The 144,179-nt window shown below is 39.0% G+C and overlaps 5 protein-coding genes across 16 annotated transcripts; 3 read left to right on the top strand and 2 right to left on the bottom strand.

Moving 5' to 3' along the window:
* The first annotated feature begins 37,479 nt into the window (after positions 1 to 37,479).
* cxcl14 (chemokine (C-X-C motif) ligand 14) lies at positions 37,480 to 44,170 on the top strand. The gene is made up of 4 exons (XM_079838866.1): positions 37,480 to 37,867; positions 38,827 to 38,932; positions 40,940 to 41,053; positions 42,946 to 44,170. The coding sequence occupies exons 1-4, from the start codon at positions 37,804 to 37,806 to the stop codon at positions 42,959 to 42,961; spliced, it is 300 nt and encodes a 99-aa protein (XP_079694992.1). The 5' UTR covers positions 37,480 to 37,803; the 3' UTR covers positions 42,962 to 44,170.
* A 5,451-nt stretch (positions 44,171 to 49,621) lies between these two features.
* On the top strand, positions 49,622 to 106,498 carry fam13b (family with sequence similarity 13 member B). Of its 8 annotated transcripts, XM_079839677.1 has the most exons (25): positions 49,622 to 49,826; positions 54,551 to 54,649; positions 57,049 to 57,207; positions 57,775 to 57,955; positions 60,165 to 60,374; positions 60,959 to 61,136; positions 61,732 to 61,879; positions 68,442 to 68,557; positions 89,756 to 89,797; positions 90,983 to 91,102; positions 91,258 to 91,375; positions 93,056 to 93,159; positions 94,183 to 94,237; positions 94,328 to 94,430; positions 95,254 to 95,319; positions 97,604 to 97,814; positions 97,894 to 98,032; positions 98,229 to 98,310; positions 98,655 to 98,804; positions 99,290 to 99,510; positions 101,272 to 101,355; positions 101,430 to 101,525; positions 101,800 to 102,065; positions 102,637 to 102,738; positions 104,487 to 106,398. In XM_079839677.1, exons 4-25 carry the CDS (start codon positions 57,805 to 57,807, stop codon positions 104,608 to 104,610), a joined length of 2,886 nt encoding a protein of 961 aa, XP_079695803.1. In that variant the 5' UTR covers positions 49,622 to 49,826; positions 54,551 to 54,649; positions 57,049 to 57,207; positions 57,775 to 57,804; the 3' UTR covers positions 104,611 to 106,398. The 8 variants fall into 8 exon arrangements, with proteins under 8 accessions (XP_079695803.1, XP_079695807.1, XP_079695808.1 ...); XM_079839681.1 differs by lacking the exon at positions 98,655 to 98,804 and having other exon boundaries at positions 104,487 to 106,498; XM_079839679.1 differs by lacking the exon at positions 95,254 to 95,319 and having other exon boundaries at positions 49,628 to 49,826.
* Positions 106,499 to 108,142: 1,644 nt separating this feature from the next.
* On the bottom strand, positions 108,143 to 124,736 carry klhl3 (kelch-like family member 3). 4 transcript variants are annotated; one of them, XR_013818205.1, is made up of 16 exons: positions 124,403 to 124,713; positions 123,721 to 123,843; positions 122,346 to 122,452; positions 121,729 to 121,850; positions 119,509 to 119,671; positions 119,277 to 119,386; positions 118,781 to 118,897; positions 118,530 to 118,679; positions 115,306 to 115,423; positions 115,029 to 115,226; positions 113,396 to 113,497; positions 113,045 to 113,173; positions 112,795 to 112,935; positions 110,378 to 110,521; positions 109,368 to 110,205; positions 108,402 to 109,162 (listed from the first exon to the last, which is right to left on the bottom strand). XR_013818205.1 is itself a non-coding variant. In XM_079839379.1 (15 exons), exons 1-15 carry the CDS (start codon positions 124,414 to 124,416, stop codon positions 110,177 to 110,179), a joined length of 1,767 nt encoding a protein of 588 aa, XP_079695505.1. In that variant the 5' UTR covers positions 124,417 to 124,716; the 3' UTR covers positions 108,143 to 110,176. The 4 variants fall into 4 exon arrangements, 3 of the variants coding, with proteins under 3 accessions (XP_079695505.1, XP_079695506.1, XP_079695507.1); XM_079839379.1 differs by having other exon boundaries at positions 108,143 to 110,205; positions 124,403 to 124,716; XM_079839380.1 differs by lacking the exon at positions 118,530 to 118,679 and having other exon boundaries at positions 108,149 to 110,205; positions 124,403 to 124,736.
* A 194-nt stretch (positions 124,737 to 124,930) lies between these two features.
* hnrnpa0a (heterogeneous nuclear ribonucleoprotein A0a) lies at positions 124,931 to 132,190 on the bottom strand. Its single transcript, XM_079839378.1, has 4 exons — positions 131,335 to 132,190; positions 128,410 to 128,531; positions 127,840 to 127,900; positions 124,931 to 125,093 (listed from the first exon to the last, which is right to left on the bottom strand). Exons 1-2 carry the CDS (start codon positions 132,143 to 132,145, stop codon positions 128,476 to 128,478), a joined length of 867 nt encoding a protein of 288 aa, XP_079695504.1. The 5' UTR covers positions 132,146 to 132,190; the 3' UTR covers positions 124,931 to 125,093; positions 127,840 to 127,900; positions 128,410 to 128,475.
* A 178-nt stretch (positions 132,191 to 132,368) lies between these two features.
* dpf2l (D4, zinc and double PHD fingers family 2, like) lies at positions 132,369 to 143,806 on the top strand. Of its 2 annotated transcripts, XM_079839377.1 has the most exons (11): positions 132,369 to 132,511; positions 133,030 to 133,190; positions 133,276 to 133,383; positions 134,205 to 134,401; positions 134,510 to 134,602; positions 134,752 to 134,836; positions 137,808 to 137,939; positions 138,282 to 138,413; positions 138,504 to 138,616; positions 138,698 to 138,779; positions 142,799 to 143,806. In XM_079839377.1, exons 1-11 carry the CDS (start codon positions 132,480 to 132,482, stop codon positions 142,879 to 142,881), a joined length of 1,218 nt encoding a protein of 405 aa, XP_079695503.1. In that variant the 5' UTR covers positions 132,369 to 132,479; the 3' UTR covers positions 142,882 to 143,806. The 2 variants fall into 2 exon arrangements, with proteins under 2 accessions (XP_079695503.1, XP_079695502.1); XM_079839376.1 differs by having other exon boundaries at positions 132,377 to 132,511; positions 138,504 to 138,779; positions 142,799 to 143,739.
* The last annotated feature ends 373 nt before the right edge of the window (positions 143,807 to 144,179 follow it).

Genomic DNA, 144,179 nt, shown 5'->3' with positions numbered 1-144,179 from the left:
CAGTTTTTAATTGTATTATCTGTTCTGATAGGCTGATTTAGTGGTCAAGATTTTTTTATTATTATTAACAATTATCAAAAGAGTTCTGCTGCTTAATGGAAACCTTTTTTACGAACCTTTAACAAACAGAAAGTACAAAAGAATAGCATTTTTACTGTCCTTTTTGATCAGTAGTGTACTTCATGCAAACGGTTGCCTACTTGCTTTTATCCTCAGTGTAAATAGTATTAGTGTTTTATTTTAACACTTTTGCACAGTGTAAATAGCCACTGCTGAACATGTGTGTAATGTTTGCCTGTGCAAAAGTTGCTGACACTGTATTAGGGTGTTGCTATGCAGTTGTTAACATGTTCTGGGTGGTTGCTTGGCTGTTGTTGGTTGCTAGGTGTCTGGCACAAGTGGCAAAAGAGCCCACTCTTAAATCTGGTCCCTAGATATGGCTATGGTCCCATATTCAATGCAAGTCAATGGAACTTAGCTTAGCTTTATCATTTGCCATGTGAAGAGTCTAAACACTTATAGCAACAGTAATAGCACACCTCTCTTCAACGAGCTGCATGCTTTGAGCCATCATTTATGTCTACAGAGCAAATGGTGTGGGATGAGTTCCTAAGTTTAAACCTAGGATTAGAGGTTTGTTTAAATTGCTAACCCTGAGCAATAGTTATAGTGGTTGCTAAATATTGTCATCTGTTAACGAATACCTGCATTTACAGTCCCTAAAAGCAGACACAGAAAGACTAACAGGATGCCGATACTGCTGAGCTCCAGTTGGTGGGGGCGTTGTCTCAGGGTACACAACAGCCCTAACTAGTGTTTATCATACAGCATTTAACACAACATTCACAGACAAATAAATGCTCCAAACTCTCATTGACAGCTGGCCCAAACATTGTCTGAAACATCCTTCTGACTCACTGTCTCTTTTGCACGATATATTGTGCAATATCAGTATCACTGCACAACACTTTTAAATTACATGGCAACAGCAGTGACATTTTCAGACTTTTCAAACTTACGTTTTTATGCGGCTCATCCTATGCTGTTTGTGCTACAGAGTGTGCTGTATTTAGCCTGGAAATCTAGACGCACCCTAGCGGCAGCAAATCTAATTTGCCGTGAGTGTAGTCTAGCAACTCTCGGTAGACCTGCGAGCTGGAAACACCAAACTCTGGTCAGGCCAATCACATCGAGTATAGAGTCGGTGGGCGGGCTTAACATAATGACGGCACGTCATGGCAGAGTTGCGGCGGTTCCACGTGCTACCGCGTGCTACTCTTAAACAAAGAAGCTAGCGAACGATGGTCTTTCGAATCGGCTTTGGCCGCGACTCTGAAAGACTTTGAGTTAAGCTTTTCTTTGAGAAAAGAACAAAGAATGGCACTGAAGTCATTCTTAAGAAAGGCAAATGTGTTCGGAGTTTTGCCGACCGGATACAGCGAAAGTTTAATCCATCAACTAGCTCCACTTCACGTTGCTCTCTGGTTGGTTGTAGCGCTATCCAATTACGTGCAGAGGGAATTTGAAAGACAACCGTTTGTCCCGCCCCTCGGATCGAGCCCTGCCAATGGTGTATTCCCAGACCCAACATCTTGATGTGGGTCTGGCTTGTCAGGCTATGCTGTATTTATTTTTGTGATTGGACTTCACCTGACAATGAAATCCCAAAGTATCAGTTACTGGGTTTCCATTCAGGTATTTTTTTTATACAAATTTTGGAATTGGTGCTTAAATCCTGAATGGAAAAAATAGACTTTTCCACTATCGGGCCAGTGCGAGCCCGGGCTAATAATGTGCTGGGTGCAGCACAACGTCACATAATCCCACATTTTACCACATTTTTCTGAAAACTTTCTAGATCGCAAAAGGAGCATGACAGAAGGTCACGTTTGGTCTTTACGATTCCAGCATCGATATTTGACCAATGTTTTACAATAAAAAATGTTACAGTGACAGTAATTTAATTTACACATCAACCATGCTGAATCAAACTGGTATTTACCATTTCACATAAAGAGAACACACCTAGTTGCACCTGCTTTCATCTATTTGCGATCACAGGAATGCACAAAACAACTCCATTAAGGCTTTTAAGTCCTAGCTTACACATTTAGAAAAATATTGATAAAATTGAATGTGTTTACATCACATTTCTTTAGTAAGAGTGAGCATTTCTATTAATTTGCCACAAAACTATGCAATCTGAGGAGGTTTGAGTGATCTCTCCCATCTCACTATACTGTTATCCTTTCAGCCAGAGCATCTCAAGGGGATCACGAGCAGAAAACTGGATGCTTTATACGAGTTAACCAGAGTGCATGTTTTTTTAATGACATATATGTGGATGCATTAGTCTGGTCTCAACAAAGGCACAGGGAAGAGAGATAAAACATGAAACACAATAAATACACGATTATAATTATATATGATTTGTCTATGTTCTTCAAGCAGTCTCTGGTAATTTCCATAAACGTATGTGTAGTTATTATTGCAATGATTAGCATAAGTAGCTTTTAGCATTGCTTATAAATATATTTCTGCCTCGTACGGTGATCAGAATCCCCATCGAATCCCAAGGACATTTTTTTCAAACACTCACTAGTGTCTGAAAGTTAGTTTTGAGCAAAAAGTTTTTTTAAATGTTAAAATTAGCTGGTAGCCTGATATAATAACTGGGAAATGAGCAGAGGTCTTGACCATCTCCTGACTCATGTAAACTCCGCCTTTGTCCTTGACCACTACTCAGCCCCAGCTGGCCCGCTTTGGACCAAGGTATTCGGTGGGTCAAAAACCCCTGGCCGTTGGCCCCGAGGAAGCCCCGATGTGACAGTAGAAATGCAATTGGCCCTGCCACATACTAGCACACTCGCTTTTGGCCCGACAGAAGAAAACACGGCTACTGTGAGCATAAACTCTCAAAATGTGCCTAAAAGTTATGTTAAGGTGCGTTCACATTAGCTCAATTTTGTGGGGGGCCATTGTCCATTATAAATAATGTAGAAATGAAGCACAGCTCACACTGAAGTGTCTTTAAAAACAAGCAATTTTCTGTTGGTCAACACAGTGAATTCACGTGACCAACTTGAACTCATTGCCAATTTGAAACTTGAATTTCACAACTTGGGTCTGTGTGGGAAAAATGTTCACCCTCACACAGAATTCCAGATTCTTATTTAAGTGACTGAATTTCGCCAGCAAAAATTCGTTGAACATTGCTAAATATTGGGGCAGTTGTGGCCTAATGGTTAGAGAGTCGGACTGGTAACCTGAAGGTTGCAGGTTCAATTCTCAATACCAGTAGGAAACGACTGAGGTCTCCCTGAGCAAGGCACCCAACCCCCAATCGCTCCCCGAGTGTCACTGCAAATGACTTCCCACTGCTCCAGGTGTGTGTCCACAGTTTGCAGTGTGTGTTCACTATTGCACTGACTTGGATGGATTTAATGCAGAGGACACATTGTATGGGTATGAGTATGGGTTATCATACCAGGCCTTTACTTCACTTTAAATGTGACTGCACATTTAGGTGGACCAGGAGTCTCACTTGAAGGGACAGTTCACCCAAAAATGAAATTCCGTCATCTTGGAATTATAAGGTTCTATCTGACATTTTTATCAAAATTGAGTTATTCACATATTCTTATTCTGTGGCAACGTATTTACATCATCTGAATTTTTTGGGGGGTTTTTTGGACGTTGTGTATATTTTGGGGCTTCTATCTACAAAGTCGAATGGAATGCATAAACTTTGAAGCTAAATATCGCAGAATGCTGCTCAAAATGCAGATAGAAACGTATAATTCCAAGGTGGTATTTTCTGTCACTTTAAGGTGATGGAAAAGGTTTATTTTTCTTACATAAATGTTGGCAAGAAAGCATCCACCTAGCAACCACACAGTAATCATGTGTCACCCAGAACACCCTAGAAAGTGCATAGAAACTTGCTATGAATCATATTTCAGGTGTGGGAAAGCTGACTGTACACATTTGCTCACCTGTCATTCATATTCACCTTCAGAACCAAAGCTGTACTGACTTCTTAAGAAGAATGTCAAGTGGTTATCGCATTCAGTGAATGTATCATTACCGCATACTTGCTTTGAAATTCCAGTGTAGCACACTGCATGTGGAATACTGAGAAAAAGCATATCGGAATCATTTGAATTGTCCCGAATGGAGATGTTGCACAAGGGTGCGATCACAGGACATTAAAGCAGAATGTTATAAAGAGCTGCATGTGGTTGTGATGACACACCTCCATGGGACCTCCAGATTGAAGCGAGACCCATGCGTGTGCATGTGAATCGAGTTCTCATGCTTGAGATGGCAGCCGCTCCGGCTTTCCGCTGTGCCTCTGGAGTCGCACACCACGCTTTCACACCCCCTGCCATGCAGGGCGAGGAGACAGTAATTAGCTTCCTGCTGAGGTTGGCAGCTTTGAGCGAGACCCCCCTGCTGTGTGTGAGAGGGTATGGACACCCTCACCCCGACACACGTGGTCAGATGGATGAGCGGCCGTTGCACCATGGGACCACATTACAGTAATTTCACTGAAGAGTAAACAAAATGTCCTGTTTATGTTGAAAATTGAAATCAAAAATGCTATATTGTTTCTGCTTGTAATAGCATTGCTTATCCAAAGGGCTCGGTTACATAACATTCCAGAGGATTCCTGACGACGCTTATTGTCCTGGGAGTCTCTTTTGAGCATTATCATGTATGATTCATCAGTAAAAGGACACCAATGCACAAGGCCTCTCTCTGTCTTGAGTCTTCGGTGGAGGGATGGGGAACTTTCTGTGTTAAACTTGCCTTGTCGTCTGTGACGCTTCCACCTGTTCTTTCCGTAACTGCTGATGGAAATGTTTGCGTTATTTGCCAAAGAAACAGGGAACAATGCCCTTCCCTGCTACTGTAATATAATCTCCTTGAGGGAGGGATGTGGTCCGCTCTGTTTGCGTTGTGATGTGTGGAAACGTAGCTTGTTCTGGAAAGAAAGCATGTGGCACTGAATGAAAGGATGAACCTTTCCTGTGCATTACAGGTGTGGCGAGTTTTTAGCTTCAGAAGAATTCACCACACATGTATAGGCCTACCTTTGTGAAAAAAGCACACTTAAAGCATATCCTAGCATGCTTAAAAATATACTGTGTGAGCTTAATGTTTATGGACACAATGCCAAAATGCAGTTATAGGTGAACTGTAGTGTGCTTTTTGACCACCTTTAAATGTAATTTCATAATTACTTTTGTCTTTGAAAAGTTTAGAGTGTACTGCTGAATGTACTTACAAGTGCGATTTTGTAAATTCAGTTGAAACTATCATCTATTTAAAAATTGGCAACACTTTATTTTACAGTGTCTTGCATGTTACATGTACTTACCATAGTAATAACAGTAAATTATGCATGATTACATGCAACAAACCCTCAACCAAACCATATACCTTAACCCAATTGTAAGTACAAGTAGTTAATTAATATTACTCAGTACTTAAATATATAATTACACTGTAACAATTACTGTACATCTTAAAATAAAGTGTAACCTTATAGTCTTTATCTTTGCTATTACAAATGAGTGCACTGTACTGGTAATTTTCTGTCTGGACATCCAGTAATTTTACAGAAATTTCCGTTAAACCTTAAAACACAGTTTTAAAAAAAACAGAAAATTCCTTCATATTTATACAGAACATTGTGCCCTTTTTTTACAGTATAGGCTAATGATGAAGCTGCAATTGATATGTTTATAATATATCAACTTTAAATGTAATATTGAATAAAATCAAGTACTTTACATGTGCTTTAGTAACACATCAAAATAAAAAAAAAGGCTCGTAATCATAGCACCAATTTTGGTGCTTCAGTGGTTCTTCAGCGGTTCTTCAGAGGTGCTATATAGCACCTAAGTCAAAGAACCAGTGAAGAACCTCTGAAGAACCGCTGAAGAACCTCTGAAGAACCGCTGAAGAACCACTGAAGCACCAAAATTGGTGCTATATAGCACTAAAAAAGGTTCCCCTATGATTACGAGCCAAGAACCATTTTTGGTGCAATATAGAACCTTTTTTTTTTAGAGTGTGTGTACTTCTTTAAAGCATGACAAAAGATTATTAGCATAATGATAAAAATTTACTTTAAAGTAAAACTTTTCATTTGTTGCTATTACAAAGTGCACTTTTTAAGTGTGTTAAGAAATTGTACTCTCTTTTAGTCTGTTAATATACACTCTAAAAAAAAAGGCTCGTAATCATAGGGGAACCTTTTTTAGTGCTATATAGCACCAATTTTGGTGCTTCAGTGGTTCTTCAGCGGTTCTTCAGAGGTGCTATATAGCACCTTAGTCAAAGAACCGGTGAAGAACCTCTGAAGAACCGCTGAAGAACCTCTGAAGAACCGCTGAAGAACCACTGAAGCACCAAAATTGGTGCTATATAGCACTAAAAAAGGTTCCCCTATGATTACGAGCCAAGAACCATTTTTGGTGCAATATAGAACCTTTTTTTTTTTAGAGTGTATTATAAAAAAATATATATTCTTTTTCCCTTTTTTTTCTTTATAAAGACCTAATTTATGCTCTTCCGTTGGGCTTTTTCTGAACTTTTTCTTTTAGCACTTAAAACCCTACAGAATCAATATCAGTAGACATTCAGTGACTCATGTATTTCCTGATGAAGATATAAAAGATATTTTGGTATTCAAATTGCCATTATGATATATCAGTTTATAAAATATGTGGGTTGACGTGATTAAATGCTTCCGGCAAGTGATGACGCATTTCCCAGTATAACAATGAAGTTTAAAGTGATTCATGAAATGTCTCTGTTTCGCATTGTTCTCCCCAGTGCAATACAGATTAGATCCAGATCTTCGAAACCAGAAGAAATCTCTACAGTCATCTATTGTGCGGCTTCGCTGTGATCTCTCCCCCTCACAGTTTTGCATTTCAGTCACCCAGCTGTGTTGAGTCCTATTTGCTTATTTGTCATTCTTGATCCAGAACACAACAACCTCTGCACATTTCTCTTAATCCTCAGCACATGAATCCCGATGTAATCACTAAGAGGATTTTGTTGCGTTACAACAATTAGCTGCTAAAGCTCCGGTGAATCACTCTCCCTTTATTTGATCATTTTGCAGTGTGCTGTATTGAGTGTCTTTTGTTGAAAATACAAAGCAATGCTCAGTTTTGCCATAGTTTGTTGTGTGAAGCCACAGTTTGAGTTTCCAACGTCACATTTCAAAAGTGGCATAATTATTCATATTGTAAGCATGTCATGCGCCTCTGTACGTAATAACGAGGATGTTTTGTGACTCAGAATATGTCACTGCCTCCTTCTCCATCTGAACAATATGGCCATTGTCTTGCATTTATCAACTTTTCTCTCATAATCCCACAACGGAGGGGGTCGATTTGTCATCTGGATGTTGAACGACGTTGTAATGGCAAAAATTAATTCGTCGACATCACTAATAAGAGACAAACCAAGATCCAATTGTCTTTATAAAGATTTATTTTCCTTGCAAGGAAGAGCCACGGTCAAACGCAGCCGCTCGAGGCTACCTTGAGTGTGAACTGCTAAAACAAAAGAAAGCACAAACTTTTATACCCTCAACAACCCCCTCAGTAATTTTCCATACATCTGGCGAAACCCACTGAAGGTTTCGCCTTGAGCAAGAGGTGAGACAATACACAAATGGTCCCCCTCCTGTCTTGGATCTCATTTGAATTAAAAGCAAGAAACACAATGGTCCTTCATCTTCATCTAACAAAGCATGTTAGCCAGGAACTCAGATTCCAAGAGCAATAAAAGATAAAAGGGACAATGTATGGCTTCCACAGGTGAGGCCTCTTTGATCTGACTCATTTAAAACACAATAGAGAAAACAGGTCTGGAAGATTAAATCTTCTGTGATTAAATTTTTCCCCAACAATTTCCCCCTTTTATCATTCTTTGATAACTTTCAAAAAGGAAAATTTTAAATGTGTATATAATAAAAATAGAAGTAGTAATAATAGTCACTCATCACATTCATTAAAGCTGGGTAACAGCAACCTGTCGAGTCTTTCTGTGGCATGAAATGGTTTCTGTCACCACAAACCCAAATTACAGCATGCGAAGTGTCACTTGGTTTGCTAAACGTACAGGTAAAACCTGTTGTGATACTGCCTATCACCGCTGTGCAGTTCCCTGTGGTCGAATTCTTGATGTCAATTCTGACTCTGCAGTCAGAACACCCTGCTTTCACGTTCAGCTTCAGTCTCGTGAGCACACGAACACATCTCCTTGAACATGCATCACTCTCAATTTTGTAATCAACATGTCTGTGTGGTTGTACCGCTGCGTTCTCTTTCGAGCAGACGTTGGATGTTTTGTTGGAATCTTCCCTTGCTCGATGTCCGCTGCAGCTCTAAGCACCACCTACTGGATTCTGTAGGCTTGAAATAGGGTTTAACTTGAAAACTGGTTGGCTCAGCACCACGTTGTGCCAGTGTCTCTGCTCCTGAGATGATAACGGCAAATGATGTTTATATATCTGCCCGCACAGACGTTTTCCTCCTGCTTCTCTCTCCTCTTGGCTCCTCCTCCCCGATCACTGTTGGGACCTTTCTGCAATGGCTCGCATGCACCCACGTCGCTCTCTCCGCTACTTTGACGGCAGTGTCGTCAGAAGCCTGACAAAAGGCCCTAGCCGCCTTTCCGCCTTCCAGCTTTTCGTACTCAGGTCCTGTTTTACCACGTGATCTCCTGGCTTGATGTTGTGCAAGGGAGTCTCAGCCGGTTTCCCCTGAGCAGTTTTCGCCTGCACACATACACCAGACAACAGAGAAGACATTTCTTTGCAATAATTCACAATTCTATTGATGCAAGCTATTGTTTACCCCCTTCCATTCCCATGAATGGTGGTCTTCCAAAAAATGTCTCAAACGGGCTCAGATTTACTAAAGGCCTTTTCTCGTTTTCATGTATTTCAATATGCATCAAAATGCGAAATTTTCAGCAAATATTGTAACCCCCTTATAAACTTCATTCATTTGAGTACCATTACCATTACCATTCCCCCTTTGGCTGCAGGCTCGCCCATGCAGCCATTTATCATAATCATTGAAAATATTGTTGAGGTAAACAAGGCTTGCCATCACTTCTTGTCTAGACGCCATTTTGCACATTCACACATCATTCATAAGTTTCCAGCCACGTCTCCACAGGTGCTTCTCCGCTGCTGTGGCAAATGCCTGCATACTCTGTAAGGAAATCAAAGCATTTGTGTTAGTTTCAGATAATAAAATGCATTCTGGTTCCTTTGACTGCTGTGCTGCCGCGGCCTTCGCAGCCGCATCTGCTCTCACGGTTTCCTGTTGAAATAAACTCTTTGTTGTTAGTTACGCTGCGCATTTAAGTCTTAACTTGAAAGTTTCCCATAAACATACTGAAAATATCCAATAAAATGAAAGACAAATCCGTATTTCATCTCTGTAAGCCGGGCTAAGTCAGTAATCACTGTCACTGCTCTCCCATCATGTTAGGGGTGTGTGATACCTACAAAATTCAAACATGCCAACTTTCTGCTATCAACCGTTTGACGACACACACATCCCTAGGCCAGACCCACAGTCACTCCTCAGAGACTAAACACTTTAGAAAACATATATGAAAAACCAACAATCAGTGGTTCTTTTGATTAATCAAAATCATAACAGACCTTTTTGGCATTCACTCAAACTCAAACTAAACAATACAAATAAGTAAGATAGATAATAATCCATCTTAGCGCCTTCAATCTCTGCATAAAACATCCTTCAGTTTACATTTTGTGCTTTGCCCACAGTTTCTCACTGTGCATCACATTCTTATCAACCTTCCTTCAGTCAGTCATTTCAACACAATTCTTCACAAACTTCCCTACTTACTATTTCCAACAGACCCATTTTCACTCATCATAGCCCACCTCATATTTAACCATTAACAAATATAAATCTAAATTTGTTAATGTTAAATATACTTCATCAAAATGACAAAATTATCAATTTGTATTACGTTCAATCAGCTCGTTCACTCATCTTTATCTCGTGACATCATACTTAATCATACTCAATACCCAATTCTTTATCAAAATCTTTTCAGCTCCTGTTATCAATAAACAAAATTAATTAATTAATCAATTAGGATTTCTTTTAAAGTACCCTTTTCTCCATGCCCTGTCCATTAAAACTCCTCTTACATCATGTAATTTGGCAGTGATTCTTATCATCAAACTTGCCACATCAATTTCTTTAACGCTGGTTAAAACCAATCTGTATTTTAAAAAGCATTCATATTTCAATATCCATTTTAGCCTAATTTGACTTTGATTGTTCACAATCCCTGTCAGAAATCCTAATTTTTATTTTTATTTTCTATTTATTTTTTTTTGTTTCCTGTATGAATCAAAATATGTCTAGAAGTTATCTAGATATTCTTTTAGAAGTTATCTTTTTGGTTCGCCCTCCGGCCTTTCATAAATATGAGTGAGTCTCTAGATCATTTGGATAGTGACTTCGGTTAAATTGTCACTTTGTCTCTTAATTAATCCGAAGATAAATTAAAATAGTCTTCATCCATGACAAATTTGGTCATAATTACTAGTGACAGACAGAGCTGGATGTCCAATCCACTTAAAGCTCGTCCCATGTTCTGATCATCTTTTCATCAGATTCACTCAGAATAATCAACTTCCTCTAAAGTTTTTTTGTTTTGTTTAACTCAACCCATCTGTAATGATAAAGACACTAATTCCAGAGGTTACTGACACACTACACTCAATCATGACACATAAATATGAACTGCTCATTCTCAAGATGTGCTTTTACATGGTCTCTTAACCAGTTTCAAATATGTTCGTTCATTAGTTGTTTATTTTTAGAAAAGTCAGCTGGGTTGTTTTGTTCTGATATCATTGTTTTTGTGTAGTCTCAGCTTTAACTGAGCAATAACAGATATAGTACAATCCCTGTTTCCAGCCTCTCTCTCTCTCTCTCTCTCACCCAGATAATCTTTTCAACAGTCTTCTAAGACTTTAACTATAATGTTAAATTCATTAACCCTTAAATCATTAATCCTTCACAAAGTTTTAGAAATTTCATAGTGTAACTTATTGTTTCAAGTTATCTTTAGTTTAGATTTCTTTGTTATTCAGACCTTCTCTTTAAACTTCAAAAGCCGTCCTCATCTTAAAGCCATCACCATGTCTCCAAATTATCCTCTGCCATCCTAATGACCTGCAGGATTAAGACTATGATAGAGACATATTAGTTCAATATCATACAGTTTTACTAATCCAAATAAATTTTGTTCTGCTCCACAAAGTTATCAATCACAATCACAGCATGGTCTCAGCTGGCTCTTGAATGCCGATCTCATTCATAGCTCTTTTCCTTCAGGGTGTTTCCTGGCTCTCAATTTATGCGGTATTTGGTGAGCGGTATAGAGGGGCCAATATTAGGGCAGGGGCTGCTGTGTCCAGTCTTGACCTCGGCCCTTACGAAACACAGCTCCCCCCCCAACAGAGATGCTGCTGGCCTCACAGACATCTGCCTCACCTCTCATACACACCTCACATAAAACCCCCTCCTCCTTTTTTTTTTTTTTTTTTTTTTTTTGGTAGGGGGTCCAAGGCGACTTATCGTGATTCCCCTGGCTTGGGTTGCCCCCCGTCAGGCCGTAGGAAGTCTTACCCGTCATCGGGAACAACCACATCGTGCTCAACCTCGTCATCGCTTTGAGATCTTTGACCCTAAACAGGATCCGATATTTTCTAGAGCCTTTCGGAAAGTGCATTCAAGAGTCATCAGAGCCATCTGGTCTGCTTTCAAATTAGCAAAAACATGGAGACAGGTTAATTATAACACAACTTAATCACTAAAATCCAGCATACTTCTTCAAAGCTGCCCCATAGCAGTGCTTAGATTATTTTCAGTGAATTTAGCCAAAACACCTGTCCATTCATTTTAATGTTCTGCTACATCTGTGACCAAGGCCATCAGTTCTGTACATGGTGAAGGCTAAAAGCAGACAGAAGTTACTGGTCATATCATACATTAGTCAAACATTTCAGTTCATTAAAAGTCTGTATTTTTAAAACATGTCTTATTGCCCTCTTGATGGCACCTTTTTCTATCTTAACAAATAACTGTCTATTATGTTCACATGATACCCTGTGCCTTTACTCATCAATATCTTCTATCATCTGTGGCACAGGCTCATATATCAGCTTTGAGCTGGTCTGGGATCAGAGAGAGACTTTGAGGCCTTCAGGGCTGGTACACTGCATTTTCATAAACTTCTCACTCTTCACACTAGCTCAGCGTAAGATCTGGCTTTGTTTTCAAATAAATGAGACATTTTCCTTTTAACTCTATCCTTAGACAGAAATCACATTTTCAAATGATCATAACTTTATATTTGTCTCTTGCCCCCAAAATTAATTCAGAAACTTTAATTTCCACTCAGATTGAGTCTCTGTTACTCAAATTAGGCCACGTGGTGGCCGGATTGAGATTACAAATGGTTTATTTCAGATCAGCACAATCTTATCTTTTGAAACCAAAACATCAATTTCTAGGGTTTTCAACATTTTAACACCTATAGTTATTTCAACAACCCAATATTCAGTCAAATCATCATTATCAGAGTTTTGCAAAGGTGAGAAGAGCAAGAACATATTTATTATATCTTTTTCATTTAACTCGGTTAATCAGGATTTATATATTTTATATATATCTTTTACAACATGTTTTATCATCTTTAACTTTAATTTTAACCTCATATTAAAATTATCTCAAATCCTTCCTTCAAAAATAATCACTAAAGAATTTATCAAGCTTATTATTTTCTCATTTTCTTAGTGTAAATCTCTGTTTTATTCTTTTTTTATTCTGGGGTTATTCTTTTTTTTTTTTTTTTTACTGATTTCATTTACAGAATTTAGTCTGGTGGCCTGATTTGCCACACTTTTTACACCTTATGGGTGTTCAGACACAGTTATGTGCAAAATCAATGGCCCAGCTGACCACAATTAAAACACTCTCATCTTTAGCTTATGGAGCAACGTTCAGCAACCTGTGTGCTCCAAAAGTGGCAGTCTGTCTGAGAACAGAGCTCTCTCGAGGTCCAATAAAACAGACAATGGCTTGCAATTTATGGTGCTTTATCAAAGTTTATCTGCTTTTTTACCAACATTATTTTTAGTTACTCAAATTGTATATCTCCCTTCGGGTATGGCACCTCCCCCATTTTATAAATTAATGAATACGCACAAACATCTACAAATTTGAATTCTCTTGTTCTCTCTTTGTTTGTAGCTAGTTAACTTCCAATTACAATAAAAACATTTCTGCCCATTATCTTCATCAGTCCAGCAAATTTCTTTGAAGTCAGGGTTTCAGAGCGGAGCTGCTTACAGCATTTGCTCTTGTTCATCTTACAATCTTTATACCGACTAATCAAATTACTGATCATATCACTCAAATTGTTAGCTAAAATTTAGTCAAAGTTCATACTCACCAGCGATCTTTAAACAGCTGTGGCATTTTAATTTCTCCGTTTCATTTCTCCACAGTCAATGCCTCTCACACCCAGCATTTCGGTGTCTGCTCACAGTTCTCACACGCGTTCTCACAACAGCCCATCGATTTATCCTTTTCCTTCAACTGACTCTTTCACAGTCCCAGTCCGGTCACTCAGCGGTGACACTCAAATCATGACATTTAATGAACTTCGTATACGTTGCATGCATTTCTGGCCATATAATTTTCTCATTTGATAAAATACCGGTGTCTCATATTCAGCTAGCTTTCTTTTGGATTTCCCCATATTGGCAGTCTGATTCTGTGGCTTTTTCGCGCGCGCGCTATTAATCTGTTGGACGTCTCCGTACAGATCTGATCTCTTCACCCAAGATCAGCCGGGCGGACACTCGCAATAGTGCCCTTTTCGGGACTGCACACAACTCAGTCCCCGGACCGCACACAACTCAGTCCCCGGACCGCACACAACTCAGTCCTCCAATTCGCCCACGTGATTTCAGTTTCTATCCCATAAACATATCAACCACGTTGCATTCGTCACAGAGTCAGACTCCCCCTATGGTTTATCCCTATCAATTCAATTTTCAATTTAACCAAATTCTAAAAAATAAAATAAAAATTCCCCCTGAATTTTTTTTCAAGAGTTTGTCTCTTACCAGAAGCGCCCCGTTGCCATCGGATTCTTTTTCTCTGATTCCAGTGTCTGGACCCTCCGGACACCCCCAGAGCAGTCAGCCCTTCTCCCTCAATTCTTCGGGGTAAGGCTGTGACTCTAAGTCCAGGATGATCGGGTCACTGTCTGCTCTCGGGGTCCAGAAGGCACATCCAAGGAATCCCAAACTTCTGACACCAACTGTAATGGCAAAAATTAATTCGTCGACATCACTAATAAGAGACAAACCAAGATCCAATTGTCTTTATAAAGATTTATTTTCCTTGCAAGGAAGAGCCACGGTCAAACGCAGCCGCTCGAGGCTACCTTGAGTGTGAACTGCTAAAACAAAAGAAAGCACAAACTTTTATACCCTCAACAACCCCCTCAGTAATTTTCCATACATCTGGCGAAACCCACTGAAGGTTTCGCCTTGAGCAAGAGGTGAGACAATACACAAATGGTCCCCCTCCTGTCTTGGATCTCATTTGAATTAAAAGCAAGAAACACAATGGTCCTTCATCTTCATCTAACAAAGCATGTTAGCCAGGAACTCAGATTCCAAGAGCAATAAAAGATAAAAGGGACAATGTATGGCTTCCACAGGTGAGGCCTCTTTGATCTGACTCATTTAAAACACAATAGAGAAAACAGGTCTGGAAGATTAAATCTTCTGTGATTAAATTTTTCCCCAACAACGTCTTTTAGTGTTTTAACAGATGCCCCTTGACGAGTGCCATTCATAACCACAGCAGAGGCTAAGTAGGGTTCATTTTTTTAAACAGGCCCACTTTTTTTTTTACACAGTGGAATAACACTTTCTTCGGGGAAAATGCATTTTACCCATTTCCTTCATTACACAACAGTTGTGGTGCACTATGGTATGCCACTGTTGTTGCAATTACACCAGCGGGCATCTGCTTTGTCTCCCGTGCTTCTCATCCCAAGTAGGGTCCTCCAGGCCTGCAGATAATGTGTGCACAAAGCCACTATTATGGCCCATGAAAAAATGGCCCTATACCCTGGGTGCAAACTTGTCTCAGGACTTGTGCCTCATTCACACATAGTTTCCGCAGCAGGTCAATGGCAGTTGCTAAGATGCTGGGTTGGCTGCCCATTACCAGTTCAACTTCCCAGCCAAGGTTGAGCCCTAAGCTTAAAGGAAGGTGCCTGCTTCTTCTGCCCGAGCAAAATGCACTCCTCTGGGTTCTCATACTTACATTCAGTTTTTACCTGCAGCTGTTCTGTCCTAATAACAATGACTATTAAGTGCTCCGGTTAAATACAGAAGGAAGTTGAGACTTTAAAAATAAATAAAAATATTGTTGTCTCTCCGAAAAGAGCGCTGTGTTGTCAGAAACATCTCGAGGGAGACGAGTGGAAGATTTTAAATATTCACCATACACGTCAATACCCCCATAGCAATGAACTGGTGCGCAGCCAAGAGCAATTTATTTGGATGGCAGCACATTTGTTGCATGGGTTGTATACATTACATAGGCTATCTTCAGGCTGTTTTAGATATCCATTTACATGTCACTTTAACTATTTAACACTTTAGTCACGTTACTCTTTTGTTGCCTTATACGAGCTTCAAAACACAATGTCAGAGTGACCCACATTCTATTTACAGCTTACAGCTCATCCTCAGTATATATCTGCATGTCCTCAGTGTTATTGTTTTCCTGACATAATCAAATCAATTTTGAGGTTTCATATCAACTAATACATTTCATATGTTTTCGTAACTGTAAAATCATCAAATTGTTTGGCGTTATTATGTAATTTGTAAATGACTTAATTTAAAAATTATTTTAATTCATTTAAAATAATTTTAAGAAATGAAATAAATGTCCATTTTCTTAAACTATATTTTATTAATATTTAAAATATAAAGACAATAAATGGCACATTTGATCAGTAAACTAAAAAAGCCCCCTGAAACCGAATTCTCACTATTTCAAAGCTTTTTTCTGCAGAATTTTGACCAAATATTTGAGAGCTGTGTGTGTGTGTGTGTGTGTGTGTGTGTGTGTGTGTGTGTGTGTGTGTGTGTGTGTGTGTGTGTGTGTGTGTGTGTGTGTGTGTGTGTGTGTGTGTGTGTGTGTGTGTGTGTGTGTGTGTGTGTGTGTGTGTGTGTGTGTGTGTGTGTGTGTGGACTGGTAATCCCTACGTTATGGGGACAAAATGGCATCCCCACAAAGATGGCAATATCCAAAATCCTCATCCTTTTGTGGGGACATTTTTTGGTCCCTGTGAGGAAAACATCTTATAAATCAGACTCAGTGATGTTTTTTGAAAATGTAAAAATGCAGAATGTCTCCTGTGATGGGTAGGTTTAGGGGTAGGGTTAGTGTAGGGGGATAGAATATACAGTTTATACAGTATAAAAACCATTACGCCTATGGAAAGTCCCCATAAAACATGAAAACCCAACTGTGACGAGCAGCGAGGCTGAGGGACCGTGAGAACGGGACGAGGCTGCGGTCATTATTATGATGATGAGCTCCAGCTGCGTGCCGCATTGGCCTCGTGTCTCACGGAGGAGTGACGGGAGTATAAAGGAGGAGCGACGACAGTGAAGGACGAGAGAGGACCAGGCCTGGACTATGATTTATATTTTTGTTTACGTTTTATTTATGTATGTGTGCGGCAGTCGTCCGTGAGGGGCTGCCGCTTTTACTTTCCTTTTGTGTTTGTTTATTTTATTAAAGTTTATTGTTTATTGTTCGCCGGTTCCCGCCTCCTTTTTCCCCGAACGTACATACCTCGTTACACCAACATGTGTGTGTGTGTGTGTGTGTGTGTGTGTGTGTGTGTGTGTGTGTGTGTGTGTGTGTGTGTGTGTGTGTGTGTGTGTGTGTGTGTGTGTGTGTGAGAGAGAGTGAGTGTGTGTTCTTGTTTAACACATTGAGACGACCAAATGTCCCCCCTGCTAAGAAGTAAAATGTGAAAATGTCATTGTGGGGACATTTGGTCAGGCCCCATGAGGAAAACAGCTTATATAAATACCAAGTAATGTTTTTTGAAAATCTAATATAGCAGCAAGTTTTCTGTGATGGGTAGGTTTAGGGGTAGGGTTAGTGTAGGGCGATTGAATATACAGTTTGTAAAGTATAAAAACCATTACGTCTATGGAAAGTCTACGTAAAGATATAAAAACAAGTTTGCGTGTGTGTGTGTGTGTGTGTGTGTGTGTGTGTGAAAGAGAAAGAGAGAGAGAGAGAGAGAGAGAGAGAGAGAGAGAGAGTGCTAGGCCTTGTGGGATTAATCAGGTTATTTAACTGCTGTTTATTTACACTGTAGTGGGATGATTTTCTGGAGCGCACTCTCTGACAGCTAAAATCAGCCAGGCTTTATTTTCCCAAGATCCATACTAAGCTCATGACACATGCAATCTGGATTAATCACCAGCCTTGCATTGGTACTCCTGCCTCTGGCCAAAGCCTTCAAATGTGTTCCCTGCTTTGGCAGGTTTGATGAGTATGGCATGTGATGTTTGGACAGAAGGTTCTTAAAAGACACGAGTTTATCACAGGGTGCTGGTGTATTACATCAGTCTCACCCAGTCAAATAAGCCTCCTGGCTCCAACAGAGCAATCATGCTTGGAATAACAGCAAAAAGTTATTGGTGTGAGCGGTGGGCTTCACTATTGAGCAAGATTTGGACAAAACACACATTTCTCTTCATGTTACACCATCCACCTGTTATGTGCTCTTTCTGATGGACTTTGGCTCTCGGGAGGACATTTTTTGACAACCTGTCAGAGAACATCATAAGCCGCATTTCCACCAAAATTACCCAGAACAATTTGTCCCAGGAACTTTTTTCCCACAGACCTGTTGCTGTCTGCATTTCCATCACTGTCTAAAGTACCGTGGACTAGGCATGAGTTTCCAGTTCCTGCTGGATTTCGTCCTCCACTTATATATTTAATAAAGCCTGAACCTTGTCATCTATCCATCTGTCATAATTTTTAAAGTGCCCCTATTATGCTATATTAAAGTTTCCTAATTTTGTTCTCCAACAACAGGTTTACATGAATCAAAGGTCAAACACTGTTTCATTTTCTCATATTACACACTGCACATCCCCACAATGTTCAATGATTCTCAAACGAATCGATGGATGAATCATTCTCTCCAAATCCCTCCTTTCTGCGAGCCTACTCTGCTCTTGTTGGTCAGATAACCCAGTCTGTTTTTAACCCAGGAAAACAAACGACCATTACCATAACTGAACTCCAGCTCCGTTCATGAGGCTTCCTAAAGCTCAGCGATAGCACACACTATAAAGACAGTGTTGATGATGTTGATTTTACATCAATCCAGTGCAAGTCTGAATCGATGACGAAACAATGGAAAAACTATTATTCAACCCAAACCTTGAGCAGACGTTTCTCAGTGATGCTACTCAGTTTGAGGTACATTATGAGATGTTGCAACTGGGTAGGACTGCTGCGGTAGGACTGCTGCGTGTATATATACCTCTATTGTTGATTAGCTGAGTGCTCTCCACCTGTGTCAATTATCTGAACGTGCTTCTCCCGAACCTTGTTTATAAAACATCATTTGTCGAGGCTACGATCCGGCCGTAACAAATGAGCGTGTGCCATCAACAAACCTGTGTGCGCGTATGTCTCTCTAATGTATTGCGGTGCACATGTGGAAACTGTATTAATAAAAGTGCATACGTTGGCCCAGCTGATGTAAATATTAACGTTTGTAAAATAAATATGGCTCCATCCCTTATCTTTACTCAAAGTAGTAAGAATGAAAGACAATCTGCATAAATAGACACAGTTTTAGGTAATAGTGCAACCCACAGCTTATTTACAGTAGTATTTCAGTAAGACAGTAATAACGTGAGTTAGCCGGTTAGCCAGATACCTACACAATATGAAACACAATAAACACATTGTAGAGCACAGCGTCTTCTCGACATGATGCTACCAAGTATCCTCTTCAGTGTTCAAGGTGTCCCTGGTCTCTGCGCGATGCGGCGCGCGCATGCAATAAGTGGACGGGCAATATGCTAATGTTTCGTTGTGACATCACAACAAAGCGGCTTGTGATTCATTTGAAAACGATTCATTTAATTGACTCAGAGTCGACTCTTACTTTTGAGAGACAATAATAATTTATGTACGCTGCACTTTCAGATTTTTAGACTTTGCAGGATGTTTTCATTCACTTAGAACTGTAACACACTACATGAAAGGTAATTTAACCCTTAATCGTCCCTTGGGGTCCAGCTGACCCCACTGGACTTTTCCTCCATTTTTTAAAAGTGTTCCCTTCATCTCAGGGCCATGAGACTCGGTGACTTTTCCTACATAATCTATCTAAACATGCACAAAAAATCTGGGCTTGATTGTTCTAAAGGTGTGTAAAAAAAAATTTACCGTTTAAGTCCCTCGGGGTCAGATTGACCCCACATTGAAAATGAATGGGAAAGTGTAAAAAATACATTTTTTTCACTGTTTTTGTCAATTTTTTTTTACTAAATCCAGTATAAATCTGAAAATTTCATTTCATTTATATCAAGATCTGGTCCTAGAGCATAAACACAAAGTGGAACGAACTTTCTGTCTCATACACACACGCACACACACGCACACAAACACACACATGTGTGACTGCAACAGAGAGCATTTTTATAGAAACTGGCAAATAAAATCAACAAAACTGGCATAAATCTAAAAAAATTCCATACATAAATGAAGGACAAATACTAGAGCACAAATGCAACATGGAACAATCATGAGAAAGAGAGGGAAAAGGGCAAATAAAAGAAAGATGAACGGCAGCTTAACTTTTGCATAACTTCCCTATGGACCTCTATTGGATAATGTGGTCATTGCACTCTCTTTCTCTTTAACTATAATTCCTAATGTTTTTCCACAAACCTACAGATGGCGGTATTCTATCCCTAACACATAGAGCAATGTCCAAAAACTATTTATATTTATTTAAGATCATCATTCAAGTGATTTTTTCATAAAAAAATGATTTTTAATGAGCCAATTTATGACATAGTTAAGTATTTGTGCAGTAAATAGGTAAAAAACTACCAAATACCCACAAAAACACAGCATAAATGTATAGTTGAGAAGTAAATAAAAAAAATGATATATAGTTTTCCATGTAAAAAAATTATATTTCCTTATGCAATCGCTCTGTAAAAGCTTGGGGTCTATCTGACCCCAAGGGACTCAAACGTAAACCCTACTTGAGGGGCGATTAAGGGTTAAAAAAAATCCATAATAACGGAACTTTCCCATCCCCGAAAGTTCCTGAGGGGGAAAATTTTACCCGGAACTTCATTTAGACCCTGATCCCTGCTGTGGAAACGCGTCTATAGAATTGACGTAAGCTGTCCAGTGATTTAATGTTGACTCCAAACCCTTACAAAAAACAAGTATACTTCAAGTTCATTTTATTTAGAATACTTAAGTCCAAGTATATTTTTAAGTATACTTTATGCAACTTCTACTGAAGGTTCATTCACAACTACAGCCTTGTCAGTTCACCTGTCAACTCTTCCTTCAAACGGCGGCCCAAGTCTCTGTCCTTACTCCATCAGCCGTCGAAGCCTTCCATCAGCTCAAAGAAGCTCTGATCCTACTGCACCCTAATCCAGATCTACCATTCATCATAGAGGTTGATGCACACCTCTTCTACCGTGGGTGGAGCGGTTCTATTGCAATGGCAGGGTGATCCTCCACAACTCCATCCATGTGCCTTCTATTCCAAGGAGCTGTCCCTGGTGGAACAAAACTACGAGAACGGCAATTGTGACACCTTGCCATCAAGCTAGCTCTGGAGGAATGGAGATACTGGTTGGAGGGAGCACATCCCCATTTTGATGATCACTGATCATAGGAATCTTGAGTATCTACGTGAAGCAAAAAGATTGAACCCACCCCAAGCCCATTGGGCTTTATTCTTCACCAGGTCTCTTATTGACCTTCGAAGTGGTATCGGACCGTGGTCCCCAATTCATCTCTCGTGTCTGGAAGATTTTCTTCAAGTTGCTGGGAGTTTCAGTTAAACCTCTCCTCTGGTTACCACCCTCAAATGAACGGCCAGATTGATCACAAGATTCAACACCTCATCAGCACTCACTATAAAGCACTTCTCCTTCACTCCCTTGTCTGGTCTCTTCTTTATGAACATTATACATTTTCTACCTGATCCTTACCTGCTACAAAGATCCTTACCCATTTTCTGCTATCCGTCAAAAGGACAGTAGTATTACTTCTAGCTAACTCATCATTTAATTTCATTCTATTCTACTATTCTATTTCTACTCACCAGTCTGCATCCCTGTCATTATCCATACCTCTGCTCAATAAACTTTGTTGTTACACCAGTTACCTGTCTGCATCCTTCCTTCTGTTCTGTGAAAATACTATGTTCCTATTTAGGCATTCATTTTTTTTATTCTTGAAATGTACCTTTAACCGTACTTTAACTCTTTCCTTTTTAAAAAAAATGTTATTCTAGTTTCATGCATCCTTTTTTATCAACACTTACATGTGGGTAAGTTTCCCCAATAATAATACAATAGAAAACAAGACATACACCGATCAGGCATAACACCACCTTCCTAATATTGTGTTGGTAACCCTTTTGCTGCCAAAACAGTCCTGACCCGTCGAGGCTTGGACTCTACTAGACCCCTGAAGGTGTGCTGTGGTATCTGTCACCAAGATGTTATTAGCCGATCCTTTAAATCCAGTAAATTGTGAGGTGGGGTCTCCATGGATTGGACTTAGCACATCTGTTTAGCACATCCCACAGATGCGCGATTTGATTGAGATCTGGGGAATTTGGAGGCCAAGTCAGCACCTCAAACCATTCCTGAACCATTTTTGCTTTGTGGCAGGGCACACTCACCTGCTGAAAGAGGCCACAGCCAACAGGGAATACTGTTTCCATGAAAGGGTGTACATGGTCTGCAACAATGCTTAGGTAGGTGGTACGTGTCAAAGTAACATCCACATGGATAGCAGGACCCAAGGTTTCCCAGCAGGACATTGCCCAAAGCATCACACTGCCTCTGTCAGCTTGCCTTCGTCCTATAGTGCATCCTGGTGCCATGTGTTCCCCAGGTAAGCAACGCACACGCACATGGCCCTCCACGTGACGTAAAAGAAACAGGATTCATCAGACCAGGCCACTTTCTTTGCTCCATGGTCCAGTTCTGAAGCTCACATGCCCACTGTTGGTGCTCTTGGAGCTGGACAATTTGAGCTACAGTAGCTCGTCTGTTTGATCAGACCACACAGACCAGCCTTCGCTCCCCACGTGCATGTCACCAGTTCACCACTGCCCTTCCTTGGACCACTTTTGATAGATACTTACCACTGCAGACTGGGAACACCCCACAAGAGTTGCATTTTTTGAGATGCTCTAACCCAGTCGTCTAGTCATCGCAATTTGGCCCTTGTCAAACTCGCTCAAATCCTTAGGCTTGCCCATTTATCACTTGCTGCCTAATATATCCCACCCACTAATAGGTGCCGTGATGAAGAGATAATCAGTGTTATTCACTTCACCTGGTCATAATGTTATGCCTGATCGGTGTATATGGATGCTGTGCTGCAATAGGCATCTTATTCCTAGACCAGCAAAGAGTCAGCTGATGCAAGCTTTACTGACATGACTTGTCGAAACTAAAACTATATGCTTGATTTAAATTAATTTCTATAAGAGCCATATTTGAATGTAAAGATACTTTTACACCCAAATAATTAAACACATGGGAGGCCAGAGACCTGAGAAAATTCTTTAATGGTCTCCAATGCTTTAGGAAAAGAAAACTGGGGTGCTATCTGCGAATTGAGAAAGTTTTATTTATTTATCATGAATTTTAATACCTTTAATCATTGACTGTTAAATTTAAAATCTGAGTAACTAACAGAAAAAGAAAAGGGGAAATATGGCAACCCTGTCTTTTTCCTATGTGAAAAGGATATTTTTGTGTTGTTCAAGAAAGATACAAGTTTAACACAACTGTTTCCTTTTACATACAACATTCTCACTGCATTAATAAAATAATTATTGAAATCAAAGAAATGCAATACACTAGAAATGGTATGGCTAACAGTATCAAAGGCTTTTTGAAAGTCTAAAAACATAATTAGTGCAGGATCCAAAACCAAATCATGATAATCAATCAAATCAAGAACTAACCTTACATTGTTGGATATGTGTATAACCCTTACTAAACCCTGACTGGCACTAATCAATCAAATCATCCAGGCCATATTTAAGTCGTTTTGCCAGATGCCAAAATGTTATAGTTGTTATTTAATAATGTGATTGGGCACCAGTTACTGATCAAAATCTTGATGGGATTTTGGTATACTCTCAGAAAAAAAATGGGGAAACGGGTGTACGTCATGTACGTCATTGAAGTCTCAATAGGTCTCAACAGGTGATGTTTACATTTGCTTTTCTACACTCAACCGGTATGTTCTAAACCAAAACCAAGGCGATTTCTTCTCAGCTCATCTCTTTGTGCATATGTTTGTGTCATGTTTTCGAAGACACGTTATACAGATAGACGTGCTTTTGCAACACTTCCACACGCCATTCCGCCACCTCAGCGTTTCAACAGACACACACACAGCAGCTCATTGGCTATTTTGAAAGAACTAACATAATCATCCCGATTTAAAATCCTAAATATAAAACACAAAAGTCCCAATTATCTTGATTGTTCTACAGATTATTTTATCAGATTTTCCTGTGTTGTGAGGTGTGTTAAGAGTGACTGAACCTGATCAGAAGAACGTCGGAGCCGCCCGATCTCGAATCATAATAAATCATGTTGAATATTTGCGATCAGAAATCCTGACGTATAGGGGGAACCCCGAGGACGTTATCACATGAAACAAAACAATACCCAATCAGGCGGAAGACTCATGAACAGTTCATTTTCACATCGCAAATTTTCTGTAAAAAGGATAGTCCTACACTATAAGCAATTTATTCTTGCCGGTTGTCCGCCATGTTTGTTTACTCTAAAGCTACACTGTGTGATATTTTCTCCCATCTAGCGGTGAAAAGGTATATGACCATCCAGTGAATATTAATTTCTGTTCCTCTCAATTCCGATTTCGTTTTAACTCCTATGGTGGCCGATTTAGTCCAAGATTAACATGGCTTCCAGTTCGACCTTGTCCACATTCGACACGGTGCCATCGTGTGTTAAAACGCGAAAGGCGAAGCTTGAATTTACGGGTATGTCCCTCTTTGGCTAATGTACTTTCAAGATGAAGGGGCAACATGGTGACTCGCATTTGAACCCCTCACCCGTATGTATTTTCTATGGCATATTATAAACTTACGAGAATACTTTATTACTTGAAAGAAGTAAATATACATTAATGAGCACATATATTTATATATATAAGTGTTTATATATATAAGCACATATAAGTGTTTTTAGCAAAGAATAAATTAAAAAAGTTACACAGTGTAGCTTTAAAGTCATGTTTGAGATGTTTTGATGCGAGAGATTTTGGGAGATTTCCCGTGTTCACAGACGGGACTCTCCACATACTAGGGCAACAAAACGGTTAAATCTAGGATTTCGATTCATCTAGGATTTCAGTTAAAAAAAAAACTTTTATTCATGAAATTTAGTGCAGTAAAAAGTATGACATTATATATATATATATATATGTTATGCTTTGGAATGTATAGTGCAGTAAAAGTTTTCCAAAGAAAAACACTAGTAAAGTATATACTTGAAAAATGTACTTGAGTAGAAAGTAAAAATACTTCACTACTGTCCGCCTCTGTATATGGGACGAGATGAGATTTGAATCCTCACAGAAAACGCAGTCAATTTTCATTTTCCTAAAAAACTATTTTCCCATATCTAACCACTGCTTTCTTGATCTAATAAAGGCTCCCTTGGCTTTTTCTTCATATATTTTGTTAAGGTAATTTTGGAATTTATTCAAAGAGTCCTGATCCTCAATAGTGACAGTGCTCCTCTCTCTCTCTATTAAATTATTAATTTCAGCTGAAATTTCAATTAAAGGTGGGGTAAGTGCTTTCTGGTAACCGATGTTGATATTTTTTAAATCACCAAAACAAACACGCCCCTATTTTAATAGCTCCGCCCCACATATATGTACGTAACCCAAGCAACAACTATGGCGGAATCTGCTGTGCCAGCCAGCCGAGGGTATGATGCCATCAATAAGTGAAAGCAATGTGTGTTACTATAGTAACCCAGGTCGAATGTTCAGTGAGAAAGTCATCCCTTACATCCCAAAAACACAAACACAGTTCTCATGAACAACTTAATAGCACGAGCACGAGCACCACAGACCAACTAACAAACATATTACAAATATGACAAGATTAGAGGGATATATTGATCACGAAAAGATGAACCAAAGGAAACAAACATATATTAGGAGTTTATTGTCTTACTTTTCAGACACACTGCAAGCTGACGCTTGAAACAGACAGTGATAGGATGTGGAAATGAATGGGTCTTTATCATCGCTGAAATTAACGACGATACGATTGCAAAAGGACAAACAAGTGAACATGACACATGAGCATATTCAAGCAAAAGCCAGCATATATTAACTCTGTGAAACAAAACAAAACCAATGTTACTCGCCTATCGAGAAGAAATAAAGCAACCTTGGCGTCCGATTGCAGGCCTTCGCACTCTTCGAGTTCTCTCCAGCGCTGGAAAACTGATACTTCTTGCCTGATCTTAAAGGGGCTATATGCGTTTTTCTAAAATTTAAACTCGCGACTGACACCTGTGGCCAAAAATCAGAACTGCTCTCATTTTCTGCTCGCTCTCGCAGCGGTGGTGACGTCACATCCGCAGACAGCGCGGGAAAAGACGACCCGCCAGAAAATAGGAAAAATAGGATACAGACTTATAGGTGCACCCACTGTGAGCGGACAAGGTGTCAGTATGCTCATCAGGAGATGTTTGAGTCATAAATGGTAAAATAAAAAGGCTATTGTTACGTTTATTTTTGGGAAAAAGTTGCATATAGCCCCTTTAAGCCTTCTTTTGTTCCTTAGAAATTTTTCCACATGTTTTTTTATCTGCCATCTCTCTCTTTCTGTCGTCGCTCGGCTAATGTCCGTCCTGTGTCGTGTATTTTGAATAATGACGTGCACTGAGCGCTCTCTTCTTCCCATCATTAGTAGACACGCCCCTTACTGCTGATTGGCTTCAAGTTTGTTTTGGTCCACGGCCCGAGACACTTTACTAAAGCAGTTTTTAAATAACACTTACCCCACCTTTAAGTCTTCCCATCTTTTAAAAGCAAATTTTTTACCATATGTCCTAACAGCACATCTTATTTCAAATGTCAAATGTTACCATTGTTTACTTTACATGTTTATGTATAAGTTGGTTTGGTCTCAAAACATGAAATGTGCAGAGAGTGTCAAACATTGATTTACCGTAGTACCACGTTTAACAAACATTTATCAAAAGCCTAAAAAGCCAGTTATTGATGAGCTGTTTGGTATGAACGGCATTAATGGCATTAGATTAAGTTTAGACATCCGTCTGTTCTCTGTTGCCTTGCATGCATGTAGCTTAATTTGTTTCTTTATTCACTTTTCTTGTTGTACGTACAGACATGCACATAGGAGTTCCTAGTTTCTATAGGGTTTCAGCATCTAAATTTGAGAAAGCAAATTTGGAGTTGACATCAGTATCACATAATTTTATTCAAATTTCCTTCAAATTACTGACAATGACAAAGTTTTTTTTATTTGCTTTATAATATATTATATTATTTATTATTATTTATAATATTTATTATATTATTATGTTTCGCTTTCATCGAAAGTAGATTTCATAAAGATTTATTAAGTAGGCTGATGTCGTGTAATAGAAGAGAAACATGCAAATGTCATACAATGTAATGTGACCATTTATCAGTTACCATGAGACCAGCCGTTCCCATAATAAAACAGAGAAAACATTTGAATTATTTAACCATCAATATCCTGAGTATAAGTATAAGTATAAGACACTTCAGTTGTTACCAGCTTTTACAAGGAACAAACGATGAAGATATATAGGTATACAGCTTTAATAATCCACTCAGAAGGTAATAAAAAACAAGATAAGCAAACGAAACCAACCGCTATGCGGAATAAAGAAACAAATTAACAAATTTAAATACAAAGCAAATTAGGGAATTCATGACCAACAACTGTGACGATAAATTAATCTCCATAGTAACTAATAAGTGGTGGGAAACTAAACATAGGAACACATGTGACTGAAAATAACAAATTAAAAGCCCATGAAAATGAAACTAAGATTAAAAAAATAACTGAATGTTGGTGACATTACGCCCCCTCCCAGAAGGCGCGACCTCACGGCGTAACAAAAACAAACAAACAAACAAACAGATGAAGGAGGGAGAGAGGGTGAGGGCTTTGGAGGAGGTCGAGGAGTTGGCGAAGGGCAGGTGACAAGGAGTCGCTGGAGACCAAGGCAGAGCTGTGGCAACGATCGTCCGAGGTGTAACCGGAAGATCCGAGGACTAAGGCGGAGCCAGTACGACAGAGGACCCAGGTTGAGCCGAAGGGAGGGTGGAGCCTGCTGGAGCCGAATGGGTGGAGAGCTGGAACGCCGCAAATGGCTAGTATGTCTGCAGCGCAGGCAGGGTAGTACGGAGATGGAGCCAGAGGAACGAGGGAGCCTGGTAGAGCCGTAAGGCTGAGGATCTCAGGTGGAGCCGAGGGTGGGAGGAGACAAGGTGGCGCCAACAGACTGACGGGCCAAGGCGTAGTCAAGGGATCAGTGGAACTAGGCGGAGCCGAGGGATCCTCACGCTTTGGCGAAGCTGGTGAGTGCACGGCCTGAAGCTCGCTGCAAGGTGTCACGGGGGAGGCGAAGGGCTGCAGGAAACCAACTTAGGCAGGGCGGAAAGACTAACTGAGCTGTTTAGTGGGAGGCTGGGCAGGATCGAAGACAATAATTCACTGTTTATACAGGGTGACAATACAGTCATTATACTGGGCTGAACCAGCGGTGATGAAGGTACAGATGATGATAATACAGACGATTCAGTATGGGGAAGGGTGGGAAGCAGTATCTCCGAGTACCAGTCTATTAAACAGTCCTCAGACTCAACTGGTACGATAGTTGCCGGCTCACGCCCCTGGTCAGATTCATTTTGGGGCATCAGCTCTGGGGTGATGGTTGGCGCTGTCATCACAGGCGGCTCACTCGCGGCAGGTGGATGCTCTCTGACTGCGGGGGGTTCAGACGTCATCATCTTCCTGGTGCTGGGTGATAGTGGGCTAAGCTCTGGGTCTGGCTGCAAGACGTCTGCGAGGTGTGGCTGGATGAGGCTGCTGTCATCCTCCTCTTTGCCCACTGTGAATGGGGATTGATCTATCCACAGTGCAAAAGTGATGTCAGCAGGGATCTCCATGGGCATAACGAAGCGGAGATCTTTGTACAGTCCACACAGAAACCCCTCCATTAAGCAGACATCATCGCATGCAGATCTATGGCAGGTGTTCAAAAACTCCTCCATGTACTCCTCAATAGCTCTGCCATTCTGAAAAATTTTAAATGAGTTGTTTTTCAGGTCTTCCACGAAGTCTAGTTCGCATTCTTTGAGGTAGTCACTGTTTTTGCACTCTTCTAGATGAAGTCTCTCACCCACCACAAAGAGGATGATAATGGCCTTCACTTAACCCGACAACGGCCTGTCCTATCTGTGAGCTACATCCACCACCTTACAAATTTTTTCCTGTTCTCTTGAAGCTCATGTAACGAGAGATAAGCTTTAGATTTCTTTGTCGGTGGACTATTTATCGGTGGTCCGGTGAGGAGACAGAGAGGTGGAAACGACTCGCCAAAATCCAACTCTTTTGAAAGATGCTCTTTACCACTTACATTTTTTGGCTTGTTAGATTCCACACGTTTCTGAATATCTTTCTGGTGTTTTTCAGTTGCTCCACTCATTTTAGTGTTGCTATAGTTTCAGATACTTCCACTGATTTAATTTGTTTTCCTTTTTTAAGGTTAAGTGTTCAAGAGTTCCAATGATTTAAGCACTTTAACAAACTAGGTCATTTGTTTAACTAAGCATTTTGAAGGAGTAATGGCCAAAGCCTATTTAGAGAAACTTACAAAGCATGCGTCCTCAGCGCAATCTTGTCGCCTCCTTCCATTATTTTACATTTGCATAAGCAATCCTGTATAAGAAGATCCATAGTATCCAAAAATAACAGAGATAACAAACACTAGAGATCCATCAATCCCTAGTGTATAACATTGAAAACATGGATTGCTGGAAAATTCAGTCAGTTAAGTACTGTAAATTCCTATGTAGTACAAGTATAGGCCAAATATACTTCACCTTTTCTGTCAGTATAAGTTAAGTATACTTATGTACAATTTTAATTATATTTCTAAGAAGTACATAAAGTGTATATTTCTATATTTCTATACACAGAAAGTATACTTTCTTATTTTTTTGTTTAAAAGAAGTATACTAATAGCATTACCATTATATATTCATATTTGTTACACTAAATATTCAACTAAATATTAAAATACATTTTCAACTATATTACTGATCTGCTCGCATTGTCACTATATGATAATTGAAATGAGCTGGTAAAAAGCATTGTAAAAAGTGCTATGTAAATAAAGGTGACTTGACTTGACTTGAATAGACAATTAAAACATTAAACATTGCATAGCTAAAAATGAAAGAAAATAGAAATTGGATTTGGCCAAAAGTATAACTAATTGATGTTGTGAAATGTAGCTTTTCTACCCAAGGGCTTCTGCTAAATTTGTGTTTAATGATACCTGTGCAGTAAATGAGAATATGTCATTCATCTCAATTTCACCTGCGCAACATGCAAACAACATGCAGCTGCTAGGATCCTTTCTGGCACCAATAACAGGAAAAGTATTTTCATTAAACTGGTCTATCTTTTCTAATACAAGTTCATTATAGAATTTGTTTATTTGTGTTTTGAAACTCTAAAAGGTTTGCTGCCACTTTTTATTTCCAACCTTTTCGATCATTATATGGCTGTGATAAATCTTCTGTCCACTTCACGGTCCTGATTAAAGTTTAAAGGTGATCATGATTTCTTTATTGCTTCCCAGAGGCAATAGATACTCCACTGTGCATTTGATACTCCTCTATATTAAAAAAAACTGTCTGACTTCCTCAAGCCTTTTGAGTCAGTGTGAATTGTTTTGTTGAATTGTTCGAATGTATGTGTAGCACTTACTGTAATAGTATGAGTTTGATTTATTCCATTGTGCAGCACGTCAAATGTCCCTTATAAATTAATATGATTTGACTAGTGTGTGGTGTCAAGAAATATCACATTATTAATGGAACTGGACTGACTTGTTATAATGTATTGTGTGTGTTGTTATTGTCAACGGGATAATTTCGAACAAATGATTTTAAAGGGCTCTCAAACACTGTTTATCCTGTCTCTGATGATAATTTAGATCCTTCTTTAAATTTGGTCGGTGATGAAGAAACGTATAAGCACAAAAACAAATCTGCCTATTAAAATGTCTCGAGAAGATGTCAAATCCACCACAGATATCTGCTGAACAGACTCTGAAGGAATCTGGCATGTACTAATGCTTCTGTTTATAATTCAATGTGGGGACAATTATTCTATAGCCAAAGTGTAAATTGTTCTCTCTAAAATAAACTGTTATGAAGTTGAAGTATTTGCGACACTGCAAGTCAAAGGCGTCTTCTGTGTCTCCTCTTTAGGTATTCTATGCAGTATAGTCTTATGCAGTATGTAGGCTTCCCTTTGCATGTTATTTAACGCAGGCATTCCTATGATTCCTCAAGGACATTTAGACTAATATTACTGTGTAGTGGAATTCTATGCAGCGATTATCCAGCATGTTCTCTCACGGAGCAAGAAAACATGAAGAATCTGAGAGCCCGCTGGCCATCGGCTAACCCAACTTAAAATCATTACGTGCAATTACAAACACCACCCTTCTGCGGCAGCAATTTGCACAGACATGTCTGATCAAGAAAACAGGAGCCGCTTTGATGCTTGTTGACGTGCTGATTTGTGCTTTGTCATGTCACGGTGCTTCCCTTTTAACAGCAGAGATTCGGTGCTGATATGCAGTGCAATATAACATAATGCAACAAAGAAAATATTACTCAACATGATAGACCCACAGACTTATCATCATGCGACAAAGACATGAAGGTTTTTTCTGAATGCATTAGATAATGAAAGAACAACAATAAAGTAAAATGGGCCTGTGTGGGTGGAAAATAAAACGGTTTAAAATACTTTCAAACTGTCACGCTATTCCTTTCAATCAAAGGCCCTTATCTTGTTATAAGAACTGAGTTTTGAGCTATGAAAACAAAGATATAATAGGTTTCTAAATTTCTCTAGAATTTTGTGCTTTTGTAATGCTCCTGACAGCCAATAATTCACATAATTTGTAAACTGTTTAAGAGAATATTTTTTTCCCCTATATACTGTCCACACCCCTTTCAGAACAGACTCGCAATCCACCAAAACCACTGATCAATGCATTTCCCTTTCCCAAATAATTACACAACGACTCAGGTATTATCAGCTGTGGTAAATCTTAGTGATCCTTCTGAATCCTCTCTCTATTGCTGTTGCAAACAAACATTTTTCAAAGAGAAGGAGGATGGACTGTATGCCAAAAATGTTCTTTGGTCCAGAAGGGTCTTATAAACATACCGAGAGTAATTACTCCAGTATGCTTGGCTGGAATGAGCTTCATTTTGTGGAGGGTCAGTCAGGTCCTTTCATAGACCTGGAAGAAGGTGATCGATGGGGATTGTTTTGCATTGTTGCCAGCATGTGGCTGGGACAGAGAAAAAGCAGCAGATTTGATTCATTAAAGCTGCCTTTAGAACTGGGTATGTTTATTTTAGATCACCCACTGATTTACCACACTAGACCCTTCTATGTGCATGTTGCCTCCTTATTTAGGTAACCTGCTTATTGTTTAGTCTACTTTATATAGAGGTATTCACCAGTTAAAATGTTTTATTGGTGATGGGTGATTGGTTATGTCTGCTTCTGATAAGTTCAGCTCCAAAAGTATTTGGACACTTATGCCACACTTAAAACTGAATGTCATTGCTAAAATATCAAGCGGCTTGTGTTTCAAGCAAAATATTTCAATTTTTTTTTTAATTATACACAATACTGTTCAAAAGTATTGTGACAATTTGTGTATAGTGGACACTTTGTGGTTGTCAAACCTTGCTGGTTATAATAACTCATTGTGGTAAATTTAGTCCTGCAAAGATATCCAGCATCATTTGTTAGCACAAGGATGTTCTGTGAATTTGCATTGCTTTCTTTGTCATAACTTGATTAACCCTTAAATGCATGAATGTTTCACCAATCATTATTACATTTTTGGGTCTTTAGCGACACGAATCCATATCTAACACAGATGGATCTTTGCCTGCATGTCGCCATAATATAAAACTCTCCTGATATTAGCGTAACAATTACAGAAGAATAAAATAAAGCGTATTTTGTTACCTTTTGGAGCTTGGAAGGGTTCAGTTTGAGCAGATGTTTTATACCATCATCACTGTCCTCATGAGAGCACATTTCCCGGGACATTCAGAATCTGGCTCATATTCACGCTCTCAAACATATTCTCAAAACTAATTTTCAACATCTTCAAAATCAATATTTTGATCACTGACAGCTTCTTCACCAGATCCACCATCAAGTGACAGTGATACTAATATTTGATTGCGTTCATCACTTGCTCTGCTGTAAATAGCTGAGCCTCTTCAAGTTTTGCTGATGAAACTTCCTATACTTTTGTTTTCTTCCTGCGGTAACTATGTGTGAAACGTCACTTCATCATCGTGTATCAGATATTGCCACCTTGTGGAATAAAGGTGAATTACACTTATTCAGTCATCAAAGATTCAATTGTTGTGTGGAAAAAAAAAATACTTACACTGTTACACACCTCGGGTCATTAGTTACGGTGGCCCAGTAGTGCACAACACAACGAAATTTAAAAAGCATACATAAGTTCACAACACAACGAAATAAATCCACAACACAACTAAATCAAGCCACAACACAACGAAATCAAGCCACAACACAACGAAATCAAGCCACAACACAAAGAAAAGTCCACAACACAACGAAATAGCCACAACACAACGGAAATGCTCCCGACCACTCGGGGGCACTCGGAGCGCTGTAAAGTTTGCACTGTTCTATAGAGTCTGCAATCTTACAAAGAAATCAATACCACAATTAGTTTTAACAGTATGTAGGCTAACCATTGTTTATCTATATGAAATTTTAATTTAAAATCACCTACATGCATTATAGCTAAGCATATTTATGCTCGAGAATGCTTTGACCCGATACCACGGCGCTAAGGGAACGTCTGCCAATTCCACCAATTGGTTGAAACGTATAATTTGTATGAATTAAAATTACTTTTAACATTTAAAAACAGACATGTTAAAATTCCACAGCTTGATTGTATTGGTAAAATTAACTTAATAATGCACAACACAACATTGGAATTTGAAAATTAAAAAAAAAGTTAATTTAATTCATACAAATTCTTTTTCAACTTGGTGGAATTGGCAGACGCTCCCTTAGCGCCGAGGCAGCGGGTCAAAGCGTTCTCGAGTATAAATATGCAGCTATTATGCACGTAAGTGATTTTTAATTGATATTTCATGTCGATATACAACTGCACACTTAAAACTGATCGTAGTGTTTAAATATTTGTGAGATTGGCGAATCTATATAGAACAAGGCAAGGAAAACTAACTTTACCGCACTCCGAGAGTCCCCTAGTGGTCGGGAGCATTTCCGTTGTGTTGTGGCTATTTCGTTGTGTTGTGGACTTTTCGTTGTGTTGTGGATTTTTCGTTGTGTTGTGGCTTGATTTTGTTGTGTTGTGGATTTTTCTTTGTGTTGTGGCTTGATTTCGTTGTGTTGTGGATTTATTTCGTTGTGTTGTGGACTTTTCGTTGTGTTGTGGATTTTTCTTTGTGTTGTGGCTTGATTTCGTTGTGTTGTGGATTTTGCTTTGTGTTGTGACTTGATTTCGTTGTGTTGTGACTTGATTTCGTTGTGTTGTGTCTTTATTTCGTTGTGTTATGGTTTCATTCCGTTGTGTTGTGGATTTATTTTGTTGTGTTGTGAACTTATGTATGCTTTTTAAATTTTGTTGTGTTGTGCACTACTGGGCCACCGTAATTAGTGACCCTATACCATTTTTACAAAACAATTATGGGAAAACAGGCATTCTTTTATAGATTTTTTTCTTGTTATTGTTTATAATGAATTGATTGAGGAATACTAAGAAGTAGGGGTGTAACGATTCATCTACTACATCGATGTATCGATTTATTTTCCTACGATCTAACTACATCGATCTGTGCTCGGCAAGTTGGCCTTCCGGACGACATATATCGATCTAACATCGTTTTAAAAGGTAATCAATCGATTGTATCGATCATAGGAAATAACGCATTGGATTTAAGCACGTCAGACTTTATATGGATGTTTTTTCTTAGCACTTTTAATGATAAAGGCGTTAAACGTTACTCGATTCAGTCTGCCTATCTGTGACATCATCGCAACGCACGCACCAGCAGCAGCGCTAAGAAAACAAAACATAGCGGATGGCAGAGGAGAAGCCAACCAGCGAGAAATGATCAAGCCACCAGGAGAAAGAGCTAAGTTAGTAACGTTTTACCTGTACTTTCAACCCTTGCTAAATGTTACCTGTGCATTCCTGACACCAGTGTGCCAGTAGAGCGAGTTTTTGTACAGCTGGCGACATAGTGAAGGCACAGAGAAGTGTTCTGCGGTCAGATCATGTTGATATTTTTGAAAAAGAAATCTGTAGAGTCATTGAAGAGTAGGTGGTTACATTTTATCTTTTGTTTGTTTATTAAACTGAGAGTAGTAGCAGGTTCAGCCAGTTTATTCAAACTGAAGAAATGTTGGTTGCACTTTATTTTTGATATTAATATTGTATTTGTATTATTTTAATGTTGAAAAACAACAGCAAAAGTAACAGGTACACCTACTATTAATTAAACCTGAAGAGAAGTTAGTTGCACTTTATTTTTTATACTAATATTGTAATATTATTATGTTGGATAACAAAAGCAGAAGTAGCAGGTTAACCTACTGTTGAAATGTTGGTTGCACTTACTGTGCTTTTATTGAATATGTATTGAATATTGAAAATGAGAGCAGAAAAGGTTAACTTCCTGTTAATTCAACCTAAACTGTTGGTTGCACTTTATTCAAATAAAATTTGAATGCATTTGCCATTAATTGTTGTTTACTTGTTTGTTTATATCCATAATTAATTGATACCTGATTCCCTTACAAGAAACAACAGGAATCTAGGAAACTTCACCTGCACTGACCAGTATCCAGATATTTATTTCAGTCACACAATTTTTGGCTAAAAAGTTACTGAATCGATTTCAGGTCACTGAATCGTTTCGGATCGTATCGTTCTAAATGAACCAAAATCGTCCTTGAATCGTATCGACAACCTCAAATCGTGATACGAATCGAATCGTTGTTAAAACGAATCGTTACACCCCTACTAAGAAGGTTGATGTCTAACTTTAAAAAAAAAGATTGAGGAGGAGGGGATGTCCCGGGTCATTAAAGACCCAAGGTATGCGTTTAAGGGTTAAAAATATTCCATATAGCTTTTGCAATGCTTAGTCCTTTGATCCCTGAGTGGATAATCTCAGTGTTATGACATTAACAAAAAAAAAAATAGATATAGCTGCCTGTTTTTGGTATGACTGACAACATAAATGCACTTGACAGTTTTAGTTGATTTGGGTTAAAGAGGGGCATCGATATTGTCTATTACCATTAAGTCTCTATTACATCCAGTCAGACAGAATGAAGGGCAGCTTCACAATATTTTCATGCTTTTCAGTTCTCCTGGACCTTTGGATCGACCACAGACAGACATGTAATGGACTGAGGCATGACTGATGACAGTTGGGATGAAGCTCTTGTCCGCAGACACAGGTATTCAGATGGTTTGCTTTATACCCTCCAATCATCCATGCATGAGGGGGAAACCAGAAACAGTCTTCTCAGGGGTATCATTTACACTGTATGGTGCCAGCACTGACAACAATAGGTAGTTTTACTCTGTGACACAAATATTATTAGAAAATAATTTCATACAAATTATATTATAAGTATTTATAGAAGTAAAGCAGCAACTATAGCTAACACAAACAGCTTTCACAGGATTGCTTATTGAATTAACCTGTCTGACATATATAGGAACTCCCTTTGCATACCTATGTATGGTGCAATGTGCAAATAAACATTTGCATCTTCCAAAAAAAATTATTACTGACTATCTTTTAAACCTTTCAGAAGTCCTACACGTTTGGTTGATATGGGATTTGAATTCATCATGAATTTGCGATCATGAAATAAAAACAAAACACAACATGGAGCAGATGTTGCATAAATAGAAGCTCTGGCAATTTTATTTCTGTTATTGTTTCACACAAAAAATGTCGGCAATGCTTTTATAAAAGGGTGGACACTATTATGCAATTGTGTGGTTTTACACAAAGAAGCACAAAAAAAAGGCACTCACCTGACTGCAACCTTATTCTTACATAGTGAAACTGTTATGAAACTGTTATGTATATTACATAGTTATGTATGTATATTATATAGATAAATCTACTATCATCTGCAATAATCTCTGATGAAAGCTAACATTTATGAATTCTGTAAGACTTATAAAAACAGATAATAAAATAATAGGCTAATAAAAAGGTATTTAATTATTATTCTTCCTCATTTAGGTCTCAAAAAGACTTATTTAAACTGCCCAAGAAGTTAAAGCCGAATGTTTTGTGTTTAGGTCTAAAGACTCTAAAAACAGAGCTCTTGAAGACTCTTATGACTAGATTTACTTAGTTACAGAGAGAAAGAGTGCTAAACTGAGCATTTATTCATGAGCAAGAATCAATGAGAGCAAATTAAGTGAGTCTTAAAAGGCATGAAAGCCAATGCAATTATCTCCCCTGACAACATACAGACTACTAATAAACTTTATAACTCAATTTTATTCTCCTTTTCACTGTGGATATATGTAGACCGTGTCTTAAAACCTAGAGAGCTGCCTACCTAGACAGCCTCGACTGTGTCCACACGGCCGAAAAATGCAGTCTGGGAAGGCAACACGCCTGGTTTGGAGACACAGCCACAGTTAATTCGTCGGCGGGCTCTGCATATCAATGAGGCGCTCGAGCGTGTGTTTATAGAAACTCAGAGCGCTCGAGAGCGTCTCATCAGATTGAGAAGAGCGCGCGCGCGGTGTGCCTGACGTCTCGCGGAGCACTTTCAACCTGCTACTGACATCACAGACACAGAGACCAGGTTTATCATCAAACTCTGTTTGAGGATCTCGATTATTCCATTTGAGTGGGACAAACAAACCGGAGGCTGCTGGAGGTTCTCAACAAACTATTTGGGATGAATCGCTGTACTGCCGCTTTACTTTTGCTGGTTATCGCCGTTTATTCACTCAATACAGAGGGTGAGTGTGTGATTTTTTTGTTGTTGTTATGTTATGTTTGTTTATTGAGTTTGCGAAGATGTGAAGTATATATATATATCAATAACCTACAGAAGTCAATGTTTTAGCTTCCGTGTTACAGTCTTATGGTTTTAGTTGCTATAACAAACATTTTCCCTTTGTTTTATCAAATGTTTACATTAAAAATTTTCCCGCAGAAAAACAGCGCCTTGTGCTGGTGCAACTATCAAACATCTCTTCTTCTCTGAGACAGTAGTTCATTCTGCACAACTTGGACAGTGATAGTAAATAGTGGCTCTTTGTGTTGCTGGATGAGTCTTGCTGGCTTCTGTCCTGAGAGGCTGCTTAGAGATGATGCTGAATGGAGCAGAGAAGATTGATGAGGGTTTAGATGTAGGTCACACGTCTTTCAGCAGCTCACCTGCCTATGAAAGAGAGTAAAACAGCAAATGGCACTTTAATGAATCACCACCAGTGCTGTGCTGTTTGTTGATGTTGCACAACCACAAAGCACAAAGAGTTAGAAAATACTGGAACCTGCCAGAAAGCATCTCACGAAGCAATTTAACCACGCTTAATTTCAGAACTAAGCACATTTTCCTCTCAAATTCTCATTACTTTAATGCGTAAAAAAGGAAATACATTCTCGTTAATAGTTATGAAAGTCGTTGCATATTACAGTTTCACATCACATATCACATCGTTAAATATGACATTCACATTGGCTTTTAATTTTTTCTGTGGACACAGGCTCCATTTTCTACTCCAATTCTACTGTAAATTCTTTCTATTCTCTTTTCTTTTCAAATATCAATTTCTTTTTGGATTTTCGGGTGCAACGTGAGTCAGATATCTCTCAACAGTTGCTGCTGTTGTTGTTGTTTTTTTGAGACTCGCCAGTCTAGGCTACTGCATGGTTATTCTCGAGACTAAACCTTGCCTTTTTATTCATTTCTTAGCATATAAGTGCAGATGCACAAGAAAAGGTCCGAAGATCCGGTACAAAGATGTACAAAAGCTGGAGATCAAGCCTAAACATCCATACTGCCAAGAAAAGATGATATTGTGAGTTGGAAAAAAATAACCATCTTTTATTTGCTTGTTTGGGTCTGTAAAATGTATTTGGTGTACTTTATGTTTATGACTTCCAATTGAAATAGGTTAACTGGATAAGAATAACAGTAATATTTCTAATGGGCTTTTGTAGACTAGTCTTACAATAAGATCTGGCAAATAAATGAATAATGTAGAGGAGAGAAATTTCAAGCATGTGTGTAGATGTTAAGCAATTGTCATTGCTGGGAAAAAAAATGAATACATAAATAAAGTGCCATCTGCTCCAGAACCTGCTAAAGGTCAAGCATGGTCATCCAGCTCAATCCAGTCCCCACCAGTTCAACCAGCTCAAACCAGACTGTAGCTGCTGGTAATCCAGCGGATCGGCCATAAAAACCATTTGGGCTAGCTAATGACAATCTTAGATCAGCCATATACCCAACACAATAAGCTGCCAACAGAAGCTGCTTTAGATGGATTTTCCAGGATGATCCGTATGACAATTTAGTGGCGTACTTGCAGTGTAGGAGAGAGCTTAGTCAAAATGGACTCAAAATCTCTCCGCGTGGTTATGTTATGACAATGCATTCTGTTCATGAAGCCTATAAGATCCAAACGTGTTTTCTCTGATGTAAAGCAAACTTGTGTTTGTGATAAGCTTGTCTTTTTGATTGTTGACATTACTATACATTACTCTTCCATCTGCTGGCCATATTAGGTAGTGCAGTGCATTTACAGAGCTGGAGATCTCTAGTAAGGTTGTGGGAATATTCTGAAATTCAAACAAGCATTATAACGTTCTTATTTGTAAAATTTGATATTTATTCAAAACCAATCAAATCTTGTAACATATGGATAAGAGAGAGAGAGTGTGAATTAAAAATTCCTTAAAATTACCGCATTCACACCAGCGCCATCTTTGATTTTGAACAGGAATGAAAGCGAGGCTGTGAAGGATAGACATCTCTTCCTTGGGTTGTACTGTAATTTAATGTTTTTGAATTGTTCTGCTGATGAAACAATGCAAAAAATATCTTTCTGAGAAATTTTAGTAGACAAAAAAAACAGACAATATGAGTTATGGGAAATTTTACAGTTGACGCCATTGAAAACACAGTAACTCTATCCCTCACAGCCTCGCTTTCATACCCGTCATGGCGCTGCTCTGAATAAGGTCTTTTCCTCGCTTAATTTACAGTAATATTTGAAGTGCACAGATATTCTTGATTCAAGTGCTGTACTGTTGCGATCATTTGCAGATTATGTTATATCTATATAGTATTTAATTTGGTTACTATACTGTATAATTATAACTAATATTTTTACCTTTACAAAACATCTCTGTATTTATTAGTTTGAGGCTCACTCAAATTTCTTTTAACCTCAAAGTTTTTGATAAACAATCCATGGACATTTAGCGCATTTGTCTGGATTTGCATTTGTGAGCTCTGACCTCCGAGAAAAACAAACCCGGTGGACTGTGCTGAGAATATTCAGTAAATGGCACTGGATTCTGAGTGTGAGTTTAACATTCTAGAAGCTTCTCCAGTCTCACAAGAGCTCCTGTGAGTTTAGAGACAATAAACATGTTCTTTTGGCTGCACAGGTGAATAATAAAGTAAAAAGAAACTCGAGGGAAAAAAAGACTCTTGGTTAGTCTGATTCAGTGACTAGCAATGTGGTAAACATCTTCTTAATAGGCAAAATTGAATTTTGGTTTTGAATTTGTTTACTGGTCACATGTTCAGCAGAGCATTCTGTGGTTATGATGATTCACCTCAGAATCACTTAGAAAGAAGGTCCAGCAACGTTGAGTTTGGATGTCTATTTTCTACCTTATAATTTGTGATGATTGTGATGAGTTTTCTCAAAATCTCTCATTCAGTTTTACATACATTTATCGACAGAAATGAAAATCCATGCATAAAGTTTGTGTTGCTAATTGACTAATGTTCTCCCCTTGTCTCTTCCTGTTTACCCATCTTCTCCTCCATAACTTTTCCTGTGTGTTTATAGTGTCACCATGGAGAATGTGTCCCGTTTCAAAGGTCAGGAGTATTGCCTGCACCCCAGACTTCAGAGCACTAAGAACCTTGTCAAGTGGTTCAAAATCTGGAAGGACAAACACAGGTAGCGTTCGTCAGCAAGATGATGTCAAACAAATGTTTGCTGATCGATTTGAAACATTACTTCTACATTGCTAGATATACACGACTGCCTGCCAGCACAGCAAAGTCAACATGGAACAGTTTAAAACCAAAATTACTTACGTAAACTGACATATTTCCAAAGTTAAATATTAAACAGATATTCGGTGAGACGGATGGATTGTGGTTGTTGGGAAGGGGTGGAAAAAGTAAGAGCAATTTGCATTGTCAGTCGAAAAGGAAAGTTCTTTCAGAAGAAGAGCAAGTTATTATAGTTTGAATAAAGGCACAACATGTACGATTTTTAGATTAAAATATCCAAAACCCACTAGAACAATGTTTTATGTTTTGTTGACCTGTGTACTTGCATTATCCCAAAAATTCCCAACAATGTTTAAATCCAGATAAATCAGCTATTTTAACCGGTGTTACAGAGTGTATCCTTGTGTCACCTGTCACTGATATACATCACATCACTATATTCATCACAATAGGGGCTTTCGTATTTTCATAGTTTCTATAACTATTGGCGGAAGTATTTGATATTTGCCGTATTCGCACCACAGAAAATGGGAAGGATTTTAATCTTAGGAACGCCTTTTGGAGGAACTAAATTAGCTTTTACTTCAGAGTAGGGTCCAACCCAGCACAATATGCACAACCAGTTATGTAAGTGTATGCTCATTAGCCGAATGCATGCCATACGAAACACCAGCACCTAAACACACAGTTTACATATACTTACTCCACAAACTAACTCCATGAACATGGAAATCAGCAATAAGACATAAACATACAGAGCCCTATCATACACTCGGCGCAATGGAGCACCAGGCGCGACGCAAGTTTTTTTTTGCTAGTTTCAGCCTGACGCAGTTATCATTTTCATGTCCTGCGCCACGTTGTTTAAATAGCAAATGCATTTGCACCCATGGGTGTGCTGGTCTGAAAACGAGGTGTGTTCAGGTGCACTGTTGGCTATTTTGAGGAGACTGAAATAGACTGCGCCATTGACCAACAAAAAAACAGGTCTAAAGTTAGTAATATGTGCCTATAGGCGGGTCCACAACGCGTGTACACTCTGCTTATTACACACACAGGGACGTGCAGCAGCACACAAACGTTTTTACATTTTTCTCTGGAGAAGAGTTTTCCGAGTCTTTCCGCTCGCAAATTCCACCATGTAAATAGCGGATCCGCCATTGGTGCAAGCGCAAATGGCTTTTAAAGGGAATGGAAGATGAGACTGTGATTGGTTTATTGCATGTTATGCCCAAAACACACCCATTAATCATTAAGAAAATGGGGTAGGGACAACCCTACACTCTTAAAAATAAAGGTGCCAGGAAGACACCTTTCACCTTTGTCTTTGTTTTCTTTTCTCAGCCTCAATGATCTGTAGAACTGCAAATTGTCATAAGAGATTTCATCTCTTAGCCTCCCTTTCAATCGCCTAATTTACATCTCCATCTTTGTTATCTCGAAACCCACGACACACAACAAAAACACATCTCCGATCATGTCGTCCTCCAGTAGTTTACGTTGTTGAATGACGTCACTCTCAGATTTCCTACTGGCAGTGTGAATTCAACCAGGAATATGGCCCTGGAGGAAAAAAATATTCTTGGTGGACTAGTTCCTTTAACAACCCGGTGTGAAAGCCCCTAATAAGGAAGAAAATACTTTTTTCTGTTTCATGCTTACTTTAAAACCATACACACTCACATGTGATAAAGACTCCACATCAGTAGGTGTCACTATAACCCCAAATCGACTGGCATATTGGGCAGCACAACAGACTGAAAAAATACTTTATGCATCTTTAAAAAGGTCAGTATAACCTCTCACAAATGTTTGTTTCTCGTCCCTTTGTAGGGTGTACGAGGCCTAATTGTTCTACTTTATGCACAAGGCTGAAAACATTGTGGGATGCACAGCACTACCAGTGAACTGTGGATGACCAGAGGACCAATTTTTTTTAAAGCATGACAAAGCATATACCCAGACAAGCTTATAATAAAGCACATCAGTCCAAGTTATTAAGTTATATTAATGTGGAATAATTTATAGTCAAACAAAAATGTTTCTTATGCAATGTAATGATGAGCCAAATGTGCAGTTATGGCAGAGAAAAGTTTCTCTGAATCAGTGTGTAAGAAGCGATCATTACATTTTGCAATGTGTAATGTTTTCTGAAGCATCCGTTCTTGGTCTGATTCATTGTGTTGTGGCATATAAAGGGATCCTGACACTATATTTGGATGCTGTCTGGTTTGAAACTACTGTGATATACTATCCACAAGTGTCAAAGTAGATCTTAGAGTTCTCACAGTACAAAAGAACAGAATGACTGAGGATGTGTAAATAATATCTTCAAAGACTTTACTGTGTTCTATGCCAACATTCAATCGGTAAAAGGAGGCAAAGCGTTTTTCTTCACAATAATTTTTCAAAAATCGTTTCTCATTGATCTGCCCAAAAGTGCCGGAGGAACTTTCTTTTGTAACTTATTCACTTATTACTTTAGAATTTGGTACTTCATGGTGAAGTGAAAGAGACGATGCTACGTATTCAGATCATATCATATCTTTACTTTATATTTACACGTATATACTTTATTCCTCTGTGGACATGTACTGTCACACGGCGAGCACATGAACTTTGGGGCCTGCACTAGCTCATGTGTTTAAAATGAAGCTTTTTATTTAATATTGGCCCTCCTATCAGCACACTATATGTGCCTCCTCTTTGAGGTGTGCAGGATTTGTAAGCTATTATTTTGAATTGTTTGGTATGACTTTTCTTTTCTTTTTTTTTTTTTTGGTAAATGGAATGTTTCTCGTCACTTCTTGTACATCAGATTGTATGTATAAGCACACAGAATAGGTTATTGTGTATAGACCATCTTGCCTATAGTCTAGCTTGTTCAGAATTTATTAGTGAAGCCTATGTATTGTATCACAGAATTGTTGTTTTACTATTTAAATAATAAATAATAGAAATGTTTTGAGTCTTTGTGTTTGGACTGACCACCAAGCACCAAACTTAAGTCCAAGGAGTGTAATCTTCAAGCACAGCAATAAACATTTGAATAAATCACAGGGTGTGTCTTGTTTTTATTGCAATCCTTTTTTCCTTTTTTTTCACGGGTTCAAGGATGTTGGTTATGCCAATAATTTGGTTATGCCAATATCCAATAATTTTGCTCCCTGGCCTGCAGCACTTCAAATAAAAGTCAGTGTTGGCTGGGGGTAACACATTACAATAAATGGGAGTAATGTAATCAGATTACTTTAAAAAGTAACTAGTAATGTAATGCATTAATTTTAAATTTATAACAAAATATATATTTTGTAAAAAAAACAAAAAAAAGTATGTTAACATGATGTCACGGGTGTGTGCAGACAGGAAGACAAGGACAGACAGATACAATTCCAAACATGGTTTAATCTCAACTAAAGGCAAGACAGGCAGACAGCACAACACACTTAACCACAACTTCGATCAGACAAGGACAGAGTAAACAGGAGGAACTTAACCATTTTGCATCAATTACAAAAAGTTACACATAGGTCCATAGAGGACAAAAATGTCCATGTCGACAAAAATGTATCTTGGGAGCACAAACTTAAGTTTGGTCTCATTTTAAAGAAGACCCTTGGCAGATTATTATAAGTTTAAAAAGTGAAACAAGAAAAAGTTATAGAGGTTTAAGTTTATTAAAATTATTTAGGAATAATATTTTATTTAAAAATATATATTTTTTTAAACATGTTGAATTCTGAAACTGCTTGAAAATCAAAGCCATAAATCTAAACAAGCTGTGTTCCAAATTTGAGGTTGTTATCTCAAACAATTAGCTCTCAGTAAGATTTTGTTAGGGCGCAGTGCCAACTTTTCCCCATTAGATGCCAGCAAAACTCCACTAATACACAGTGTTTGGATTTGTGATTTGCAGTTGACTTTTTCTCTCTCAAATATTACGAGCACACACATGCACACCCACACACAATTTTTTTTTATTACATACATACACACCACACTCTGACATCAATACCAACACACCCACACAGTTACAGGTGCACAATTGGAATAAAGTGAGTATTTGCTTTATAATACGCCAAATCTGAAAAAATGGCACCATCTGGTAATTTTTTTTACAAATTTACATTTTGAAGCATTGCCGACAGAATGAAAGCCTATTAACAAAGATTGCATCATTTTATAGTTAAATGGCAATGGGATTAAAAAATTGCTTTTAACGGGTTTCAATGGGGACATTTTTGTCCAAACGATGCTAAGAGGAAGTATTTTGTGTACCTAGTGCAAATTTCTTTTTTAAAAAGGAATTGGAGGTGAAATAGTACAATTCCAATAAAAATACACACCTGTAGCTAATTCTATGCAGTTAGCATTAGGCTACCACTGGCAAAGTTATAAAAAAAATGAAAATAAAAAAAACACTGAAAAAGCCACAAATGTCCATAAGGATACACAAGGGTTAAATAGCAAATACAAATGAGGGTGATTAACAGATCACAGCTGACACAAATTAACTAATGATGATGGTAACCAACCAGGGAGAGAGACTAGTGGCTGGGAAACTGAACAAAGGAACGTGACAGATACAAACAATTTGAACACAGCTGTAACACATGACAGCTCTCCTGTCCTCAAGTTGAGAGAAATCAGGAGTAAGTGCAGAGGCGCTGTGTGCCCTGTGTGGACATGATGGTTATTGTAGTTCTACTAATTGTGAGCATACATTTACTCATCTCACTTGCACAAAAACAGATTAATTATTCATCAAAATGAACCTGTGAAATGCAAACTCAGAATATTACACAAACCCGCAATAATTAAATATGTTAAATAACACAAATATACTTAGTGTATTTAATCTCACTTTATTAAGCAATGTCTTTTCTGCTGACCTTTGATGATCCAATTCAACAATATGAATAAGCAAAAATTACTAACATGTCATGGCTGAGTACAAACCATAGACTGTAAAAAAAAAAAAAGATGGATGACGCACCTTCACTCTCTTCCATTGCAGTAAGTGAAGCCGCCAGTGTCCCAATATAGCGCTGACATCTTAAACCTTGAGTCTGCACAGTAGTGAACTTGGAGCCTAGTAGTAAGCGCCAAGTGGAGCCGCGATATCAAGGTCCCGCCCACACAACAACTCATTATATCCATGTGAAATAAACGATTATGGAAATGTAGAAATTAAAGTTAAAGCTCCAGTCTCCTCCCGAAAAAAGTCTGTTGGTGCCTCAGTGACTACTTCGCTTAGAGAAGCTGTCAATCATGATGTCACACCCTTTTTCATAGCATCAAATAATTAAAACCAAACTTATTTAAACGAACACTTGAACTTACATCAGCGTGATAAGAATCTCATAGGCTTGGGAGATGGAACCATCTCTTGCGACGGAACTGGATGGAGAGCAGAGGTGTAACCGGAGGCCAGGAATCCCATGGGGGAACTAGGGTGATCAAAGTGGAGAACCCCGAGGGAGCCTGGTGGAACTGGTGGGATGATGGGCCACGGTGGAGCTGAGGGAGCATTAGCCCAGGCAAAGCCGATGGGTCGGAAGACCCACGAGGTGGATCCACCGCACTGCAGGGGACAAACTTTGGATGAGCTGAGGGACTGGCAGGAACCAGCGGAGGAAAGACTGATAAACAGGGCTTAGGTAGAAGAGGTGAGAGAGGGAGGCTGGGTCGGCACTCAGGGGGCATAGGAAAATCAAAACTGGCCAGGACCAGCGGTAATGGGTGATTCAAGGGTATTACCTCTTCTAATTCATCCATTAAATTTCCAGAGGCCAGACAAAACTCATTCACAGCAGCGGGGTTGTGGACGAGGAAGGGGGAAAGGGGGGGATTGCCGCAAAATAAGGTTTCTGTCTGTCACGTATGGCTGAGTACAAACGCATGATGGAGGAGAATATCCAAACAGAAACTGTCTTTATTAAATCCACAGGAGGATATGGCAAACACAACTACTTAACAATGACAAGACAGGACAACGTACTGAAAAGAACAGGGAGTATACCGTATATACCAGACTAAACAAGGGAACTAAGGAGTTAATCAACAATAGGTGAACTGAATGAGACTATCACATCCTTAGGAACTAGGTCAAATTAGAATGACAGGAACAAACACAGTGAAAAAACATAATCCTGACACATCTTTTTTATTTTTATTATTATTGCTGAAGTAAGAGTGCTGAACTTTCTTCTCCTGCGTCCCATTATTCTGTAATCCAGAATGGCAGCACAGATGAAAGGTTTATTGCACCCTCTACTGTACAGGAGTGAATTTGCATTTCCTTCAGCCTGAGCTTTATTCGTTTCATTTTTGGTGAAAGGGCCTTTACATTTGCCGAAAATAACACTTTTTTGTTATGTATATATATATAAAACCCCACCAAGTCCAGCCCAGAAGAGAAAAAGTAACAGCACATTACTTTCTGGTGTATCCAAAATGGTCAATGTTTATGATAATGTCTTTATTCATTATTTTTTTTTATTTTTTTTTACTTTATATATTATTATTCTTTTACATGTCATTGATTTCGGTAGTCATTTATATATCTTTTACTATATGCTCTGATATGTTTGATTATTTCCAAACGTAAGATCTTTGGTGTCTCTTCTGTGCTCGAGTGGGCGTATTTTCCATCAGAATTGATTATGTGATGTACCTTCATTTCAAAATATGTCTGTTTCCATCTCTGCAGACATGAGATAATGCAAAATCTATGATATTACAAGGTCTCTTAAAGGTCTCAAAGGTGTTAAAACAACCTCTCATATATCTATTTTCATCGTCACGCCAACCTAGCCGTTACATGACATAATGGATAAGTCTGTTTGACCTTTTCTTATTAGACCAAATGTAAGTGTAAGAGGAAGTAAGTTTCCTGCATAGCCATCATTGCTCTCATTTTGCTCTTCACTTCTGCTTCGTCTCTTCTACCTCTCCTTTCATTATGCAAAAATATTCTTTCTCTTTACTCTGATCTTCACAATCTTAATATGTTAGATATACTTTTGATTTTATTATAAACTATTGTTTCCTTGAATAATTTGTCTATAGTTTTACATTTTTACTTAATAAATGTGTTATTCCTTGTTCAAATCTTTGATCTTATCATTGCTTGTCTGCCTGGATCTCATTGCATCACTTTACATAAAAAGTTACCGTTTAGGGAGTATCACAACATTGTAACACATTACTTTTAAGAGTAACTGATCAGAGTGTGGAACAGACCAGCACAAGCTCTGCTACTTGTATTGCATATCTCCAGGTCACCGTAAAACTGTAAAAAAACAAAAAACAAAACACCCAAATGAACATTAGGTTAATACAGGTGTCACAGTGTGTGAAGCAGACGATGATGAAAGTACGTTTTACTGACAACACTGGACAAATAAACACTGAAAACACAGGAACTTAAGTGCTAATGCAAACAAGGTAATTAACGACACAAATTAATCTGTAACCATAGAGACAAACTCAGGCGGGAAACTATAACAAAGAAAACATGAAACTGATTAATGAAATAAAAGTTAAAAACACAACAGAACTGTGACAACAGGTACCTATAGGGCTTTTTGATAAAATGCCATTACCTTATGTATAGGCTATGTTTAGGCCCTCACACAGTTTTTAGTCCTCCACTACATCAGTGGTTCTCAACCAGGGGCTGGTATCCCTTGAGTGTCTCAAGATGGCTTAAAATGATTTAAATAAGCAAAAAAAAACAAACATATATTGCAAGTTACCTTGAACATTTTTTGCTGTTTCATTTTTTCTTCTTCTCAGAATTGTTTCACTGTTTACATTTTTCTGATAATGGGCTGTTTCATTCCAGGTTATTTTGGGAAAGCTTATCCCATAGTGACCAAATGAATTATTTCCCCCCTCGGCAGTAAAGGTAGAAATGTTGAACTGCTTTTGCTGTCAAGACAAGGAATGTGTATACAGAAAATTACTTTCACAAATAAAAATATTCACTGGAGTAGCCTATATAGGCCTAATAGTCTGAGATGCAGTTTTGTTGCATGTATCATCAAACACTGGGTGGCGCTTCAGTTCAATATAAAATACTATTCTGTTATTACTGCACAGCTTTAGGCTGTTTTGAATGGAAACGAATGGTATAATTATATTTGTGGTATAATTGAATATTAACTTCCAGTGTATTATACAGTGTACTCCAAGCTGGTCACGTTTTATGCGTGTTTGAGAAACTTGTTTGAATTGTGCGACTTTTTAAAGTAATTATGAACCATCTGCCTATGCTCAGTCTAACATCTCAATCTAAGATAAAAGCGACACAGGCTATAATACATAGCCTATAAAGTAATTCAATGGAATATTCTAGAAAACTGAGTGTGTTGAGAAGAATGCTGAGGAGATGCTGAGAGAGAGAGAGAGAGAGAGAGAGAGAGAGAGAGAGAGAGAGAGAGAGAGAGAGAGAGAGAGAGAGAGAGAGAGAGAGAGAGAGAGAGAGAGAGAGAGAGAGAGAGGCGGGGTCAGTGTGTTTTTGGCATCACTGTGGGTGTGTAACTAACACTGTCTCCATTCCGCCGTTCCAACTATTCACATTAAAACTGGCCATGCCAGCCGAACGCTGTAGCTAGTCTCCGTCATTATCACCATTCATATCGCCTCCTTTGGACCAGGGACTAGTGCAATTATTCAGTTTGGTGTCGTTTATCGTCTGGTTTGACCTGGTAAGTGCGGATGGTTTCGATGGAGTGACTTTAGCGGATGCTAGCTGTCGCGTTAGCCAGCTCAGGGATCGCCTCATCCTATATTTGAATCAAGTTATTAATTTTCACTCTATTTTGTGGTCGTATGATGATTGTATTTCATACCTTGCATAATTAATTAATTTCTGCCTCAATTTAATGTGCATCAAATGCTCGTGTAGTGGATTTAAAGCTGTTTGTGCCTTGAATGATATGTGCGGCTGCAGGAATGAGGTTGACAGTGCTAAGCTACAAGGCTAGCACGATAGCGTAGAAAGACGTTTATTTCTTTTTATAGAGAATTATAAATGCGGTTTATTCTTTAGAGTTTGGTGTGCTTTAAGGCATTAGCTTAAATTAAGCTGTACCCGGGTTTTTTTTTTTTTAGTGGATTTCCTTCTTTTGCCATGGTAAATTTATCTTTTTTTTTCTTCTTCTTCTTTTTTTTTTTTTTTTTTGCTAGAAGATGCAGCTATAAATTGGGTGAGATTGTTGACAGCTGAACGGTTCAACCTGTAACGTTAAATGTCAGAATCACATTCTGTCTATAAAATAAATATAATGTTAAACATGGAGAGCTCTTGGTCGTCGACGTCCTAAAATAGATTCAGTTTCGTTTTAATTGGGATTTGAAACTTGATTCCTGTATAGAGCTGTTACTGGAACAACAGCTGAGGGGGATTGTGCTGTTTAATAATAGATTATTTAAATGATTTGTTGGGCTGGTTGTATTCGGATTGTTTAAACTAATTTTTTTTTTTAATGCTAAAATTTAGCATTTGGATTTCATTTTTGTGTATTCTATATATTTAGTTAGCTACAATAAGGCATACGAATGGAAACTGGAAAAGGCATAAGAATGTAATGTGAAATTTATAGAAATTCAAGCTATCCCGTGCTTGCCTCGAAGACAATGTTAGATTGTGACCTTGTAAGCCAAATATATTTTCCAGGCATCCATATGAGAGTGATACAGACCAGAAATTGTCCCTCCTGTTTAGATTGTTGTTATATCCACTTGTTTTGTAGTGCAGCAGGGCCAAGCAAAACCAAACACATCAGATTTCCCAACGAGCCATGGACAGGATGTCTGAAAGACTAGACAAACCCTTGCGTTCACACCAGCATGAAACCAGGCTGCTAGTGGCTTCCAAAAACAGAAAAGTGGGCATGAGGATAACTCGTAGCCATTGGCAATCATTGGGTTTTTAGCCGCTGTAGCCATAGTGGATATGGCGATAAGTGACCTGGCCTTCAAAACCTGCTGAACGTGTCTTGTTCAGATTACAGCTAAACCCAGCTGTCCTTAAGGAGATTTCAGCGCTGCTGCTGCTTGGCTCATCTCGAAGTGACAGACTCTCTTTAGATTCATCCAAACGCCTGTCATGAAAACAGTTGGAGCACCATATGGGTTGTGAGCTAGATTTCGGTTAACTGCTTTCATTTGTAATGCCGTGCATTGGTTCTCTGTTGTTATAAATGTTGTTATAAATACGTTTCTTGTACAGAATAGCAGAATTGTCATTCTTGAAATCAGATCTTGAACATTGTACTACTTCGTGATTATTGCTATGGTGAGCACAGTCATATGATGAGCTGCTTTGAATCTTTTTTCAGATAGCAAAAGTGAAAGTTTGCTTCCTGTTAGTGTTGTTAAAGGGATAGTTCACCCAAAAATGAAAATTATCCCATCATTTACTCACCCTCAACCTTTTGTAAGTTTAATACAGAAGGCGGTCTGGCAGAAGCTAGATGTTTTACTTTATAACGTGTTAAATATAGATATTTTTCTTACACAAAAGGATTTGCTTCAGAAGGCCTTTATTAACCCCCCTGAGCCGTGTGGAGCACTTTTATAGTGGATGGATGCACTTTTTTGGGGCTTCAAATTTTGGCCTGCCATTATAAAGCTTGGATTAGCCAGGACATTTTGATTGTATTCGTCTGAAAGAAGAATGTCATATACACCTAGGATGGCTTGAGGGTGAGTAAATTATGAGAGAATTTTCATTTTTGGGTGAACTATCCCTTTAAGGATATGGCTTATTTCTTGTGGGAATCATAGCTGAAGAAGAGCTACACAACTGAAGTGGAAACAGATCTAAGCGGAACATAGCTCAGTTTCATCTCAATGCAATGCTGTCCATTCCACAGAAACAACAAAATGACATCATCTGTCAGTTGTCCGGAAGTATTTGCATTGTGTAAATTAACCTGATACTTGTGTCCTATTTTTGTCAAATGGAGCTAGTTCTAGTTGCATAATCATCTGGTCATTGTGACTGTGGTACATTATGAAGCAGTGTGAGGTGTGTCCACCTCATGTGTCTTCCTTGTTAATGTTACTTGCAAATTTAGAGAACCGAAAGTTTTTTTTCTAATGGAAATCCCAGAGACAACCATTTGCGTTAAACAAATCTACACAAAACCTTTTCTCGTGTGTTTGTCAGCCTGTGTTCATGAAACATTTATTGAAGGAGGGACCAGAGTCATATCTAGAGACCAGAATATTATGACTTCGAGATGGACTCCTTACTTGACATGGCCAGTAGTGTTGTCACAACTAAAATTTCCAAGTTTGTTACAATAAAATATTGATTTTCGATACTATGGGGAAAACTGCCATACAGATCATTTGTTATTAGACTGTCATCTTATAATTGTTCGATAATTTGGGTAGTTTTGTTGTAAAAGCTTACACACAGAACAGGGAGTCTTTATTTGAATCATTTAACTACCATTCCCAAAAAAGACAAGTAAACAGTCAGTAATAACATAAGAACAAATAAACAAATTGCAAATAATAGCACTCATAGAATAAAGAGACAAATTAAATTAAACATGACTAAGTTTTTTGGGTGGGTAAGAAATACTACAGAAATGAAAGTAGTCAAATGTAAAATAACACTGGATAGATGTAATAAAATTCAGATTAATGCTTACAATTAAAGTTGCAAAAGTTATTCAGTCAAGAGCAGTGAGTGATACTTCTGTCTTTTGTTCGATTATAGATTTTTTTTCGAATAGATTTTCTAAGACGTTTCCATTTTCAATGCCAAATATAGGCCAATCCACGGACACCTAATAGGCATTAGGACGACCATAAAGAGAAGAAACGAGCAATATTTCTGATGATTTATTGGCGTGAAGTTTCGTGCACAATGACTAACAGGAGTGCAACATTCTCGAAAAACAATAAGCAGAGTGGACTGCCATAACATCACTGAAAAACATTACTGCAGGCTTCAACGTGGCTGTGTTTACGGTTAGAAATGTCGAACAAATTTCGCTTACGTAGGCGATTGTAGCCTATGAAAAGAGGTTTTAAAAAATGTAAAATCACTGAAGGACTAGCCTACATTGAATGTGAAGTTCGTGTAGGATAAACACGCAGGGCCGCTACATTCGATACTGCAGAAAAGGAGTATTGGAATCGTTTTTGACAACACTAATGGCCAGTATGCAAACCACATAGTGAAACTCTAGTATCAATATCCTGCTACCACCCATAACACCCAAGCTTTGTGACAGCAATGGTAAGCACCACTCACAGTTTTTCAGGAGATGTAAATATCTAGTTTTGATTTTGTTAATGCATCTCGAATAGGGGCTTTCACACTTATATCCCTGTTTGGAAAATGATGGGCAAATTCCAAGCGGAATGCCGTTTTACTTCTGGAAGGTGATTCCGTTTGAAGGGGCGTTCCAAACGAAAGTGAACAACTGAATCCCTTGACAAAGGGCCCTTCCACTAGTTCAATAGCGAAAGGGTGCATGCCATTGTCACATCAAGGAAGTAATTTTTATCCTCTATTGCTCTCTTCGCCAAGTGCGTTCCAAACGGCTACATTATGGCACCCTCCACGTCAAGGGATTTGCCCTTCTGAGTGAATAGGGCATAGGGATGCTAACTTCCGACTGAAATTCGCCCTTTGTTTAGAGATCATGTGTGAACAGGACCTTTTTAGAAACACTGGTAAATCAATTTTCTGAGATGAAAAGTTTAACAGCAAGTGAACAACCCCATTATACCTGTCACTCGGAAGTCAAGAAATGTGGGTGGGTGACCTTTAAACGCGACACCATTTTCTTTTGATTATTGACCAGTATTTTGGAAAGCCACTCGTAAAGCCATTGATTGTGTGACATGGTGTATTTAACACGAAAGTCAATCCAAGAATTTTACAGTAATTTACAGCGTGTGAAAGTAGCCGCCTACTACTGCGTTTGTATTCTATAAATACTGCTGAATTTACTGTGCATCTCTATGTCGCTGGCTTATCGGTCACAAGCAAAGACAGACGTAGGCTTGAATGAAGTTGTTGTCTTAGGCAGTTAATCTGCGCTCTGTCCTCTGCTGCTCTTACTCTGGGTCCCTTCAGAACATTGTCAGCTGATCAGCTAAGTTTGCAGTTTTTCTCGTTTCCATCCTAATGATTAGGGCTGCGTTCAGTGTTGCCAGGGACCACCACACTCTGCTAGACTGCCATTTTACTTCGCTTGAACATCCAGTGGTTTAGTGTAACCTTCTGGAAATTTCCATTCCCTGCATAGCTAGCTAGGACTCTTAATCAATAATGTCAATGTCAAAGACAAGCTCAAGTTGTTCTTTTAAGTGTCACAACTCCTCAGTTGTGTGGCCAGCTGGTTATTTCTGAATAATTTATACTTGTCCTGCTTTATTTATTTATTTATTTGTGGATCAGATCTTATCTGTGATGGTCAGGCTTGATAGGATTTATTCTTGAAAACGACATGGCGTTTTTGAAGTCACATGACGACTCTCCATCCAGCTTCTGCACAAGGTGGGAAACTTTCTTTTTCTTATATACAATCCGTGATATGACCCATGCACTTTGTGACATATCGCCTCAGGGTTTTTCATTGGTGCGTTTGTCCTGTTATGCTTATTATTAAGTTACTTTCTCCTGCATGACGCATTTCAAAACTGAAATCTGATTCTGATAATAACACAAGACACAGTCTGGCAAACTAATCTGGATCTTCCATGCCACTGAGATCTGTTCAACACCATGTTGTATGTTCATTTGTGAAGACAGCAGTAGAATAGTGTTACATTTTTAATTGTGCTTATGTTTTCGGTTCTGAATCTGCATAAATGAAATGCTGCACAAGAGGCGTTCTGCCGTTGTCATGACACTCAATGCATGTTGTTCTCTGTCTGGAATCAATACATAATGCAACACCGTCTTTGCGGTCTGAAGGGGTCTTTAGATGGCTAAATGGATTCAGTATTCATTTGCAATTCAATATGCAAATATTTCACTAGATTTATTATCACTGCTGGTCCAAAACAAATTTGAGTTTTATGTAGTTTGAGGTTGAATTCCATCCTATTATGGAGAAAAAGAATAAAAAGACTTTCAATGCAGTGCTACCTTGCAAAACTGTAAAATTTAGTTTTCAAGCGTTTTTTTTTACTACTGGTGCCATAAAGTGTTCCGAATTTGAATTATTGCATTCAGCCCGTACCACTTATTGCCTGTCATGCCGGTTACCTGATTGCTAGGTGCCACCTAGGATAAAGTGCTTTCCCCCAATTACAGGGAGAACGCTTGGATCTAGTTTTAATCTTGAGATCCTCCTAATTTCATATCATTTTAAAGACTTCCCTAAAGATATCCACAGTTATCAATTAATCATTGGCATTTGAGATTTGGCCTTTGTGCTGTAAGTGGGCCGATAATCTCCTTGTTAGGTCATCTTCAGGACGCTGTTGTTCCAGGGAAGGTTCTGGAATGTTTGAAGCCGCTCTTTGTGTATCTATGGCATGCTTTTCAATGACTGGATCTACAAACTCTCCCTGTGACACCAAGTAATCAGTAACCATAGTGAGACAACTAAGCTTCGCAAACATCATGTCACCAAGGAGATGCTGAGAGATTTGCCTGCAGAAAATTCCAGCATCGTCCCTTTATGTGTTCTCCAGAGCTCTGAGGAATGAGCCAAGGTCATACTGTGCTCTATGCTAACAGTCGAGCCGCGTTTAGCTTCTCCAACAATGCTGAACATTGTGAGCGAAAGGTCGTTATGTGGCATATGTGGGATTAGAAGCACATCTACTCTCAATTGTCTGCAAACTAAGACATCTGCTGTTAGTGCTCGATTCACACATCATTCCAGTTAGTTTTCGGGACATTTTGTTCCTGTTCCACATGCCTGGTGTCGGGCAGCTAGTCGTGCCTAAAGTGGTAAAGTGGTCTGTAATTTGGCACAGTGGAAATGCTCTTAACATCTCAAAAAGTCAGTTGAGTAAGTGATAGTACAGGTAATGGAGTAGATCTAATGAACTGTAACACTGTGTGTATACATTTCAGAGAAAATGTTCGTTCTTGAAGACATTAAGGGGGTTGAGGTACACTACTATTAAATGTTTTTTTTCAGTGTAAACATTTATAATAATTACAATATTTCTATTTCAAATGCTGTTCTTCTTGAAGTTTCTGGTTTTCAACATTGATAATGAGAAATGTTTCTTGAGCAGGAAGTCTTTCTGAATTTCTTAAGGATCATGTGACACTGACGACTGGAGTAATGATGCTGAAAATTCAGCTTCTTTAGCATCACAAGAATAAATTACATATATATTACAATAGAAAACGGTTATTTAAAATGGTTATATTTAATTGTATTACTGTTTTACTGTATTCTAGATCAAATAAATGCAGCCTTGGTAAAAGTTTGTTCAAAAATCTTACCAACACCAAACTTTTAAGTGGTTTGAAATATTTTTGGAATGTTTATTTCCTTGTTTATACTCTTAGAACCAGTGTTAGTGAAAGTAACTCTTGAAAAAACGTAATCTGATAATGTAACTGGCGTTACTTGTAAGGCGTTAACCTCTCAGAAGTGCTTGGAACATTCATTAACATTTCTTTTCCAAGAAAAATGAAATTGAAGAATCAAGGCTCTCAGTAGCATTATTGGAAACCTTGTTTGGATTAAAATTCCACTTAGTATTAAATGCTGTTCATGTGATGCCATATGCAGCGGGGTGAGCAGATTGCTCTCTGTATTTCTTCCTAATTAAGATTTAAACTTCACCAGATATTTTTTTCAGACCGCAGATGTCCAATAACTGTATAAGTAGTTTGTAAATTTGCCCCAGATAATATTAATCAGAATCCGTTTTAATGCATTTGCTGATGCTGCTGTTTTCTTGTGTGTGTTTTATTTCCTCTAGCTTAACCACTAACGTCCTGAACAGGATTTGCGGTCTGTCAATGAGGAACTACAGGCTCATCTTCTGCCATAACCTGAAGCAGCCATAGATGAATATTTCCTTTACTACTAGTGAGTGGAGCAGGAGATAAAGTGAACTTCTTGGCGTTTGTACAACAAGGTGAGCCTTCTGTGACAAAAACAATCTATTCATATCACCATTGTCTTGTAAGTTCTTCTTTATGTTGTTGTAATTGAAACTAAAATGATATGTGAGACCAGCTGCTGTTGTCATGAAGAAGACATCAGCCCTCTTGACAGATCACGTTTAGATTGTGTGCATTTCTAAACGTACTGAATGCTAATCAGATCCAGTTGCAGAGTTTTTGCCCTTTACAACATTAACAGCTTGTGCTCTGTGGCATTATGGTTTGTGATGGCATGTGCATGTTGGACGAGATGGCAGCCACCTGCTACCATCATCAGAATCGGCGTGCCGCATCTGACGGCTGTACGATCTTTGCACATGACAGTCGCTCTTCTTGCGTATGCTCTCCTCATCTATGAGCGTGATAAGAACCGTCGCTTCCGTGATGGGAGAGGTCCGCTCCAATTTTAAGCTTGTTTTGTTCTTGTTGTCCGGAGTTTGTTGTTTGAGTCCGCGCCCCACCCTTGATAGCGTGTTTGTACAGGGAGGTGACGATTCGGCCAGCCGAAGTGACCTTGTTTTTGCCATCTCTGTGTGCAGACGGACTGAAGCAGCCAGGCTGTGGAGGCGATGAGGAAGAGCCTCTCTACTTCCCTCAGCGACTCCCTTGGCACGGCCAGAGTTTTTGGGATCCCCCTGGAGGAGGTGCAGCACAGTGGGCAGCCAGGACATGAGGTCCCCCTACTGGTCAGGAGCATTGTAGAGTACATTGAAGAGCATGGTGAGTGAGGGGGCACCTGACGATTTATCTTACTTTCTTTCTATCCTTTATTATTTTTTTTTTAGCTGTCATCAATAGCAGCGTTATATCTATCAGCCCTCCAGGGAAAAGAACAAAGACGGACCTGAAAGTACAAAATTGGCAATGAAATCATGGTTTTAATATATTTCGAGCTGTGACTTTAAATGTAGATGGCAATAACCAGAGAGTTGGAATCTCCATTATCATTTTACATTCATATTAGTTTAGTTAATTTTTAACTCTAGTAGCATCATAGCTACTGAATCCATTTGTATTTCAAATATACACTACCATTCAAAAGTTTAGGTTCAGTATTTTTTTAAGAAATTAGTACTCAGAAACCATGCTTAAAATTAATAGAAAGACTGTCACTTAGACAGCTATAATGTTAGAAAAGATTTTGATGAATCCTGAAAAAAATGCATCATAGTTTCCACAAATATCTTTTAAAAATTGATAATAAGAAAAGTTTCTTGAAGGATCATGTGACTGAAAGGGATAGTTCACCCAAAAATAAAAATTCTGTCATCATTTACTCACCCTCAAGTTGTTCCAAACCTGTATGAGTTTCTTTGTTCTGCTGAACACAAAAGAAGATATTTTGAAGAATGTTTGTAACCAAGCAGATAGAGCAACCATTGACTACCAAAAATGCTATGGTAGTCAATGGTTGCTCTATCTGCTTGGTTACAAACATTCTTCAAAATATCTTCTTTGATGCGGAAATTCAGCTATCATTACTATCAACCGCCAGCAGTTGATTTTGATATTCTAGGCCAGAATTTTGAGACCGCAATAAACGTGAAGGAGAATTTATACAATGTTTAAAAGGGAGCCTGTGTAGTGTCCACAGAACCGGGCTAATATGGTCATACTTCCTGGTTCTGGTAAGAACTCTAGCTACTGCGTTTTGGACCAGTTGGAGTTTGTTTATTAAGCGTGCAGGACAACCACCCAGTAGAGCATTATAATAATCTAGCCTTGAGGCCATGAACGCATGAAATGTGTATAATACTTCAAAAGAAAAACTTTAAAGTAGTCATAAACCTGCAAAAAGGTTGTGTAACAAACGAGTATATAGGATCAAAAAAGCATCTTAATAAAGATTGAATTGACAAATAGTAAACCTGGATCTGGATAGCTTCTACATAAATGTTATAACTACTACATTTTATATTTCTCAAAATAGTAGGGCTTGCAGAGCAATCTGATAAAGCCAAAAATGTTGTTTGGTCTGTACAATAGGAGTGGCCTCTAAACTCCCTGATAAAAGGACTTCCTTTATTTTGCAATATTACAAGCAGAAGTGAAAAGAGGAAGATTATTCAGTCCGGGGCTTTTATAATGACACTATATCATTATAGTCTTTTACCTACTAATTAACATCTACATGTAGATACATAAATGGCAAGTCCTTCACTTTTTACTCTTTTTCAACTACTGGTATTTGCAAAGTGCTCACACATCATGCAAACTGTGAATGTATTTTAAAAAAATTTTTTCCCTTTTTAAAGAGATTGAGGATGGCAGCCAAATATTTAGACTCCAGCACAGGCAGAATGGTGAAAATATGTTGGCATGGTTGTTAAGTCCTTGAAAGGGGTTTAGCTGCCGCTGTTGTTTCCAAACACCAGCTCTTCCTCTGAGTTCAGCATACTGGCATTTCTCCTCCACTGTTTCTTTTGGAAGGATGTTTTTATTCTGAGGCTAATTTAGACATAACAGCGAGCGACGCGGTGGCTTCCCCTTATGCAGTGTAGACTCTTATGTACACACACACAGAACACCAGGGATGGGAACTGAGACAGACCAGCTAATGCTTATTTTCAGAGCGGAGCTTTTAGGAAGCTTCTGATCTGATCTAGCAAAAATCCGCAGTTTGTTTTAAAAGTGCTTCAGTCAAGAAGTCAGCCGTAAAAAAAATATCCATTATTGGTTTTATTCAAAACATTTGGGCTGAAGAATGTAAACTAGTTCATATATGCAAGGGTTATTTTAAAAAATCTTGGCCAGACCGTTTCATTAGCTCATAGATCACAGACGTAGCTGATGCTATCATGTTAACAGATCTGACTAATGAGATTATTAGTTTAACATGCAACTGCTTCACTTAGTCAACTGCTCTGTGCAGTGATTCAGTGATTAGAGTCTCTTCTGATACGTTGTGGTGTGTTTTTGTGTTTTGTAGGAGGGCTGCACCTGAGTCTGTTTCTAGTGAACGGGAACGCAGAACGTGTGGAATGGCTCAGGCAGCGATACGACAGCGGCGTTGAAGTGAATCTGGAGAAAGAGGCCGACCTGGCATCTGCCGTCAGCCTGCTACGCCTCTTCCTGCAGGAGCTCCCCGAGCCCGTCATCCCTGCAGGCTTACAGGCGCAAATCATGCAGCTCTATCAGGGTGGGTGAAGCTTTCACACTGCCCACTTCTGCTGCTCTGCTATCCTACCAGCTACCCAAAGCTTAAGTGGAATCTCTCTGAATTAAAGGAGTAGTTCACCCAAAAAATTTAAATTCTGACATAATTTACTCACCCTCAAGTTGTTCCAAACCGGTATAATTATCTTTGTTCTGCTGAGCACAAAAGATGTTTTGAAGACTCTCTGTAAATCAAATAGATGATGGACCCTATTGACTTGCATAGTATTTTTTTTTTCCTACTATGGAAGTCAGTTGGGGTCCATCAACTCTTTAGTTCCCCATATTCTTCAAAATATCTTATTTTGTGTTCAGCAGAAGAAATAAATTCATACAAGTTTGGAACAACTTGAGGGTGAGTAAATGATGACAGAATTTTCATTTTTGGGTGAACTGTCCCTTTAAATTCAAACTTGTTATACAATTGCATCATCAAAGCACGGCCGTTGTTTCACACCTTTTACATCAGCCAGATCGCTGTCCTCCTACCTTCACATCATTGTAATAACTTCACCTCCCTCTGAACTTTCTCCTCATTATGACCGCCGATTGTTTGCTCTCCTTTAGACTACAGCAGTGAGGAAGAGCTGGGCAGAAACATGAAGTACTTCCTTCAACAGCTGCCACAGGTCAATTACAGCTTGCTCCGCTTCTTGTGCCGATTTCTGTCCGGTGTGGCGTCTCTTCAGGAGGAGAGCTGGAGCATAGGAGCTCTCGCCGCCGTCTTCGGGCCAGATGTTTTCCAGTAAGATTGTTTTGCATTTCCTGACAATCCATGTTAGCTATCTTGCTCCAGTTTATAAAGAAGCTGCACTAGAGAAAGTCATTTTGGGGAAGCAAAATGAAGTAATTCTTTCCAGAATAACACATTTTGTCTTGTGTAGGCCCACACAGAATCTTTTTTTCACAGTTTCGATTGTGTGGGAAAATCTTAAATATGGTGAAATGATAAACAGAGCTAAGACAAATTTAAATGGTAGGGTAGATGGTGTATAGAAGTTGACTGTCTGATCAATTCTGCAAAGATCTGTGAAAAAAATATGTAACTCAAATGCGTCATTAGTGTCACCAAACTGAATAAAAATGAAAATATTGATTGTGTTGGAACTTCCTGAACTATCCTCTCCTGTTTGCCATCGGCCCCAAACTCAGACCCATGGTCAAGGCAAAGTTTTAGATTCAGACTGGTTGGATGCTCAAACAAACGGAGCAATGTTTTGATAGCACTACAGAGTCAGTCTACAAACATATAAAGATGATTTAGAAGAAAGTATTTTAACATCAGAAAATGACACGCTTCACCTTTTATAATGATGATTCCTGCCCTCTACGTTCTACAGTTTAGACACAGATGTGGAGGATCTGAAAGAGCAGGAGTCGGTCAGCCGTATTCTGGCAGAACTGCTGGAGAACCAGGAGGAATTCTTTGACCTGGAGGACGACGACGACATCTCCAACACCAATGACTACAGCTCCATTAATGACCAGGTGAACTTTCTTGCAGCTGTGTTGACGATGCTATAATTGAAATTAGTGTTGTAGGATATTGTGAAAAAATCTGCTATTCATTCAAAGTCCTGAAAGGTTAATGATAGCGTTACACTGATCTCTACTGGATGATAGTGCTCTGTAGTACAGTAGTTTAAATTGTAAATTGTTGGATTCAGATGTTTATAGCCTGTTTACTTTGAAAATAAATATATGAAATGCATATAATTTGTAACATGTTCAAGTTTAATTATAGTATTTAAGCTGAAGTGCTGTACAATTAGACTAAGAGGCAAACGAAATTGCGACTGTAAATCTGAATGTATTTACAAGAGAGATGTTCATGCATTAAGTTTATCCTGGAGTAATATCACCTGAGATGTATTGTAAGGCTTCATTAATAGTGGTTTGTGTTACATAACTTAAACCAAACAGCAGAGTATAAACAAATAGCAGATGCTTATAATTATTTGGTGTATGTGTGTATAACTTGACCTATTGGTATTCTTTGCCAATTTTACAATATTACAAAGATTTTTGAGTGATGGCAGAATATTCCTGTAAATGTTTACTAAATTGTGCTTTGTAAAATGATGAATCTCTTAGAAAAATATTAATGATTGGATCCGTTTCAACCTCTAAAAGTGTTAAAATATCAGTTATTAGCCTCATATTTTCTGATCAGTGCACCACACTTACTAATGTGGCTTTTGGGGGCAATTGTGCTGTAGATCAATGGGATTAGTGTAAATCGGAATTAGCTTTGTTCCTCACAAAATACTTGCCCAAACCTTGCAAATGCGATATTGTGATTTGAGACGATTATATACTTATGCTTTGTGTTTGTTTAAAGCGTGTAAACCGTGTGCCACCCGCCCCAGTTGCAGGTGGAGGCAGCGCTTTACACAGGCCTGATGTGAATCACAGAAAAAGGAGAAGCAGTGTTAGAAGGTTATTATGTCTGCATTATGTAATACACTGAAAGCCATCCAAAGGTGTGTCTCCTCTGTTCAGTATCTCTGTGAGTGTGTTTGCAGACTGCAGGTTCTCTCACACCAAAGGAATGACTGTGATTTTTGTTTTCTTTGAAAGTGCAGATTGCTTTAAATCTCATTTCCTTTTAAGGACCTCAAGATTTCTGACATCACAAGATTTACATATCTGCTTTCTCCATATACACAGGAAATAGTCAATAATGGGCTGTAATTTCTTTCCATGAGACTTCTCCTTCTTGCTACAGTGTCAGACTGGCAGAAAAAAAAGGAAACAGCCCTTTTGTACAAGACATGCTAACTATAGTTACATAACTGAGTGATGTAAGTTTGGTACCGGCACCTGTGCTGGTTTCAATGGATGTCTCTTTTTCATAACAAGCAGAATTATACAGACTTCCCAGGTTATTTTAAAATGATTCTTTGTTTGTTGGCCAAATCCCAGAAACAAGTTAGCCTTTTGGCACTTGGCACTACAGAGGTTGAGAACTATTATAGCTCAAGCTTTCAGGGATTTTTTTTTTGTAAATACTGAAAGAGTTAATGATGGTGATGTTTAATTCATGTGACCGTAGTGTAGTTTGTTTATAGCTTGCGTTCAGTCTTTTTTACTTCTGCCGATTGTATTTAGGCGTCAAAATACATATATGTTTCTCGCAATAATCCAAAAGCCAATGGAAAAATCCTATTGGCATTTTGTGGAGGGAACCAGGGAGATGCTAACTGGCCTACACAACATACGTCATCACTCTGTTGATTTTGATGTTAATATGTTGCTAAGTTAAAGGAACACTCCACTTTTCTTGAAAATAGGCTCGTTTTCCAACTCCCCTAGAGTTAAAACAGTTGAGTTTTACTGTTTTCGAATCCATTCAGCCGATCTCTGGGTCTGGCGGTAGCACTTTTAGCATAGCTTAGCATAGATCATTTGAATGTGATTGGACCGTTAGCATCTCGCTCAAAAAATGACCAATGAGTTTCAATACGTTTCCTATCTAAAACTTGACTCTTCTGTATTTACATCGTTTACCGACGGAAAATGAAAAGTTGCGATTTTCTAGAGCGATATGGCTAGGAACTATACTCTCATTCCTGCGTAATAATTAAGGAACTTTGCTGCCGTACCATGGGTGCAGAGGTGCAATGATATTACGCAACGCCTGAAAAATAGGCTAACTTAAACACAACCAACGTGACAACCTGCTTGCACAGAGTGTGCTGTGGACTATTTTCAGGCACTGCGGAATATCATTGCGCCTGCTGCGAGATGCTAACGGTCTAGTCAGATTCAATGATCTATGCAAAGCTATGCTAAAAGTGCTTTCGCCAGACCTGGAGATTGAATGGATTCGAAAACGGTAAAACTCAACTGTTTTAAGGCCTGTTCACACGGGACTATTTTCGCGCGCGTTTATCGCCGACGTTTAACGCCTCGTGACTAAACAAAGGGCGCCAATGTGAGTGTGCACACGGCAGGCATAAAAGCGTAATTTAAAAAAAAACACCTCTGGTTAATTTTTTTATTTTGACGCGGCGCGTTTAAAAACTGGCCGACCAATGAGATCAGCGCTTCTCTTTACGTGCCTGGAGCTGCTGAAGTGACAGTAAAACACGACTTGGTGGCGCTCAAGCACTAAACGGTCTTGCCGAGCACACATTGATACGACGAAAAAGTAGTAAGTAAACAAAGAAGAAGATGAACTGCTAATGCTGCTTGCCAGTTAGCAAAAAGTGTGTGAATGGTTTTGGCCATAGACATAATATGTCTATGGTTTTGGCAAGCACGTAAATACTGTCTCTCTTCTTCTTCTGTGTGACAAGCGAGTGTCAGAAGCGTAAAGTGGCGCAGCACCACCTTGTGTACCGGGAGCGCTATCTACTGAATGTGCACGTTCACTCGGCGCATCGCCAGTGGAAATCGCTGGGGTGTGAACACTCAATACACTACGAAAAACGCTGGCGATAAGCGCGCGCGCGATATTCGTCCCGGTGTGTACAGACCTTAAAGGGTTAGTTCACCCAAAAATGAAAATTCTGTCATTAATTACTCACCCTTATGTCGTTCGAGACCCGTAAGACCTCCGTTCATATTCGGAACACAAATTAAGATATTTTTGTTGAAAGCTGATGGCTGAGAAAGGCTTCAGTTAGGCCTCCATTGGCATTCAGTACACTTATACTCCCAAGACCGATAAAAGGCACTTAAAATGTCATTACAAAGTCCATCTCACCACAGTGACTCTACAATAATCTTACGATGCGACGACAATAGTTTTTGTGCGCAAAAAAAAAAAATCAAAATAACACCTTTATCCAGCTTGTTATTGCCTTCCGCGTGTGCCTCCACGACGCATGCGCGAGAATATGACGTAGCGCCGGGGCTCGGGATTCCATGAAATGCACACTCTAACCCCATTTTGAGCACTACGCCGAGACCTAAAGCACGATCAATGTAGAATCCAACAGCTGAGATACGCGCGTCTTCCTCTGATTGTAAACAAATCACTTCTGGGTCATGTTTCCGAACGCCGGATCTGCGTCATATTCTCACGCATGCGTCGTGGAGGCACACACGGAAGGCAGTAACAAGTTGGAAAAAGGTGTTATTTTGATTTTTTTTTCGCACAAAAACTATTGTCGTCGCATCGTAAGATTATTGTAGAGTCACTGTGGTGAGATGGACTTTGTAACGATGTTTTGAGTGCCCTTTATCCGTCTTGGGAGTATAAGTTTACTGAATGCCAATGGAGGCCTTTCTCAGCCATCAGCTTTCAACAAAAATATCTTCATTTGTGTTCCGAATATGAACGGAGGTCTTACGGGTCTCGAACGACGTGAGGGTGAGTAATTAATGACAGAATTTTCATTTTTGGGTGAACTAACCCTTTAACTCTAGGGGAGTTGGAAAATGAGCCTATTTTGGTGGAGTGTTCCTTTAAGAACACAGTTCTCTATGCATAAAAGCTTAGTTTTCACAACTATTTTATAAATGAGGTCAAGCTCACACAGAAGTCATTTCCAAACCAAGCTGCTTAGTGTTGGTCAACACGGCGAATTAGTGTGACCAACTTAAACATGTTGCGAAATGTGCTCAGGGAACTCTTACATGAAAGTCCAGATCGCTTGAATTTCTATTGAAATTCTTAGATTTTTCTCCCTGAATATTTGCTGAACAACAGTAAATGTTGAACGTGCGCAATTGGCACCAGGATTCTGGACCAGCCTTTCATAACAATGAGGACTTAACATGCTCTCTAGGTAGGATCATCCAGAGCTCTAGCATGCTTGTAGCTGAGCCACAGGCTCCCTTGAAGCATAGATCAGGTTGAAACAGAAAATCTTATTTGCTTCAGTGGGTTCCTCTGCAGACATGCTCAGAGGTACTAGACGTTCAGACATCCCACTGCTGAGAAGGTCCTCCCTACTGTAAAAGACAGCTTGGGAAGCATAAGAAACAGAAGGGGCAGAAACAAATCTGAGCAGCAGGGGGAAGGTCCTGAGTGGTCTATCTGGATTCAGGCCAGTGCTCAAGGAGTTCCAAATGCTGAAATGAATATGGGCATAAATCACAGATTTATTTCTAAGGGTGTCTCACTTGAGAGACTCTCTGATCACATGTCTCACCCAGGGCTCACTGATATGAGACGGAGCTGACTTGTGTAAATGGTTGGCGTGCATTAGTGTTTTGGCTTAGCAGGGTTTGTTACATAAGTTTGCTCAGTGCCTAAGATTAAGTAATTTTGATAATTGCATATTACTAAGAGATGTACCATGTCCTGCCCATCTAAGGAGAAAGACTTTTTATTAAATACTGGCAATTGACCCAATTGACCATCTCCCTTGCAGCACTGGCTGTTATGTGTTTTGTCATTCAAACTCTGGTGACTGCCCTTTTGTTCTGCAAATTCCTGTTTCTGCCCAGAAGTGTTTAGACCTGTTGTGGACAGACACAAAAATAAAGCAGATCTTTCCACCCAGTTGCTGAGCCTGTTTTTCCGATCCTCAGAGGCTGTTAGATGTTTTCTCCATTCGTGTGGGTTGTTTTTCTTATTTGGTTTGTGTGTGCGCTTGACAGCATTTTTACTAATTAATGAAGAGCGCCTTTAATTAGAGTCTCCGTCAGCTCTCTGCTGTTGTTTTTTTTGTATGCAGATGTTGTATAATCTGGAGACCGCACATTAACAAAGCCTCTGAGGCCCAACAAAGGCTGCGTTTCTGCAGTCTTCAGCTTCTTGGAGGTATTAAAACATCCCCATGAGGATGTTTCCCCCACCCTGGCTGCAGCATCCATACTTAAGACTACATGGTAGTGTTTTGGCAGCAGAAGACTAATAAACAACATGTTCGGCAGGGCTCAATATTTTTGGATTCGCCTGGTCTTTCCACCGCAAGGCTAATACAAACAACACAGGAGTCCTTTTAATTGATCAAGTTTTGCATTGCTGATTTCATTATAACATTACCATGATTAATGCTTTTGTGCCCATTTAGAAATCTTTTTTTTTTTTTTTACTGTTGTACAACAGTTCTCAAATTCATGCTGGGTCTTTACACAGAGGCACATTTTCTATGCTATTGGGGGGAAAAAATTGCATTGTCATTTCCTGTATTGAAAGCGGATTAGATCAAATGGTGTGGTCCCTGAAGATTCACACCTCTAAGATTAACAATATAACACACTAGTGTGGAGAAATATAGTGTGAAAGGCTTTATTCCAGTATAAAGGATCTTGGAATAAAATTGCATAGTTTCAAAGTCTGCGGCTTGTCTAATAGACAATCGAGAGGGAAACGGGGCTGTAGGCATGTAGAGATGTGTGAAAATAGTCATCCTTAGAGCCCTCGGCAGCCATTCTGCACGCTGCATATGACTCATATCTGCATGGCCACTGAACAGCAGCCCCGCTTGGCCAATCAGATGTAGAGGGAAATGGTTGCTATGGGAACATGGCAGCGATACTGCAGCAGATGCAGAGTGCATTTGATCATGTACTACTGCCAAAGTTTGTCAGATATTAAATACTGTGTTGATGGGTAGATGGATAGGTGTAGCTTTACACATGGGTGTAGCCCTGAAAAACATGTGCTATGGTTTGAATTCCTCTAGCTGACTGTTGGCACATTTTTCATCAACCCTTTTTTTCTTGCGTTACGTAACTCTCTCGTGTCTTCAGGAAAACCACTAGTAATACAAACAAGCACTCGGATAAATAAAGATAAGAGGATGTGGTCATATGACTTAAATAGAAGCTATTTCAGGTGCTGTAATGCACCGGATGAATTAATTCTCTCCTATTAGATTTAACTTTTATTAAGTAAAATAGTGAGAAGATTGTAGCTACTTCATCATAACAGCATTACATAACATCCTGTAGTTATCACCAACATATGTGTGATGTCTTGAGTCACCACACCCCCATGTGTGTGATCTGCGTGTAAATTGGGCTCCCTGCTGATGATAAGCATGAGTTGTGGGGCGTTGCATAATGCCTGTTTCTTGCAGGGGCGTGACATGTAATATAATACTGGTTTTATTATTATTTAAATTTCCCCCCTCTCTCACCCCTACAGATCACTGAGCTCCTGGAGGAAGAGAAGTTGGACGCTTGCGAGGAGCTCCCGCGAGACGGAGAGGATGGTCCCTCCTCCTTGTCCCCTAAACATGCCCACGTCGCCCCCTCCTCCAGGTAAAAGCAACCCCAGTTTTAGAAACGTCTTTATCTGGGATAGTGCTGTGTCTGTGCTGTGGTCCCTCTCAAGCATCTCCCTGTGAAATTGAATATGAGCATGTATATGTGTGTGGGTATTAAGGGGTGGGAATTTCAAGGCACCTCACCATCCAATCCGATTCCATTTCTGGGATATGGCTTCAGGACATACAAGCAAGTAGTAAATAATAAAGAGGAACACATAAACATTGCAAGCAATAAACATATAGTGCTGTCAGTATTTAAAGGTGCAGTGTGTAGTATTTATGAGGATATATGTGATGTGATCTACGAGAACCCATCACATGGTCAAATGTTACCTTTTACAGCTTTTGATACCATATGAAAGCTGGGGCCAAGCCCTTTTCAATATATATTTTTATTTCTTTCAAGGCTTGTCCGAAACAAAAGTTATGGTTATCTAACGTCGGCTGATCGCTATGATTTTTAGGGTTGGAATTTTGAGAAAAACAGGTTTAAATAACAGCCACCACTTTTTTCGCATAGACATGAAAATAAACTAACCAAACTTAAATGGCTGTAATTCAAGCATGATTTGGAATATACAACTAAGGTTGGTCTTGTTTTAAAGAAGACACTTGGAAGATTCTTGTAGATGTCAAATAAATTATGAAAGTATAATAGAAAAAAAGTTATTAAAGTTTAAGTTTATGAAAATGTAAAAATATATATTTTTTATAATAAGATTTTATGATAATATGTATTTTACAAAACATGTTTTACTCTAAAACTACAAGACAATCAAAGCCAGAAATATGAACATGAGAAATATTGAAGTTGTGTTCAAAGTTTTAGGTTGATATATCAAAAAATTTGCTTCCTGTAAGATTTTGTTTGGGCGCAGTACCATACTTTTCCTCTAGATGACAGCCAGTCTCCATGACTAACCATATAAGGGCGCCTCCATTTCCATATGGTTTGAGTGATCTGAACCACATATTTCCATAATTTTCATACATTTTAAAGGTCCCGTTTTTCGTGTTTTTTTGAAGCTTTGATTGTGTTTACAGTGTGCAATATAACATGTGTTCATGTTAAACACAGTATTTTTCACACAATTTACTTATCTGTATAGCACTGTTTTCACTGTCCTCAAAACGGCTTGAAAGATTTCCCTGTTCTATGGAGTCCCTCCTTCAGAAATACGTAACGAGTTCTGATTGTGCCAGCGGTTCCCGTGTTGTGATTCGATAGCAGCATAGCGCACATTGCCCGGAAAGGTCACGCCTCTTACCATAACGGGGAGATGAACGGGCTCAAACCACAGCCCCTGAAGGCCAAACAAAGGTGATTTGACTCCGGGATGAAAATAACAGCGTCTGATGGCGACAAACGCAACCGAACCGAACCGAACGCAACACTTCCTCTTCTCCACGAGGGAGCAACAAGACCACGCCCCCTTTTTCGCGTATTCTTGTGGGCGGAGGTTAGTCGACAAACTGCTCTACTGACGTAATTAAAGCAGGATGTACCAGGATGTAGTCCAGACCGGCCGTTCGCTGTAGGCTTTGAAAGGGAACTTCTGTTAAATAAAATATCTTGCTTAGCATTGAACTTTGAGCTTTATAATTTTACAGGTATTATATATGCTCTAACAGCAACATTACACACTAACTAAAGTTTGAAAAATGGGATCACGAAGAACGGGACCTTTAAGAAGTAGACATCCTATTCAGAAGTAGTATAGGCAGTTTATCAGTATTTGATTTGAATTCAACCTCTAATAAATATAAAAGAACCTGTGCATTAAAGCTCACTGCTGCATCACAAATGGCAAATCTCTTTTTCCCTTTATATTTAAAACATTTCCAGAACTTTTTATTTCCAAAAATTGACAGGATGTTATATTTTTAACTCTTGGCATGAAAACAAATTGGTTATCTACAAATCTTTATTTTTTTTCCGTGTTCATCGCCATTTCAAAATAAAGGTCTGAACTGAATATGAAAATACGAAAACTAGAATTTATAAGCTACATCTCTACACAAGGAGACTAGCTAACGTTACTCTGAAGAGAACAGCAACTTAGTAAGTAGTGAAATACGTTTTCTATTGTTTATCATGCAGTGTTTCCCACAGATTAGAAACCAATTTGTGGTGGCGGGCGGGTGGGTGTGGGGGTTGGGAGGTGGGGTTTGTTGAGATTTGGGTGTGGTATTTGGGGTTGGTGATTGGCAAAAATATCGATTTCGATCTTGATTCAGTATCAATTCATATGTGTATATAGCCTACTGTACATATAAGGAAAAATAAGTTTGCCTTTTTAGAACCATTTTAAACTTTTATTGTGTTAAATTATATTTCCTCGCATTCATTAATATTCACTTGTGTGTGTGCTTAAATAAGTATCATTAAAATATTAAAATGCAAGTTAGTAACATTTTAAAATTTCACATTTAAAGTAATCTAGTGTTTGATCATGTCTAAATATGTATTCAAATGCAAAACCTAAAAATAAGTAAGCAGTTATAATCTGCAATACTTTTTATTTTAATTAATTAAATGGTCATTAATGGACCTTAATTTTTGCACAAATAGTAGGCCTATTTAGTACCAAAAGATCTCCTCAAAATATTCAATAAATAATATTATTAAACTAAAATATAGAACATTTATTTAATTGAAAAATAGGTATATATGGTCACATTTGACCACCAATGAGTATGAGTGACCAATTAGTAAGGAATACACAAGGGCTAAATACAAGAAAAAAACATTAACATTAATGTTAACATTGTTGCATCTCCATCACTCTCCATATTAAAATGATCCTGTAGATGTATCCATTCAAATGTATTGACAGCGCTGGTTTGTCTGGAACTATTGAGAGCTCGATGAACCACGTGACCGCATGCGCCGCCGAGAGATGAGAGCATGTCGCAACTGTTTTTCAACGCCTCTGGCTTTAACTGTTACACACATTAGCGCCAAAACGCTATTTATTGTTTGAATTTATTAAAACTTTAACAATTTTAAAGCTTCGAGTAGGCTGTTTCATATCAAAAGCAGGTTTGGCAATTTGAGAGTGAGAGACGCGCGTGAGTGACAGAGAGACAGAGGGGAGAGCAGGGAAAGGAAATGCAGCTGAACGAATATGCTGCGTGTTTTAAATAGCATTAAAAAAAGAGAAAAGAATAACGACACGCAATATGTGGCGACCTGTGTTGATTCTGTGGCGCACCGCCACAAATTAGTCTATGTGTGGGAAACACTGATCATGGGCAGTCTCTGAACTTGTGATCAGCCATTGTATGTTTAGATCGCACAGCTAGTGTACATTTTTAGAATAGCAAGCAGAGCGCACCTGCAGCATAGCTGAACTAACTCCTCTTCTGTAACTTCTCCATCATCCGATCCTTCATCTTTGGATGTGAAATAATCCATTATATGATCGTTTAGGACACTGACATCACCAGGATTAAGCAGATTGAGCCAAGCGAGATCACAAAAGCGATCAGTTATTTCAGACTGTTGTTCTCTTGTGCTCCGAGTCTGCCATCTCACGATATGTTGTTTACATAGGACTGGAGGGAAATGTGCTTTGATTCACCTTTATTCTACATGTAATGGGTTTATTTTGATGGGTGAACTGTCTGTGGTGTTAAGAGAGCGAAAACTATGGCTGTTTTTTTTTTTTTTTGCACCTCCGCCAGGCATGATCTAACGTAATACATTAGAGAAAGACGCAGTCTTTCAGCTTGCCGCTATGCATCACTATTTTTCTGCACTAAACAAGTGTATTTTGCCAAGATTTTTTTTAGAAATGATAGACAAGATGTTATAGAATAATATTTTAATAAAAACCCAATTTGGACAAAAAATGGACATTCAACCTATTCTTCGACTTTGCTGAAAACGTTCCAGCGCGACATCCGACGGGTTTTCCCAGATTGCATCACATATTGTCACAAATGCAATATAATATACATAACTATGTTTTCAGTGGAGTATAAAGAACTTGCATGAACCGTTATGTTTTTATTACCTTAATGAGCCATTTCTATCTACATACACCACGGGTCCCCTTACAGTGAAATCGCCATTTTGCACCGCCATGTTTCTACAGTAGCCCAAAACAGATAAACTTCTCTACAGAGCGCTAGCTACTCTCTGCTCTCTCCGATGATGTTATTTTTGCCCCCGTAGCTTCTCTATATGCTCCGAAAGGGAGGGGTGAGCGTTGGGGGCTGCAATTCACAACCTCACCGCTAGATGCAGCTAAAAGTATCTTAACGTTTTCCATTCAAGAGCTGCGAGTGATTATTATTTTTTTTTCTCTTTCACATCTTTACTGTTGTTTAATTATTACAGATGATGGCATCATAGACAGCACGAGATCTAATAAGCTGCATTCACACTAATGCACAGGGCTGGATTTCCCGAAACCTTCTTAACACTACGTCGTCCTTAAGTTATACATTAAGGTGTATCTTAACGTTAATACGCGTTTCCCGAAACGATCTTAGTTAAGAATACCTTCTGTAAGTCATACTTTCGTAAGGTTGGTCTGGACCACTCTTAGCTATACCTTATCACTATTGACAATTCATTCCGATAGTGGCCACCACTGTTTCTTTACATCTCAGTCTTTACCAATATAATTCTGCTAATTGAAGTGTTTTCATGCAAAGAACACAATTGTCATTAAACTGATGGTTGTTAGCTTTTTAATTATATTATCCAAAGGTACATCAGTTGGCAAACCATTATGGAGTCTATTTAAAGGGAATGATTGTGGAGGGGAGTTTGGTCAAACCATGGCAGTGATGCAGCGAATAGTTGTGCTAAATAAAAGACTGCGCCGACACAGTCTTAGTCCTGTGTCAAATGTGCTTTTGAGTTTTTATCCTATTTAAGTTTTAGTCTAATAAATGTTTGAGCCTTTTAGTCTAGTTTTCGTCAATGAACGTATTTGTCATGCTGCATTGATAATCCCGATTATTTTGCTCAATTATAGTCACAAGGATATTGTCATTTGAGAAATGTATTTTTACATTTCATCAGAATTGTTGCACTTTCACCTAGGGCTGCACGATTATGACAAAAATCATAATTGTTGATAACTCCCTTATATTTGTAATTGCGATTTATTAAATACGATTATCACAATTTATCAACACAATTATGTTTTGAATAACTTTATACCATTGTTTAAAGCAACTGCATGCCATATACATATATATATATATATATATATATATATATATATATATATATAAATAAACAAGCTAAAAAAAACTTCCTGAAAAAACGTGTATTGCTTTTCTTCAGCATTAATCCTCAAATGTCAACTATACATTGGTTTGGTTTCTTCTTTAAATAGAAGAGAAAAAAAAGTTAAAATATGCATCTAATAATAGGGGCTTCCGCATCGGGTAGTTCTAGGAACTTAGTTCTAGGAACTAGGCATAAGGGTGGTTCCCTGAGAACTAAATGTTTCCCTAGGGTCATTTTTCTGGTTGCATTCGCACCGCCAGTTGGAACTCTGAAGTGACATAAGCTGCGCTTGTTGTTGTGACTTTTATTTTGACAACTCTGAGAATGCTTTTTAACAGTCCTGTCTAATATGTTATTCGGTAGAACTATTAAACCAAGAAAGTAGACATTATATGAAAAAGTATTAGCGTTTGCCGTGTGGTTGATGTCCAATGTCACTAACTGAGCAGAAATACATATTCATGTTTCGCTTGCTCCCCTCAAAGTTGCGTTGGATTGTCTCCTTAGCATAAGGGTTGAGAGGTCCATCTATCACTGTTTTCCTAGTTAGTTCATATAGGCTGTGTGCACGGCTTTTTAAAAACGGCGGGTGCTATTTCGCATGCATTCGACCAGTCAGCATACATTTTTGTCACTTGTAGTTCCTATTGTGCTGGTTTAGACCATAGACTGTAAAAAAATATGGATGTAGTGTCTGTGACGTCACCCATAGGATTCTGAAGAGCCGCTTTGAAGCGCAAAGTAGGGTCGAGCTGGCTGTTGTCAGCGCGTCACTCCCGGATAATAGAAAATGGGCAAAGTGGTGGGACGTGGATGGAGCTGAGGTGACGCGATGACTTAGCCTGGCGTGGCCATACTCAATTCTAGTCAGAATTTGAGTCTGGTACCGCTCCATTGAGCTTCGATTATGGGGCGTGTTTCAACCGAGCCAGGAAAGACCTCAATTGGATAGACCCACAACCAATCAGAGCAACGGAGCGACGCGTAACGTTAGTTGTCAAATGTCAACAGAACTCAACTGCACTGTGTTGCCAAGTCCGTGTTTTTCTCCATGTCCGCGGGTTGAAGCGACCCCAATTATGTGATTATATAAACCCAGGAATGCGAATTTTAGCAGGCAACCTTGCCAAAATAACATATTTTAAATTAGTAACCGCAAGCATGAGCGCACCTCTTTTCCCCCCTGACAAAACAAAATTGAAAAAAAAAAAGTTTTTTTCATCAACAATATTGCATGTTGATATAATCACAGTTACCATTTAAGGACGTATGTCATCTCGTCTTAGTCATGGAAAAAAAGGTCGTCAACGAACCTTTGTCGTCATTTTCGTTAACGAAATATTAATTTCGTGTCATAACATTTTGAGATGCAAGTATACATTTAACCACTCACAGAGTCGCACACATCCGCATGCACAAACACTCTTCACAAAGCGCTCAAGCATTTGATATTGAAGCAGCTTTCTGTCAGTGAGATTCATTTTTTTAATATAAAAGCCCACTGCATTCCAAAATAAATAAATGATGCCTTCGTAGAGCATTTGTAAGGAAAATACCGGCAGGCGAGACCAAACACTGCAAGCGTAACGTCAAACAAAGCACATGTTTCTCACAGTGTATCCTGTGAAATTCTCAGAATCGATCCAGAAACGTTGGAGAGAATCGTGATGCTTCAACTTTTTCTCCCACCCCTAGTAGGTATATATATAGGTGTTTTCTAGGCCCTGGAGCTTTTTTGACATGCCCTGACATTTGTGCATATTTCTTACTTTATAACATACTTATTAACGAGTCTGATTACACTGTATTCAGCACAAACTCTGCTACAATAATATATGAGCAGCATGTATGTAAAAGTTTGTAGTTTTGAGAAAATTACGTTTATCTGTGGTTTGTGAAGAAAAAAAAAGTCACTTTTTTTCCTGCTGGTCCGACTAAATTATGGTGGAGGTCGCGCTGGTACAACCACCATATCTCCCAACTGATAAGAGTTGGCATTTCTGTTACACACAGGAGAAACATCAAACGGCAAACAAACCGAAAGCGCAACTAACCCATGCTACTCGTTTGAGCTGTGCTGCCCGGACCGTTAATCAACTCGACCAATAATAAACAGAGAAGCTCGAGCTCAGGACAGATTCTCGAGCGCTCGGAGATCCAATGAGAAAGCGTTTTCCGCATAATGAATAACATTGCAGCGAGATTTAGTGAGAAGCATTAAAATTTGGTGCAATTAAATAAACCATAGATATCAGATCAAACAGCGCTGACTTGGAACCAGGAGAAACATTGTGCCATGAACAAAGTTATAGAAGGCGTTTCAAGTTTCAATCCACAAATTTAATGGAGGATCTAATGTAGTAACGCTAACTGTTACCATAGTATTGTGGCAGAAATGGTCGAATGTTTTTTTACATATCATCTGAGGGTTTGTACAACCCTTTGAGAGTGAAATTCAAGCACTTTAAGGGCTTTCAGGTGCTTCACACTTTTTCCAGCACTTCAACCCTCTAAAAATTATACAATTGTAACATTATTTTCAATGTGATGATTTGTAAAACTAAAAGTTTAAAGATGCAAACAAAAGCTATAATATGAAATTAGGAAAACTAACACTGTGGCATGAAAATACCTCTATAACCAGTAGATGGCGGCAGAGGAGCACTGATTGACTTATTAGCCATTTCCACTCCCTAATATATGGGGGGGGGGTTACAATTAAGAAATGTAATACTATTATTTAGCAAGGATGCATTTAAAATTATCTAAAGTGACAATAATGACAATTATTATGTTTCAAAAGAAATCTGTTTTAAATAAATGCTGTTCTTTTGAACTTTCTATTCATCAAAGAATCCTGAAACATTGCGAAATGTATCAAAAATACAAAACACAGCTGTATTTAACATAGATAATAATCAAAAAGGTTTCTTGAGCAGTAAATCATCATACTAGAATGATTTCTGAAGGATCATGTGACACTGAAGACTGGAGTAATGATGCTGTAAATTAAGCCTTGCCATCACATGAATAAATTACATTTTAAAAATATTCAAACAGAAATCAGTTTTTTTGTATTTTTTATTAAAATGTTTAATTGTACTAATTTTCACAAAAATGTATCAAATAAATGTATCTTTTGTGAACATTAGAGACTTTTCAAAAACAATTTTTTTTACTAACCTTAAACTTTTTATAGTATTGTACAATAATTCATAAAATATCAGTGTTAAACTGTGTTGAGAAATGACTTGCTAAAAGTAATAATGGTACAAATTTTCATACTCGTACATGAAACGTAGCTCGAATGGTGCTTAATTGAAATTTTGTACACCTAATTCTGAAACCCATATCAGACGTAAATTTTCACCACTTCTGACATGTGTGCAAAGTTTCATGAGATATCAAGCATTTTTAGGCCCTCAAAAATGCAATTAATTTCGGAGAAGAAGAATCATAGGCCGAGCAATTACGATAGTGTCCTCACACCATTGGTGCTCGGGCCCTAATGAATGCATTAAAATACTTTAAATGTTACAGATATGTTTTTCCCACTTAAATAGCTTCAGTGTATTTAGCTACTTTTTGTTTGTAGGTTATATATAAGCTAATTACTTTCCCTAAAGAGTAGCTTGACTGTAGTTTAAAGGGGGACTTCAGCGCTGGGAAGATGAATGTGTATTTAAACTGGGTCATTTATGTAGTAGAAATGTGAAATTATTTTTGAATTTGGTGCCTTATAGACTGAGAAAAGACAGAAAATTTATTTTTGTCTCGTGGATGAAAGACAGCAACTCCCAGAATGCGCTTGCTTCGCTGCCCAACGAGGTCACTCCCAAAGCCACGGACACTGGTTATCACCTGCCCACCATGACACCGCCCCACCGTCATTTTGATTTTCATAGTAATAAAATAATTTCGTTCAGTTAGAGAATAGACACTACAATTAAAAACTGAACGTGTCTTTTCAATAAAGTGTGAGTGAAAAGTTACGGTGCAAACACAGCAGGAGTCAGATTTCATTCATCACGAGAGTGAAGAGCAGAGCTGAGGTAAGCGCCGCTCCGTTATGAATGCCCGAGCCGAGCGGCCGTGCACATTTACATTCTGTGAGAGATCCCACCCCTATGGGCGGGTTGAAAACATGCGGAACTAGCTCCTACTACTGACTGTAGTCTCCAGCCTCTGGCCAAAAAATCCTCAGATGATGCAAAATGACGATATTTGCAAAATGATTTTTTCCAGAAATAAACTGCATAATTCTCCCGTCTCAGGGGGACATGAGGGGGGAAAGTACTATAATTTGAATATACTACCGGGTTTCTACTGATACAAAGCTTAATGCTAATCGCCGAAGTAACCCTTTAACTGCTTTAAATTATGAATAGCTTGCATCTTCCGCAACACTTTTTTTCTGTGTGTGTGGCTGGTGTGATGTCTCCTCTCTGTCAAAGCTTCATTGATCTCCATCAGCCCGCTGTGTTGAGACCCATAACTGACCTATCAGCCGCCTGAGCCGTGATCTCTCTTGGCCTTTGTTCCTCTGCCTGTTCTAAATGTCAGATGGCTTTACCTTGATGTCATGCTATGAAGCTAGTACTTCAGAGCCATATCAAGTCAATGCGCCTGTCATCTTTTTTTATGTGTAGCTGTTTTTATAGACATGCTCTAGATTTTAAACATGGTATGTAAGGGTGTGGAGAGTATAATTAATGGCTGTCTTTAACCTGTAACTCTTCTCATGAGACATTGGGCTGTTTGCTGAGAGGTGTCAGGTAAGGTAACACAAAATGGATTGGAGGCTTGTTTCTGGTTGATAGTAGATGTTTTGGATTAAGACTAAATGGAGAAATTTTTAAACATTCGTATTTGGCCCAGTCTCTCTTTAAGATGATTAAATGCTTTGAACTTAATCCTAATAAACAAACGGCCATGACAGTTAACATCTCGAAACAACATCCAAAATCCTTGACATTGCTGAAGCGAGACAAATATTTGTAATTTGTGGAAAGAATGCAAGAAAATGTTTGATTTGTTTAGTCTCAGCCGCTGCCATTGTTTTTGTTTCCTTAACCGATCCCTTCTTTTTTTTTGAATGATTTGATACACCCATAGGCATCAACTCCATGCACCACAGTAATGGCACACAAGAACCTTTAATCATAATTAATTTATGATTTTGACATTTGTCATGTTGCCCCCGGACCTCCCTAGAGGGACCAAGCTCCATCCACCAATCTCACAAAGTCCTGTGGGAAACACTGTATATGATATGTTTTCGAAAGAAAAAATCTGTGTATCTTATTATTAAAATACGCAAACGGGCTTGTAAAAAATGTTGTCTTCAGGTACAGCAGGTACACTTGCATGTTTGCACATGATGAGGATTTTTACCACCTCCACCTCATTTTGAGCCAAGAAAAACAGATATTGTTGATTTGGTGCTCAAGAAAAAAACAAAAAAAAATTATTATCAATGCTGAAAACATACCCGCAGAGACGAATTGATTAGGGCGTTGTGAGCTCGAGCCAGGGGCGTGGGTAGTGAGCCGTTGGAAGTGCCAACATACGTCACGATGGCAAACAACATCCAATAGGAAAATTCAACTGGATTAGCTACCGTTCAACCTTAAGAGGGCAGCACGCTTTTACACCATATATTGTAGAATTAAAACACTTTATACCCAAATCTCAAAACATTTACTCGAATCAATGAACAGCACTAATAAAGCCCCAGTCTTGCAGATCATTAACTAAAAAAAGTTGTTTTAGGGTTTAGTTACCCTTTAACAGAAGGTTAAAAAAACAGAATTTATATTGAATGAATGAATGACAATCATTGGAAAATCTTTACTGTCACTTTTAATCAATTTAATGCCTCCTTTATTCTTTTTCCTTTTTTTGAAATAATTTTAGTCTTACTGACCCCAAACTTTTGAAAAGATTTAGTCGGCTTTCTTTTTATTCAGCTTGCTGCAATTAATTCTGGTATTGACATTTTTATGACGGGTACCTGCCCTGCTGCCTTGGAAAGCAGCATAATATTACTGACTATTTAAACAACCTTCATGTCAGGGTTGCATATGTGATGCCCTAAAATGCTATCTTGGTAGGCAGCTCACTAGCTTTTGAAACCGAGCTATCGTGTGCATTTATGTTGCATAAACTGTCATCCCCACCAAACCAAGTTCAGACCGTCTTCTGTGTGAGGCAAAGCTCCAGACATCCTGTCTGTCTACTTGAATAATATCTTAGGTACACTTTGCTAATCCTACTCACTTTGAAGTGTTTAGTCTCTCCACGAGCAGCTTTGGATGGCAGCTGCTGCAGTAATTCCAAGTCAAATGCAGGCAAACACTATGATCAGCAGGGAAATGGTCAGAGCGAAGCTGCTAATTAATATGAGCACATCCAAACGCTCTGGGTCTAACACATCAGTGTCAGGCTGGTAATGGTTCATCCAAAGCTCTTTTCGGCACAAAAACATTTTCTATTTTGGACGTGTTTACCATTATTTCTTTCCACTAGTTATGGTTAGATGAAACCATTTGCACATCGATTTGCCTTCCAAATCACCATTCATAAAGGGCACTATTAGGCCTGTCACGATTATTAAATTGAACTACTTGATTATTTTGTGTTTTCTTTTCTTTGCAGTGGTGGTTTACTGTTTTAAAGAAAAGACCGCAGCAAAACCACACATTTTATTCAAAATGTCATAAGACAGAGGAAAAATGGACATGTATTACTAAAATGTGACTCTTTTGTTGCAAAAACCTTTAGTGCCAATATAATTGGACCTTTAAAAAGTATGTCATGTCCCTTATAAGGCCATGAAGGCTTTCACATCGTAAACCCCCTTAAGGACATGAGCCGTGTCACAACAGTGGCATACAGGAGCATTGTTATTTTTTAAGGCTGTGATGCTATCTCTAATGGCCTGTCATTCACAGCAGTTGCAAATAGCATTTTATGGCTTTTATGATATGTTACAAGGAACTCAAGTGGCATTTTTGCTGTGTCAGGATGGCAAGCAATCAATGATTAACTTTAGAGAATGCAATTTACTTTGAACTATGCTATAAATACTTTCCAAGCTGTATTTTGAGTTTCCAATTATATAGTTATCATGTTTTGTAAAATTGCTTTATTGCTGTATAATTTGACGTTTATCAAATCACCATGGTCTCATATACTTGGAGTCAGAACAGGTTAACTGGCAGTCATGTGTGTTTAATGATAAAATGAGGAAAAAGGTCAAAGCGTCTGTATTTGGTGGTGTCTTGAGAAAAATAGCAGCAGGAATTGTTTTCGTTGGGGTCCTGCAGTGATTAAACTTGACTGCAGTGATTTAAAATGTAAATGTGAACTTGCCACCATTGTGCCCCAGTGGAATCTGAAAGGGTGTCGCACATTCAGCTAAATATAAGCGCTGCAATGTATCCTTCACCAGCTATGGAAAATACTTTTCACACAGCTCTAAAATAAGCGGCAGTAGATTGGTGTTCTTGAGACATGTTGTTCGAGCTTTGGAACGTGTGAACAGTTTTTGACACAACATCAGTCTGCTGTAGGTGTGGACGGGTCAGTGACTACTTTCAGGACCCTTATGAGTCCACTTCCTAATGACTGCAGTCACAGTGATTACGCAGACCGCAGACTGCGACTAAAACGGTTGCATTTGCGATCAAAAATAATTTGCGAATGATATTTTTGCTGAGGTCGCCACTGGCACATGTTATGATTAAGAAATTGTGTGCCTTTTTACCTGCATGTTCTATGATTAGTAGCCCATCACATCTTTTGTTGTGTTGACGTAATAAAATGAGACGACGTGCAGCAAAGTTGCAGTGGAAAAAAACCTCACTGAGTTTGAGCGCCAAATTACGAACCGAGACTGAGAAATATCAGACTTTTTCAAAGTCCTCATCTATATCGAGCAACAACACTGACGACTGTGCCAGCATGAGAGAGACGGGAAGCGTCAGAGACGCATCAATGAATGAACTTCCAGTTACTGTAAAAGTGCAGGAAGGCAGTGTCTTTTTCGTGCTCACAACATGAATAAACTACAACAGAAAAACATGTCAGCTGTGTGGACGCAAACTTATTGTTAACAATTCTTGTTTTTAATTCATACTGATATAGATTCTTATCCTCAATATCTTTTAATCTTTGCTGCCTGAACTTCACCACAATCCATAATCGCAGGAAGGTTTGTATTTAATTCAATCACCTTTAATATATCACTTTTAATGTGTTTAATTTTATCATGAAATACGAGCAATAAATGTTTTTTTGGCTCTTTAATGTGGCCTGACAGATCGCTCAATCAGCATTTCGACCTTGGACAGAGCTTGTATATCATATCATATATCATGTAATGTAAAATTTACCTCAGAAAAAACATTCAATGCTCATAAACTTGTTAGTCCATGTGCTCAGATTGTTAAAATAGGGCCCTAGGTGTGTAACTGTAAACGTACAAAATGTGACTTTTCGGGTTTTGCACACATACCGGATGAATACAGAGCTGTTGTGACAATACGTTTACATTGATATCATTTAATGTTTTGAATGCAAAATAATGAAGGATGCAGGGTAGGCTGCTGCTGGAGAAGTGCATGATCCAATATGTCCTAAACATGAGACACGCTTTATATTAAGTTTGGCTTTAATCAACCAAAGCAAATCTTGGTCGACTGAAGTCCTGAAATTTTCGATTAAAAAATGACGTTAGAAAATAAACCATTAAATTAATTAGCTGCGCACTGTGCACAGTACTTGGTAGCCTTGTTGTCTGCCTAAATGAATTATAGATAAACATAAAAAACTAGTAGGCTATTTGCAGTATATTAAATCATTTTTGACCTGATTATGTTGCACTGAAATGAGTCTGACACACGTGTCTGTCGGCTCTGACAGCGTTGCATCACGTGCACCTGCGCAATATCATAGTACTATATTTTCGGAAATCATAGGCTATGTTGTCAACTAGTGAAATCATCACAAGAACTTTTGAGGAATATGCAACATAATTTAGACAGTTGTTTCTGTCATACGTATTATAATAACTGACACACTATCATTTCAGCCGCTCTGTGCAGCTCGAACATAGGAGCTCAGCTCAGCTTTGTGGCTGAGACACGAATAGACTATTAACTTAAATCTTTTACTCTTAAACACAAAAGGCACGTCCACTTTAGTAAAAAAGGAATATTTATTAAACAAGCCAGATCAAGAGCAGAAACTAAATAAAGTGCATAACTGAAAAAAAAAGCATAGGCTCAAAACTAATACAAACAGTGGGCACAGCGCATCGCGCATTAGGCTCCAAATAAAAAATAAAATAATAAAGTGCCCAAATCCAATAAATAATACTATAAATAATAAAAGGGAACCATAAAAGTAGGCTACTAATTTTAAACGAAACAAAATAGTGCATATTAGGTAAGCGTACAAATACAAAAATAAATAAATCAAATGCCCAAATCCACAAGTATTTCAAATAAATGTGCAAAATAAAATTATACAATTTTATTAATATCCAAAACGAAATAATGTAAAAACAATTAAATAAACAAATGGCTCACAGAGTACAATCAGTGTCCACTCCACACTTTTTTGTTGTGATATGCAAACTGTTGCTTGCAAAATTTGCATTCGACTTTTTCCCATTTACTATTTTAAAAAAATGCTGCCACACTGCAGATGTCTTTGTTGACATGGTAGAAGAGGACTGACTAGGAAAACGCTCTCACAATTAAATAAATAATATACAGCAAAGTCGCCTACTTCATTCTGTCTCTCTTCTCCAGTGGGTTGGGCTAATCCAAAAGAGGTGAAAACAAGGGGGGTGTTCTGAAGCCAGACTGCTACCTGTGCTTTCCACCTGATGAAATGAACGCGGCAAAACTGATGAAATGAACGCGGCAAAAAATCGACCGATCAGAATTTTGGTCGAGCCAGAACGTATCGACTAATAATCGACTGGCAGATTATAGCTCTAATATTAAGTGCTTAAAGCTAACTCGCAAGCCCACAGCGGCTTACCCACCTGTCCAATGTGTGTGCTGTTTAATGCATTTGAGACCTGTTTTCTTCTGTGCATTACTTTGTTGCATCTTCATCTGTAAATGTTAGAAATTCACATGAGCATTTCCATAGTCTCATCCTGACATTAAGCGAGTCTCCATCAAACTTCACAGACTACAATGAAGGGGCGCTTCATGCATTTCAATAGAGTGCAATAGAATGATTCTGATTACAATATACATTTAGCTAAAATTGACAAAATGGTATAAACTGCATTATGAAGAGTGTGTTTAGGCTCTTGCAACAGTATTGACAAACTTTTAAATAAAGACAGAGCCATAGTTAGTTTAGTATACCACTGTTTTATAAAAAGAGAAAAGTTGTGCCCCCCCCCCCAGCTTTACCAAAAACATACCTTTATTTGTGTGTACCGTTACACTCCTATGTACACTATTATTATAGTATTGTATCCGCACACCTCATCTGTGTGCAGCCCAATTTTTGAGACCTTGCGGACTGTGCGCGTACAACAGTGCATGCCCAAGAAAGACAGACGAGTCAAAACAATTGTACTGCACATGTGTCAGACTCGGTCATCCGTGGTTGAGTATGCTTTGAAAGCGGAGTGGACGCAACTGTGCACGACATGTGTCCGCATGCGGAAATTAAAATATACCCGAGCCGTTAGATCTTTAATCACTATGGCACACACCGCGTTTTAAGGGCTGTGGTATATTCTGGCATTTGGAGATGCTAGGACCTCCTGGTCAGATCTGTGTCAACACATTTAAGAGTCTCCCCTCTGTACACTCTCCTAATTTTCCCATGCACTCTTATACTGAGCCATCAAAACAAGTGCAGTGTTGACTCAACGTGAACTCCTGGCCTTTAAAGACAGCCATTACATGGAAAGTGCAATAACTCATTTCCACTCCTCTTTTTAAGCGTTACCTCTGGCATCCAGCTACATTTATTGGGTTTCATCCTTCTTTCGACATCCTACCACCTGAGTATGTCAAGCAGCACCCCTAACACGCCAGGAAATTTGATACTCCCTGTGACCAATCTATTAAAGTACTTGCCATGAGGACACTGTCTGTATTACTGCCATTCTATGTCTCTCATGTTTAAAGGGGTTTTTCGTTCTCATCTCATCAAAATTACTTTGGGGAAGACAACTGGGTCATTGCATTGGTTCTTGAAGTGACGTGTTATTTTGTTTCCTGCTAATTGAAACACTTGCTCATCCTTAGAACACCAGGAAGTGTGATAGTACCTCTGACCGGTCTGGGATTGTTCGTTGACAGAGTTTACTGCTTAAAGGGATAGCTCAATCAAAAATGACAATTCTGTTATCATTTACTCTTCGGTTGTAGTGATGAGAAGAATATCTTTTTTTACCGAAAATAAGGTTTATTTATTCAACACTAAAATAAAAGCTGAGTTGCATATAAACATTTACATTCCACACAAGGCTCAGACTTGTTTCATATAAAAAGTAACAAAGCTTATTGCGATTATTGGATGGGAGGCGTGCTACAAATAATGTTTAGCGAAGTTTTATTCACACATCCAACTGAAAACAGCGTAGACCAAAATATCTCAGATGATCAAAATGAACATTGACAGTAGACACGTTTACCTGTTGTAGCTTATCCATGTCGTGTGCTCAAAATAGACTATAACATGCCATCAGAGAACCGTTACCATTAAGATCAATGATTATGGTTTTGACCAAAACTGAAGATTAATTTTCTGCCAAATAATTTCTGTATCATTATTCAGTGTTTCATGCTCTTCTCCATGTCATAACCAGATATTTTAAGTCACAAAAGACACAAAAGCCCCATAAAAGTATCATAAAAAGTGATCTAAATGACTTTAATGCTATATATAGTCTTCTGAAGCCATACAGTATGATGGGTTTTGTGTGACAAACAGACCAAAACTTTAGTTGTCAGTGAGCAGCACAGACATAACAGTAGGTTTTGAATGACATAACAGAATTAAAATTTGTAGCTGATCTATTTAGGATTCATGCCTGTATTCATGTATTTACGTGTAATTTCATCAGACAATGAGTCCTCTAACTGTAAACGGCAGTGCAGTAAGCATTGAAAACTCTCTGATGTTTGGACAGTGACAGGGTTATATAAAAGTCTAACAGGTGTTTGAGTGTGCAGACTTGACTTTGAGTAGGGGGGAGGGAGTGCTCTGTCTGTCTGTGTGTGTACGGAGAGGCGATTGGCCCAGAGCACTAGCGACAAGACTGCGTCAGACGGCCGTGTATTTAAGCAAGGGTCCAGCACTTCCACTGCAGCACTTTTTATCAGAGTGCCGATTCCCACACAGAGGCAGACTGCTCATACAGGACTCCGCAGAATGAGCGCCGGCAGCCTGTGTTTGCTCTTTGACCTGCTCATCCAGACTTTAGCACCACAAAGTGCCCAGTCAGGATAACCATACGCCCACCTTAAACAACCAAAACGGCTAATCAGCGAGAACCAAACTGAAGAACATGGCTTGTCAAGTCCTTCTCCACAGGTAATGAATCGAGGGATTCAGTGGAAAAAAGCTGTGGATGTTGTGGGAAAGGCAGTCATTCAGGGTGAAACTCTTGAAGTGGATTGATTTGTTCCAGATGGATTGTTGTTTATTGGTTTTTCGACCAAGGCTGCATGTGACACTCAGATAAGACTGCTCCACTGCCTCTCAGATCGCATGATAGAAAAAGCCCTAATAACTTATGTAATGCTGCTGATGAGTTGAAATATGATTATATGGTGAAAACGAGAGATGTAGACTTGGGCAATATTTTGTAAAACTGATGAATCACTGCATGATGCAGCATTTAACTCGCACACAATTAATTTGTGTGTGTGTGTTTGCTGCTGATAAGATAAAGTGCCGAGTCAGAGGAAGCCGTCTGTATGTAATCCTCTTAAAACGGCAGCTGATCATAGTGAAACAGCACATTACTTTAAGCTGTCCACCACTCCTTTATTATTCACACTTCAACCATGGTGATGATTTTTTTTTTTTTAAGACAACATGTGTTGAGTTCCTTTTTGCATGACTAAGTGCAATCGGATCTCTATCCAGTCACACTGGAAACCCAATGGCAAATCCAGATACTATCCGGAAATGAAACGCATGTTAATATGTAAAGTGACTTTGGTCAAAGATTATGAAAACAACCTCTTTTTCTTCTTTTTTTTAAAAAGTGCGTTTCACAATAAGACCAGGATTTTGATTTTGATCACCAATATATTAGTGCAAGTCATATCTCTACCAAACGTTTAACGTTTTGATGCCTGGTTGATGATTTAAAAAAAAAAAAAAAAAACATTTAAACCATCATAGATGATTACTATCAATCATAATGGTTATCGACCATAAAATAAACCAACCAAGTCAACCAAGCTGTCTACATCATCCATCCATACATAGTTTTGATTTCATGTGAGGTGTTGCAGCAGAGGAAATGAATGGAAAGACATTACAGAAGGTTCTTTTATTAGAGTGCTTCATACTGAGTAATGCACTGTCAGTGTGGACGCATTACTGTAACTGATCTCATTTACTGCTTTAGAGTTTTGTGTGGGCAAGATACTGAATATCTCTTAAACAAGGCTCGTTTTGTTCTCTGTTGCAATATCGAGTGATGCACTTTTCAGTGCTGACTAGGAAAAAAACATTCAAGGACATTTTTTCAAAAAATGCTTCCTCTAGTCTAGTTGCTCCAGCAGCAGTTTCCTTCCTCCATGACAATTTTTCTTTCAATGGCCATACTATTTTTAAATGGGCAAATTCATTTTCATGTGTCTTTGATCTAAATTAAGATACTTTAGATGAATTAATTTTAGCCTAGTAGTTTTGTTGCCATTTTGTTTTTGTTTCTGCTGTGGATATGTGGCCTCATACAGTTCTACAGAGAATCATGAAAGGTTAATTGAGCACTAATTTTCCATACCAGGATGTAGCTCCAAATATTAGCTTCTTGTGTGTGTATATATACCTAAAGCACACCTGTGCAATAATCATGCTATCTTATCAGCATCTTGATATGCCACACTTGTGAGGTGGATGGATTATCTCTGCAAAGGAGAAGTGCTCACTAACACAGATTTAGACAGAATTGAGAAATAGGAATTTAGTGTACATAGAAAGTGTCTTAGATCTTTGAGTTCAGCTCATGAAAAAGGGGGGCAAAAACAAAATTGTTGCGTTTATAATTTTGTTCTCTGTGTGTGTGTGTGTGTGTGTGTGTGTGTGTGTGTGTGTGTGTGTGTGTGTGTGTGTGTGTGTGTGTGTGTGTGTGTGTGTGTGTGTGTGTGTGTGTGTGTGTGTGTGTGTGTGTGTGTGTGTGTGTGTGTGTGTGTGTGTGTGTGTGTGTGTGTGTGTGTGTGTGTGTGTGTGTGTGTGTGTGTGTGTGTGTGTGTGTGTGTGTGTGTGTGTGTGTGTGTGTGTGTATTTATGTTTCTTGTGAGTTATTTAAACATGTTTGTCTAAGCTGTTATTAATTTCTTTAAAAGAAAAATTTTGCAAGTGGAAAGAGGTAAATTATTAAATCTTAGGAAATCTGATGAATTTAACAACTGACAAATTTAAAAAAAATTAATTAACTTAAAGTGAATACGTCTGATTCAGGGCTCATTTCTTTTTGTTGATTATCGAATGATTTCCTGATTTATAGGATCTGATGTTGTGACCTTGACTGTCATGGTTTACATTTGGGCTGTCACGATTCCTCGATTAAATTAGTACTCGATTTAAAAAAAAAATCTTACCCACGTTGAGAATCTGACAAAATACCAGAAGTGTTGCATTCCACAGACGAGAATCCATGAAGCGCATTATTAGACCATTTTACAAGACTGCACAATGTATTAAAACCATTTAAAAAACATATTATAGCATAGTGCTATTGTGAATTCAAAGGCTGGGATTCAAATTAATAAATATATGCCCTGCAGGTTTTATATGCGCTTTAATTATTTACATGCGTGTAGGTTACGTGCGTCTCAGAGCGGCTCCCTTCACAGATGCGGTTCTCATGAACTGTTATCATTTACATGCGTGGAGTGTCTCGCACTCCATCTCCGCATATGCTGTGAGTTTGGGTTGTTTATTACGTTCATCTGAGAATGCAATGTGTGCCATTTCATCAGATTTGTAAGGTAAATCATTTATAAACCTACGTCAACAAAGGAGAATACATCATGTGATTTATATATGCATCGTAAAGAAGTGGACAAATATTAAAGATTAAGTAACCATTTGAATTAAATGTTGTTTGGCCAATATTAAACAAGGTTTAGGTCTATTTTTAGTACCAAATATCAGATTAATCGTCAAAATAATAACCTTTTTCAAGGGATGACTGGTTGACATAAGCCTTCCTAGTAGCCTAAAGAGCTTAAGGGGTCAAGATATTGCCCCATAGACCCGCACAGCTGCCGCCAAATGACACGGAGGACTTCAAAAGCTGATCTGAACTTCACGCTTGTCCTGTTTCTGTTTGTGTGCTGATGTGGCCTGGCCTGTCAGAACGTATGGCGGAGCACCTGTTGGATCCATCAGGGCCTCATTTGTTCCTATCCGAAAACCAGACCCGGGTGTTAACAAGCAGCGGTCAACTAGTGTTATATAAGCAAACGTTCCTAGCGTGTCTGAGTTTGTTTATGGGTCTGCTAAGTCCCCCTGCCCTCAATTTCTCTCAGATGCCCACTTCCTGACCCTCCTGATGTTTCCTGAACATGTTTTTCTACAGTGTACGTGACTTCGGAAATGTATGCTAAATGATACTTCTTTTCCCTGAGGGCACATACAGGCGTTATTTTATAAAGGGAATCGTACAGTTAATATCCTGCTAATGTTTGCTTCCTTTTCTTCTCTTTCCAGTTCGCACATTTCTTCCATCAGCATTCTTCCTGGATCTGCCGAGTAAGTGTCCATGGCAACTATATATATTATTATTATTATTATTATTATTCTTTGATGTCTCATCTAGAATCATATGGTTTGCTTTGAGTCTTGTTTATTTGCTAATATGAAATCTTGACATAAATTGTGTACAAAGCCTTCCTTTGACCAATAGGTCCATTTTCATTGTCTATTTGAAGTTAATTTAGCTGACATTAATTTGGACTATACGCAATTATCCTCTGGTCTAAATCAGATTTGTTCACTCAGAGGGCCACAGTATACAATAAACAGACCGTTGAGCTGGACAGAAGGCAAAAAGAAGCTAAATGAATGTGATTATGTTCTTAAAAGCAGATTACTAAGGGATGCCGTCTTGCCGACAAAAAAAAAAAAAAAACTTATTTGCTTTGTGACTAATATAGAATACAATTGAAAGTGGAATTATGCCAAATTGTTATCCATTGCTGACATTCCACTTATTGTGTTCATATTGAAACGAAAACCCACCATCACATTAAGAACAATTAATAAATTACATGACATTTTTTTCCATTCTCCTACTGGTGAATGGCTTTTCAACTGAAGCCTTGACTGCCAGCAGCAAATTGTGGCAGCAGGAAGAATATTATCCAATTTCTAAATGCCCTCGGAGCAGAAAATGCATTAAAATATCTGTAACCAAACAGCTTCAGGCAAAGCTAGTGCATCTGGTCCTGAAATTCTGCTTCATTAGCGAGCAGATCTAAACCGAGACCCCCACAGCACTTAGGTGCAGAGCACAAACAACGCCATCTTCTAATGATTTACTGTTGGAAATATGGAGCACGCAAAGATGGCGTTGGACACGTGGAGGTTGGTTTCGGAAGGCATGCTTGGGGGTCTATTGTTCCACTCAAAACATGTGAACTCAACATATCCAGTGCCCCAATACAGGACACAGGAGCTGTGTCGACATTAGAGACTTGGCTGTTATAATACTGAAAGTCTCAGTAAGCTCAAAACATGTCTATTTTCAGACACAAGAATCTGTGGTGCTCAGGATGGAAGGCTATTTGTTAGAAAGATGAGCTTGCAGTGAAAACTTCTTGGATGACCTTTTTAAATGGGTCAAACGATGATTAATAGGGGTATTGCGTGTTGCAGATTCAACGGGAAGCCATTTTGAATAGTTGTGTCTGACGCCTTGAATGTGTTTATTTGCAGTATAATCCAGAGGACCATCCGTGCTGCAGTGGAACAGCACTTGTTGGACCTACAGACTTCTATCGACAAGGAGCTCGGCAGCTATGAGAGTCCGGTGTTGGACTCCCAACCCATTCAAGGGTGAGTTTGACAGTAAACAGAGCACATACAAACACTGGCATGTATTTGTTTGTAGCCTGTACATGGCAGGTATTTGAGAGAAGTTTGAATATTAATGTGTGGCTTGGAAGTCGTTTTGATGTGTTGATGTGAATCTGTATATTTTTCCTCCACAGAAACAGCCCTACTCAGAAGACACCAGGGCCTGAGGACCATGAAGATGTGCAGTCTGAATCTGAGGCAGAGACTCTCCCAGAGGTTACGGAGGAGAGCCTGCCATCAGAGAATAGCGAGGTAAGAGGGTTAAATTTGTCCTGGATTGTTATTTATTTTATACAACATAACTTCAAAAGCCAGAGGGACATCCTTAGACCAGTAGTTCTCAATCAAGGGGCTTGGAAAACTTGAATATATGAGAGCCTTATTTTAAATGTGTGCTTTCTAGATGTCTGGTTAGGTAATAAAATCCTAACCCTAAAGCTAGGGTTCTCAAACGTTTTGGGGCCAGGGACTTAGGTGGTGGTCACACTGACCGGGTCAGCCTACATATTGTAAATGTGCCAAAAAACTTTTTCTATATTCGGATGACTGTATTTTTAGTTTGATGATGAATGTGCTGTGATATCCATTTGGAGATGCTAGAACTGATATGTTTGTGTCCGCGTGATCACAACGCGGACAACTTAAAATACTCCATAATTTAGGGTCATATAGATAAGGGAATCATTTAAAACTGTAAAGGGTCTACTTTTGTGTAGATTGAAAATAACAAAACATTTGTTTAGTAAAATAAAGAAAAGAAACTGGATGCGCTTTCTGTTGTCTCTGTCTCCGTGAACGTCTTTCAAAATGAACAAAAATTAACCAAAACACACAGAATACAAACACGAATATTGCACAGACACAAGAAATCTATAAAAAAAACTTTGTGTCTACTTTTTGCTTATTTTTTATGTTAAATGCATTATATAAGTCACTTTGGAATATGTTACAGCACGTTTTAGATAATACGGTAAATACGGTAGCCTATGGCAGATTATTTCACGGACCACCAGGGGTCCGCAGACCCCATTTTGAGATCTGCTTTCCTAAAGAACGTTCAGAATGAAGCGATTTAAATTAGTTTTCAAAACAAAACTAGGGTTTGAGGGTCTTATGAATATTGTTATGGACAAAGAAATCCTTGAAAACAGAAAGGTTGAGAACCACTGTCTTAAACCATTTCTTTAGTCTACAACGGGTCTTGAATATGATTAGTCTCTATGCTATCAGCAAGGTCTGTAATACACGGCAGAGCTGCTCCTCCTCAGTAGAGTGAGAAACAAGGGCCTTCCTGTCAGATAAACAGACCGTCAACTGTTCAGCAGCAGGCACAAGCAATCTTCCCCCATTTAACACTTTGCCTGAGCGAACAAAACATTTCAGATAAAGCACTTTCCACAAGTAGCTAATTAAGTAACAAGATGAGGAAGAAGCATCACCATAGCTGCTGATTGAGGTTCGTGTCCATTGACTCTCTTTAGCTGCTCAACCGTGAGGTGTAATAAAATGACGAATGTGTCTGGGATCGTGGCTCCCTGACGACTCTGATTAACAGTCTCCTTGGGGAGGCTTCTCTTTCTTCCACATGTGCCTAAAGTTCTTGTGGCCTGGCCACAGGTTAGGTACATATGAACTGGGTCACCTTCTTTTAATAGCCAACCCTGAAGAATGACAGCGCCACCTGGTCAACGCAAGTCGCAAACACACCCTCCCTCAGAGAGCCAACCCATTCCTCAGTCTTATCAGCTGCCGACCTTGAAATGCAATCATCTGTAAACACGCACAAGGCCTAGATATGTTTGAGTGTTCAAATGGCTTCGAGAACATTTGGCATTGTGCGCTATTTTCAGCATAATGCCAAGACGCATTATCTTTTTCACTTCTAAACTTGTTGGTACAGTCCGTGGTAATTACCCTCCTTTTTCCCCGCAGGAATCTCAAGGTTCTCAGCTCAGCAGCCCTGTCACAGAAGAAAGTTCTGGGATGGATCTTGACACAGACACTCTCATAGATGCTGAGAATCTCACCACAGAAAGGTTAGATTGGAGGTGTTTAGGAGCGGTCACAATTACTGTTGTTCAGTCGTTTCAATAGGAATTCACGTGAACAGTAATTTTGCGTGAGGGCAAAAGAATTCCCCATGCAGATTTTGCTGAAATTTTACTAAGGTGTGGCCACACCTTGAGACCTGAAGCCTACTTTACCAAGTTCATGTACACAAATGCTCTAGCTATGTTCAATATCACGTTGTTGCCTTCAAAAATGTGCCTAGTGCATTTTAGGGCTGTTATAGTGAGCATTACCATAAACTAATCTTTCTTTCATGGTACTGTCATAGTGAAGTTACAGTTAGCACACATTACTCTGCTTGAATAATATTTTTAGTGGCATGGGCATTTGAAGGGCACAGACATTTTGCTTCCTTGAATGCAGGCACGCAAGAATGTACATTGAGTATGTATAAATGAGACCACACGCATGTGAAAGCGTTGGCCAGACATCGCATTTGTGTACTCACGTGGAGTGTATTTCTGGACTTCTGCTGCCATGCAGAAACGATTTTTCTAATACAAATAATAAAATCAGTCTTTTCATCAGACAATTTGTTTCTGAAAGCGAAAACATCGTGCTTCCAAAAATAACGTTTAACAAGAAAACATTCAAAATTGTTCTGTTCTTTTAATAAAATAATAATAGAAACGTCTAGCTATAAATAGCTTGTAAATTTCAAATTGTGTTCTTGTAAAACTTTTGCAAGCCTGTTACATCTTACATCTGATAAGCGAGTGTCCTAGATTCCACAGTCTGTATAATATGTGTGGGTGTGACTAGTAAAGTTTGGATACACTGGCCAAAGTTTGTCATTCAGCCTGAATTCTCTTTGCTTGTTTTACACCCTTATTAATAGACTAAATATGACTAGTTTTCCCCCTCTAGCAAGACATTTTAAGAGCTTGCATGGAATGGCTCTATAATTGGCATGCGTGAAGGGAACAGATCACAGTGTTATCATCACCTCATTCGGGAATTCATAGTCATTTGTTTCCATCTTCACACAGACTGGAGAACTACCCAGACTACGAGCAGATGGACCAGGCTGATGTTATCACCTGTGTAAGTATATTTGGATGCCACTAGGCTTCTGTCTGTTTTTCTACACTGTGAGAATGAAGCGTCTAACCAAGCCCATCCAATGACTCACAGGAGCCCGGCGACTGTGACCTGAATGCTAATACTGAATCCACGGAGCCAGTCAGCGGCCCTCAGTCTTTGACCAGAAGCATTTTCTCGGACAGCGAACAAGAAGGTAACTCTTTCTATTATGTCTCTATAAAAGTCTCACTGTGTATTAAAGGGTTAGTTCACCCAAAAATGAAAATTAGCCCATGATTTACAGACAGGTGCACTTTTATGGACTTCAAAAACAGACCATTCCTGCCATTAAAAAGCTCGGAAGAGCCAGGATATTTATTAATATAACTCCGATTGTGTTCGTCTGAAAGAAGAATGTAATTTACACCTGGGATGACTTAAGGGTGAGTAAATCATGGGCTAACTCTAACCCTTTAACTGCTAATGATTCCTGTGGGGAAAAATGCATCAAAATAGCCCTGCCCCAAAAAAAAAAAACAGTCCTTGTACGCATAATTAAAAAATTAACAGGACACATCCTGAAAATGGTGGGCTTTTATGCATCTGTTTATCCAACCAGTGGAAAATGGGGAGGGTTTAGGAAACCTGTTTGAAGTCAGTGATTATTTTTACAGTCTATTTAGAGTAGAGTACAAACTTTACATTTAAGCTCATATATAAGGCTGATAGGATGTGCTGGTGTGTGTATGCAGTGGCTGAATGTTGACAGTGCCCTTGACTTGAATTTAATAGATCGCAAAGCTATACATAGGGAAAGTAACCCATTATTATTCATAAATCACCAACATGCACTGTTCTGTTTTCTCATGTAAGTGTAGATGTACGTGATTCATAAATATGGCTTATGTGGACTGATTGAATGCTAGTTATGACTCAGCCATAGATCCACAGCATTATGTGTGTGTGTGTGTGTATGTGAGGTTCATAGCTCACCGCACTCTTCTGTGCTATCTCTCTTTCCGCCCATGCCTGGTCAGCATCATGCCCCATCAATTTCCCACCCATTGACTTCACATGTATGCACCTGCAGAGAGAAGGTAGCGGTAAGTAGCATCTCCACAGCCCTCCCCCTGCTCGTCCATCACCAACTGCTCCTCTTAGGCTGTTTTCACACTTGTTTCGAACCAGAGTTTGACTCCACCCTCCCACCTTTACACCAGTTTTCTTCACACACTGCCTTATTTTGACCTCTAACCACAGTACACTTTCAACATCAATCACCAAGTTCCACCGAGTGAATACCTATCAGGCGTTAAAATGAAGGGTTTTTGACTTCCCAATTTTACTACCCAAACTTGTGCACCCGGAACAACACTTGTTGCTCTTCAAAGGCAATTTCTTCCGAGACAAGTAGCATTAAGCAGGCCCCGAATTGTATGTGTTGACCTTTCATTGTATTTATTGTACAAAAGCAGTTTACTTGATCAAAAATCGTCCGTATTGCTAACTATAAAGTTTTAATAATTGTTTTAATTCTGTGAGAATGGGGAAGTCCACACTACAATCATAATGATAAAGAATGATATCGTTGGAATCACTTTCAGAACAATATCTTTTTTTCCAGCTGATGAATGATAAAAATTCTGCATTTAAAAATTCTGAATTTATCCTGCTTTAAAGAGCTTGAGCATTTAAAGCAGCAGATGACATAACTGCAGTCCATGCTTATAATAAACAGAACATTATCATCTGTTGGTGTGGCCGTTATCGTTATATTTTATAGGTATCGTTCTTGGTATGAACAGACCTTAACTGTCCAATCCACTTGAATTCACCATACCCCAGATCCCCGTTTTTTTTAAACTAACTCCAGCTTTCACACCTACCAAAGTTCCCACAGACCAAAACTGTGGTCTGCGCTAAAAGTGCAGTGGTGTGAAAACGCCATCAGTTTCAGTTTGCCACCCCCTCCCCCAGAGATTCTGACTAACCCTTCGGATCCTCACACGCACCCATTTGGACCTGCTGACTCCCACTATTTACCATCTGCCATCAGCAAATGCATCAGCCTTCTACTAATCAACCACCATGTCAGACATCTAGGCAGTGCAAATTTGATCAGCTTAGTTTCCATAGCAGGCCCCAGTCCAGTACATTCTCTGCCCAATCAGGGCAACGTGACTTCTGCTCTGAGCATGTTTCCTTGCATCAAGCACGATAAACAATGGCTGCTGATGTAGCAGCGACGAAGATCTTTAAATATTTTGTCTCCAAAATGTGCGTGTGTGTGAATGTTTGCCTGAGTGGATGACATTAAACTGTGCACTATTACCCAGAATAGTCACCTGCCAAATAACACCGTGCTTGTCCATTTCCGTGAGGTAGTATACATTTCTCATCTTGGTTTTCATGTGTTGTCCTGTTCGCTCACTATGTATCAGAGCAGCTCACCCATTTAGACCTCAGGTTATAGGGTTAGATCATCCAAAAATGAAAATTGTCATTAATTATTCACCCTCATGTCATCATTAATTATTCACCCTCATGTCATTCCAAACCCTTTAGACCTTTGTTCATCTTCAGAACACAAATTAAGATATTTTTGATGAAATCCGACCTCTCCATAGACCCTCTTTATTTACAACTTTCAAGGCCCAGAAAGGTAGTAAAATATCGTTAAAATCGTCCATGTGACTCCAGTGGTTCAACTTAAATTTTATGAAGCGATGAGAATACTTTTTGTGTGCAAAAAACAAACAAAAATAACAACTTTATTCAACAATTTCTTCTCGTCTGTGTCAGTCTACGTTGGCCAGCTCCTGCGTCAGCATCACACGCATGAGCAGTGTTGCTCACGCGAACAATATCGGCCAATGGTAAGCCAGCATTCTGATGTCGGTTTGACGTAACTTGGAAGTGCTGCACTGTATTGACTACGCCAACAGCGTATGAGACTGGCAAAGACGTGAAGAAAGTGTTGAATACATTTTTTGTTTTTGTTTGATTTTTCACACAAAAAGTATTCTCATCGCTTCTTAACATTAAGGTTGAACCACTGGAGTCACATGGGCTATTTTAATGATGTCTTTCCTACCTTTCTGGGCCTTGAAAGTGCTAATTAAATTGCTGTCTATGGAGGGGTCAGAACGCTCTCGGATTTCATCAAAAATATCTTAATTTCTGTTCCGAAGATGAACTAAAGTCTTATGGGTTTGGAACGACATGAGGGTGAGTAATTAATGATAGAATTTTCATTTTTAGGTGAAATAACCCTTTAATATCATAAAGCAACCTAGGGCTGTTGTTGAACTTCTAACTCTGTGATTAAAAACAAACATTGTGATGATGTTAGTTGAATGACCGTGTATGTGTCTGTGTCTTTGGCAGACCCTGTGCCAGTGTTCATGCCATGGCAAGAGGAGACCGAGTCAGGGGAGGCCCAACTGTCCCCGCTGGCGGGCCGCATGATGCCCCTGCCTCTAGAAGAGGATGCTCAGCCACTACTGGCCCGGCGGTTCCTGGACTTTGGCCACAGTCAGCGGTTCTTGCAGCAGGACCATGATGCCACCTCCTCCACCAAATCTCTGTCCTGTGGGAGGTGAGCAGAGTAACCACAATCACTTATGAATACTCCGATACACTGACAATCAAACTCATGCTTGTGTCATGTCTCACAGGCCTCGCCGTGCCTCCCTCTCTTCCAAAGACAGTCTGAAGGCAGACACCGTCTCCCATCAGCTCACAAAGAAACTCCAGAATCTCAAGAAGAAAATTAAGCACTTTGAGGAACAGTTCGAAAAAGAGAGAAACTACAAGGTTAGAAAGACCTAGTCAAACACAAGCAACACCCTAAATAACCTCCCAGAATAGCAACACTTTAGTGACCATATAGCAAAACCCTTGCATTGTGGCAACAAGTACCACAGAAATGACAATCTAGTGTACATACTGTACATTGTCATGCATGAATAATTTCAGAGATTATTGATTAAATTGATAATGTCATCTGCAGCCGTCTCACGCTGATAAGGCAGCTGATCCAAAGGTGCTGAAGTGGATGACTGATCTTACCAAAATCCGCAAGCAGCTCAAAGGTAAGAGTGGCTGTGTGAGCAGGGGGGGTGGGTGATTTGGCTGTGGAGTGTGTGATTGTCAGTGTCATACCGTTATTGGGCAGTCTTGGTCCGGGCCTGCTCCCCTGTCCCCTGTAGGGCAGAGTGGAGAAGTGTGGAGCTGCACTGCATGTCTGTAGAGGCTCTGGGGCTCTCTCTCATGGGACCACCCTCATACTCTACCAGAAACCCCTCCGCTCACTGTGTTTGGCCCCCCACACTTCCCATCATCCATTTCCATTTGATGCCCCCCATCAGAGGTGCACTGTCGTATAAAGTCTCTCTTTCTCTTTAACTAAATCCACTCGGATGGCCCGCATCGGCAGGACGACAGCACCTCTTCCCAAAAGGTTCCCTGAGGCACCAGGCCGTGCTTCAGTCATACAGATGCCACTCGTCCTCTTCCTCCGTCCCGAACACACCCCATTTTACACTGTCACGCCCCCTCAATGTCTCTAAACAGGCACCCCACTTCTGTAAGTACATATAAGCAGCAGTAAGTAGACTTCCACACTTGAGTTTGACACTCTCTGCTCTCCTCTCTCTCTGACTGTCTCTCTGACCGCGGTCTCGCAGACGCATTCCCCCTACGGGACGCTCTCAACCACGTGTCTCAGCTTCTGTAATCATCTAAAGTGTATGTTTATGAGAGTTATCATATGATAGGTGCTGAGGTTCAAGGGCTCACAGGCTGTCCTTAGCCACCGGGCTCCATCTGCTTCCTCTGCTCCTTTTGCGTAAACTGAAAATGAAAAATGGCCCTCTGATATTTTACTTTGTGAGGTTGTCAGTGCACTGCTAGTGGACTTTTTCTCAGATTTTGGTGATGCTGAGTGAGGCTGATAAATTACCTTGTTTTTCTTTCGGTTGGAGTGGCCAACTCCACCCTAAATGTCCGCAGCGACCAGCAAACCTTCTGGCCTCCTAAATTGGTCTTTCTCTCTGTGTCTCTCTTACTCAGATGCCAAACACAAGGCTGAGAGTGAGCTGACTCCACAGACGCGTCCACGCAGTAACACACTACCCAAGAGCTTTGGATCCACATTGGATCAGTCGGCTCATGAGGGCCCTGTGGAGAGTGAGGCAAGGGGACACCAGCCGAGCCGAGAAGAGACGCTGGAGATCATTCAGCGCTGCATCCAAACCAAAAGAGACGAGGACGGCTGGCCGGAGGACGTCAGAGTGAGTTCCAGCTTCTTCAAATTTATTTAGCAGCTTTGATTTATTTCAAACTCATCAAATGAAAAGTTCTCAAGAAGGTATATTTGTAACGTTTAAAGAGTTAGTTCACCCAAAAAAGAAAATATCCCATAATTTACTTGGCCTCAAGCCATCCTAGGTCAGTACATCGGGTCAGAGGTCACTCTTCCGTTTGAACTCGACTTGCGTACGGCCATTACTGGAAGCCAGTGGTTATAGTTTATTAAAGTTATAAATATGGAAATTTTTTCTTAAAAAAACGCATTGCTTAACCTCAGAAGGCCTTTATTAAAGGGTTAGTTCACCCAAAAATGAAAATTCTGTCATTAATTACTTAGCCTCATGTCGTTCGACACCCGTAAGACCTCCGTTCGTCTTCGGAACAGAAATGAAGATATTTTAGTTGAAATCTGATGGCTCTGAAAGGCCTCCATTGGCACAATGGCACGGTTCACTCTCAAGACCCTTAAAAGGTACTAAAGACGTCGTTGCAAAGTCCATCTCATTACAGTGGTTCTAAAATAACTTTATGAATTGGCGAGAATAGTTTTTGTGCGCAAAAAAACCCTAAATAACGACTTACATAGTGATGACGATTTCAAAACACGGCCTCATGAAGCTTCGAAGCGTTATGAATCAGTGAGTCGAATCATGATTCGGATCGCGTGTCAAACCGCCAAACTGCTGAAATTTGGCGATCCAAACTGCTGATTCGTATGGATTACTTTTAAAATGGATAGTTGTACTTTTTTGGGCTTCAAAACCTTCAAAAGGTACCATTTACTCCCATTATAAAGCTCAGAAGAGCCAGGATATTTTTTTTATATAACTCTGATTTTGTTGGGCTGAAAGAAGAAAGTCATACACAACCTTTTTGGGTGAACTATCCCTTTAATGGCTGGAATAATTTCCCCCGATTTACAGTCTGTGCTATTTGCAGAGAGTCAGAGCTAGTCTAGAGATTTTGGGCAGCTGGAGTTGACACATTTCACAGAAAACTGCATTCTGTATGATGGGCACAGAGAATTTTTTATTTTTTTTCTACTTTTTAACCAGGGTCAGAAATGTATTATAAAATGAATAACATTCATGTGTTCAACAGATGTCTGTGATTGTTTTTAATGCTCAACGCTGCAAAAATCGTAAAAAAAAAAAAAAAGCATTTAAAAAAAGTGTGGGAAAAAAAACTTAGTGCAATGTGAGCCGATTCAAGGTAATGCCGCAATCAACACTTTTTTAATTCATTTTCACGTTTCACCGTAGTCTGAAGCAGGGTTGGAAATTAACAGGGGCTTGGGGCAAAAAAAATTACATTTTTGATTCATTTTCACATTTCACTTTAACCACAACATTCATAATCGATTTCAAAATATGGAGGCGAAAAAATGCCCCCACACAATGAAACCAAATCGATTACGACTGTTGCGGTTAAAGTGAAATATGAAAATGAATAAAAAGTGTGCATTTTAATTGCCCCAAGCCCCTGTTAATTTCCAACCCTGCTTCAGACTACGATTCCATCAGGTTGAAGAATATCAAACATGTTTGATATTTTCTGATGCTTTTGTCATGCGTCTCTTTGCGAGGAGTCTGGTAGTGGGTCAGTCGTTTAGTGTACAATGCCCATTTACAATTCTGTAACCATTTACAAAGGTGGAAACAAGTGTATGATGCCTAGAGTAAGTTGTGTAGTTCATCCAGCCTTAACATCTAATTTTAGAAGTGAATTTGTTGCTCTCACAGAAAATGACCAAGGAGCAGCTTGCTAGTGAGAAAACTGTACTGCAGAAGAACCTTCTGTACTATGAGGGACTTCATGGGCGCCCAGTAGGTGCCTTACACACACACGCAGAAAAATTGTCCTCATGTACACAATGATCTGACAAAAGTCTTCCCTCCAGGTGACCCGAGAGGAGCGCTTGATTGTAAAGCCCTTGTATGACAGATATCGTCTGGTCAAGCAGATGCTCACCCGTGTCAGCATCACCCCCATCATAGTAAGACTATGTTCCTCTTTTTCACCACACCCACATTAGCCTTTTGGGACTTTGGTGTTATAAATAATATACAATTACTGTTTGCAATGTGAAACCCAGTCTGGAGTTTCTATATATTCAATGAATTATATTGAAAGTGGCTGAAATCTAATAGGTTAGCGAAATTAAAGCTGATACTGCTTTGTTGTGCTGAAACAGGAACTAGTTTTTGCGTAATTTCATGCGTTTTTGATATGGAGAAAACAGAATAACCTGGTTCTTCTCTCACACACAGGCTTCTCCTTCCAGCAAACGGCGCAATCAAATGTTACAGCCCATTATCGAGGGCGAAACTGCCCACTTCTGTGGTGAGATCGAAGAAGAAGAGGAGGAGGAGGGCAGGGGCCAGCAGGAAAATGTAGAGATGCAGAGCGAGAGTTCGGAAATCATCATGGACCCAGTAGCCCAGCCTAGCTCTCAGCCTCCCACTCAGGAGAACGTCCTCAGCTCTGGGAAGCTCAATATCGATCTGCGACTGTCCAGTTCCAACGCCTCCTCAATGTGAGTGTAAACCAGTACTTTCTCGCTAAAACAGTATGGTGGTAAAATGGAAATGCTGTTTCATCTGATTTAATGTTCCCAACATACTGGTTTAATGTGTTACCTACATTGCCAGAATTAATGAGAACTTGATTTCTTCACCTTGATTTATGTGCATGCGTATCTACGCACAAAGCCCAGTAGTTAATCAGGTACGAGCAGCAATCGGCTCTTGCTCTCGTCATATGAGGTCTATTAATAGAGCTTGGCAGATGCCTGGAAATCTGCAGGAGTCAGAGCCCTGAAAGCCCCGAGCTGGATCATGCCGTAATCTGGTATAAAGTTAAACAACTGCGCAGGCAGCCAGATCTAAGTCTAGCATACTCTATTGGGTGCCGCTGAGATCCATGTCGCCTTGTTAGTAACTTTTACCAACCTGAGTTAACCTCATCCACGTGCTTGTCATGCTGTTCAAAGGTTGTTTCCTGCTCAGGAGTGTTTTGAGTACACAGTTTCCTGTTGCTATAGAATCATGAGATTTACAGCTCTATATATGGAAATCCAGCAACTTAACACCACCTGTATCCCACAGGCCTGAGCTCCTGGAACAGCTATGGAAGGCCAGAGCAGAGAAGAAGAAACTGAGGAGGACCATCAGAGAGTTTGAAGATGAATTCTACCAACAGAATGGCAGGTAGGCCTCCCACGTTCATTTTATCTGAACGCACAGAGGGGGTGAACATACAGGACGTGTTCTCAAGAGCAAACTCACCTAGACGGGAGTGATGTACTGACTGAATTGGTAATCCAGTAGAAATGTATGATGTTTTCAAGCGGGGAATATGAAGTACTTGCTTTAAGGCACATTATTGTCCAGCCTGCTGAGCATCAGCCTCTTATTGTTCACTCTATCGTACTCTCCTACTAGCACCTAGAGCTGGGACGGTGGCAGTTTTTTAAAAACGCAATGTGAGTCTCTATTCTCTCTTATATGTCTGATGTGTCAGCCGGGCCTTTTTTACGTTAGCGCTGTTTTGGACTGTTTGAATGATTTCAATTACTGGATCACTGAATACTTTCCCAGAGTTTCCCAGAGAAGCAGAATCGGGTTAAAGAATTAGAATGGACATTTCCTCCTACCAGGGTTACAGGTGCTGTAGATTGTGGAAGTGTGCTTGTGATAAACTCCCGACTTCTAACATCATCTACGTGACGAAAATTGCGTTAAAGGGGTGATGAATTGAGAAATCAACTTTCCTTTGAGCCTTTGGTATATAAAAGTTCATTGTGATATAAGAATATCCTGTAATAAGTTTCAGAGCTGAAAACTTCCTTGTTAGTCAAAGAAAAGCTTTTATAGACACCAGGCCCAGAAAACGAGAGCTCTCACAATATGTCGACCACTGACGTCATAGAATTTAGAAGCACCGCCCACCAACTCGTGGAGCTAAACAGGTCGTGCTACAGAAATGATACCCAAAGATGAACAGTTTTTAGATGTGGGAATCCTGTAAAATGACTGAAGCACATGAAATTGGGAGTTAATCACACTGAGCATCTACAATGGTGCAAGCACCTGTAACCCTGGTAGGCTGAAATTTCTATTCTAACCCTTTAACCTAATTTCGCTTCTCTGTTTGCGATAAGATCATTTTACGCCGCTAAACTCCAGGAAAGTTTGCAGTCTAGTGATCAAGAAGGCGAATTTATTTAAACAATCAGTCCAAAACACCAGGCTTATTACATCAGAGATGGCGGAGATAATAATTCTAGTGTGTTTTGCTTTAAAACACGAGCTCTGTCATTGTTTCTGAAGAGAAAAATACAGTTCTATGAGAAATACAGACTGAACAGAACCTCAAATGCCAGATGATGTGAAAAACTATGTTTCTCGGCTGGATAAAGCCAACCAGCATCTCGCTAGTAAAGTTTTGATGGATGAGGATTGCTGTCACGTGTAGTAATACACGCACGTGTCGGAGAAATAACAGTGTCTTTTTAATGAAAAAAGAGAACATGATGAGCGGTATATGCGTACTCTCACGATATGTGTGCAATTAATCACCATTGGAAAACAGAGTTTTTAATGTTTTTCAGTTTGAACGGGTTGTGAGTTTCTTGATGGTATGCTGCACAAGTCCGAGTACTCAGACACGTACAATGTCAGAGGCGGCTCTTATCATGGCAAAGACAAATGTACACTTGACCCGCCCCCAGATTCTGTTCAGTTCATTGTTTTACAAATGACATTGATCCACTGTGGCAACAACAACCATTAAAACGTAATGCTTCTAGCATTTAATGAAACTAGAGAAAGAAATCCACCTGCCATGACCAGTGGTTAAAAACGAACTAGAATTAAAGACTTCTCATTACACACAAACAGTTTTACGTCGTACAAAAGTATCATGTCCGCTCAACCAAAGTGTTTTTCCCCCGCAGGAATGTTCAGAAGGAAGACCGCATGCCTATGATGGACGAATACAAGGAGTACAAGCGCGTTAAAGCCAAACTGCGGCTTCTGGAGGTCCTCATCAGTAAGCAGGATTCATCCAAGTCCATCTAAAGCACCCAGTTCCAGGAGCCAATCTAACATCTTGACGGTAGTCCATCAACTTCCACTGTTGTTCCTCCCCGACTCAGCCATTGACGAAGATGAAACCCCTGTACTCTCATCTAGAAAAGTTACATACTGGAAGAACCAAGTTCTTTCTCTCCACTGAGTTTGATATTTAGACATTTGTCTTTTCCACATTGACTGAGCTTTCTCATACTGAGAATCCACAAAGGACTGCGTGATCGCCTCAGTATATGTGTATGTGGACATCAGGCACTGAACTCTTCCTCAGACCACAGAGATGGTCGTCATATTTCAAACGCCCACATCATACTCCTCCTCTCCCTAATTCATGGGGGTCTTTATGCTATTTGAGGGTGTGATTTGGGTTCTGTGTATGTATACTTGTACATATCTATACTATACTGTATGTAGGCATAAATATTTATGTTTTTCTTGATTTAAGACTTCTCGGCACAGTGAATTATCAAATAAGGTTTTTCGCCCCTACGCCTTTTGGTTACAAATCAGAGGACTCCTGTATCAAGCTGGTGCTCTTTTTTTGTTTTGTTTTTTGTTATTTAAATGACACGGATCACTTGATCAGACTGACAAAAGCATCTCCAGCTGAATTGTCACAAACTCTTCCTAATTCATATGTAAATGACACCTCTGTATGTCTGCTCTATTACTATGTTCACACCTGTAATATACAGTACATGACTAACGGTTGCTGCAATGAAGCGAGTACATGCCAAACGGACAAACGGTTTGTCAATGATAGATCACAGTGGGACATGGTAGATCATTTCTGACACTATAGATGGTATGTTTTTTTTTTGTATGTTAATGTGTCCTTATCAGTTTTTCCTCACCTCCTAGACTCATGGTTTGCCAGTGTGTACACATTCAACATGCAACTTCAGTCCCTCAAAGCATCCAGTCACGAGCAGTAATGCTGCAAGTTAGAAGAACCTCTTGAAACATGGATAACTTCCGACTCTCGCAGTGTACATGCCGTCACAATCATGTGTCATGATTACATGGGGCATAGGATGAGGTTTCTTCCACGTGTGGCAACATGTTGGGAGTCTTCAGCATCACTCTTCAGGATATCATCTGATCTGTCATGGTCACTTTTCAGCTGCCGGCTTAAATCCTGCTGGCATTGAGCTGAACTGATAGGGAACTGCACGACAGCTGCGTAATTCAAGAGATAAGGAACTGACGTGGGGTCGCCGGGATGGAGAGTGTTGCATGGTTTGAGGGGCAGTCCGTGGTCGAGGTGAAACACTTATCAAGTAGTTGTGAATGTCAGCTTTCACAGAGGAGATGTGTTCGTGACGGATGAAGGAGGTGATGGAGATTATTTGCACAGCATTCTGGGAATGCAGACTGTTTCGTTGTTGTTTCTTTTTCCTAGTGTTTCTCAATTTTTCATACACTACTTGCACGTGAAGGCTGGGAGTGCAGGTTGTTATTTGACACGTTCTGGCCCATCTATCACTGTGTGGTGTTGTCCTTTTTTATGACCATTATTTTGTACTCACGTTTTTTATCGTCTCGCTTCCTTCAGCTCATCTTAACAGTGTGGTTCCTCTGTATTAGTGAAGCACCTACTTTGTCCCGTTTTGTAAAAGCTTGTCAGTAGTAGGTTTGCATGGCAAAAATTTGTATTTCTATTTTTGTGCCATGAAAATCAAGCAATAACTTAGCATTGGGGCCTGTATCAGTGGAATGAGAGGCCTCTTATATCCAGTATGTGCATTTTCAATAAACAGCTTGTGAGTATTATTGCCTGCTTGTGATGATGCCTTTTTTGTGCCTGTAGGTGTTACAGATGTTTGACAAATGCTGCAAAAACCTTAATATATACCGTAATGACACCACAGGGGGGAAAAAAAGTCTTTGCATTGTCATCCTTGTCCACAAGGTTAGTCATTTGCATAAAACACGCCTAAACCCATATAAGGGCTTTCCTCTCTGCAGATGTGTCAAAGTCTCTCTCAAAACCAGTTCAGACACAAACACCTTTTATACAGACCCAGGGTATTTCTGCAATACCCGAGGCTACAGTTTCAAGACTGCATTTTTTTTTCTCAAGCAGTTCATACTATTCAGTTCTGTCTTTTTATTATTATTTTTGAGGAATTTAGTTTGTTTAATTTAATTTAAGAATGTAAAAATGAGTCTATATGTTGTCCTAACAAACCCCAACCCTAAATACCCATTGGTAACCCTCTTGAAGTCCGATCCATGGAGGCCCCACCTTGTAACTAACAGGAGTTAAAGGATCTGCTGCTAACATCTTGGTGCCAGATACCACAGCACACCTTCAGGGGTCTAGTGGAGTCCATGCCTTTATGGGTCAGGGCTGTTTTGGCAGCAAAAGGGGGACCAACGCAATAGTAGGATGGTCTTAATGTTGTGCCTGATCGGTCTATAATTTAGTTTATTTGACAGGGACACCAAATCCTTCTCTGATGATAACCAGAATCTCACCATAATCATATACATCTTTCCACCTGTAGTTCCTAATGGCCTAACATGTTCGACATCATGCCAAAAAGCTACCAGGCCAAGAATCATTTGACTGAAATGTTTATTAGTTTCAGTTAACATTTATTAATTCTAATTAAGTTTTTATTTAATTTTACTGTACAAACTCTCTGTTTAGCCTGTTTTGGGGAAGGTTACAGCTTTGGTGTTCAACATATTTTCAGAAATGCAAGCAAAGATTATATTAAAGGTATTGACATTTAAACTTTGGTCGGTTTTATGTCGTTTAAGTAAAGGATACAGCTATTTGTAAAATAATATTTGACTATTAAATTCGTTTTTTAAAGCTCTTTTTTTATACAAGCCATATTTTTACAATCCTTTTTCATATGCATTCTGGTCATTTAAAATGATAGAAAACATCCTTAAATTACTTTAGATATTTAAATTTGTAATACTTCTGCCACATGTTCCCTTATTTTGAGGACCACAAAAGTATTTAAAAAAATTCTTTAAAAAAGCCTAATTTTACCCCACTCTCCTCTAAATGGCAAACAAACTAGTGTTACAACATCCAGCAGCAAAATGATCGTTTTGCCCAGGCAGCTAATAATCAAGAGACTGACAGCGAACGCCTCGCCCACAAGTTCAAAATGGCCGCGCCCGCTCCTACGTTAAAAAAAAATAAGGTTAAAAGCATAGGTTAAAAGTAGTGCTGGGTAAAAAATGTATCGTAATTTATCGCATCCAAAATAAAAGTTTGTGTTACATAATATATTTGTGTACTGTGTATAATTATGTATAAATACACACATATGTATGTATAAGAAATATTTGTATACTGTATATACAATTTATCTTATATACAAATATTTTTTTAAATAAAACATTTTTTTCTTAAATATGCATGCGTGTGTGTATATATATATATATATATATATATATATATATATATATATATATATATATATATATATATATATATATATATATATATATATATATATATATATATATATATATATATATACAAAAAAAAAATTGTTTGAAGTTTAAATCAGGTCTCCTCTATTAGAGTAAAATTGGCTAGGTGGCGCTGTCACTAAGAATTATCTAGGGTCCTGAAACTATAGCCTCCAATATAATATTGGCGTATATATGAAGTTTGACGCGGTTAATGCAAACCTAAAGATCATTTTCACTTTCATCTTCTCTCATCCTGGCGATGCACGCCTGACCGCTGCCCTCCTGTGGCAGTTTAGAAACTAGCAGTCACAACACATTAAAACCAACACGGCAATCAAATTCTCTTAACAAAGCTTAATTTAATACATTTGTTTAGAAATACATTAACACCTTTTTCACAAACCACATTCGTGCATAATCCATAGATGATGCACCACACTGGAATGTCATAGTTTTAGAGTTGTGGATCATGATGTTTAATGGCAGCAGTTATACCAGGCATAGCACAAAATAAGATCTGAACCACTGGGAACCAAAACATTAGAAGCAATGTTTAATGCATAGTATGACTTTCATATCAATATATACCCGAATTTAAAAAAAAGTAGGTTAGTGTGAAAATCTGTGATATGCGAGAGATGGGAATGTGGGCAGCCTGTTTTGTTCATTCTTAATCATTAACAACACAATTCAGTGATGCTTTACTGAGCATGTAACTCAATAATGAGGAAAAGAACATTAGAAGACTTCATATTTTGAAAATAAAATAAAACAGTCTTCAAATGTCCAATTCTGTTGAATCACAGATCCAAAATAGCCAGTGAACCAGCAGCCCATGTCAGGGTAGAGCAGGATAAATGGTGTACTTTCAAAAATATTTGCCGTCTTGGTATTTACCTGCGATTGAAATCCAACTCTACTGAAAGCCAGTGCCATTTCAGTGACCGCTGAGTTGTTGTTATTATTATAAAACAAAGAGTCTGTGTGTCCAACATGGACGATTGCACACCAAACTGCATCATGAAAAAAAAAAAGCGTATGTACAAGTAACTAACATACAGTGTAATCCACATGGTTATGAATTTGGCACATTAAGGTGCGGTCACATAGTTCTGCAAACTTTCACAGGCAAAATCCAGTCATTTCAATAGGAACCCATGCATTCTGGAGGACAAAAGATGTAACCTGCTTAGTTTGAAAGTGACTTCTGTGTGAGTTGTGCTTCATACATCACTACAGTACACGATGTTTCGCAGAAATGACGCTAATGTGACCGCACCTTTACCCTGTGAGATTTATATGGTGTTTCTGTTTAACTTCCTCAATACTATATGGCACGAAAGCAGCTGGTTAAAACAACTTATGAGCTTCCCATAAAACTTTACATACAAACATAAAACAAGGGATGGTACACCCAAATATCAACATTTTGTCATCATTTGACAGTTGACGGCACCCATTGACTTCTTAAAAACATCTTCTTTTGCGTAAGAAAACTCATACAGGTTTGGAACGACTTGAGGGCGTTCAAATGATGACGAAATGTTCTTTTTTGGGGGAACTATCCCTTTACGTAACCCTGTAACCAAAACAACAGAAGTCAGTGATATCCAGTCCTGATCCAGTTTAAAGGTTGTCATAAGCATTAGTGTTAGCCTGTAGAATCAGTTTTGACATCTTATGCGAGTCTCATAGTTCAGAGCGTTGTATGTCAGTAGTAAAGCAGGCAGAGAGGCCTCTATTGGCACATTCTTCACCTGCGCCTAGACCCAGATCCCCGCAGCAGTCGGTCCGCACAGGGCGCAGGTCCTGTGGTCGTCCCTTACACGCTCTGTCCTGGCAGATTCAGTCCTGTATAAACGAGGCCTCATTTAATACTCGCTGTATGCGGTGACCATGTGACCTCTCTGTTAATAGTAGAGCTAAATGGCACTTTCTGGAGACTGGGAGGGGTCAGGACTCGGCGCGTGTGTGTTTGTGAGGCAGTCAGGCTGTGAGATGGAGAGCTTCGAGCACCTGTCAGCATCTGGATCCTGCCTTAAATCACTGTCTGTCTGTCACAGCTCAGTCCTCGACAGGTGCGGAGAGGCCTGCTGCCCAGGGCTTTTAGTCATAATGACTTATCAATAACGGACACCCCTGAAATAGACAAGACAGCAGATTAGTTTAGCTTTAGTTGTATATGGCAGGGCCATAACCACCATAGACCCCCCCCCCCCCCCCCCATAATTAAAAATGGCCAAATTGTCCCCCCAATGTTCAAGACATGGTTACGGCCTTGGTAAATGGAGGTTGTAAAAGAGAAACAGACCTGCGTAGCTGCGGCCATTGCTCATGTTGGTGGGGATTAGACTCCATTTGTCAGCAGCAGGGTCGTAGTATTCAACAGAGGACAGGTTGCACGACCCGTCATCTCCTCCGATCACATACAGTAAACCGCTTATGGCACACACTCCTAGAGACAAACACACTGAACTCAGAACTGCAGGCCTTTCCTGTTCTTCCTTTAAAAACAATGATTTTAACCCCTTAACTGGCGCTATTTTTATCGCCCTTTTCATCTCACATATTTTAGCAATCATAAATTAGGTATCATTCCAAAGCTTACGAATTCAAAATTCATCCTGTAAAACCGTTTTTTGGGTGGTGCGTTACCATGGAAACAGTACTCTAAATGATTTTAAATCCTCCCCTAGTGGGCATATAACAAAATTTATTTGAACTACTTTATAATTTTCTAATCTTAACAAAACGCATATCGTCGGAAAGGTCTCAAGGTTCCATGTTTTGTGATAGAAGTGATATTTGGACAGAAATGTATTAATTTGTTACAAGAAAATGCATCAAAAAAAAATTCAATGGAATGTGGGTGACACCCGGTGGAGATTTTTGGTACAGCGCCTAAACAAAATCTCTCAAAAACTTACATTTTTACAAAAAATGTAACAAAAAAATTTGGAACACAACTTGGTTAGACATATGGCTTTGATTTTATAGTAATTTTAGAGACAAAAAATATTTTGTTAAATATATATTTTATATAAAATAAAAAATATTTAGTACAGTACATTTGATTTGACAAAAAAAAGATTGTAAGCCAGCTATTTATATATTTTGCTGTAGTGTGTCAGTAGGAAAAATCAGTTTACATTTACAAACATTCCTCCATTGATTGCAATAATCCAGTGAGATTTTTATATGCACAGGGAGTCTGACAACAGCCGCTATGATCTGATCTCACCATCTTCGAGTCTGTCTGTTGTCAGACTCCATGTGCATACAAAAATCGCACTGGATTATTGCAATTAATGGCAAAAAAAAATTTGGAAATGTAAACTGATATTCCCTACTGAAATATAATATGTATAATATATGTATATATTTTTTTTTAAGTGAAAATACAAATGTGAAATATAAGTGGAAATACTAAGACTTTTGCACAGTACTGTGTGTGTGTATATATATATATATATATATATATATATATATATATATATATAATATAATATATGCACACCACCAGTAATTTTTTTTTTCTATGGCACATTTATAAAAGCTACTTAACCCTTTGACATGCACATTCACACCGGTGTGATCAGTCCAGCCTGGTCCCTGGCGGACCCCATCGCACGTTATAGATCAGCTAACATAATCATTATAAAGGTTAATTATAATAATAATAAGGTGATATGTTCTAAAATAACAGTCGCCTTAAAAAACTCAGCTATAACATTTTAAACTTGCGTGTGTTCACATATTGACATATAAAACATCGATCTCATAACATTATTGTGATTTTGCAGTGTAAATGCATTCCTGCCACCTCTGAGCTTCATTAAACAGTCTGTGTAAATGCATCTAAATGCCACTTCAGATGCAGCTTCTGATTTCATTCTGATTGGTAACAACCCTACAGTGTCTTATTCTAATTCAATTCATTGATAAACTTGACTTCGGCATGAAAGACGATGCATACATGTATTAAGGTTAGGGAAAAAATGCCTTTTATTAAAGAAATATTTAAAATATGTATTTTTATTATGTTCTGGGAATAAAATTAAGGGGACAAATATCACAAATAAGCTGATAGAACACTAGCTATGTTTCCATCCATCTATTTCATCACATTTTGGGATATTGCATGAAAAATGCTGGATGGAAATGCCAAGATGCAGATTTTTTTATGCTCAGTTGAGCGCATAAAATACGTATGAGCTCAACTGAGTTGGATACATTTTTTATCCGATAAAGAGTGTTTCATCCGATCTCGTTGCACAGCATCTGAAATGCTGTTTTGGTCATTCTGAAATTCCTGAGCAAAGTCTGTTGTCAAAATGGTTCATAATTCCTTCCCAAGAACTGTCTTACACAACCGCGTTCCCAAATCCACTCTGAGGAGTAATTTATACAGAAATTATTATATACATGGCTTCTCCTATTATATCAACTTCCATTTTTCTGAGTGATATTTATCGGCAGTTTTTCAGGAAGTGGCGATTTTATTCTCTTCGAATTCACTATATGGAAACTTTATTTGCAAACGTATTCCAATTTTGTTAGTTATATTCTCAATTTTGGATGGAAACAAAGCTACTGATGTGAATATTGCTTCAGGATAAATTACAGTCCTTTTTTTCAGACTGTTTTACTTGGAGTGTATGACCAATTTACTTATGTGGAGGACAAGCACATGACTGCTCAATGTTGAGCCCTGCTGTCTCTTCTCACCTGCGTTCCTTCGGCACATGTTCATGTCGCACACCTGTCTCCAGGTGTTAGTGGCAGGATCATAAACCTCCACACTCTTCCTCACCAGAGGACCATCATGTCCACCTGCAGCATACAGCTGTCCACTGAGCACTCCAACACCTGGACACACAAACACAGACACAGCCATTGAATACATGGAGATGTGAACTGTTAGAATCAATAGAAGTGAGCTTAATGTAATTCAAATCATGTCCAAAGAGGAACTAACCAGCTCCACTGCGTCTAGTGCTCATGTCCGCCACATAGCACCACTTATTACTGACTGGGTTAAACTCCTCTACAGTACTCAAACACTGCCGAGACGCTCCATCATAACCTCCAACAGCATAAAGTTTTCCTGTGCAATCATCAGACACACTGTGTGAAATCACTACACAAAAGAGAGTGCAAATGAACTATCAGTGAACTAATCAGAGTGGAAATATATAACGACAACACCCAAAAGGTAAAATGTTGTGAAATGTTCTTCGCAAATTCACTATTGCTAAATCATACCACTTAAAAACGTTTTATTGTTGCCTGCCAGATTGCTCAACACACATGTCCTCAAAAAGCTCACCGTCAACCACGCCCACCCCGACACTGCTACGCCTGGTGTTCATGGGAGCCACAAACATCCACTCATTAGCCTTGGGGTTATACACCTCCACTGACGACAGACCTGCAGAGAGACAGAGAATCAGGGCTAAAAACGAGGCTGGCTGTGCATGTGCTAACGACAACCACCCAAATGTAAAAATATAGTACAAATAATAAAATACACTACCAATCAAAAGAAGTATCTTATGCTCACCAAGGCTGCATTTATTTGATCAACAACACAGTAAAAATAAATATTGTATAAAAAATTTAAAACTATTTAAAAAAAACTTTTTTATTTTAATATAATGTTATTTATTTATGTGACGACAAATAAATTGCATAAATTAATTAATTACAATAAATTACAAATAATGTCTTCAGTGCCACATGGTCCTTCGGAAATCCTTCTAATATGCTGCTAAAACACCCCCCAAAATTTGTTTTTATTATTACACATTTATAAGTATATATATGAAATCTTTCATATGGTTATAAATGTCTTTACTGTCATTTTTGATTCATATAATGCCTCCTTGCTGAATAATAGGGTTGTGTATTGCCAAGAATCTGGCGATACAATACGTATCACGATACAGGGGTTACGATACGATATATTGTTATATATTGCAATATTGTAAGAAAGGCAATATATTGCGATATTTCTTTTTTGTGTTTGTTAGTTGTTGTTTTTTACAACCATATGCATAAAACCTGACAAGTAACTATTTTATTTAATTAATACAGTATCATTTATATCACTAATCAATATTTTGTGTAATCTAAGTAAAGAGAAATTTGGCAGTATAGCAGTTTTTAATTTATAAACTATTTAACAACAGAAAGTGCATAGTCCATTCCATTCCATGACTGAATGACTGTTTGTTTTATATTTAATACTGTAAAGCTGTTTGCTTTAAAGCAGTCTATTGTATAAAGTGCTATTTAAAGTACTGAACAGCAGAGCTGGTGCATCCATTTCCACATCGCTATGATCAGATGCTTTCGTTCTGCTGCCACCGCTGACAATTTTGTTGTGTGTTTGTCTTGTTACTGAGAGGAAAACATATTCTATCGAAACGCATCTCAGCAGTGCGGATGACGTCAGGATGTTAAGCGAGCTCTCAGATTCAATGCGTTTCCCGAGTATTGGATTTTAACTTGGCCTATTTTGCAAACAAAATGACTCTTGTCGATTTCCTTAGTGGCTTCTTTATAGCTGAAGCCAAAATGAGTCCACACTTGAGCACTGTATACCGCGGGAGGGGAATAATTATTTTGTCTTGTGAGCTGGGTTTGCGCTTCTCCGGCTCTGCGTCAGCTACGTTCTGAGATAACACTGCCATCTAGCGGTTGGGTTTTTATAAAGTCTGTGGTTTAAACCGAACACAAAGCCACGAATCTCTGATGTAAATAAATAAATATATAAATCGCGACAGTCTTTTTGAGAATCGATACAGTATCGGCAATAATAATATTGCGATATTCACGTGTATCGATATTTTCTTACACCCCTACTGAATAAAATAATTTATTGAAAAAAATTATACTAATTTTAAACTTTTGAACAGTAGTGAATGAATAATCCTGAAATACATTTTTCAAAGATATACCTGTACTCCCATCAAAGCCCCCGACAGCGTACAGCAGGTCCCCCAGTACAGCTGCTCCTAAAGTGCTGCGGCGCTCCTGCATGCTGGGGACGGTGCTCCACTGATCCTTCAGCCCATCATACACATCCACCGTCCGCACACGCAGAGAGCCATTAAATCCCCCCACAGCATACACCTTACCGGCCATATACACCACACCTAAATGAGACACACAGACAGAGAGTAAGACCAAAAGAAGAGCACACATCGAGTGATGAGGAACAGAACAGAGAGCAACCTGCTCGACAGCGTCTGGATGGTAAGTCAGCCACCTGGTACCAGCGGTCCTCTTGAAAGTCATAGCACTCCACACTGCGGATGGCTTTAGGAGCCTGACCTCCTACGACCATCATCACCTGCAAGGTTCAAAACAAAAATCACTATCTTCACAAGAGAGTCAAATTCATCAAGGGCTTCAAATTCAAATGTGTCAAATGATTGGTGTTTGATTCATTGTTTTGGATTGCTGCCTTGAACTTGAGAACGTGAGCCCAGAATGACAAGTCCGGTGTGCGATACCTGTGAGACGTCCGAGGCGCAGTGTGCGACTGAAGCCCCAGAAGATGAGGCCCTTTTTCCACTCACTCCAGTGTGAACGGGGTGGCTTTTTTAATGGATGTCAATGGAGGAGAGGCTTCAATAATCTGAATTCAGTACGCTGACTTTTGTGAGGGAACAGCTGATCACTTAATGAATTGACAGCCTGTACGCTAATCTTCAATGCGTTTACCATTTATTAAACATTCATTTTGTGAGCTATATTTAGAAATAAAAAGGATATAAATGTTGTTCTAAAAGAGGTATCTGCAAACAATGATTAACTGTTGTAAAGGTGAAAGACATTAAATGATACAGAATCGGATTTACTAAAATATCTATTTAAATCATGGGTGCCAGATTGCAAATTTTGATAATCTGGTTTACTTCTGATATTTTTGTTTTGGCTAGAAGTTCTGAATGACCGGTGACTTAATTTAGTAGCCAAATTTGCTGGGGAGTTCATTTCAAACCCTGAAGGTGGCATTAGCTCAGTACTCAAACTAGTGTTTCATTAACTAAATCTTAGATTAAAAAAATCTTTGTTGACAAAATGACAACCTTTCTTCCATGACTAAAACCGACAGACGACGACGAGGCAACACCAATGTCATTAAACGATAACTGGGACTAGCCTATATCAACAAGGAATATCATTGAACAAAAAAGATGGACTAAAATGTAGGTATCAAATGTAGTTACTAAAAAAAACTTTACCAAATTCTCTCTTTATTTTTGTCGATTAAAAAAGGAGACTAAATATTACAGACTATTCAACAAACCCCAACAAGCTTTCATGTTTGCGGTTGCCACATGTCAAGATTTTAAATATCCTAATAAGAGCACATTTTCTGCCTGGTGTTTAACTTAATATTTGCAATCTGGCAATCATGCGCACACACTCTCTCTACAAGCACGGATGATTTGAAAACACAGAAACAAGTGACAAACAAGTAAGCTGGAGTTCAGCAATCTCCATTTGAGATGTTTCACTTAAATGTAAGTGTCGTTCAGTCATTTTGTGTTCCTTCACGAGCCTCTTGAACGGTTTGTTGCGATTAAATCTGTGATCAAACCTTCTCAGTGATGAACTGTAATAAATCCAAACATGGATCTCGACTATATTGTTTGCGATGGTGGTTGCTCAATAAATGCACTTACGCAACCTCTGTGTGACAATACAAAACACTTTTTACTGTTGTTTTAATAGGACATGTTGGAACTATTGGAATAACTATTAGAAATGTAATGTTTGTTGTTTGCATAATGTAGAAAGTGTGTTCATTTATATGATAAATAGCCTATAATATATCAGGAAACTAAATGTGGTAAAAATAAACCGTGTGTATGAGTTGAAACTCTCTTCATTTGTGCTTATATAGGTGAAATAGCTCTGAAGAAATGTAAAAATATATTCTTCAAATGATAAACTTTGTGATTATAATTCTGTGCAAAATAATTGTGATTATCAATTTAACCATTATGCAGAATGTAGAAAATGTGACTAATTGACTAAAACTAGACTAAAATTCCCAGACATTTAGTCGATTAAAACTTGACTAAACAAAAACAGGACAATGTTGACTAAATATGGTAACTAAAACTACATTTGACACAGGAATAAGACTAAAAGTAGCTGATAAAATTAACACCAACACAAACATATGACTTGAACTGGTTATTTTCAATGAGCCTGCCAAAGGAAAGCAAGTTCACTCCTAGTGCTGGGCGGTGTGACCAAAAATTAATATCACTGTATTTTTCAAATTATACCGGTTTCACTGTATATTACGGTATTTTTTCCCTACGCATGACCTGGGGCCAGTTGCATAAACTAAGCCATTATGTTAAGACAGTGTCTTAAGATCTAGTATGAGCCACTAGCAGTTAGGCAAGTGGCATTCAGTCTTACTTTTCGTATCAAATTAGGCTAGTCTATGTTTTTATGTAACTGGTTTAAAAAAATAATGAACGGTCTTAAAGAAAAAATTGTATGTCTAACTTGTAAGACTAGTCTTAACGGTTTATGCAACCGGCCCCAGGTCTTAACTGCATTTTCTACAGATTGAGAGAGGAAATACTGCAGTAGATTGACTAAAATGCCCTATTTTACTGTCATGATGAGTGAATGTTGTAGAAAAATTCCACACTAGAGTTAATACAGGTTTCCAAAGCCCCACAAAATGATGCTGTGGGGAGACAACAACCAATAAAACACAGACCTGCAACTCGCTCATTACAGACACATGAATATTAAAATATTACCAACAATGAAAAACTGAGTTGAGGGCACCTTAAGCATTTTAAAAATCTAACCCTATATAACAAAAACTGCCAAAATGAGGGAGAAACGCGGAAGAACATTTAAAAGGTCTAAGGATATTTTCAGTACATTTAAGAGCACTAAGTTACAGTCTCTGAACAAACGACGCACGTCAGTTTATCACAGAAAGAATACACCGGTATTGCAGTATATTAAAAATACATATCATAACAAAAATAAATACCGGTATTCAGTATGAACCGGTATACCGCCCAGCACTATTCACTCCTGCTTAAATCTGAAAAACTGCTTACCAAACTCACATTTAAAATAACATATTTCAAATCAGCAATAAATTCTGACATGAACTGTCCCATTAACATTGTTTCTTATGCTCAAATAGCATTAAACTGATAGGCTCTGTTATTTAGAAAGCAGGGTGTATCCTGTATTGTGTTTTGCACTTTCTTCTCATTCATAGTAATTACGAGTGCAGCATCTTGGAACATGTACAGTCTTTAACAGAACAGCCTCAAGCTTGCTTGTGGTTAGCAGATTAAATGACTTAGTGAAACTATTATAAAGAACTAGTAAGTACATCCAAACTTGCCTCTGTACTGTATGTTTTGAAGTGAATCTTTGTGCTGTTAGTATATTAATACCTTAGGCAGACTGACTGGTGTGCGCGGCCTGGTTCTGTCAGTCTTTATAAGGTGTCGCTGGTCTGCAGGTAAAAGGTGGTACTTCATCGCCTCAATGAGAAAGTCCTTACAAGTGTTGTTGTTTTTTATTAAGGGTTCCTCCTCTACAATCTGTACAAACACATTTAAATCCTAAAAATAATGCTTAAAGACAACCAGAAATGCAATCACAAATATAGAAAGCTCGCTATATAAACAGTGAGCAGTCATACCTGAACCAGGTAATCTCTGGATAGCAAGGGCAGTCGAACATGTTCCATGAGCTTAGGCATGTGCTCCAAACGGGTCTCTTTGTCCTGCTTTATCCAGGTGATCATGGCTTCAAAAACCTGGGGGTGTAACAGACCAGAATAAAGTGAACTACATGTTTCTCTGCATATTGTATGATTGCAGCTCACAGCCACAGCAGGCCTGGCAACTATCCTTGCAGCTCAAATAACAATGAGGCATCTGACAGGTGACAGCTGCCATCAAGTGGGTGTGTGAGCGCAGACTGGAGACGCAAGTTACTCGTAAGCAGAGAGCAGCTAATGCAGTGTGACTGACAGATGGCTTGTCGTCTCCTTCAGCGTCACACACCAGCATACATGTAAAAACCAACCATCAACTGTCTGCTGCCTACAAATAATGCAGAGCTAAAAACAGGCTCTGTGATGAGAACAGTTAGAAAACACAACAACTAGGTAAATGAACTGGGTAATGCGTTACCTTCTCTTCAGTGGACACGGTCAATTTGTCACTGGAGATCAGACTGCACACCTGCTGCAAGGAAAGGGCCATAAACTCCTCACCGACCATGACATCTGTGAAGTGCTGCTCTGTTTGAAACAAGCAAACATGTTTAACAACTGAATCTTCACATAAAAGTACACATTGGTGGGTTGCTTAATCGACTAGCTGTTAACCATCCCACAATGACTCAAGAAAGAAGAGAGCTCACCAGCATAAGCGTGGGCCTGGCTGAGCAGTCCTGTGCAGGCGTGAAGGTCAGCGAATGCTCGGATGCCCAGGCAGTTGGTGGGGTGGAGCTGCGTCTGCAGGAAGTCACAGCAAACCTGCCGAACATCCATCAGCTGCAGCAGGCTGGCAGCTGGGAGTAACACCTGAACACAGCAGGAATAACACAAAGAGATGAAAACGCACCACACACAATATACAGCAACCAGTAACCAGCCAGCCTGTGGACCGGATTCATGATGACTAACCAGTATAAGTCTGTGCACTTCTTTAACTGTCTGGTTTGGGTCAGTCACCATATCAGACGTAAGTAGATTGCAACGGACTGTTAGGACAGCTGAGGGGATAATTGGTGTGCACCTGTCCAACCTCCAGGACTTGTATATCTCCAGAGTGAAGAAACATCATCACGGACCCCGCTCAACCAGGCCACAATCTGTTTGTGATCTCTGTGCACTAGAACATCCAGGCAGGCACAAGAACAATTTTTTCCCACAAGCCATCTCCACCTTGAACTACTATCTACCTGTTTTATCTATATATTTTGGTGTTTACACATTCAAATTAAATTCAATTAGAAAGGACACAGTATAGGGCTGTTACCAATCAAATTAAAATGAAAATTACCCCATGATTTACTCACCCTCAAGACATCCTAGGTGTATGACTTTCTTCTTTCTGATGAACACAGAGTTATATTAATAAATATCCTGACGCTTCCAAGCTTTATAAAGGCAGTGAACGGGGTCCATTGAGTTTGAAGCACAAAAAAGCATATCCATCTTATGCTTTCTGCGTAAGTTGAATACGAAAGGCGGTCTGGCGGAAGCTAAATATTTTAATTTATAAAGATGTAAATATGGATATTTTTTCTTACAAAACCCCATCGATTCGCTTCAGAAGGCCTTTATTAACCCCCCGGAGCTGCGATGAGTACGTTTATAATGGATGGATGCACTTTTTTGAGCTTCAAACTCAATGGACCCCGTCACTGCCATTATAAAGCTTGGAAACACCAGGATATTTATTAATATAACTGATTGTGTTCATCTGAAAGAAGAAAGTCATATACACCTAGGATGGCTTGAGGGTGAGTAAATCATGGGGTAATTTTCATTTTAAAGTGAACTAATCCTTTAAATCATTATCAACAAAATCCATCTTTGCACTTTGCAGTGTAGAAGTGACACAGAAGGGGCATCAGAGGTACTTTAAACATGAAATTAAAACTGCCAGTATGTGGCAGCAATACACTGTCATTCATTCAACCGATTTGTTCAAACAGCGGATTCGTTCAAAAACGAATAACTGCTGTGTTGCATGGAGACTGTTCTGCTGTGATTTAATTTCGAAATTTTTGTTGCCGAAACAAGAGGAAAAACAAACAATATTGCGTCCAAAATGTAACTCACAGTGTTAAATGATGTATCAAATAAATATCACATTTGCAATCGTGCTGATTTTAGGAAAAGGCCGTGTGATATAATAGGTCATAACTACATCATATAATATAAATATAAGACAAAAACTCATCTGGGAAAAAATGCCCAAGTATCTTGAATTTTGGGGGCATACAATCACATACATCACGCAGGGAAACAGCGAGTGACAAAATCGATGAAATTATGAAAACAAATTAATCTAACCCAGCATCAGCTACTTAACATAAAAGCAAAGGCCACAGGGAAGAACAAGACAGAGTTACAATGTGAAGATGCTCTTTTCTAATTCAATGGCCACTTTCTTCCCAAAAAAGGAATGGAAATGGCTTATAGGGAAATTTAACGTAGGGTGAATCACTGCACTGAATGACATTGTTAAAATCTCCATGGACCAACTAAGCCATAAACAGCCGCTACCCCCACTGGAGCATCTGCCCATCCTCTCCAAAAACTAGGCCACTTCACACTGCTCCTGCACAAATGGCATGAAGCTTCTCAGATCATCTGTTCTCCTCTGCTGTATTCTATACACCTAAACAAAAGGCCCAAGCACAAACAACAGAACACACTGGGACAATAGAGCACCAACACAAAGGGCAAAGTGCACATAACAGAAAACTTCCTCTGCCGCTCAGCTCATTTCCTCTGCTAATAATGAGAGGAAATGCCCTGCCTCTCAGCACTCACAACAGAGCCGCAAGTACCAGAGCTCCAGAGGCCTTGTGGTTTATGTGCCTTGCGGTTTATGTGCCTCGACTTACCTGAACATTATCCTCAGACACTTCAATCTCAGCGGTGTAAATATAATCCACCAGCTTCAAGAGCGTCTGTCCATCAACGTCCCTGATCTCAACATGGTGAGCCTTGCTTTCACTCATGTCACCTAGACACATCAATCACAACACAGAATCAGAGAGCATGAGCATTACACATACAGATCCAGCAAACTCTCAATCAAAGATCTAAAAGATAAAATGATGAAAATGAGTCTTAAACAAGCAAGAATGAACATCATAAAGTTTATCATCAGCAGGGACACTATAAAATCACCTAATGTCACTCTAATACCTTGTAAAAAATTAGGTGTCTGCCTTCAATAAAGGGCTAGTTTACCCAAAAAGGCAAATTATCATCCTTTATTCACTCTCAATGTTGTTCTAACCCTGTATGACTTTCTTTCTTTCGTGGAAACAGAGAAGATATTAACTATGAACTAAAAACTTTTGTTAACCAACATTCTTCATTGTATCTTTTTTTGTGTTTTCCAGCTTTGAAATGACATGAGGGTGAGTAAACAGAATTTTAATTTTTTAAATCATAATTATAGATCTACATTGCTAAGTATTGGAGAACATTATGATGTGTAAATAAAGAGTACCTGTGAACATGGCACAGAAGTAAGGACTGCAGGACGCTAATACTACTCTGTGTGCTGGTACTTCCACTTCACCTGCCACCAGCAGAACGTCACAAAGCATCCTCCTACTGTGATTATAAAGAAAAATTTAAGAAAACTGAAGATCTAGACAAAGGGCTGTTTTTCCCAAAAGTATCATAAACCTACATAGGCTGTAGAACCAGTGGTGTCAATGGTCTCTAGAATCTACTTTGGGTGTGTTCACACTTGGCATGTTTGATATGATTAAAATGAACCCTGGTGTGATTGCTCTATTAGTGCAGTTCATTTGAATAAGTGTGAGCGCTTCCAAGCGAACTCTGATGTGGTTCAAATGAATGCAACACGGACCATGTAAGACATGTAAATTAACCAAAAACGGGACGTCACAAGATTTGACCGTAAAAAGGACAGAATTCTCACGCATACCTGTTTTTTCTCGTCATAGTCACGATGTTACCCATCACAGTTCGATACAGGCATCAGAACCACGTCTCCTCACAGCAGATTTTCGTTTGTGTGTGTGACGGAGCGATTTCTGCCACTGTTTTGACTCTTTTACACATTCTATAAGCTCTTTTTGAGTTCTCAGCTGGTCGAAATAGCATCATACACACACATACAACGAGCGCATATAGCCCAGAGCACAGCATTGTGTTAGATGTTCGGTAAGTTCCGTCGTGAAATATTCCTAAAAAAAGCTGAACAATAAGGTTGGGAACATATCCCTATGCCTTTAGGTTTGGTTACTTTAGGTTCGGTGTTAAAATGCCAATGTGAACGCTAAAGTGGACCAGGACTAAATGTTTTTTTTTGGGGGGGGGGGGGGGTTGATCTGGACCAAACGAACCAAGTGAACCAAACTACAAGTGTGAACACACCCTTAGACTCACGATACTTTTGGGAAATGCAGCCCAGAGATGTCTTGTGGAAATGCAGCATACACAATCGATAATTAACTCAAGTTTAGTCCGGTTTAGCGCTTTTCACAATACAAAATGTTTTAAAGCAGCTTTACAGAAAATGTTTATAATATTTGAATATCTTCATTCCATGTAGTCACAGCAAGCAGATTAGAGCTGGGCAAGAATAGCTATAGTTTATATTTTGCGATGATACAAGCAATCAAACAGTTGAAATATGCTATTTAGTAGGCATATACATGTCGTGTGTATACCGCATGTATGAGGATAAAGTTGGGCACACTTGTATATCCAACTTTATATATAAAGCTGGTTGATAATGGTTACATTTTGCAATCAAATAAAAACAAAAAAGACAACTTCAAGATCATAACCAAATATTTAATTTTGTGAGGGACCCCCAATAACACAAGGTGCTGAGTAAGTTTACCAACCTTCTCAAGTCATTCATAAGACGAAAGGCTTTCCTCATGTGTATGTGACTGAAGGTGTGCAACCCTGGGTCTTTGGCTTCCTCCTGCGAATCCAAACTGGGCAGAGGACAAGGGACTCCATATCTAATGAATGAAACAAAAATATCTCTGCAACTAATATGTTTTATAACACTAATGTTCTACCACCATTAAACTCTAAAATAACGGATCCTTTGCTCTTTAGACAAACTAGTTTCGTATGACAGCTTCACCGCAGTTCCTCGCATACCATTTTCATGATACAGGATGATAAAGCCAGCATATTGACCACATCAGTGCATCGAGAATCAAGTTACCGCACGAGACGATTAGCACGAGATTAACTTACTAGTTTGAATGTCTCGTCGACTGCCACAGCAATATTTCAAACGTTTACGAAGATGTTTAATTAAAATCTTACATATAAAACTTAAACATGAAGTGTAATGTTAGCTGCTTAATTCGCTTAAGATATATTAAATGAATGCACAACATACCGCTAGCAATTTAGCTGCTACAAATAGTAACAGCAGCTCGTTCTCTTGTTCGTTTTACGGTTCAAATAACTTTATCGGTTACAAATCACGTTGGTTTCCTCTGTACCAAAAACATTTGTTAGTTAAATGCATCTCTTTTTTCCCCCGGTTCCACCACACACACTTACCCGTCACAGTCCATTTCTGAGCAGTATCGCGCTAGGCAGTTGGCTAAAGTTAGCTTGCTACATTATTTTCGTGCAGGTTTGTGAGTCTCAGGTGTTTTTTTTTGTATTATTATTGGCGTAAGGTCGTTTAAAGCTTCAAGTCGAGTGCTGAATGTTTTCATCAGTCCGTTTCGTGGCCAGTGCTGTCTCTCATGAGATGGCCGTGGATGTTTATCTGACTGGATAGCAGCTCACAGCTATCGCTGGGCTCTTTGACTTTACACCCGAGAACGTCGTAATGGTGCTCCATCATCAGCGCGTTGCCTGGCAACAGTGATACAATCGCTCCACAGTCACCAAGGTCACTCATAGGCACAGCCACCCCAGTGCACTAACATGCATTTGTACTCATCATCAGCTATATAGAAAAGGTTAATCATTCATAGGTTTACAGTTTAGTTTAAAGCCAAGTAAATGTTTCTCGTTGTTCAGCTGATTTCCAAAACAACACTGTTGCATGTAAACCTTAATAACAGACTCAGAAAATATCCAGTTAATTTTTTTATTATTGAATTTAAAACAGACATTCAATGCAAGGTTCATTCCTGTTCATATGCACATGTACAATGATTTCAATCACTGTTCGCATTCGATTCAGCTGCAGTCAATGCCGCCCTCCAGGTACTATCATCATGGCATCTTGGCACCCGGCCTGTAAAAACAACAAGACCAGACATTTCTAAGAGAGCATAACAGAAATAATAAAATAAAAAAAATACAAAAAGATAAGGGGGGGGAAATGCATTAGAAAGAAGAAACTTCTGTTGCAATCTACACCCTCTTGACTTCAAGTGCCCCATTATGCTTTTTTCCCATATGTAATTACAACTTCATGTAATTTATTACATTTACATAGCAATTTTCTTGGCACTCAAATCGCTTTACATGGAAGGGGTGAAATCTCCTCAACCACCACAAATGTGCATATCATAGGGTGACCAAACGTCCTGTTTCCCAGGGCATGTCCTGTTTTCAAGTCCTGGCCCTAATATAACAATTTTCTATCCATACAGAGAGGGCTTTAAATGTATTGAAAGGAATTTGAGTAAACTTCGAGTATCATTTGAGCATCTCATTGCCGGGCCGAGTGTCCTGGTTTTCGGTAATCAAAATATGGTCACCCTAGCATATCAGATGCGTTCATATTTCATTCGAACCGTGCCAGAGTTTGTTTGGAAGCGGACCCAGACCCATATTTTCTGCTGTCTCGTCTGCTTGTTTGGTGTGCACCAGGGTCCTGATGACAGCGTTCACACTTATTCAAATGAGTCGCACTAACAGAGCAATCACACCAGGGTTCGTTTTAATCCAACCAAACATGCCAAGTGTTAACACACTCCAAGAAGTTCGTAGAGACCATTGACACCAATGGTAGGCTTATGATACTTTTGGGAGAATCAGCCCTGGTCTAGACCAGTTTTTTTCCTTTTTCCTCAGAGTGTGATGAATCCTATCAGTATATATTTGGATGATTAGAAGGCCATGATGATGAACAGAGGCCAATGTGCAAATTTTGCCCAGGATGCCAGGGTTAAACCCCTACTCATTTTTTAAAGGTAATTTTTAGGATTTTTAACAACCATAGTCAGGACCTCGGTTTGACATCTCATCTGAAGGACAGTGCTTTTTGACAGCATAAACCGCAACGTTTCGCACCAGGTAGTTCTAGGAACTAGCCTCCAGGGTGGTTCCCGGAGAACTAAAACTTCCCCTAGGTACATTTTCCTGGTCGCAATCGCACCGCCAGTAGGAACCCTGAAGTGATGCATGGCGTGCTGGTTGTGACTTATTCTGATGGCACTGAGAACGCCAGAGCATGAGCACATAGCACTCACATTCTCAATCTTCATTAATTTAAGAAACTGTTTTACGGTCCTGCCTAATACGGTATTAGATAGAACTGTTATGAAAAAGTATTAGCGTTCGCCATGTGGTTGATGTCAAATGTCACTATCTTAGCAGAAATACTAAATCATGTTTGATTGGTCCCCTCAAAGTTGCGTTGGATTTCCTCTTTAGCATAAAGGTTGAGAGGTCCATCTATCACTGTTTTCCATTTTCATAGAGTAAGTTTCTGGAGTAAATATATAGACTATAATCTGTGCACAGTCCCACTGCTGGCCGTCTATTACTTTATGGTGCCCGCAATAGCAGTGTTCGTAACTTTGTAGAGCTGAGCGGGGGCGGGGATGTGTGGGTGGGTGGAGATGGGTTTTCTTTTGGTGCCCCCTCAGCACTTGATGCCCTACGCGCAGCGTGTGATTTGTCATTATTACACACACTTTTAGTGTGACTAGCCAAATTAGTCCAGTTTAGAGACGGCCTTACCTTGAAATGATGCGTCACCATCGTTTCCTAGTTGTTGCCAATACTACCTCATTTTAAATGGGGAATTCACTAGAAAAAGCCTTGGTTGAATATTATTGCAGAGTTAAATAAACAAGAGATGGTCATTTATTCTTTAATTAACCTACACTGTCGGATAAGGACGATAGGCGCATTGTCATTTGTTATAGTGCAAAAAAGCAGCTTGGACACGAGGTCAAGATACAAAAAATTATATTTAGTCTAAATACATACAAAATGTGCACTTATTAATGGGTTAATTCTTGTTGGCAGTTTTTATTTTATTTTTTATTTTGATTAGTTTAAGGATTATGAACAAAAATTAGGATACCATTGCAAATTAAATTAATATAAAACCACAAAGCTGGCACAGGGGTAATTGGCTGTTATTTTATTGTAAATAAGCTACCTGTAGGATAAAACTACAGCCAAGTAAACACTGCAGCTAAATTAGGTGCCAGTTCACCTTTCAGTGCATAATCCCGTTCTGTACACACAAAGTTCAGTCATTTACTGGAGTGACAAGCGCATTCTACAAAATAATTAACTCCCAAAAAAAGTAGGTATTAAAAAAACAAATTCATATCACTGTGCATCAAGTGCTGAGGAAGTCTCTGGAGCTAAAACTCAGATATGGTAATGGGCGTTCCATTTCCGACGCGCACTGCAAGCTGTAGCCCAATCTCAACAGACTGGGACATCTGACCAGTGCACAGAAGACTCTCAGAAAAGAGGGGTTTAGACTGAATCCTTGATAAAAACCATTTCAGACACTGAGAAATGAGGTGATGCTGCAATGCATATCATGAGAAAATTAATGGGGTTTTTATTCATGTAAACCTACTACAGGTAAACTGTAAAACTGCATAATAGGGGCACTTTAAGAAATAGACCTCACTGATCAGCCCACAAAAAGATCTAGAGAGTGATGTTTGACAAATCACAAATACATTTTTTTTAAAAGTAGTATATAATCGGAATGCATTTTGATAAAGTTTGATCTTAAAGTTAAATCACTGAAACTTACAATGCAATACACTACAAAGTCTTACCATAGGCATCCTGCCTCTTAGAAGGGTCCACAGGAATCTAGCATATGCGAACTCTGCTAGACTGCAAAAAGAAGAGGGGGAAACAAATGTAAACATAATTGGTGTCACTGTCTAATGAGATAGATGATAATATATATAGGGGTTAACGATTTTCAGTATGTTTCGGTATGTCTTTCGGTTCAGTACACGATGAATACAGATTTGTAGCCCATTAACCACCAATAAAAATCACAATAAGCTCAGTGTTTATTGTTATATCTAAAAACAAATAGCAACTGAATGTAATAGTTTGGACTCTGTTGTTAATTGTAACCTATAATATAGTAATACAGTTTACAGCATTAGCTGATATATTTTTTTTATCCTTAAGATTTATTTAAAGACAGACAATTTCTTCAGTAAACCAGTTTAATAAAAAAAAAATTAAAAAGCAAATTTGTGTTTAGTTTTCTCCCTCCTGCCGTCTCAAACAGTGACTTCAAAAGCAAGGTACATAAAACGAACAGTCATTTTGAACCGTTACACCCCTAATATGTATATATAAAAATAAAGACTTCAAAACTTGCTCACCAAAATGACTGGAGTTCTTCCTTCATTTTTCAGAGCAACTGGATTCACAGCCACAGTAGAGGCGCATCAAGCGGCCGCACTTGGAAGTGAGATTTTATTTAAATCCTTCCATTGCATACCCTCTGTGGAAAAAGAAGACAGATGCAGATGCATGTAAGTGTCAAGTCAACAAACGGTGTCCTGAAACATGTCTGTCTACTGTCAATCTATGACACAAACCCCATCAGATTTACACACTGTGCCTTTAAGGAGGGTCTATGTAGGAGCTGTGCTTTAAGAATGAGAGTAGCAGATCTCACTTTTTAAAAAAAGCCAATGCCAAGAGGTTTTACAGTTGGATCTTCAATAGTCTCACTGAATTATCAACAATATCCACTGTCCTCTAAAGAGTCCCAGAAATGTAGAAGGACAAAACACGAGCAAAACACCGAGATGAGGAGGGGAGGGGGATTGATAAGATGTAAAGTAAATAACTGAAAGCACAAACCTTGCTTAATAAATGCTGATCTCCTTTGCATTTGATGTCATTAATATCTGGAACTAATGCGTCAAGTATACAGGAACTATAAGCTCCATTCTCCGGTTTGACCTTAAACTGGAAATCGGCTAAAATATTGGATTAAGAGTAAGACATAACTACATAGACCACAATCACCACAGCGTCACACACATTGAACTACAGAGCATGTTCTAATTGCCACTTTTCCTCTGGGTTACATGATCACCGCAAGTTAACGCTATTCACAGCTAGTATTTAGGAAATGCTTAAATTGTGCATGCACGCTTTACGTTATCGACTCACAAATACCTGATTTTCATCCAGGTGGATCCCAAAGTAGGTTAAAGACACACCTGATGTAATGTCTTGTGTATAAAGTATTTCTACAAACCTGGAAACCTGGTGCGATTATCCTATGGATTTTCAGCTGGGTTTCTACATCTCTGGAGTACCCCTGGAGAATCCAATGACGTAGTAGTGGACACAGCTAAGGTATAGATCCATCTTATTTGATCACTAAAAGTATTGGAACAAAGCTCTAAACATATTTTAAGAATAAAGACAACATATGGTTGGGAAAATAGTAACATCCCCACATGTCTGATGCAAATAAATGTAATTCATGTGGAGCACTAGATTCAATGCCTGATAAAGGCAAAAGGTGCGCCTCCAATTTTAGTCTTACCTAGTTGGAAAGACAAATCACTAAACGGGCCTCATACGTCAAAGCCACCCAATAAAGCTCAGTTTGTCAAGAACCATAATGGCTACGGAGTAATGGTTTTTATTAACAGAAGTACATACAGTTCAGTTGTATCTGAAATAAACAATATTCAATAGGTTATTCCGTTGAAGCAATAATACAATGAGACAAGAACATTTAAGTCCTTTACTAAATGATTAAACTGTAGAAAAACAACTCAAATCTGTCTTCAAAGTCCCGTCAAAAAAGGTTCACTGTAACACCAATGACAATATTTTCATAGTTTGCTTGAACTATTTAACAAATGACACTAATTGGGAGACACGTTCGTTACTAGATTTACGAATATTGTTTTTTTATTTAAGGAAGCCTGAACATTTGAAACTAGTCCATTTAACTTGGCTTTCACTGAGACGCCACAGAAGTTTGTTTATTCCAACACTTTTATGTTAGGACGAACAACTTCTAGTTGCCATCGAGCCTAATTAAATCAAATTAATCTTTCATTGGTTGGCAACAGACTCCACAGCGAGTCCTTCAAGCGCATTAGTGAACGTGCACTTTTCCAGAAATACACCCCCCACCCCCCCTTTTTTTAAGAAAAATCATGAACCAGCTACAGGGGTGAATCGCATCATTACAAACTTTAAATTGAAAGAAGAAAAAAGTAGCCTATTTGAAAAACAGACAAAGTGACAAGACTGCACTGCTTTAAAGAGGGAAAGAACTACAAATCCCAAGAAGCATTGCGAATGACAATCAAATTTAAAAAAAAATGACCAACAACTATTGACTTATATTTGTTGAGTATACAGAAACAATATTTTATTTTTTTGATACACGCACAATATTTAAGTAGTTTGAGAGCGACTATTAGATCATTCGCCATGCTACATGGGACTAGGTGGATGCCTAAGTGTTTTTACAAGCACATGGTTTCAATTCTTGGAGATTTACAGAATCATGGTTAAGGTTTTTTTTTTACTAGGAATTCCACAAAAAAAAAATACAAGTATTTTACTTTGAGAACCAGGCTGTATACTCTTATAGATCACGTGATATGCAGATGGTGCATGATGCCAACCAATGAAATCTTGAATCTCTACAGGGGTTCACTGCCACTGGCTCTAAATTAAAAACCAGATTTAATTAAGTCTTGAAAAGAAAACAAAAAGACACAATAAAGATACAATACATATACTAAAAGGAGAAAAACATGCCAACTCTAACAAGCAAAAATACTAATGTTAACTTAATCCCAATGCACAAAAAAACCGTGTGAAAACAGGTAGCCTGCACCAGCCACCACTGGCCAGTCTTATAATAAGTAGAGATCCAGAGAAGTAGTCCTATGTCTTGCTGAAAAAAAAAATCTCCCTATTAATTCAGGGAAGAGAGCAAAAGGATGTGTAGTAGTAACAGATCTTGAGCAAAGTTGGATAGGTGAGCCCTACCTATGATTTGCTAGGCTGGATAAGTTGTGACCTCCTGAATGGAGCTTGAGTGATTCAGTCAATGCCACGCCATATTAAGGTGGCTAAAATCTGGCTACTTAGCTGAAGATAATGTGTGGTCAAAACTGTGATGTGGGCTGGGGAAGGAGCTGCTCTTAACATGAGACCTAATAAGCGCTCCTAATACGAGCCTCCGTAACCCCCCCTGCCGTAACCACCACCACCACCACCTCGGGAGTAAGGAGCGTTGCTTCTGCCCGAGTAATTACCTTTCATTGGGCCATAGCCAGAGGACTGCTGGCCATAACCGCTGCCAAAGTCATTGTAGCCGTTACCACCGCCGTAGCCCTCCATTTGGTCACCGTAGCCTCCCCCATACCCGCCACCGTATCCGCCTCCATAGCCGTCGTTGCCCCCGTAGCCGCCGCCGTAGTTGCCGTAGCCACCGCCGCGCCCGCCGTAGCCGTTCTGCGGTCTGCCCATCCCCCGTCCACCTCCTCGGCCGCCGCGGCCACCGCGACTACCAGAAGCCTGCATCTCCTGCTTGGTCAGGGCTTTCTTCACTTCCACTTTATGCCCGTTGATAATGTGATATTTGAGCACCACGGCTTTATCGGCCGAGTCGTTGTCTTCAAAATACACAAAGCCGAAGCCGCGCTTCTTGCCGGTCTCTTTGTCTGTGATCACCTCCGCCTTCTCCACCGCGCCAAACTGGGAGAAACAGTCGCGGAGGTGATCCTCCTCGATATCGTCTTTAAGACCGCCGATGAATATCTTCTTTACTTTCGCGAGAGCCTCGGGCTTGCCCGCATCTTCCCGTGCAACGGCTCTCTTCAGCTCGACGTTGTTGCCGTCCAGAACATGAGGCCGGGCCCCCATGGCCGCGTCTGCCTCCTCCGGGCTCGAGTAGGTCACGAAACCGAAGCAACGCGAGCGCTTTAGCTGCTGGTTCTGCACCACCACGCAGTCCGTGAGGTTCCCGTACTGCTCGAAATGCTGTCGCAGCCCATCGTCGGTGGTCTGGACGTTGAGACCGCCGACAAACAGCTTGCAAAGTTGGTTTTCCATTTGAGCCGTCATCTTCGTAATCTAATCTCTGCTGGGGTTGATGTAAAATGGCGGTGCGATATAAATGGCGGCGGTGCGGACGGAAGATGTCGTTTCAACGTAACCACGCCCATCGCAGAATGAGATCAATGAGTTTGATTTATTTTGGTTTAGTAGTATCGTTTGTATTTCGGTAAAATATTATGTGAAATTTTTTCGAATAAAAAAAAAAACATTCTAGTCAGCTTTAATCTGCTGTGACGGATCAAATATTTCATCCTCTAAAGATGAGAACGTAGCGTTGATTAAAAAAATGATCCAGTGCGCACGCGCAGTGTAGACAACAACAGCCCACTACAGCAAAACAATGGCGACTGCCGTGGAGAATATCGTTAAAGTGTGAGTACATGTAGTTTGTAAACTCTTTGAATGAATCTCCGTATGATATTCTTAAATTATTGCGGAATCGGGATGGTTTTATATACTAAAGTCAGGATGAAGTATTGTGGTGGTGTTTGGTTTGCTAATCTGCACCTCGTCCATTCATCGTTTTCTGTGACATCAAAGAACGCTACAGCCATGTGTCTACTTTTCAATATCAGTTACACTAGCCAGTCACTGATTAGTTTGCTCTTTTTGTTGAGTTCCCTTGTCCAACTTTTTAAGAAATGTCTATCAAATTGTCCTTTCTTTTTTAACACTGGCAAAAATGAATACATTACATTGGGGTCCATTGATGTCCATTGTTTGCATATCAGCACGTTGTGACGCACGAAATGTAATATAATAATACTCTCCTTTATCTTTCCAAAACTAAGATTTAACTGATGAAAAGTGAATATGTAAATCTAAATCACATGCGTTGTATAAACGTATATATGATGGGATTCTCTCTTGTGTGTGTGTGTGACCTGAAGACTTGGAGAACAGTACTATAAAGATGCATTGGAACAGTGTCATAGTTATAACGCCCGGCTGTGTGCCGAGAGGAGCATCCTCATGCCTTTCCTGGACTCCCAGACTGGAGTCGCTCAAAGCAACTGCTACATTTGGATGGAGAAGAGACACAGGAGTGCAGGTTTGGCATCGGCCCAGTTACACTGATTCTATTCTCAGTCTGTCCTACTGTTACTAACATACAGACCTTATGATTACTATTTAAGGTACAGCACCAGGACAGCTGTACACATATCCCGCCCGGCGCTGGAGGAAGAAAAGGAGAGCTCACCCACCAGAAGACCCTGCTTTGGTTTTTCCTCCACTTAAATCTGGTATTGTTATAACACTAGTAGTAGATTTTTTTGTTGTTGCACACAAATTTCTAAGGCCTCAAATTCTGATGAATAACTTGATGAAAAACCTGTTGCACACAATCTTCTACATGCCTCCTATCTTCTGATTGATATTTTATACTTCTTTAGCAAGTAAAGTTTTTTTTTTCAGTAGAATCATATAAATGCCCCCCTTCAGGTCGTGGTGCATGTCTTTTTGCTGTGAAATCTATACTAATTTTTATAAAGTAAATGTAAAAATAACTTTAGAATTTCAAGGTGAACATTTATAGACTGAAGCAATTTAGGATTAATATAATTGATAATACATACATATTTTTTTAGAAAAATCTTACTAGAATATCAGTGACTACAGAGCTTTGATCATTAATCTGAGCATTTAAAAATAACATTTCTTAGACATATTATCGGGAGATATAGTGAGACAACTGATTATAAGGATCTCATTGAGATCTCATTTCATCTTACTTTTGGGCATATAAATGACAGCAACTGCACCAAATTGCTTATTTGTGATGGTTTGGGTCTGGATAAAATGATGGTATGTTTTCTCCTTGAGTATGAGCTCCATATTCTCCCATGTTACATGAGCCATAAAAGCCTAATGTATCAAATATGATACTCAACAGAAAAGCATGCAAGCTTTTTTTAACATTTTGTCTAAAGTTTATATATATATATACATTGTCTATTATTTCATAGAGACCAAATTGATTAAGGTAATATTGATACAAAAAATTAGATTATATTAAACTTTGTAAATCATGACTAAATGATTAAAGAAAGGCATCTTTCCAAAGCTGAGCTGGAGCTGGGACTGAAAAAAGATGTGTTGGGCCCGTTGGATGGGAGCAGTCTGGAAGCCTTGCTGAAAGGAGAGCCGCTGGATAAACGAGTGACCACGGAGCTCAGACCACCTGAGGAAGAAACCAGTCTGGCTGAGATCACTGGAACCAGCACAGCCAGCAGCCACAGCGGCTCCACACGCATCAGGAAGGTATATACCAGGGCTTTTCAATATGGCCTCTTATGTACTGTAGACTCTGGGCTTTTCATATATTTTCATATATGAATGCATGGCCTGATTGATTCCTGTCATTCTCAGAGAATCCTTGAGCCCGAAGAATACTTGGATGATCTGGACGATGAAGATTTCGAGGAGGAAACTCCAAAAAGACGGGGAAAAGGAAAGTCTAAGGTAACATGCCTAGTCTGCTGTTGCTTAATTAATTGAATATTGATACAGTATTAACCATTTATAATCTCCTCTTGTGATGGTGCTTGTGTTACGGGTAATACAATGGCCTGAGGGAATAGAGTTAATAAAATGTCATTTTAATCTGCCAGGGTCGAGGAGTTGGAAATGGAAAGAAGAAATTGGAAGCTGCTGCAGCAGCCCAGGAAGATCGAGACAAACCGTATGCTTGTGACAGTGAGTTTTTGACGTGTTATTTTGAGGGTTTTTTCATTCTTTTGGTAGCATTAGGTATATTTTTTTAACAGTTAGAATTTAACTTAGTGACCTTTTCACTAATATATGTATATAGATATTATATTATATTATTAGTTAATATTTTAGTTATATAGTTTTATTATTCCTTTATACTTTTGTTTTGTGAGGACACATTACATTGTTTAAAAGTCACACTAAAGACATCTATAATGTTACAAAATATTTTAATTTAAATTTTTTTATTAATCAGAGAATTCTGAAAAAATAGTATCCCAGTTCCCACAAAAATATTAAAGAGCACCTATTATGGCATTTAAAATGTTCCAAATATTGTTTTAGAAGTCCCCAACAACAGTTTTGCATGCATGCAATGACAAAAAATACTTTAGTTTTCTTATAATATGCATTTATTTTTACCTGTTTTGACAGCGATTTTCAAATGATTCCTTTAGTGATTCACTTTTCAAAACCCCGCCTTTACGTGACGCTAATCTGCGGTGATTGGTCCGATGACCCAGTCAGTTGTGATTGTAGTCTGTGCAGATATTTTCGGTAGGGCTGGGTTTCGATTCAAATTTCAAGAATCGATTCGATTCCGATTCTCAAGATCTTGAATCGATTATCATTATTCGATTCGATCCGATCTGATCCGATCTTCGAGATTTAGATAAGTGTTTTTTAAGAAAGCATTTTTTTCCAGCTGTTACCTGAATTACAGGACTGTAGTTATGCAACATATTGATACTATTATTATAGACATTCAACTGCAAATTAATGGAGGATGGTTGCAAAGAACAATTCCCCTTCCAGAGTGTTGATACAACTGCTTTCACAAACTTGCACTGGTGTAGACGACAGAGGACGCAGAGGTATATCAGCAGCAGTAGACCAATTATTTAGACGCGAACCTGATATATTATTAAAAATGACATTAAGAATTGACATTAAGATCGCAAAGGTAAAGGAGGCGCTAAGCGTCACCGTAAAGTTTTGCGCGATAACATCCAGGGAATCACCAAACCCGCCATCCGTAGTCTGGCTCACCGCGGCGGTGTCAAGCGCATCTCCGGTCTGATCTACAAGGAGACCCGCGGAGTGTTGAAGGTGTTCCTGGAGAACGTGATCCGCGATGCCGTGACCTACACCGAGCACGCCAAGAGAAAGACCGTCATGGATGTTGTGTACGCGCTGAAGCGGCAGGGACGCACCCTGTACGGCTTCGGAGGATAAACGCCTGAAATCAAGAGAAACCACAATCTGCCAGATCGCAGCTTTTAGCGTTTCTGGAGTTTTCAAAGATGCCATGTTCGTTGTTTTAATGTCCTTCCACCTCGCGCGAATGCGTGAATTCAATGACGCGGCAAATTAAAATTCACGGGGAAAATGTAAGCCTATTATTAAATCGATCCTCTGAGTTACGGATCGATCTTTAGAAATTAATATGAAAATCGATTCAGAATTGGTGAATCGATTTTTTTCAACACAGTCCTAATTTTCGGAAACGGAACGCCCATCAAAGTCTTATAGTGACAGTAATTTGTTAATATGTGTCAGGAGTTATGAATATGAAAACCGCGTCTGTACCGTTTGATTGTAATATGAGCCTCAGCTGATCTCATTCATAAAAAAACTCCTCTATTCTCCTCACGAAGACTCGCGACAAATCAACATCCCTCAGGGCTTTTAGTTCAAAAGTGTGCAGATGAGGAGACATATTGATAGATTCTCATATGTCTGTGTCAAATTTCTAAACAGAGGAGTATTTTTTATTCAATACTTCCTCAAAATGCGCAGATAGCCTAATCATGAGCGATTGAGTCTCTTATGTGTTGTTTTCAATTCATACTGGCAGCCGGAGGGCGCTCTGTGCACATGTAGTCCATATAGGGTACAGACAGACGAAGAAGATACCATGTGCCATAATAGAAGTCCATAATAAAAGCTTCCTGAGATCGCGAAACATGCAAATAGAGACATTTGAAGACTAATAAACACACAATCGTGACGATGTATGGTTTGTCTTCAAGCCACTTAGTCTTCAAATGCTCATCCTTGGGCAGATTAAAAAAAGTTAGCTTTTGAGTTGCACTTCAGAAAACAGCGTCTCGTCGCCATGATGTTTTCTAGTTTTCACTGGCGTCTTGGAGCGCAATAAGTGGGCGTATCGTATTCAAGTAACTACAAGCTGACGTCATCTAGTCAGAGAAAAAGCTTCGGTCTTCTAACGATTCTTAAAAATGACTCAGAGTCGACTCTTACTTTTGAAAGAAAATAACTATATATACGGTGCACTGTCATATTTCAAACTATGCAGGATGTTTTTGTTCACTTAGATCTATGTTACACACTACATGAAAGGTAAATTTCAAAATTCCATGATAGGTGCTCTTTAACACTGATAATAATAAGAAATGTCTCTTGAGCACCAAATCAGAATGATTATATGACACTAAAGAGAAAATAATGGCTGTTGAAAATTTATAATTTTTTACCTGATCACAGGAACAAAATATACTAAAACAGAAAACATTGTAATCATTTCACAGTATTACTTTTCAAATAAATGCAGCCTTGGTAGGCATAAGAGATTTCTCACTAAAACAACTTCTTTCAAAAACATTAAAAGATTTTACAGACCTCAAACTTTTGAACAGTAGTCTATGTGAGTCTGTTTTTGGCTAACTTCTGTGTACTATACATGCTATTGTTCATGAAACACTCACCATGAACGGTCGCATGTTGGTGTGCTCATGGTTTTGATGTCATTATCATGACAATTGAATTCTGAGTGGTTCATGTTTGCAGCTTAGTTTCCATCATACGGTTTGGTCATCTGGAGAGGAAGCTTTGGTTGTGAAAGTTACATAGTACATTAAAAGCCTTTATGCTGAAAGATTAATTAAAATCCTGTTTTCCTTAATGCATAACGTTTTCTTTTTCTTTTTAATAGTCTGTGGGAAACGCTATAAGAACAGACCAGGCTTGAGTTACCACTACACTCACTCTCACTTGGCTGATGAGGAGGGAGAGGACAAAGAAGAACCTGAGATTCACACCCCTGCACCACCAGAGGAACCCAAGAGTGAGTGAGCGTTCATTCATGATGACTGCACAATATGCACAGTTTATAGTAAAAACTATGAGAAAAATGATGTGGTGCGGTCCTGACACATTGTGCATTATCAATTTAAAGGATTTATCAAGTACAAGATGGTCTATTCTTTGAGTATAAACCACACCTTTTTACAATATTTAAGAGTTAGATATTGTTAGATCCTTGTGACTTAAGGATATTGTATATGACATTACAAATATTTGCCACGTTTGTTACGACCTCATAGATTATGTATGTATATACGACCTGGTAGTCAAAACGTTAAGGAAAGCAGGACAACAGTTAATCTGACACTCTGTTTTATTACAGCCCCTAAAAAAGGACCAAATGGCCTGGCATTACCCAATGACTATTGCGATTTCTGCCTGGGTGACTCCAACATGAACCAGAAAACAGGCCAGTCTGAAGAGCTGGTGTCCTGCTCTGACTGTGGACGTTCAGGTATGACACAGAGGCACAGAACAAACTCCAAACCTCTATGCTCAAATGCACGTAATTCATTCATGGCCCTTTTCTCTTATCCCTCATAAGGACATCCTTCGTGCCTGCAGTTCACGGCCGTGATGATGGCAGCTGTGAAGACTTACCGCTGGCAGTGCATTGAGTGCAAGTGCTGCAATGTTTGTGGCACATCTGAGAATGACGTGAGTCTCCTCGCATTATCACTCAAACAAACCCCCTTAAACAGAACACATTTCTTAATGTGTTTAAATCCTCTTTCCCAGGACCAGCTTCTGTTCTGTGATGACTGTGACAGAGGATACCACATGTACTGCCTCAGCCCTCCCATGTCAGACCCTCCAGAAGGTACAAGCAATCACTTTTATCATTTTAATGCAAATATGGTTACTGCAATTATGAGCTTAATCGCATTCGTTTGATCACAGTATTGCGTTTTGGTTTAATCGCAATATTGCCAAAATCACATTATAATTGCATTATGTGGGTGAATGTAAATCTACTCAATAGCTGGGTTTCCATCTAAATGTGAAGTGAATATTTTTCTCAAAAGAAGAAGAAAAAAACAAATGCGAATTAGGTGCAATTCCATCAAGTTGTTTGAGAAGGAGAAATGCAGAATTTTTGATAAAGGCACTAGCAGCAAGGGCTTTACGACAACGTCGAGCCCCATACATATGGGACAGACAACGTGAGTGGGATTTTTAAGAGATCGATGTGACCAGGGCCCGTATTAAAGCTTCTAAGAATCCTCTCAGAAAGCTCCTAATTTACTATATAGTCGTCTTAGCTTAAGAGTGATTCAGGACCGATATGAGAGCTACTCTGAGCGAGGAAAATACAAAAACTTTTATCTTAGTGAGGAGGTGGGGCTAACCCTGTTGCTACGTATGACACAGTCTTTTGAAGACTGATTGGTTGGTTGTCCAAGAAGGAAAAAAGAGTCTATATAAACCTTCACTTTGAAATTACGGTGTCATTTTTTACCGTACTCTCTCTCTCTCTCTCTCTCTCTCACAAAATATATATATGTATATTAGGGCTGTACGATTAATCGAAAAATAACCGAAACCGACATTCAGAACCTCTAACCAACGTATTTTTCCCATGTCGGTTATTTCGGTTTTCACGTGACTCCACCCCGTCAGTCACATCAAGTGCAGTTTGCAGGCACACAGAGATGCAGGAGCAGTTATCTGTGTTTATAGATGCCCAGAATCACTATAGTAACTGCATGTTTTACACAGTTTATACAGGTCAGTTAATTGCTGTTCTTATAGCCTACGCGCTGACACACACACACACACACATATGGCGCGCGCAAGCCCCAGAGCCAGATCGCTTTCACTTTCTTGCTCATAAAGTTTGTCAAGTATGCGTTTAAAGGCTTGCCAGTTTCAACATTTAAAGCGATTGTGCACTTTTCAAAAACAACAATACGGAAAACTTCTCCGTTCAGTGCTCAGCTTCTTTCTGTGACACAGAGCCGTGTCGCGTCTCTGATAACGCGCGCGCCCTGAAGGCAGATCTTTCACCTGCGTCCTCACAAAGCTTGTCATTTGTATGTGGTTTAAGCCCTGCCAGTTTGAACATTAAAGCGAGTTTCGACCATCAGATGTGTATTATGTTGAACTAATGCCTGATATATTGTGACAAACGAACACTCAGACAGAAGCTTGCACATCCCGTGAAGATCGAGCGCAGAGGAGCACAGAAACGCAGTGTCAACGCTGTCCTGTGACTAAAGTAAAGTCACTAAAGTAGCTCAGAAACTCAACCGTTATAGGCATACATTTTAATACACAATCACAATCACACACAATCACTCTCTCATTGATGCATTCAGATAAATGTAATGTAGGCCTACTGTGCTAATGTATCTGTATCTGATGTACAACAAACAGAAATCTGCCCCATAAAAGTGAACCGTTTCCTTCAAGTATTTTAAAATCACAAAGAAATTCACTTTTTCATTAGAAAAAAAAATTCCACCTTTAATAGTAGAAAATATTTACAGTACAAACCTTATCAGTTAACTTACTCAAAACCTTATGAGGGCAAAAAAAAAAGAAGCAAAATAATCATTCATTAATCGTAATCGAGGTCAAATGTTCAGTTAATCGAGGTTTTTATTTTTGGTCAAATCGTTACAGCCCTAATGTATAAACATGGTACTTTTTAATTTACCATGCTGTTAATGTTGTACTTAATATAGCGTGTCTCATAAAAATATCGTCACAAACATGATCCCTGCATGATCTAACGTGCAGTGTCTTATTAACTCACTCATGCATTGTGTGCAACACATTTCTTCTCCCTCTTCGCATTTCGTCCATTTTTTAAAGAAACTCTTAATCCTCTTAAAAATCCTTGTTCATTCTCCTAACACTTTTGGACCTTGAGACCTCTTTTAAGGGTTAAGATGCTTTCTGATTTACTTTATTAGGATTTTTTTTTTGTTAATTTTAAGAGGAAATGCCCACCTTTCTAAGAATTTTCTTAGAATTTTGTCACTAGGAGCTACTCTTTGCATTAAGATTTTTCAGAATGTCAAGGCCACATTTGAAATGTTATGCAACATTATTGACACCACCAGTAGAAACAGCCGATTAGTCACGTGGATTTGATATTTGCTACGTCAGAATTTATGTTTCCATCTCCAGTTTTAAAGTGTGCCTATTATGCTATTTTAAAGGCTCCTAATTTTGTTTTAAGGTCTCCAACAACAGGTTTACATGCATAAAAGGTCAAAAACAACAGGTTTACATGCATAAAAGGTCAAAAATCTAAACTGGGTACTAACCCATCTTTCAAGAGCAAGCATTTTTCGAATTCTGTGCTGAACTCCGAGATTTGAGAAGCAGTCGTCAGTAAAATTACGTTTGATGGCGGGTCAAGCAACATAGATGGACATTATGCAAATGTATCTTCTAGTGGCGTGTGAAAGTCACGCATTAGGATTCGAAATACAAACGACTGGTTTTGGCAGTTCTCAGAGTCGATTCTTTCTTTTGGGAGACAATAACTTTATTTAACGTGCACTTTCGACTTTACAACTTTGCAGAACGTTTACATGCACAAACAACTATATTACGCACTGCATGAAAGGGACTATTCGAAAAAACATAATTGGGGCACTTTAACAACAAGGCTAAAACCACTTCGAGCATAACTTTTAAAGGGATACAAATAAAGGGATTTTACTCCCACGAAATTTGGAGTTTCCATCACTCCTTTCTGATGCAATACTTCAAAATTCATAAAAACAGGTTGATGGAAACATGGCTATTGACGTATATGCCAACATAGTTACCACAAGGACCAGCATGTTAACGGTCTGTCCGTCACAGACTGCGTGGCTTCACCACTTTTCTGCAACCAACCAACCAAGCCTCTTCTCATGGAGTAATGTTTAGTTGACCTTTAGGGAGCAGCCCTAATATACTGTAGAAACGATATTGAGTACTGTAGAGTACTGTAGCTCTGAAATCCACAAAACCCAGTAAAACATTTGAAATATGAGATAAGAGAATAGCATTTTGTTTTTAGATTGAAGATTATATAATTATAATTTAAGAACTTCTCTGATCTCACACCACTGACTTGTGTGATTTAGTCATAGACTGTAAAAAAATATGGACGTAGTGTCCGTGACGTCACCCATAGGATTCTGATGAGCCGTTCTGAAGCGCAAAGTAGGGACGCGCCATCTTGGCAGCGCGCCATCGCGCGTCACTCCCGGATAACAGAAAATGGGCAAAAAGGCGGGACGTGGGCGGAGCTTAAGTGACGCAATGACTAACAGACAGCAGATAAATGGCTATCCACCTGTCACTCGAAATGGCCACGCCCTTAATTATGCAGAATTTTAAGGCTTTATATAATGTAAACGAATGAGTTATAAAAAAATTCACCCCCCTCACAGTTGTCATGAAGGGCAAAATGAGCCGTATAGACCAAAAGCACAATTTGTACCAGGCTGTAAACATGTTTTATTCTGCTCTAAAGTTGGGCATTTTAACATGGGGCTCAATGAGATTCTGCTCCCTTCTGGATCCTGTCCCTAGCGGCCAGTCGATGAATTGCAGTTTGAGGCACTTCCGTATTGGCTTCAAGAGAAACTGCGGGAGGTTGCCGCTTGGATTTAGTCCAAGTCTTGTGATGCAAAAAAATAGTCAGTTTGCTTTGAAAAATTTTCAAAAGTCACATGTGTACATATTCAAAATAGTCTTCTGAAGACACGTCTTTGACACCAAACCGGCAAGGTTACACAAAGTTTATGCATTTATTGTGGTTTTAATTGGTTCTAGTTCTAGTTATGCAATTGCCGCTGGTGATCAGGTATTTGGCTTTAATCATGTCTACAGGAAGCTGGAGTTGCCACCTTTGTCTGGCTCTTCTGAAGGACAAGGCCTCCATTTATCAGAGCCAGAACCCCGCAATGGAGTGACGGAGGAACCCTGACAACAGTCCACCGTGAAGAAAGTGCAACCCAGGCGTCCACGCAGAAACACATTTAAACTGTTGTGAGACTTTCCAGAGTGATGGAGAGGCTGGAAGAGAAATCATTGCCCCTAACGTAGCCATTGTTTTTGGTTTTTGTTTTGCTATGACTGTTACACACATCATGAGCAGTGTCTGAATTGAAAGAGTGCACAGAGGACGCGTTTGGAATGGATTATATACACTTCATGCATTATGTGCCGTATTTCCACATTCCTTCATGTTAGGGCCAATGGTTTAGATGATTAAGCAACTGATTATGCATTGCCAAATATTTTTCTTTCCTTATTGCTCACTCAAGATACATTAGTTTATATAGAGCAAACAAATGGCTTCATCCTTTAAGGAAGTATGGGTTTAAATATTAATTTGTATGAGCGTATCTCTGTTTATCTTTTGACATATATAATTATTTCTTGTAAGTTGTTCTTTCAGGAAGTAATTGTGCCAAGGTTCAGATTCAAAAACCAGGAAATGGTGCTGCATTTTCATTTTTATTATCATATCATCATATGGTTTTGCTGCATTTTCTGGATTCACTCATTAATCAATTTTATTCCCACAAAAACACTCTCATAAGGCGGGTTATCTTTCGTAGTAGAATTTTGTATGTGATATAACCAATATCTATTATTGTTGACTAACCATATTGAATTATCGTGAGTACTGTATCGTTTTGTATTTGTTTTTTGGTATATCATGTCAGTTTGTATTTGGTATTGAATGTAAATGCTGTATTTTTCTGTCTTTTTTTATTTACATTTTTCATATTGGCCTTTCCATAATAAACATACATGTAACAGAGAAATTATCTTTATTGAGTATTTTTGTATGACCTCTACCAGCACAGTAAATAAAGACATTCACATGTGAAATATGCATCCGATAAGAGAATATACATTTTTAAAAATAGCTTTTGTTTTTAACAGCAATATTTTAGATTAAACATTTTATAATTATAATTTAAGAACTTACAGTGCCCTACACTGATATTGGTAAATATGAGCAAAGGCGCCTGTGGAAATAAATCTACATTGTTTATCCTTTTGATCTTTCATTCAAAAAATTGACAAAATTCTGACCTTTCATTGAAGTAAAACAATTGAATGTGGGGGGAAGCTCACATTATAAAAAATATACATCTTTCTCCAATGCATGTTGGCCACAATTATTGGCACCACTAGAAATTCTTATGAGTAAAATATCTCTGAAGTATATTCCCATTCATATTTATGTCTTTTTAAT

This window comes from Gobio gobio (genome assembly GCF_949357685.1).
Source record: "Gobio gobio genome assembly, chromosome: 16".
NCBI classification, from domain to species: Eukaryota; Metazoa; Chordata; class Actinopteri; order Cypriniformes; family Gobionidae; genus Gobio; species Gobio gobio.
This window is presented reverse-complemented; position numbering and strand designations above follow the sequence as displayed.

Excerpts from the sequence above, each read along its gene's own strand:
- cxcl14 (XM_079838866.1), top strand. The coding sequence starts at position 37,804 with ATGAATCGCTGTACTGCCGCTTTACTTTTGCTGGTTATCGCCGTTTAT. Across the intron at positions 37,868-38,826 it reads TTATTCACTCAATACAGAGG|CATATAAGTGCAGATGCACA; the intron begins GTGAGTGTGTGA and ends TTCATTTCTTAG. Across the intron at positions 38,933-40,939 it reads TGCCAAGAAAAGATGATATT|TGTCACCATGGAGAATGTGT; the intron begins GTGAGTTGGAAA and ends GTGTGTTTATAG.
- fam13b (XM_079839677.1), top strand. The coding sequence starts at position 57,805 with ATGAGGAAGAGCCTCTCTACTTCCCTCAGCGACTCCCTTGGCACGGCC. Across the intron at positions 101,356-101,429 it reads AGGGACTTCATGGGCGCCCA|GTGACCCGAGAGGAGCGCTT; the intron begins GTAGGTGCCTTA and ends TCTTCCCTCCAG. Across the intron at positions 102,739-104,486 it reads TTCTACCAACAGAATGGCAG|GAATGTTCAGAAGGAAGACC; the intron begins GTAGGCCTCCCA and ends TTTCCCCCGCAG.
- klhl3 (XM_079839379.1), bottom strand. Across the intron at positions 118,680-118,780 it reads CCAGAGATTACCTGGTTCAG|ATTGTAGAGGAGGAACCCTT; the intron begins GTATGACTGCTC and ends GTGTTTGTACAG. Across the intron at positions 110,206-110,377 it reads CAATGGCCGCAGCTACGCAG|GGGTGTCCGTTATTGATAAG; the intron begins GTCTGTTTCTCT and ends TGTCTATTTCAG.
- hnrnpa0a (XM_079839378.1), bottom strand. The coding sequence starts at position 132,145 with ATGACGGCTCAAATGGAAAACCAACTTTGCAAGCTGTTTGTCGGCGGT. Across the intron at positions 128,532-131,334 it reads TGGCTATGGCCCAATGAAAG|AGGGTATGCAATGGAAGGAT; the intron begins GTAATTACTCGG and ends CTTTTTCCACAG.
- dpf2l (XM_079839376.1), top strand. The coding sequence starts at position 132,480 with ATGGCGACTGCCGTGGAGAATATCGTTAAAGT. Across the intron at positions 133,384-134,204 it reads TTTTCCTCCACTTAAATCTG|CTGAGCTGGAGCTGGGACTG; the intron begins GTATTGTTATAA and ends ATCTTTCCAAAG. Across the intron at positions 138,780-142,798 it reads CATGTCAGACCCTCCAGAAG|GAAGCTGGAGTTGCCACCTT; the intron begins GTACAAGCAATC and ends TCATGTCTACAG.